This window comes from Primulina eburnea, chromosome 16 (assembly GCF_022965805.1).
Source record: "Primulina eburnea isolate SZY01 chromosome 16, ASM2296580v1, whole genome shotgun sequence".
Classification (NCBI taxonomy): domain Eukaryota; kingdom Viridiplantae; phylum Streptophyta; class Magnoliopsida; order Lamiales; family Gesneriaceae; genus Primulina; species Primulina eburnea.
This window is the reverse complement of record NC_133116.1, coordinates 1,448,300-1,576,306: the sequence shown is the minus strand read 5'-3', so window position 1 is coordinate 1,576,306 and position 128,007 is coordinate 1,448,300. Positions and strand designations below refer to the sequence as shown.

Below are 128,007 nucleotides of genomic sequence, written 5' to 3'. Positions count from 1 at the left end.
CAAGGGGATATCTCCTCCTATATTTGGTCGACTTCTTAAGCTCTGAAAATCGATCGAGATTCAAATATATACCTTTTGTCTCAGTGCTACACGAATGAATGCCGGGAACTTTGGAGCAATTGGCTGGAAAAAATTAAGGAACTAAGTTATATTTTTTTAAAAAATAAATGTAAAATCGATTCTATTCGTTAGAGATGGATGAATTTGTCACTTTTATTTGACCTGCTCCTATTTAATCCCATAAAAAAGCATAACACCTATTTGTGGTACAACTCATATCCCTTTTAATATTCTTCATCGCTCTGGACTTGCGTTTTCTCCTGTGGCTTAGTTTTTTCTTTGTTCGAATTCTTTGTGTTGGACTACATATTCTATACCAAAGCCGGTCATAAATGAATGGTTATTAGGGTTTGTATACGTGGGTAGTAGATATTATTTTTATTTCATTTTTTTCCTTTTTTTAGTACAATTTTCAACTACTTGGGGTATGTGGGATTAGAACTCACGTCTCTCCCTCGTAGTGTGAGGTTTCTGCCACACGGCCTATAACGTTTCACATTTGATGACTGTATTCATTGTACCAAGACGAATCTTTTCATGGCATGCTTATGTCCTCACTTATATGCAATCTAAGAAACTTGTTAGAAGGTTACTCATCTCAAAATTGTCACAAATCAAGCACGATCAACTTTGGAGTTCTTATGTGATGAACTCTAAAAAAGAAGCACGTTCTAGATTTTTTAAATACTTCTCAATTGTACAGTCTCATGCCTGAACAGTTTTGGAATCTTTCTCATTCCGAGTCAGAACGGTTCATTCATGTTCCCTTCGCCTAAGAATCTGACAAGAACCGCTCATCATCCGTGCAACCTAATGACACCAACTATCACCCCCTCCTCTTCAACCCAGAGCGTCACACCACCTAAGAGGTGGTTGGCCATTTCTGCCTTTCTTGTGATAAAACTTGTTGGTTTGAATATATATACATAATGATTTTCAGTATTTCTGAACTTTCGTTGAAATTTCACAAACGGTTGAACAAAATGTTGGAATAATTTCTTCAAACAAGTGTCCGACTCAAATTCACTTCGAATTTGTCAGCGTCAAATATATATGGCTCTAAAAACTAAGGATAACCTAAATATATCATAAAATTTTATGTGATATAAATTTATTGATATGAAAATTAATGGATGAAAATAAACAACACATCTACCACACTACGTACGTCAATAATAATATATAATACTTAAACCTGATATGTCAATGTTTAAGTAAAAAAAATTAAGAACTCTACAACGTGTTGTTAGTAAAATCTCACTCAATATATGCAATAGGCATGAAATTCATTGTCCATCTTATTTCAATCAATTGCATTTTCATGTATTCATATGCTGATTATCGAATGAAGGATCTGAGATATATTTATTTGTGGGGAAGGATGTGAACTTTGGGCAAGGGATTCGAAAGGTTGGGTTTTATCTTAAAACTGGATTGGGCTATTTTTTTTTTGAACTCGTCAAAATAAAAATGCAGGGTGGCCTTCATTAAGATTGAGCTACTTTGTTATATTACTTAAAAAAAAAAGCAAGATTGGGCTTCGATTGGGCCTTGGCCCTAGTATACTATTACAGGACACAAATCCGTTTATGAATAATTAAAAAATAATAATATCATACTACTAGTAGCATGGTACTCAAACTCGATTTGGCTCGTTTTCTGTTTTAGTCACACTATTGGATGTGTTAGTTTTTTGAATATACAAAACAATTAGGAGTAAATCTCTTGTAAGATAGTCTTATGAATATTTATTTTGTGAGATGAGTTAAATCTACCGGTATTCACAGTAAAAATTAGTACTTTTAGGATAAAAAATAATATTTTTTTATGGATGATTTAAATAAGAGACTTATCTCATAAAATACGATCCGCGAGACCGTCTCACATAAGTTTTTGCCAACAATTAGTCATACGTTTGATAATTAAAATGGTAAAATTATCTCAATAAACACTGAACTATCTATGAAACTGAACCATACTCGTAAATGGTAAATTTTTTTCAAAGATAAAACAAATATATTTTTTGCTCCTAGATTTTAATTTAATTAATTTTTTTTTGGGGATTTTGGTGAAATCAAAACATTTATTTGGGTTAACTCCCTAACCACAAAATTGTAGTACTATGTCATACAAAATGTGGTACACTTCATGTGGAAATGTTGTACACTTCATATGGAAATGTAGACTGGACACAAAAAAAAATCGACAACGAGGAACTGAAGGACAATTTCCCCTTTTTTTAAACGGCCAGCGTGACTCATGAGAACGAACCGATGGGACCAGTCGATGCGGCAGCGCAACACATGGTCGCCGCGTTCCAACCACCCACCCAGTCTCCGCCACACGTGATACCAAATACGCAACAAGTCAATTTTCAAACGACTCAAATATTCTCCGTGCAAATCACCGAGCACCATCTCAGCTTACATCTAAATTAATTCTTTTTTCACACTCACTTATATCTCTCTTATTTATTTATTTATTTATTTATTTATTTATTTATATATGGTTAATTTTAATCAGAACTTCAACAATAATTCAATTGTTAAATTAAATATAACAAAAATAGTTTATTCATTTTAAATTTTACAACACAACCAGATACATAATATTTTTAAAAACTGAATGAGTTACGGAGTATATAAGTATTCAGTCAATAATTATGATTTTGTTTCCTCTTATCAACATTTTCTCAAACAAATCTGACGTACATGACTTGTTTAATGTTATTTACCCGACTACTGTGGTTTACAGATTATTAAGTTAGCTAAGTAGTTTCACACTCACACATACATGTATGTATATATGTATAAACCAAACCAATATATTGTTGCATGATATGGTAGTGAAAATACATCACATTTAAATAATGTAGTAAATTTGTTGAGCACATGATTAGAAATTGTGTTGAAAATCTTGTTGCTTTCCGTTTTTCCCGGGCGGCAACTTGCAATTGTTTCGTATTTTCAGAGACCGCCAGAGTTGACCGGCGTAGTGGATTAATGGTCTCTTCTGGACCCCGCCATTCTCATGGTTGACCTCTTCCTTACCATTCAATATGGACGGGCTAATGGGACAAATCCGAGGAATATTTCACCTTATTTTGTGGAACATTGTCCTCATGAGAAGATCAAAAGATCTTATTTTAACCACACATATGCAGGGTCCACCAATTCGTATGTCGGGTCCATCAATTTCTTTAAAATCAACGACTCAGATCCTGTGAGAGTATTGCCCTACAGGTAGCATCGACACTACCCATATTCGGTTCAACGTTATATTGAAAAAGTTGATAAAAATGATCCTAACAATTTAATTCGATTGATTTGATTTAATTTCAACGTATTAGGTACAATATTGTTTAATTATTAGTTCAATTAATTACGGTACTGTCGTATTGGTTAAAGTCAATTCGGGTTTATTTCATCCTATCTATGCGGGTATTGCCCCCATGATAGGATGGATGGTCAAGATTTGTCCATGCATATGTAGGACCCACTTTTTTTTTTTTGAAATTGTATGTTTGGCAAGATCTTGACCATCCATCCTCTCATGGAAGCAATGCTCACATGGGTAGGATCTCATTAACCGTCAATTCGTATGTCAAAATCAACAGATTTCAATGCCACATAATAAATATACGTTCTCTAGCCATAATTACAAATTAGACATAACTGTTTTTAATTCTTTAAAAATAAAAATAATAATTAATCTGCGCTAGTATGAATTTTTATGTTTGACCAATTAACTTTATTTTTTTAAAAACTTACAACAAAAAACAAGTGTTCATTAAAATTCTAGTTTGGGTTATTGATTAGAAATCATAACATTTAAGTGTATTTTTTTATTTCATAATTATATCTTCTTTCTGAATTCAAATTCCTTGAAATAAATACATCTTCTTTCTGAATTCAAATTCCTTAACTAACATCTGTATCTAATTTCAATGGATTTCTCGGATTCATCTACCTTTAGAAAAATCATTTGATAGCCAAATTAATCCGACGAACTGAAGATAAACTAATCTTATGTCAGACTTTTTGAATTTATTATTCCCTATAAATATATTTAAATCTAAAATTAAAAAAAAATGATTTAATAATTCGCTAACTTTATCATATCAACGATTTAAATTTTTATCACCAATAAAATTTTCGGTGGTATTGTATTTTGTATACTCATACATAATTGATCACAGTGGACGACTCAAAAATCAATTGAACATACTTCAACAAATTGGAGTATTCTCATAAGATTGAGTCCGTACAATCGATCATTAACAAAACATTTTTATGTAGAACTTTGATTCATTACTGTAAGACAAATTCGATAATTAATAAAATGCACACGTATTGATCACCCTAGTTTAGAAGTTATTTCACGTTGCTTCGAATTTGGAATATTAGGAAGGTTGTATTTGCATTCACATTAAAAATAAACAAAAAGAGTCAATTTCACGTAATATCACGAACAGATTTTATTCCTCGATTGATACATAGTTGTGTGGACACCAGGGCGTGGCTAAAAAGTGCATGTTAGGGAAACCCACAACTTGGTTAACGTGCCAGTTGACTAATAGAAACGGAGCCAATAATTTTTAAATTTTATTGATTAGAGGTTAAAATTAATTTTTTATAATATTTATTTTGCCTCTTGAAATTTTTAAAATTTTGTTGCCCCACAACCTCTATTTCCTGGCTCCCTTTCTAATCTGAAGGACTTGTTGCAAAACTATTTTTATCTTATTGCAATTAAGACCCCAAATACTCTCACTCGTGGAGCGAACCTACTTATATTGGTTTATGTTTATTTTAAGGTTAATTATGTCCACCTCTTTTGAGGTTTTCTTCCATTGCAAAAGATGCAATTAATTTTAATATTATGGCTATCTTCTTTCATCTATGTAGTGTTGTACAAAATATAGCAAACAAGAGAAATGTCTATTATATCCTCAAATTTTTTTACAAAAAAATGAAAATGTTTAAATTTTGGTTAGCCAGCTATTTGATATATGTAATAACAAATAGTAAAAATACTGAAAAAATATTTTAAAATTGAAAATAGTCAAGATTACAAGGGTATATTATATTTTTCTATATTTAATATTTTAATTATATATATAAAATTGTAATAATATGATCGAGATATTAACAGAGCATACCTAAATATCATCTGTGAGTATTTATATTTAGATTTTGTTTACAGTAAATATTTCGATATTAATAACTTAGTCCAACTATAATTATTTTATTGGGAGTTTGGCTACATTTTTACTCAGGTGAAAATGTACTTTGTTAATTAAAAAAGGGAAATATTTCGAAAATGGACTAAAAAATTTGATAATCGAATATATGAATTGAATTTTGTAATTTAATACTTTATTCGAGTAGGTTTGCACCGACTAGCGAAGTATACGGACAGCGAAGTAGTTAAAAAGGAGTATCGATCATATCATTATTATTTATTATAGGAAAAAAAAAAAGAGAACAACTTGAATTCATTTCATTTTTTTCTTGATTAATCTATTTTCTCTTGTTTATGAAAATAAATAATTTTTTTAAACTTTAATAGTGCATCTAGAACAAGATACAGTGAACCAAACTTTTCCCCTGAATATATATAATATAATAAAATAAGAAATCAACTTGTTCAAGATTTGTCAAAGTATATTATATAATTTTATATTTAAATGAATTTAAAACATCATATCATAGTTAAATCACTAAAGTTTTCAAGCTTATGTTTTTCAAATTCAGCGTCTATTCGCGACTTCTCGTGGAATCAAAAGAAGAAACATTAGCTAAAAAATTCAAGCATGGGTGAAGAAAAAGTTGATAAATATTTTATTCGGATAATTTTTTCCGTTCGCGGTAGGTATATTAACTGTGACGAGTAGAAAAAGAGGAGAGAGCCTGCCCACTGGCTTAATTTTTACGAATTAATAAAAAAAATATTATTATACTAATCTAAGTTTAGTTTATTTGTTTCTTGAATTGCGGGCACACGTGGAGAAATTAAAACAAGTGTTTATAAGATAAATTTAATTATTTTATTGGCTATTTTTTTGATATTTATCAGTATTTAGGGTCGAAATAGTCTTCGTGGATTCGAACATATTAGGGATAATTACTTGAGATTTTATACGAGTATTTAATAATATATATTTAACAAACGGTATAATAAAGATAAAAAAAAAAAAACAAGCGGTATAATATAATATAACAAGTAGCCTATGAATGCTTATCGTGAGAACGTAAAAGAAATAGATTATGAAAAAGCACAAGATTCTAATATATCTTAAGTACGTAATACTCCTTGAAAAGAAAATTTGGAGTCAACTATTTCAGCCTGCCTGTAAATCTCCATCACTTTTTCGACGAATGTATCATTAATCGTATCTTATAAAACAGTCACGAATTTCACTTGTCCTATCGATATTCACAATAAAAATTATTACTCTTAGCATAAAAAGTAATATTTTTTCATGGATGACTCAAATAAGATATCTGTATCACAAAATACGACCCGTAAGATCGTTTCAGACAAGTTTTTGCCTAATGAGTTATGCGGGGTCATACATATATCCATCTATTTTGAAATTTATAAATAATTTAGATGGAATTGAATATAATTAAAATAAATTAAATCAGGTAACCATTATTACTGATCTATAACATTATCGAATTAATATGGCTGTACCAGTCGTATTTGGTGAAAAAATTAACGTTTCGGTGGAATCATATCTCTCCACATAAAATATTTTTTAAATTAAATAAGTGAATAAATTAATTAATTTATACATAAATTGCAGTAAGTTAATCAAAAATCTTGTCTATATCTAGTGGACCAAAAAAATAAACTGATTATTATATTATTAAATTTACAAGTAGAATTAAATAAATTTCTCTATATTAGCACATGTTAATTGAAATAAATCATTCATGGAAGATATGGATATGACCCAAACTAGATTTATTTCACATCCATATAATGCTACATATTTTTCAGTTTCTTTCGAATTAACCTTTTACTAGTGCCACTGATTAAGGTAATTTCTTTTGTAGTGTAACACGTTTTTTTAAGGTTTAATTTCTTAATTAACGCAGACTATGATTCTTTTTAACTGTTTTTATTATTATTATTATATAATTATTAATGTATAAGGATTATGTTGCCACTTGCTTGCTTGCGAAAAATATTATTAATTTATAGTAGTGCATGCGACATATAAGTTACAAGGCAAAAACTTGTGAGTCGGTTTCACGGATCGTATTTTGTTAGACGGATCTTTTATTTGAGTCATTTATGAAAAATTATTACTTTTTATGCTAAGAGTATTCTTTTTATTATGAATATCGGTAGGATTGATCTATCTCACAGATAAATATTCGTGAGACCGTCTCACAAAAGACCTACTCAAATTATAAATACCGACAGTATACAATTTGGAAATATTATTATTTAGGGATGAATAATTAATAACGATGAAGATCCATATTCCGTTTGAGAGGATGGCGGAGAAGCCGTAACATGTAATTTGTCTTGATTCAAAGGTTATAGGACAGATTACAATATAATTTTAGTTACTTTAATTTATAATTATAATATGCTTATAAATTATCCAAACTGATGCACACGTATATCATAAAATATATTTATTTAACTACCCACTCAAAACATATAGTAGAGAAAGACATTGAAGATTTTCTCCCGAATACATACTTTCATTCATCACTGTTAATATATTTGTTTTATTTGATCGGTATCACATATCAGTTTTGTGACACGAATATCTAATCCAACTCAGTTTATCAAAAATATTACTTTTTATGATAAAAATATTATTTTTCTTTGTAAATATAAATCGAATCAATCCACATCACGAATTTAGATCCTCAGTGAAAGTTACTCATATATATGTCTAGTAATAATCAACTTGATAGTTTTGGATCAAAACATATGTTATTTATGATGAGATTGTGTAATGGCTTGTAAAAGTGAATCTCATTATTTTCTGATTTGTCACTTTTTAGTCGAATGATAAGTCGCACTCGCAAATGAAAATTAGCCTCAACAAAACAATCTCAAAATCCCATTTCACCCTTTCACTTTGTTTCTTCTATAAGAATATGATTTACTACAAAAATACATGGATCTCTTACACTTTAATTATGAGTATATTCCTCAGCATGAGGAGAAAGAGTTACTCTCCATAATCTGACCTTACTAATATTAATGGCACTGATATTTATTGAATATGACACGATATGTATTACTATATAGATATCTATATAGATATATAGATAGATAGATAGGATAGGGTAGAGGGGGTGGGTTGATTGAAGGAAGGTGGTAACTTTGAATTTAATCAGGAGTCTTAAATTTTTAAAAGTTTATTCCAGAAAAATCTAAAATTTAGAAACAAAATTAAACTGCATAAAAGGTAAGAATGGATCTCATGTGAGACCGTCTCACGGATTTTAATATGTGAGACGGGTCAACCATACGATATTCACAATAAAAAGTAATACTCTTAGCATAAAAAAGCAATATTTTTTCATAGATGACCCAAATAAAAGACCCGTCTCACAAAAACAACCCGTGAGACCGTCTCACACAAGTTTTTGCCAAAAAGTAAAGAGAAAATTGCTTTTTGGATCATCGTTCTCGATGTTATTTTAGTCTTTTATGTAGTCAAATTTTAGTTTTAGTTCGTTGTTTTGTTTTTGTGTGATAATTTTTGTCATTTTTTCAGTTTGACACGTGATAGTCACCAATAAGAATGCTAATATGACATAGAAGTAGGTCTCTTATCAACAATATCGATGAAAAATGATTACAAATTACCAAAAATCGTAAAATACAATACTAAAATTGAAATTTTATAACATATGGTACTAGAATCGTAAAGAAACATACTAAACCAATTTTTTTTTTTTCCAAAACTTAAAAATTTGATCAGGAGAGACTGAATATTAGGAACCCTTTGTGAATCAAATAATTACAATATTTATATAATCCATTTTCCAAGCTCAAATTTAGTGGGGCAGTCTACTCGTTGACAACACGGGTTTCTTTTGTCCAAGTGTAAATGTGATTATAATTTCACCTGGCTTCAGCCAACTTCTTCTTTCTTCTCTTATATATACCGCCCACTCCGCTCTCCATCTTCAAACAAAATCGAGAATCCACTCCTTTTTTAATATTTCAAAAATCTTGAAAACCGTGATTTCTTGGAGTGGATTAAATTAAACAACAGTCGCGAGATTTGTTTGAACTGGTGCCGTTTCCATGCACAGAATTTCTGAAGAGAAACTAAGCATTCAATACTCTGATTGATCTTCGCACTTTCTTATCTCCCTCCGTGGAACTATATATCTTCTGAAAGTAAATTTAATATATTCTTTCTTTTCGGATTCTCAACCAAAAAATAAAATTAAAAAGATGCCTGCTGAGAATACAGGATCGACGACGCAGAATCATCAACGACAAGCCTTTGACGTCTCCATTAATGTAGCTACTGATCAGGTTGGGTTCAAGTGTTACGACGACGATGGTCGCCTCAAAAGAACCGGTATATTTTATAAAAAAATTAATTTATATGTGATTTATTCAATCAAGATTTCAATTTTCTTTCATGTAAATATATGTTCTTGAACTTTTTTTTCTATCTCCTGTGAACAGGTACTATCTGGACCGCAAGTGCCCATATCATAACAGCTGTGATTGGTTCTGGTGTTCTGTCCTTGGCTTGGGCCACTGCTCAATTGGGGTGGATTGCTGGTCCAACTGTCTTGTTCTTATTCTCTTTTGTGACCTATTACACCTCTACCCTTCTGGCGTCATGTTACCGTTCCGGCGACCCGAACAACGGGAAGAGAAACTACACTTACATGGATGCTGTTAGAGCCAATTTGGGTATATTTTCTCGATACAGGAGTTTGTAGTCTTTATATAATATAAAATATGAAGTTCTGAAGATTATCTTGAATTTTCTTGGAATTGCAGGAGGGTTCCAGGTTAAAGTTTGTGGGGCAATTCAGTATTTGAATCTTTTTGGAGTTGCCGTTGGTTACACCATTGCATCATCTATAAGCATGATGTAAGAATCAAACAAAATTTAAAGATTTTCTTTTAAAATATAATTTTCAGGATATTAGTATTCTAATCTATATGCGAACTAATGGAACAGGGCAATTCAGAAGTCTAATTGCTTCCACTCAAAAGGAGATGACAGCCCTTGCATAGTTTCGAGCAATCCTTATATGATTGCATTTGGCGTGATAGAAATAATTTTCTCACAGATCCCAGATTTTAATCAGATTTGGTGGCTTTCAATTGTTGCTGCAATAATGTCCTTTACTTATTCTACGATTGGTTTAGGCCTTGGAATTGGCAAAGTTGCAGGTGATTTATTTTTCAAAAAGATAAAAATAAAATTTGTCCCGAGTTGGATTTTAGAAATATTGTTTCATAAAGAAGTATATTTTTTTTATCAATATCGAATTTATTCATTACAGAAAATGGTAAAATTCGAGGAAGTCTCACCGGAGTAAGTATTGGAACAGTCACCGAAACTCAAAAGATCTGGAGGAGTTTTCAAGCACTTGGAGCCATAGCTTTTGCCTACTCTTACTCCCTCATTCTTATTGAAATTCAGGTATATTTATTTGATTATCTTTCAACTAAAAACTTCATTGTGTACCTCAAAATATGAAATCATTATCAATTCACTTGCTCTAATGGTTCTAGTAATCATGTAATCTACTTTCTTTCATTACAGGATACAATAAAATCTCCACCATCAGAGCACAAAACAATGAAGAAAGCCACATTCCTGAGCGTAGCCGTGACAACAGTTTTCTACATGTTATGTGGTTGCTTTGGCTATGCAGCATTCGGAGACAGCTCCCCTGGAAACCTCCTCACCGGTTTCGGCTTCTACAACCCCTACTGGCTTCTCGACATAGCCAACATAGCCATAGTTGTTCACCTAGTCGGCGCATACCAAGTTTACAGCCAACCCCTCTTCGCGTTCATCGAGAAAACTATGGCGGAATGGTTCCCAAACAGCAAGTTCATCACGAAAGAGATCGCGGTCCCTGTTCCAGGATTCAAATCGTTTAAACTGAACTTATTCAGGCTCGTATGGAGGACGATTTTCGTGATCATAACGACTGTGATTTCAATGTTGATGCCTTTCTTTAACGATGTTGTGGGGATCCTTGGTGCGTTCGGGTTTTGGCCACTGACCGTTTATTTTCCAGTGGAGATGTACATTGCACAAAAGAAGATTCCTAAATGGAGCTCAAGATGGATCAATTTTCAGATTTTGAGTGCTGCTTGTTTGATCATTTCGATTGCTGCTGCTGTGGGCTCGTTTGCAGGAGTAGTATCTGATCTTAAGGTCTACAAGCCCTTCAAGACTGTTTCTTGATCATTGGTTGGTTCGGTTTGATTTGATTCGATGATTTTCGAGAAACATACTTTCATGGAAGGAATCCGGTTTTAATTTTGGTAGTTTCTTTTCATTCAAGAATTTATCAGAGATATGGGTATCGCGTGACAAGGGGAGAAAAGTGCCCATTTTCAAGTATTTGATGCGAGTCAAAAAACACTTCTAGATTTTTCTCCATGTAATCTCATCTTTGTTTATGAAATCGATGTAAGTCCTATAAAATCTTTGGTTTTACCTAATAATTCTTATTTAGAATTCCAAATTTAACCTGAATATTTTTTTATTTTATTTTTATGTTTGCCATTTAATTAAATAATGTATGTTACCATAAATTTTACTTCTACGCTATTGTTTCCAATCTCGTCCTTAAGTTTTCCATGATCAATGATTATGGAAAATCAACAACATTATTATTTTTATTATTTGTGATTGAGAACTAATTAGAATTGCTATATTTTGGATATGTATTTGGCAAATTTTCAGGTTTAACGCAATAGTCTACGAACTATATCAATCAAATCAACAGAACTAGACAAATTATGCGACAGAGATTCAAAAAAAAAAATATTAATATAAAAAATCGAACTCGTAATCATGAAACAATACTCTAACCTACTTTACTAACTTAGCCACTCCACTCCGTCTTTACATTTGACCTTGAGTTCCACGTGATAATGATTATGGAAGAATCAATACCATTATTAATAAATAGACACATGGTTAGTCCATTGCTAGCGTTTGCATGGTATCATATTTGTTCAAGTGTATTATCTCTCTTTTGGTGAAAAAATACAGAACATTTTTTTATAAAAAAAATGTACTTAGAATCGCACGTTATGAACAAAAACAATCGATGGGACCAAAAAAAAAAAATAGATAGGTTGAGAGTTGATAAGAACCATGAAATGTGTGTTCCCCCAAACACACCACTCAATTGGCACATCACTGAAATTTGAACACTCAACAGATTGCCCAAGCTTTAATTTGGGTTCACTAACTTGCAACAGAGCCATGGTTTTTTTTTTTAAAAAACAACAGAAAAGTTATCCTGTTTTAAAATAATTGATTTTTATATATTTATACTCATGTTTTCCCATCAAGCTAGTCATGTTGCACACTTACCATAACCATTGGATTAACAAAATTGAGCATGCTAGCTCCCCCAATCAATGGCAAAACTTGTGTGAGACGGTCTCCACGGGTCGTATCTGGGAGACAGATGCTCTTATTTGGGTCATCCATGAAAGTATTACTTTTTATACGAAGAGTATTACGTTATTGTGAATATGAGTAGAGTTGACCACCGTCTCACAGATTAAAGATCCCGTGAGACGTTCCGCACATGATATCAACTCCCGCATCAATTTATGGGTCAATCCCACGTATGTACATATCTTTTCCACCGGCCTCTAAATATTTCCTTGAAAATAGTTTCCCAAAAATGTTACTAAATTATATATATCTTTGTACTTGAACTGTACTTTTATTATAAATATATATATTTTTTGAAAATTTGAATTAATATATTTTTTTTGGGGATAATTTCAGTTAGATTTGAATATTTAGGTACAAAAGTGAAATTTGACTTTGAAATCTAGAGCTTGGAAAATTTGTGATGCTTTTACTAGTCTCTTGCGACTTGGATTATAAATATTTCAAATGCATCTGTAATCAGAATTATGTCATAATCTCGTGAAGGAAAATTTTCGACACAAAATATATTCTAAAGCACCCGTGGTTTGTGTGTGTGTGTGTATAAAATAAAATTATTATTCAATAAAGAATGATTACGCTGAGAAATATTATGTTTCTTTTCAAACCTTTGGGTTCTGACTTGCAATAGCCACTCGATAAATACAGACCCGACTCTAGGGGTAGGCGCCCTAGGCAGCCGCCTAGGGCCTATCTTTTTGTTTGGGTCTCTAATATAATTAGGGCTTTAGTTTTGAGCTTTTAATTATCAGTTTTAATGTGATATTTGTATATTTAATTTTAAAAAAAATTATATAAAACATTCACCTAAAAAAATAGCCTAGCCTCCAAATTTCTGAAGACGGCCCTGGATAAATAGAGTGTGTCTCATGTGAGATCGTTTTACGGATCTTAATCTGTGAGACGGGTCAACCCTACCGATATTCACAATAAAAAGTAATACTATTAGCATAAAAAATAATATTTTTTCATAGATGACTCAAATAAGAAATACGACCCGTGAGGCCGTCTCACACAAGTTTTTGTCCATTAAATACTGGAAAATATCCCCAAAAAACTATTCGATAGAAATATTTTTCTAACATATCCAAGAATTTTCAAAGATTTACGCTACCTAAAATATATGTTCTTTAAGTTTGAAAAGTTACTATATATATTATATTATAAATAGAGCCCCTTATAATAACTAACTAACTTGGTATCTCCACTCCATAATTATTATTAACAGCTTTATTTTTAATTAATTTACTAATTATTCTGTCTCATTACAGTTTTGTGTTTTTAATCTTATAATATTGTTTTGAACGAATATAAAATTAAAAAAAACTTATTTAACTCTAAAAAATATCAATGATAAAAAATATTATATAAGCACGCATGCATCGAATTACTATTGTTAATGTATATTATAACATGTAGGGATATTAAAGGAACATCTACATTAAAGAGTGTTTAAATTTTCACATGTGATCAACACTTACTACTACTAACTACATTAATGCACGCACCTGCCTGAAGCTTTCAAGATAAATTTTCTTAAACGATTAATTGCAAACATATATAATCCTACGTACGTTATAGATTTAACTCACAAGCCCATCATAGAACCGTGAAGAAATTGAATGATCGCCCGTGAAATCACGAGTCCCTCTCAAGTGGTGCCATATTCACTCTGCGAAATAGTATCCAACAAAGGATATATATTTATATCTGATATAGATTTCAAAAGTCATACCAAATTCATACAAAAATGATGTATTCGTGTTACGTACGTACCGACGTGCCGAAATCTTGAAGATTAGGATGAGTGGGCTGCAACCTATAGAGGTGTGGCTGCTGCAGAGTTGCTAATTGTAGCTCAGAACTTGGCTGCTCCACAATATCTTCTCCAAAGAATGGAAACTGGTTCAATAATGGCTGTTGTTCCATCAATCTCAGCTCTTTCATGGCCTCTTGGTTGTGCTCTATTTCTGCTTGTTTCTGAATCTGACTGCCCATCAACTGTAGAAATATATATATACATCGCAATAAATAAAATTTTGTCAAAATTTTTGAGTATACTCAGAAGCTAATTTGATTTAAAGGGTATTGATTAAAAGATAGATTTTACAGTACCCAATGGTACATTTCTTGATTTTCCTTCTCCAGCATTAATTCCTGAAGAAGATTATTTGGAACAAAAGTTACTGAAATGATGCATATGGACTTAATATTATTTACAGGGAAAAGAGATTGATAATTAAACAAAATTTATTTACCGTCTTCTTCAGATTTTCCAGTTGCTCGTGAAGTAGCTGAAACTGCGTTCATGCATTTAATCCAACAATTGATGAATAAATATATGTACACTACCAAAATGATCATCACGAAAACCAATATTAATAATTCTACCTTCCGGGCGCGAACCTTGTCGACTGAGTGCTCAAGCTGCTGTTCGAGTTGGCGAAGTTCCTCGAATTGCACGCTGCTCAAATCATCTCCTTTGTATCTCTGAAGGGTTAATTGAAGATTCAAAGTTTGTCTTTTCATTTGTGTTAGTTCTTTGAACATCTGATCCTGGAATTAATATATGTATATATATATATATAAATTTATTTAATTATAAACGACACAGAAATATTATCTGTGTTAAGACACACGAACAATAGTTATGATATACTTAAGTTTGCATACATTGTACGGGGCTGGTCCTGTCCGACTGTTTCCATCTGACAAAGAAATCCCCTTGGCCTGCACGTACCTATCTATCATTTGCTTCATGCTGTAAAAAAATATTTAATCAAAATGAAGACATCAGTTTGTGACACACACACACACACACACCTGATAACTCAAGTTCTTTCAAATCCCAAACTTTTCTACGCTAAACTTAATTTAGTCGATTTTCTCATGAAAATTCTTTTTACATAATTTTCCCTGTAGAATTTAGTTTGTTTTGGTGAGTAAACTGGAATATTAATTCTTAATTTTGACCGATTAGCTAGTCCTTCAAATTAAATACACAGATTAAAAAGGTATAACCCTCTCTTGAAAACATTTTTAGACCATTAATTTCGTGGTTTCGAAATATTTTATGTACTTGTATAGTCCACAATCAAATGAAACTAATTCAGGAATGAGGAAACCCTCGAAGACTATTGTTACTTTAGACCTAAACAACAAATCAATGCCTTCCATAATATAATTAATGAGAAAAGGGATCGGAATAAACAAAGAAAAAATAATTAATAGGGCTAATTCCCTTTCGTGCGTGCGTGGTAAAAATATTAGATCAAATTCAAAAGACTTAATCATAATCATGACCACAGATATCCACCTAATATATATTTCAAGAAACCCTTTTAAAAAAACCTAAAACAAATTCATAACTTGAAAAAAAGAAGGGGAGTTTCATAATATAATTTCTTAAATAAATTTACCTCAACTGAGGGGTGCAGTATTCAGTGAGCTTGCCTTTGCTAGAGAAAACAATGAGTCCAATCTGAGCATCACACAGCACAGAAAGCTCATGCGTCTTCTTCATCAACCCGGCTCTCCGTTTCGAAAACGTGACTTGCCTGCTCGTGTTGTTCTCAATCCTCTTCACTTCTATCTTCCCTCTTCCCATATCTAACGTGCCGCAGACTATATATATTCTTAGAAAAATATCCAAAACAAACAAAGGTATTAGCGACAATCACAAGGGAGGAATAAAATTTCTGATTTAAGATAAAGATAGCACTTAGCAGTGATTATCAAGCAAAATAACTCCAGTATTAGAACGATGACAAGAATAAACAAAGGATCTAGTTTGGTAAAATTTACTACAAAATAATTATCTTGATTAACCCATGGCTGAAGCATTGTGATCAATGTTATATATAAATGTATACTCAAGAGGCTAAAAAATCTTTTCGAAACTGCGATAATCTGAAGTAGAAACTCAAAATTTTTGGCAAAAAGAAGCTGAACGAAACTTACTGGAATCTGTACAAATTCTTAAACTGGAGAACGTAGAATTTAGTTGGGGCAAAAGAAGAGGGGCATGGAAAGAGAGTCTGAGGGCTTAGACTTTGTTTTACCTTGCTCTTCTGTGCTCTCTAGTTTGTTGGTATTTGGGATTTGGGTTGAACCGTGCGATATACGCCAAGTTTGATTATTGCGTGTATTATATATGTAAGACAAGATAAGATTGTCATGCATGCATGTGCGTCTATGCCACTTTCAACCTCTAGACACACACACACACACACAGATAGATATATATATATATATATATATATATATATATATATATATATATATATATATTAAAATTAAATGGGAGTTCTCTTGATCTGAATAAACATTGATTTTCACATGAACAGGCAATTATTTCTCCAGCCATAAATCGAGATATAGATATATACTCTAAAGTGTTAGTTAATACATACATATATAAGAGTGCTAATTAACGATTTTTAGCTAGGGAATTAAATTGAATTTTCCGAATAATCATCCATGAGATTTAAATACAAATATTTGAGAGGGAGGGCGAGGAACTACAAGAATATATACATAGTCAAGAAAGTGACAGAGAAATGAAGAAATATATAAACTTAATGCATGAGGGGCATTAAGAATTTTGGTGTTCCATCCCTCTCATGCACTTATATCGGTAATAATTATAATATTGTGACTTTTAGCAGTTAAAGTTTCTTTTGCTGTAATAGTGCAATTAAATTCTTGCAAGAAATATGTCGTCCTTTGTGTTTGAGGAAATACATCGTTGTTGACATTTAACCACCACTGCTCCCCCGAGCTACCAAATATTCTTGAATTTTCCCCATTTTGGTTGTTTTTCAAAAGCCAAAAATTCAATACGCTTCTTTTAAAGGGAAGAATTGGGCTAAAATCCCTTTGTCATAAATAGGCGGGACAAATGTGATCATTTTATTCTCACCATCCTCTCATTTAAGTCAATTAATATTATAGATGAGTAGTAAAGCTCTAAATAAAAATAAAATAAAAATAGAAGGATCCCATTCAAGAATTTATGGTTGGTGCATGTTATTCTATCTTAATGAATCCGACTCCAATGTATCCCCAAGTGATCATGATCCTAGCAGTATCGCAATAAATCAGACTGTTTTGAATTGTCTTTAAATTCATTCATTATCGATCGAATCACAATTAGAAGCTTCAAAATTCCAAATATTAATAAAAATAGTGACAAGGTGAAATTCAAATTAAGATGAAACGTGACGGGGCATGCACAGTTCGAGGTTAACGGTTGACAAAAGGGTCTTCTCTCATGAAATTAATAGTCGATCCTGAATTATCAGAAAACACATGCATGATGTTTGACTCAATTCTCAGTCATGATCATGATATATCATTATGCAAAAGTTTCAGATGGGATTTTAAAGATTATTATAATTTTTACTTGAAACAGAACCTGCTCCCATACGGTGGCCAGGGAAGACTCTTTTTATTTCCAGTTGGGATTTTGAATGTGAGCCTTCCAACACTTGATCTAGCTTGACCCGAGCTCGAGTTCATTAGAGAGCATGCATGGGCTCGAGTTTTAGCCACATGGTGGATTGTGAGTTCGAAAGCTTGACGATTTACTTTGGAAAGCCTACACTTGGTTTCAAAAAGATTGCTAATAATAATTCTCCAAATTCTGGTATAACCCACATTGTCCTTCATAAATATCACATAGAAAGCTAAAAAAGAAGAATATGTTATGTTAGATCCTTATTTTCTTGAGATTGTAGTTCAATTGGTCAGTAACCGAGAAGCCGGTTCTTACTGCTAAGTCAAACAAAATAAGAATTCAATAAATTTTTGTTTCTGATTTCCCTCGTCAGTTTATCAATGGGATATTTAAGACCACATTTGCATAAAAACACAAATGTCTAAAGAATTCGTGAGTAATTTTTTTTATTTTCGTACACAGGATCGAACTCCTGTTTAATTTAGAAATTTTATGTTCTAATGGTGAAGAGAATATGATTTGTTCGCATATATGAGCAAGCTATGTTTTTGTGGAAGTATGAAATATTCGAAAAAAAACCCCAAACGTGAGCAAAAGATTTTGATCAAAGAATGATACAGAATATCCTAATGTGCTAAGGCATGGTGAGGGACAAGTCATCAAAAAGTAGGGTTTATTTTGGAATGAAGACTCGCTTTTAATGTGACATTATGCCTTTTCTTCAGTAAAAGTTGTGGGAGAAGCAGCAGAAAATATCCTTGTCCAAAGATATTTTTTCTCGCTTTTCGAAAGGGTCGACGGTGGTTCTCCAACTTCTGTCCGCTGTAATTTGAAAACATGACAATTGAATTTGTACGTGTGACAAGCTTACAAAGAGATGTATACTTGATAGCAAGTGAGAGTTGTATTTAGCATGGAATATTGAGTAAGAAGGGGTCGAGCAATTTTCTTGGAATTTTTACACAAATAATTTTCTAGAATACTTCCGGATAACAAAATTTTCCCCGACTGCGCAATCCAATACCTATAAATCGGACACGTTGCCTCTAGTGAAGAAATCTAATTCCATCGTGCAACAAATTCTGAGATCATATCTTCTGTACGGATGAGCTTGTTACACTTCCAACCATTAAGCACGATCTTTGCTCCAATCTAAAGGAAAAGGAAGCATAAGCGACATCACAAAATTTGGGTTTGAGTCACATTATGTGCGTGAACTACGTAAATTTACCTCATTCAGTCAGCATCGCCTAGACCATCACTACCATCCCCTCTCTTGGATATAGGAGCATAATGAGAATTACCCTTTTTCTTTTGAGAGGCAATTTCAGCATTTTTGCGCAAGACAGCCCCTGGAGACGGATAAGGCCGCTGCTGAAAGAGAGGACCCTGAAATTTGAAGTTTCGAAGCACGACAATGTCAACAAAAGGAATCACATACTGATGATAACATCCCAGTAAGGACATGCATCAGATGCCACTAGTAAGAAACATAATGATCGAGAAAGGGAATAAAAAACTTGTGTATTCAAGACCCTGTGCTTTCTAAGGAAAATGTGCGGCTTTAAATGTAAGTCAGGGTCACTGGGTCAGAGAAACTTTGAATTACGTTATGTGCTACTAGGGCATTGAAAGTAATATGGCATCACACCGAAACTCTAGCTCACAATATTTTTTAGGACTTGGGTCTTTTTTTCCATTTTCTACAATTTTCCTCATCGTGTTTATTTCTTGTACACTTTGAAGGAAGGTATCCATTCAAAATAATGGTTTTACATACCGTGGCAGTGGTATCTGCTGCTCTTGGTTGTACTCCTTTAAGTCCAACAACCCTGTAAATTTAGCAGTATGCGAATTCAAAAGTGGGAAGTGCACTTCTTAGCGAATTCAAAAGTGGGAAGTGCACTTCTTTGCGATCTCGAATAAACAACTAAATCGGGCGATTTTGAAGAGAGTACTTTGCAGCCCTATAAAGTAAGCATCAAAGATTATCAGTACCAATGCTTTACATGAAACTAGTATCATACCAGCCACCACGAGGAGCATCTGAATAGGAACTGGGATCCATCGGATCCAACTCATCATCCTCGGCATGGGCTCGCTTCTTCCCGTCCTTTTTATAGCCTCTACTCAGTGGTGGCTTAAGATCAGATCTGTACTTCCAAATATGGCACAATTAAACTAGAGGTAATATAAGTCTCTGGCCTTTGCTATCAATTTAAAGAAAATATAAAATCATATTTCCACTGAGACTACAACAAACATGATATTCATTTAAAAGAATGCAAGGAGATTTGAGATGCAAAAGGAAACCACACAAACCTTCACTTTTTTTCTACTTTATCATTATTAGTTCACACTTTTTTGTCCTTTAGAAATTAAGAAAACACCGTTTTGCCGCTAAAAGCGAAAAACTCACCATGTAAAAAGAGGAATGATACAAAGCAAAGTGAAAAAGAATGCTCATCAGTCGGACAACTTAAACAAGAATACCTGTATTTTGAAGACTTCTTGTCCAAGTCTTCTTTTGTTTTAGCAACAGAGGTGGTTTGCTGCTGGCTGCCTGTGGGGGCCGATGAATACTGGGCTTGTGGAAGATTGTGAAGTCTGAACATAAAAGGCAAAATTAAGATTTTAGACTCGCGTTATAGGAAAAAGTAACAAAACCAACGCACACTTATATGCCACTACACAAACCTTGTGCAGTGACGGCAATAGCCCCAAGACTGGACAAGATCCACTCCCCACCCACCACATCCCATGCATTTGGGAAACTTGAACGGTTGATCTCCCAAATTTCCAACCACTGCAGTAGCCGAGGGTATTCTGTCATAAGGTTGTGAGTTGGGTTGCTGTTGTCCACTTGGATGCACCCATTGCGACAAATTAGTCTTTTGGTTGTAGTAATACTTTTGACCTGAGAAAACAGTGGTCTTACATTTGGGAATTCTTTAATTTTAAGATAACGGACAACAAAAGACTAATGAATATCATAACATTTGCATGGATGCAATGTTGAGAACATGAGCATCACTCGATACATCAAACAATGATATCCACCAAAAAATAAACGGCACACATAAATTTCCAACTGAAAGTCAATATTAAGAAACAGCTAACAGATGAGCTTAGAATCATTTAAGCACACATATATTATGGATCAGATGCAAAATCCCAACAAGTAGAGAATATTGAAGAATGCTTGTCAAGCTGAACTGAAAATAAACAAAGAAATCAAATTACTTGATTTTCATGCACAAAAAAAAAAAATCAATACAGATAACTGGAAAAAAAAATACATACTGAAACTATAAAATAGTACAATAGCTTCTACAATTTTTCCTGAATCATTTATACAATACAATATCTAGATTTTGAAATTATTTAAACTGGTGGTACCTGTCGTTTCATCAAATGCCTCTAACCAATTTTCTGGTAGAGGAGGGGTCGCCAATACAGAAATTGAAGCTGTATTTAGAGGTCTCTCCCACTGACTTGTCCCTGAGTTCTGATTATGATAAAATACAGCACCACTTTTGGGGTCCCTTCCCTCAATCTACATAATAATTTGGAGAAGAAAGACTAATAGCGATGAAATAATAGAATGATACTACAAGGCAACTCATGGTATGATGACCACATATTTTCTGATGTTCAAAATAAAATGCTATAAACTTTAGTAGCAGAATTTCAGAGAGTTTGAGTTCTGGTGATATCATAGATACGTTTGAGAAGCATGAATCTTTGATAAAAAAAATTGATCTCTTGTTAAAGTTCCATAAAAAGCGAATATGCATATCATATTCGCATCAAAAGATTCCAACAAACAGGTAAACAAAGGGAGAATCGCGTGATGAAAGATGGATTGATCTTTTACCAAAGGGGATTTCAACTAGCTACACTATGGTTCATGTTTCAGCTATTTCATTCCAAGAAACAATAGTCATAATTTTACAATAATATATATCAGAAGACAAGAAACTGATGCTCACCCATCCCATAGGCAGGGTTGCCTGAAGTGACCGAGTCTCCAACCTCTAGAATCCAAAGTTTCACAGTTTAATAAATAGCCATGGAGATATCAAAAGGAAGCTTAATAAATTAAAACTACTAGAAAATTATTATAGCCCAAAACTCAAAAGGATAGCCATGTAACCAGGAGTTTGTTTCTAACTCAAAACTCTGGATAATAAATTAAATAGGAGGATTAAAAAAATAATTAAAAAGGATCAACTAACATGGTCTGACATGGCAGAATTCGCTGCATTCAGATCATCTTTCAGGATACCCCTTGCTCTAAGTTTTTGCCTGAGATATTCAGGTAATTCTTTACCCATTGACTTCTGTCCAGACTCACAATCAAGCTCTGCTTTATTTTGGCTCATTTTCTGGGCATCTTTTTCTAATGATTCAGAGAAGCTTAATGTCAACTATTTTTCAGTGAACTGATTGAGGGAAGAGAACTATTTTTCAGTGAACTGATTCAGGGAAGAGAACTATTCGCACCATGGTTTACAACATTGGGAATGGAAGCACCATAATAAGCACCTCCACCAGGAACTCCATATCCATTTCCAATCTCTGAATTGCCTAGCCAAAAGAAAAACAAAAGAAAGAAACTCTTATCAGATTTACTAATTTATAATACCCAATATTTTAGCTAGATATCTTTAGATAAAAGAATTTTTTTTCAGGATATTTATTTATTCTTCATCATATTCCTCTGCCGTATAAGGCAGTGAAGGACAAACTGCTAACCTAGGTTCTTCTTTTGGAGCATAAAAAATAATTACTGAATTGATTTCACAAAAACCCAAAGTTTACTTAAATCCTACAGCAGATCATATTACAGAAAATCCCAAAACAGTACATTAGTTCAAAATGCGATACTAAAAAATATTATTTGGCAGAGATTGTCTAGCATCCTTCACGTATGAGATAAAAGCTAAAATTCACTGTTCATGTTGAAATATAATGACTCTTAACATTAACTTATTAACTAAAATGATGATACTGTCACCATTTTTCATATAATTGTCCAGATAGCAACTACAGTTGTGGTCATGGATGCCATTGTCACACAATAATGAAGTTCACAACACACTGTCAGATTCAGTTAAAAAAAAGAATACTTCAGCAGTGATATATGTGAATTGTGTGAGCAGGAAACTTAATCAGGGCGTTCAGCAAGTTCCACTTAATAATGTAATACTAACACAATATCCTTGTTATGATCAGGATACAGTGGCAAGACAGGGAAAGGCCTTTAAAGAAAACACAAAAAAATACCTTGCCCTGCAATTGAGTCCAAAGTAATGAGATTATCATCATGACTACTTTTGGGGGGGAAAAATCACTTTACTGAACCAAGAACTAACCACATATATACCGAGACAAAGGGAATCGGTACAAGCTAACATCCAAATCAGATTTATTATTCCGTGGATTTAGGACAGGAAAATATTTTAAAAGTTTTCTCAAGCATTTTTTCAACTTTGTTTCTTATAAGCTTTGCAGGTCTTTCACGTTGGATCGATTATGCAAAAATAAATGCATAAAATATGATGAAAATAATAAAGTACAGTATTCAACCATCCTCCGTAAAGGTCGGCTTGCCACGTTTTAAAGCCATTTCTGATCGATGATGAGTGGCCATTTTAAGTAAATGCTCCTGTGACGTAAAATAGTCAATTGAACTAAAATAAGTTGCCCAGGTGTAGAGAAATAAATTGTCATACAGAATTATCAGATGGGAAGATAACACAAAATGAAATTAATTAAGAAGGAAGTAAAAACGGTGGCAGATCAATTAACCTTGAGAGCATTTGGGTCATGGTGTTCAGACAAAAAATCTTTACTGTACTCAGAAGGAGCAGTTGCAGCAATTGATTCTCTGAAATCATACATGTACAAATTTATTCTAATGTTAATTTCATTGTACCATTCCCCACATAGAGTTTAAACCTATAAGATGAAATCTTGGTACAAACCTCTGGCTCTGAATAATCTTTTGCGTGGAAATTTCCTGAAAAGTAACAGACGATAGTAATATAATTAGAGCATCAGTGGGATACCAACACTAAACAATAATTATTAGAACGACATACTTGTTCATGAAGCACAACATGCTGAGCCGCAGTTTCAATATCATTATTATTCTCAAATTCTGCTTGAGAACCATTGGATATGGGGACATACTGGTATGGAAAAGTTTGAGTGGGTACATTTGAGTGGGGAAGAGGAAAAAGATTACTCCTAGAGTCAGTAGCCGATAGGGAGATCACATCGTTAGATGATGGTACTGGTAACATATTTTGCAGGGATTGTGTTCCCTGGGGAAGCAGCTGATCAGGCTCGTTGCCCATAAGCTTTAGTGCAGAAATCTCTGAAAATTAAAAAATTACAGGATAATCTCAGGATAAATTTACAATGAGGAATATCCCACACATGAAATCCTAACATCCCCAATATACTTGCAGAAATGCACATCTTCGAAGTTGACGGTTTCAAACACAAAAACCACAACTGGCTTACACTCAAAGAATCCAATAACGAACACATCGAGAAAAAAAGATACAATAACGATTTATGCACACCTAGGTTGCAGCAATTACGAGAAAATCAGTGACAATCAGAATGAATTGAATCTGCTTCAAATCAGAATGAATTGAATATATCTTCAAATGGTAAACTTCGGAGAGGAATTTGACGATTGTAGGTTGGCACAACTGGGAAGCAAAAGTAAGGAAATTTTAGATAACCCGATATAAAACACCTAGATTATCTGTAGTGGAAGAAACGCAGAGTGCTTTATAAGGATCTGTTTGTGATGGGCCAAAACCTCTATTTTCTAGCCCATGATGAATTCTACTGGACAATCCAATTAATTAAAGCCCAAAACAGAACTTCTGGGAGCCCATTAGTGATAAAAGTATTGGAATAGAAAAACACGTGATATCAAATGTGCATAAAATCCACATGTAATGCTATCGGTAAATATATAGTTTTGTAGTTCAGCCCTATATGGATCATATCAGCTCGGGTGCGCATTCCGAAGGTGGAGCTAGTCGAAGGAACGATTTAGGGACAGAAACATCCGAAAACTTGCAGTGTTTCTGCTTGCCCTCCGCCTGTGAAACCTGCAAATTCTCAAGCCGGAACTGAGCGAGCTTCATCCACCCCTGTGCTTGGTTTCCCTTTCACCTTATTTTTTGGTGATATATCCATTAGCCTTGAATAAATTGCACTGCTGCTGGAGCTTGCCTTTCCTCTTTCTTGTTTCTGCTTGTTTGTGCAGGCAATGTGCATGGGGGCAGCAAAGTGAACCATCTTTTCACCGCGTTTCTCTCGAGTATGGAGGAGTGTCTGAGTAGCATTAATAGCTACTGCTCGACTGCTATCCTCTGGTGTTTGTGCCAACGCCTTCTTCTTCTTCCTCTTCTTGATATTTGCTTGATCCTAATAAACAGGGGGAGATAAATTTATGATTTTTGAAATTATGTTTTACATTTACTTCAGCCTATACTAAAAGATTTCGAAATACACCTCAAAAGGTTACATTATCAGTTTTATATGCATGCATGCTTTCACTAAGGCTTTGAAAGGAATATCATGAAGTAAACGACTTTTAATTAAAATGCCAAAACAAGACAATATGCAGCCAAGAGATAAAGAAAATATCTTCACACCTTCATCAAATTGCTCGGGAAAATCCTCCTTTCTTTCGCTCTTAATATTGCATACCTAATTCCATGGGTGTCCATGAATCCACTGGGCCACAATGCTGCAAGCTGCATTGGTAAGGGCAATAACATCAGCTTTTAATCTATAGCATTTATGAAAACTGGCTGATTTAATGTGATGGTGTCCATTTTTCATTTCAATTTTTTAATATTTTAGAATTGATAGCTATCCAAGTAACCTTTACTATAACCAAAGTAAGAGAAGATATTAAAATCATTGCAGCATAAATCCTCAACACTCCGCTGCGCGTGTTTAGTTCATGTCATTTCTCATGTTTGCAAAAAGATTACACAATACCATGTAAGATTTTTTATTATACATATAACTGGAGTTAATGTGAGATACATGGATAGTATTAATTCAGTGAATTGGGGAATATGTCGGATGGAAGGAATAATTTCAGTGCCATTAATGCTCATGTGAAAACCAGACACAAATACTGGTTCGTGCAATTTAGTCGCTCACAGTTCACAAAATTAACTCATAAAACGAACATGTGAACAAATTGTACGTGAGAGTGACTTAACTATAAACGATATTCTGCAAAAATCTAGCAATAAAGCATAAGAGATCTTGTAATAAGTTATACCTCTTCGTACAAAACTTTGACTTGAGGATCTGAATTATCTTCTTTTCTCTGGAATGAAAGAACTAAAAAAATTAGGTATATAGGATCAAAATTTACTGGTAGAAAGTCCTTTGAAGGAAGAAGGGAAAAACATCAATTACCTCAACATAAAGTTCATATAAGTCACAAATTTTATCCTCCAATGCATCATCCATGCTGTATTTTCGTATCAAAGCCTCTTTCTCCAGGACCAGATTCGCGAATTTCATTTGAATTCGCTATTAGCTTCTCAACCTGCAAATTGTGTGGATATTCAAATGAAGAAACAAAAATGAATTTTAACAATCAGATCTCCTCACAAGCACAAATTATACATTATTGTACATAATTTTAAAGTTTTTGCTTGTTTCCATTGTTAAAATAAGATATCTTCATCTGATAGGTACAATTATACCGGCTAAATCTCAGCTCTTGAATCGGAACAAGCTCAAAATAAAAGGCAAACCTTGTATTTCATTAATGGAATCCACAGCTTAACCATCTCTTCAACTTCTTGTTTGATCTTCCGCACCCGTTCATCTGTCTCCGGTCTGGCTGATAGGCCCGACTCAGCCATGACTTTAAGGTGTTTCTACCAGACCAAGGAAGTACGCTTGATTAATCAGGAAAGATGGAGATTATAGTGAATCAACCATGTACAACAGTTAGATGCAATTAGTTCCTAATATATATGAGACAAATAAGATTTCAACAAGTATAAAAAACAATCATACAGTACATATACCATTTGCAGCTCCCCCAAAACCACATCACAAAAATAAAAGTAAAACAAAAATATAAGTGACGAGGCTAAAGCATGGAAAAATAAATTAGCATGAGTTTGTTTTGAGAGAGTAAATGTTTACCAAACATGCATCTTATAATTAATCCGAGGAGTAATAATTGCTATCTTAGATTTCCTGTTTCTGTATTGGGTCATAGGTTCAGAATGCAACAAACAATCAAAGCTTAAACAGAGAAAGAAGAAAATATTTCACCCTTAAATGCCATGATACAACTTGGAAAAAAATAGGATGGTTTTGTGGATAAAGATATCCATAACGATTAACGACAACCAATTCTTACTATGAAATCTATTTCCTTTTTAGATAGCTAATATGTGACATTTCCGACTCCTAGTTATAATTTATACGTTCACCCGCTTTTGACATCTCATTTATGTTATAATCAGGTATTAAAATGTATTTTGTTCGACATGCATCCCAAATATGGAGATGTAGCAATAAATAGTAAATAAGCCTACTATTATTGTCTTGTTTCTACTAAGTATATAAATGAATCAAGCATGTTCTCGAATTGTTTGAGCCAACTCGAAAACATTTGACATATTTGAATCGAATCGATTCAAATATGTCAAATGTTTTCGAGTTGACTTTGAGTCTAGATTATAATTTTCAATAGTATGTGAGCTTTAATCTTTAGTAATATAGTATAATTATGTTTCGAGTTTTTTGAGTCTTTATTTTCGAACAATAGTTCGAATATTTCATGAACATACTCTGAATATCACTTCAAGAAAAACAGGTGGATAGTGGAGGTTTTTTAAAACCGTTGCTAGGTTTTAAAAAAAGTACTGTTGCTATCCGTGGCAAAAGCGCAACAATTTTTACAAAACCATTGCTAAATCCGTACAAATTCCAATTAAACATGACCGGTGCAAATAAGGATGCATTTCAAAAGCCATGGTCGCTAATCGATTTTAGCAAAGGTTTTTGTGATAGTTTTGGCCGTTGTAAAATCTACATTTTTTTGTATTGTATTTCGAGTCAAACTTGAATTCGAGTTAATATACGTAACCACTCGAGCTTGATATTGAGCTCAAAGTTCAAATATACTTATTTAAGCTAGAATTCGAGCTTTAAATTTTTCTTAATATTTTGATCGATTCGGTTCTACATACCGTACTTGCTACAACTATATGAAAATGGTCAATGTCGCTACGTTGGACAACCCACCTTTTTGATCAAGCATTGTGCCGAGTTCAACAGCTAGACACCCAATACCTATTCTAATTGATTAAGAGACTGTAACTCATTTGATCAATGGAAATCCATATTGCAACTTAAACTTCTCATTTAAGTGAACGAACACCTAGTAGATGTTATGAAAACCACAACTCTCTCCTTCTTACAGAAAGCTTTACCATAAAAAGAATGTAATTCATTTGTAAGAATGGTATGCTTGATTGAATAACCTATACCAACTTGAACTAATCATCCGAGTTTTACGAGGGATTCATCTAACATGAGGTAGAGCCAGGGACCTGAGGTTAGGGAAGACGAGATTTTTAATCAGCCGTTTTCATAATTTTTTACGGAGTTCGACAAGACAATATTAAACTAAAGTTGGATATACTTATTTGAGCTACAATTCGAGCCTTAAAATTTTCTTAATATCTATCTGCTAGGACTACGAGAATGGTCAGTGTTGCTACATTGCTACATTAGACACCCAATACTCAAGTTTCTTTACTAGTCAAGTGGTGTTCCAATTGATTAAAAAAATGTAACTCGTTCAACTAGACATCGGCGGAAACCCATATTGCAACTAAAATTTCTCACTTATGTGAACAAACACCTAGTAAATGTTACCAAAACCACAACTCTGTACTTCTTAGAGAAAGCCATGAAAACAATAAAAATAATATAATTCAGTTGCAAGAATAGCCTGATTGACTAACCTATACCAACTAGCACTAATCATCCGAGTTTTACGAGGGATTGATCTAACATGGGGTAGAGCCAGGGAGCCGAGGTCAGGGAGGACTACATTTCTAATAAACCATTTTCATAATTTTTGACGGACTGTGTGCAACGAGACGATATCAAACTAAAGTTGTAGATTTTTTTAAAAAAGTAAGAAGTAACTTCCAAGCCAGTGGGGGTAATCGGCTAATCGCCCACCCTGGCTTGCATGTTTCGTTCTAAAATGAAGGACGGCACCAATTTACATTTTGCATGAATATAGAATTTGAAAACCTTGAGTAGGAAAAAATGCCTTGCCACTTTAGAAGGGTTCTGGATGATTCAATCACTTCAGATTGAGAAATATACATGTAAACATCGATTGGATAAATAACTTGAGATATATATATATGAATTTGAACAATCATCCTCGTTTGAGCTAGTTTTTGGGGTTGAGTTAAGTCCAAATCTCAATCTTAACATGGTATCAGAGCTCAGATTCCACCGTTATTTGTTGAAATGTCCGTCCATAGTTAGGTCATTTGTAAACTTCACGGATGTTCATTCCTGGGTGTGAGGGGTTGTGTTAGTTGACCCACATCAGTTGGATAAATAACCTGGGAGTTACATATATGGACTTGGACAATCCTCCCTCTTGAGCTAGCTTTTGAGGTTGAATTAGGTCCAAATCTCAATATTAACAGTTACTAAAAAAATAACTTAGGAGTCCTAAGCTGCATTAAGTGGCCAACAATGTCCATCAGACGAAAAAGCACATGCTTTGGCATCTTACCGTAAATATCTTCCTGCAGCATGAACACAAAAGATCATTTCTCCCGAACAAAGCCAAATGGAAGCACAAATACACAGGATTATAAAGTACGCAATTAGGTACAAAAACAAGTATGAACCAACAAGACATTTGCTGGTCTTTGAGTACCGTCAATCTAGAAATTTTGGCAAGCATAAGCTTTATTTCACGCGGAAGCCTCCTTCTGACCACCTGAGAAGAATTATCAGGAATATGGATTTCTTTTGCCGGTGGTGGGACTGTTGATTTTCCAACGCATACAAGAACAAAGGTAAATAAATCTGGCCAAGTTATGGTAAAAGAGAAAAAAACAGAATAAGAACGGAAGTAATCACATACATTCGTCAACTATTTTCTTCAACTCCGTAATGGCCTCATCAAGCAGCTCATCTTTTGCATCGAAACCAGATCCTTCTAGTCCCAGTATGAGGGGTACATTCTGCCGGTCAATATTCTTTCCCTGCCTGCTAGCATACAGTTCTGCAGGATTCTGTGCTATAGTTGTATCAGCACTGTTATTCTTAGATGGATATGAAACCCCAGAAGAATTGGTCGGAAAGGCCTGAACTTGCACATCTGTCACAGCCACTGTGAGTGACTGACTTGTGGAGTTTTTATTCATTGATGACGACTCCTTTGCACCTTTGACAGCCAATTTCATGCGTTTATTCCCATCATTTCCATCATCACTTCCGCCATGGCCTTTTGCCAAGTCTTTGTGCCTCCTCTTTCTTGGCTGCGGGTTATGTGATATGGTGGGGTCACTGCATCAATGTAATTAAGGGTAAACCATTAATCAAATAAGTGATCTGAAACAGGAAAACTCTGAAGGCTAACTTTCACATAAAGTGAAGAGTGAATAGAGTACAGAGTGCCTCGCAAAACTCACATGTGCTCCAAGTTCCCACGATTGACGAAAAAACCATCATGTTTTGTTTCCATGTTATCGACCTTGAAATAATCATCCTGCACGAAATGAAATTTGTAACGAGCTTAGCAAAATAAAGCATAAAATCTACTTTCAACTGTGCCTTAAGATTAAGTGCTGTATCTGCAATATAGCAAAAGGATTGTCGTGCAACACCTACCAACTCAGTATCATCTATGAAGGAATCATCTGTGTCGTACTCATCATCGTCAGGTACGTCATCTAGCATCGGATCTTCATCATCACTGCTTCCCCTACCCTGTAAATTCGACAAAAGCACATGAAATGGAAATAAAAAAATTACCTCGTTTAATTTACACGGATTAATTTTTCAATTGAACATTAAGAGGATAGAACAAAGTATTCGTCAATTGCCAATCGAGGTTGAAAGTTGGTAAATAAATTTTCACGAACGTCAAAAACGTTAATTTTTTTTAACAGAAATCTAGCTTAATGATATGAATAATCATTAAGCTGCAGAATCCAATCCGGTGTGATTTACCATGTAAATTAAAGCAAAATAACCCAGTTAGCAAAGATCGATTTCAATGAACATGCATCCATATCAATAATGCAAGCATGATTTTTTTTGTCCAAATTTCAAACACGACGACATTAAATGTGCAAAAAAAAAAAACTCAATCTTTACCGTGTGCCACTCATAAATCGTTAAAAAGACATACATGCATCAAACAAAAGCACCGCCAAAATAAAAACTTCGACGCGAATACAATGAAATTAACATGAAATCGTTCAATTCAGTTCGACATACCGCATACATGCGCTCGATTCTCTGAATCACATTGTTCAAAAGGTTCGACCCAGCCTGACGTTGTGAGTCGTTACTGGAGTCAGCCTCTTTTAGAAGCTTCTTCCAGGAGACAACAGTCGTTTCTCCAGGAATCAGCTCCAGTACTCGGAAGCGTAGGCGATCACCGGATGACTCGACGGTGGTAGCCACTTTAGAACGGCGAACTGGCTCAGGTGAAGAGCTTCCACCGCTTTGTTCCATAGGTGATGAAAGGTGTAGTGCAAAGGGAGGGAGAGGGAAAAGACTATTTGCAACGTAACGGCTGCATATGAGACTATTATTATTATTATTATTATTTTAGTTTTCCACCCAATTTCACCAAATAATAAAGAAGGAATCAAAAAAGTTGTGGATTCTTGTAATAGCGTCATTAATACCAACTTATCTCCGTTGAGTATGACTATACTCAAGTACAAAATTGTGCAAGAAATGTATGTATATATGTGTGTATATATGATTAAATTTTTTTTATCAAATACAGAATTATGCAAGAAATGTATCTGTGTGTGTATAGATATGATTAAATTTTTTAACAAAATATTTAAAATTATTTTAATCTACACGATCAAATAAAAACTTGCTTCCATTTTTAATCACAAAAATTTTTATGTGATCGTCTCATTACAATTTTGTGATACAGATCTTCTACCAGATCAGATTCTATGAGTGGGTCTCATGTGCGACCGTTTCACAGATCATAATTTGTGAGACGGGTCAATCCTACTCATATTCACACTAAAAAGTGATACTCTTAGCATAAAAAGTAATAATTTTTAATGGATAACCCATATAACAGATCTGTCTCACAAATACGACCCGTGAGACAATCTCACACAATTTTTGCTTCATTTTATATATGAAAATCTTAGTCTAGAAAACACTTTATTAAAATCATTTTCTTTTTTGTACTAAATCAATAATTTTTTGAGTATTTTTCTTTGAAAAATGAAATCAAATTTAAATTTGAATACACTCACGAGCTTTAAAAAAAAAAAACTAATAGAAGTTCAATATTCACATGTTGCGGCTTTGTCAACACTTAGTTCTTTTTAATTATTGAAAAAGTAAACAAATTTCATCCAACCGAACATTTTTCTTTTTAAAAAAAGTTACTTTTAAAAAAGAAAAGGAAACAAAATCTCATCAAATGAAGCATCATTTATTATTGAGTACAAATCGTCATCTGATTAATGAGATCTAGCCAGATTAATTTAGAAATCACAAATATCAAATATTTTTATCGTAATTTCCATTAAATAATTTATTTCTATACTTTAATATAATCTTTCTTCGTTTTTTTTAATAAAAAATCAATAAAACTATATTTTTAAAATCATTAAGATTTCTTATAATTTAGTATATATGGCCAATTTGTTCACCAAAAGCATTTAGTCTTTTTTAGTCTTTATTATTTGAAAAAACAAAATTATCTTTGTGTTTTCAAAAATATATGTATAGTGAAAATTTAAAATTTATTCTGAAAACGTAAAAATCATATTACCACTTATATCGCTTTCTATAAATAAATTCTCTGTAGAGACTTATTATTTTGAAGGAAAAGTTAACAGTCTCAATCAAATATGTAAGTTTATTTGTTTGTATTTCTACACAAACAAACTTCTATTTTTTTTATCTTTACTTAATTCATATAAAAAAAAATTAAAAGTTTTATAACATTTAGTTAATTTATACATATTAATTAAAGAACATTAAAAAATGCAACTAAAGGAAGAAATTAGAATATTAAATAAATCGAAGCACATATATAATATATCACAAAAACATACGGTTTCACGGGTCAATTTTGTGAGAGATATATTTTATTTGGGTCACCCATATAAAAAATATTATTTTTTATTGTAATATGAATAAATTCGATTCGTTCCACGAATAAATATATGTGAAATCGTGGGTGTCATCAACATAGTTTTCATGCGTACATTTGTTTGTTTTCAGTGTCCACATCGACTTTATTTGTTGTGTTAAAGGTACAACGAACTATTTAATGCATCTTTCCTTCATTCATTCATATATTCCGGGGCGACGCTCAATTTTGTCTGTATTGCGCTAATTGTATTGTTGAAGAGTTGTAATAATAATGGAGTGAAAAAAATGGAAATTATTAAATTGTGCTAAAAAATTCCAATAAAATTAAAAAATTTCCCTGGTTAATTTAATCATTAACGTAGCAAAATAATTAAATCTAAACTCTTAACTCAACTCTAGTTAAGTGGATAGAAATAATAATATTAGCTTGATAAATTGATACAAATTGAAAAGTGGCAAGCATAGAAATTAGAAATCATTATAGAACCACAAAGCACACTCCGTTGGCATACGACGCTGATTTGTAAGTATATAATATTGATTGGAGATTAATAAAGTAATTATAATAAAGATCAATGTGATATTGACACTCCATTTTACTATATGGATAAAATCATTATTATTTTATATATAAATTGGAATTTCAGTAATGGAATCTGAAACATGAATAACATTGAAGGCAATAAAATCTAAATTAAATAATAGATCAGGAGAAATTGAATCATACGTGTATTCTTCTTTTCCAAAATGTAAAAGAGAGACAGAAGGAATATCATATACAAGCAGATATAGGACTTTATTTTTTCACTACAGGATTGGACTCCTTCAATCTTCCACCAATTTCTCCCAGAAGCTTTACTAATATCGTTTGAGTAAACTTCTGATTTGCACTAAACACCAAGTTTTGAGCAGTGTCTTGAGCTTCCTCCAACCATCAAAGTACTTTCCAATCACCATTTTATAACTAGGCCTCTTCTGCATCACATCCCAATATTCACACAAATTTGGCCTGCTATTTATGTATTTTTCTTCCAAATTCATCAGAAACAATCGACTGAGGATAGGAATAAACACAACATCTGCTGATGTAAACTCTTCTCCAACCAGGTACATCGTTTCACTAAGTTTGACCTCTGCTTCATCAAGAATTCTTTCAAGATGTTCTTCACTCAATCTCACTGCGTCTGACTCTTTCAATTTAGCTTCCGTTTCGTATTCCTCTTTGAGCTTATGATGATATGCACTGGCTAATTCTGGGCACTCAGCCATCCTGGCAATTACCACGCGCCTCAGGAATCTCGAAACAGAGAGGCGATGCTTTGGGGGAAGGTGGGAGAGGGTGAAGAACTTGTGATTCCACTCTTGTAACTTATGAATCCATTCGATAACTTCTCTGCTGCTAAGAGCTGTGTCATCACCCCCAGAAGAGACCATTGCTATTTTTTCAATATACCTGTAATAACAGAGGAAAAAAACAAGGAAGGATAAAATGAACTGTTCCCGTAAAGCGTTGATCAAGAAACTAAAGGAAAAAGGGAGAAGGCATACAGGATGATATCTACAGTATCGTACAAAACGTGTGAACCATTTTGGAAGACTGGAAGTTCGCCACTTGGGTTCATCCTGAAAAAACGGGAATCATAGTTCTTGCCAGTGATGGGATTAACGTGGAACGATGTGTAGTCAATGTTCTTCTCTTCTAATGCAAGCCTCACTCTTTGGCTGTTCAACGAATAAGGATGATGATATAGTTGCATGATGTGATAAATTATACTGTTTGAATGTGCACTTTATTATTCAGTATTCGAGCAGTGGCTCATGAAAAATACTCGCCTCAATTTGAGATGAAAAACCTGCACTTAATCATGGCAAGTCAATGGCTAAAACTGTGCACAAGATAAAAGGCTAAAAAAATTTATTCTTCTGTCTCAAGTTAAATACTATGCATGCTCTTTCTCATGGAATCTTCAACCATGGAGTGTAACTGTTCACAAATCATGAATCAACTTTATATTTATCTTGGTCCTGCATGAAAAGGCAGCAATAGTTCTATTTCTGGCGTTTATGGCCATTTATCATTGTTATATCAACCGGGAAGCTACAGATTAGCTATGCAGTAAGCTTGCAGGCTGACTTAGCACAAAAGGCAAAATTAGTTTGGAAGCAGATGGTCAAATATGTTCATATGAGGTAGACCGGTACAGCGAAGTGGATTGCTGAACATATTCACACACACACGCACACACGACTCATTTATTGTATTAAGGAGAAGAAATTACAGTACTTAATCAGAAGGGAAAATGAAAAGAAAGAGAGAACAACTTTTCTCGGCCTGCTATCATTATGTTAATTCTCCTTCGCTGTAGACGACATGTCAATTGCCAGCTCTCAGTAATCAGCTCAACCAAAAGTGGACCACATAGGAATCAGAGAAAGGTGTCACAACTCCTCTTCAAAAAAATCTTTAAATTTTGTGTAATTTTACTGAAATATATAACTTTTGCCACACACAAGTCTCTCTTTCCGAAATTATGGTCCTCCAGTGAGAGCAAAACACATCTTATTAACACCAATCAACCATCATCATCACCGCATAACCACATCAACCAAGTAACAAGAATTCGCTACCAAGATAGAAATCAGGCAGGTCTGAATCACCCCCCCCCCCCCCCCCCCCCACCCAAAAAATAATTAGTGTTCTTTTTCATAATATCTAACTTTCAAGTATAATCCACACGATTCGTAACACTATAAACACAAACGTGACTAATTGAGACACTCACAAAAAAAAAAAAACAAGTATAGCTAATGCACTGAACAACAGAATAAGTCACGTCCTTAATTCAAAGCCCCAAAACTGACAACAAATACAGAAACAACAATAATACTACAAACTATATTTCTGGACAAACCACTGAATTCACTACCAAGATAGAGGTCTGGTCCGCCAGGTCTGAACCATTCTCCCAACCCCCTCCCCCCAACACAAAAAAAACAGTGTTCTTTTTCTTAATCTTAATATATAAATTTCGCGATTTAATAAAATTATATCAGTAAGCATAGTTTAATCAACACGATTCGTAACAATATAAACACAAAAGTAACTAACTGAAGCACTCACCAAAAACCAAGATGACCACAAATCAGACTCTGCCAGATGCCATAGAAAAAAGATTAAAACTCTGGGACAAAACAAAAACACGGATACTGATTGCACCAAGAAAATCCAAGGAAAACCAGATGACCTCCGGGAAAAAAGACACTTTCTTCAGAAAATTAAGGGTTTATTTGGTAGATATTTGAGGAGCAAACGAGATCAGAATTAAAAAGGCTGTATTTTTACATGAACACATGATCAAAAAGCTAAAGGGATTTGCATCAACACGTTTAAAGGTACATAAAAAAGTTGAGAATAAAAGGAATTGGAAAAATTTTGACAACGAACGGCAACAGTTTCTGCTGCTTGCTAAGAATTTTTTATGTAGGGGAAAGCACGGGAAGTTAACCGTGATACTCTTCGATTGATTCTTAATTTCCTAAAAATTGACTCCCACCACCCCCACCATTTTTATTACTAATTTTTTTTGAGAATTTTAAATTTTATATGACTAGGTTTTTAAGACATTTTCATAAATATATAGCGACGGATCTATTTGATATATATTTATCATAAAAAATAATATTATTTTTATAAATCTAATTAAAAATTTATCTCATAAAATTGAAATATAAATTTATCTAGTCAGAGTTTTTATAATTTCAATTATTTTATATTGAATTATATTTTTTTCAAGTGAGAGTCGATTCTCCATTCAGGACAGAAATAATCAAATGCCGAGATTTTTGTTAATGCGACGAAAAACTGAAATCGGGTTTAAAATAATGTTACAAGGGAACTGAGTTTTCTACATAAGAAAATCAAGCTTGAAAAAAATGATATCAAAACAAATTATTTTATCAATGCCTAATATATTAATATATTTTTGTTTAATGTTATTTCAAAATCAATACATTTAAATAAATATATAATAAATAACGAGAAATATTATTATTTTTAAAAAATAAATAAATTAATGATATTGAAAATTGGAAAATATGAAATATATAAATAATTCACATATATTTTTTTAGTATGATTTTTTTTGCGGAAATCTTACACAAAAATATTATTTTAATATCAAAAATATTAATTTTTGTTCTAGGTATGAACCAGGTCGACTCGTATATAGATATGTGAGACGTGAAGACATGTTCTTTAACTTTAATAATGATTAATAAAATAATATATTTTAAAAAAAAACTAATTCAGTTAAAAACTAGTGTTAATGAAATCATACAAAGTGCAATAAGTCAATAACTAGTACAATCTTCAGAAAAATCATTTGTAGTCTACGAGAAAAAAACATGAAATATGATCAAATTTGTCTAAAACTAAAATATTCCTCACAGAAACAACAGAATTAACAAGCAGCAAACCAGCAAGGAATACTTCTCCGAATGTTGCCTTTGGGCTGATCCAGATATATCAAAGTAAAGTTGGATCCACTCGAAGGCACTCTTCGTCTTCCCATGGTTTGAATGATCCTTCTTGCGTCAAATTCTGATCAACGGATTCTTGAGTTCACAGATAGAAAAATAGGAAACTAAAACCGGAAAAGGCAAGATATCACATGTAAAAATAATAGAATATGCAACAGCAAGAGAAAAAAAATATGAATCATAGTATAGACAAACAAGAATTAATCTTTAAATCAAATAAAACTGCTAAAATGTATTCTCCTTCACAAAAACCAGTCTTTCTGCAGAAGCTGGACAATTGGTTCCTCGATATTTTGAGAAGGAAGTCCCATATCAGGGGTGGTACAGCATATTGAGACATCTATGAAGCGAAAGTTAACCTATGGAGCATATCATACATATTTTTGGAAGTATGCACGATCATCACAAAACTCAACCAAAAATAAACAAGAAGTGATTTTACGAAAACAATAATAGCTTTCATTTATGCTCACAAATAAGTGATCGAGTATTGTGGAAATCAAACGAAGATGCTTAAAAATCTTAACAAAATGAGTTGTGGCAAAGAATGTGATCAGAAAACTCACTAACCTCAAGCCAAAAGAAAAATCCACGTAAAATGGCCAAGCATTTTCCCTTTCTCTGTCGTCGTGCCGCCAGTATTTTCACCAACTCTTCATTCAATAAAAGATGAATGCCTTGTTAGTCAGAGGATCCATATAAATTGCATTTATTAGGATTAGCACAGAGCAGAATTAAACAAGATATGTAGTAATAAACCTAGTGCTACATTAATTGAGGCACAGGAACTATAAAATCCAAAATATAAAAAGATCATAATGTATTGTTTTTTTCTTGGAATTTTTAAATTAGATATAATTGTGTGACTTTTTGCTTTGTTCTAGCATATAAGTCCGTGGACTGACCTGAATGGAATTTGACATAAGATCCGGCCTTGAATGCTTCCAGAAGCCTCTTGCTCTCCTGTTTGTCATATGGTTCCTGGAGAACATTCATGATCTGTCCCCTAAAATCAAATCGCGGACTTGTCCTCCCTGGTAACTTGACGTCGTCATCTTCTAACACCTGATTATAAAATCAACATGAAATTAAAATTATGATTTTTCTGTAATATTTTTCATAAAAGCAAAGACAGCATACACTTTTGTGGAATTTCTTTGAAGTCACGATTGAGCCTCGGTTCCCAGCCCTGTAAAATAATGCACTGTCTAGGATTTCAACATCAGAATCACTATCATCGGTGATGACTATTTCTTTCATGAACATGCTATGGCTTTGTTTTGGATGAGCTTGATCAGCACAATTTTTTGTCACCTGATTTTTCCTTTGACAAGGCTTGTGAAACAGCGGCTTGTTTTCTGTTTGAGCCACGTCATTTCTGCTATCTGCGTCATCTACTTTAATCTCGTAACTCCCACGAACCACTTTCCTTAATTTTCTCTGCACCTTGTATTTCTTACCTGGTTGAGTTTGATCAACATCCTCATGCTGATGCTCTTCCAGATTCTTCTCTGGACTAGGCTTTGGATACAAAGGCTCATTGTCTCTGTAGTTCGCAGCCTTTAGGTTGGCCACACAGTCATTCGTAGCCACATTCTTTTCCTTCATCACTTTCGGCAAATTTCTCTTGCTCTGAACCTCCTTGTCTTCCTCACCTGGTACTACTTGATTGGCAAGATCAACCTGATATTTTGTCGCCGAATTATTGTTTGGATCAGGCTTTATATATAAATGCTTCTCTGCATCCAGGTCGTGGTCGCTTAGAACCACATTTTTGCCTTTGAGAACTTTTTTTCTCTTGATTGATTGAGCTTGACTAAAAGGTTCACTATGTTTCTTTGACTCTGAATTATTTATCGGATTAGGACTCTGATTATCTGTTACAATATTATCTTTCTGGACAAAAGTCATATTTTTTGATACTTTACAGCTTCCCAAATTGTGCATCCTTTTTGATAGAGCTTTAGAAATTCCAACCTCTGATTCTTTGATGATTCCCTTATTCCTAAGATCGGGCTTCTTCAAAATTTCATTTCTTCTATTGTCAGATGCATGCTGATTCACAAGTGCCTGTTCATTTGGAAGCCTGGGACTCTGATCAGCGGCACCAGTGCTGGCTGCATCATCTACTTTAATCTCGTAACTCCCATGGACCAGTTTCCTTAATTTTCTCTGGTTCTGCACCTTGTATTTCATACCTGGTTGAGTTTGATCAACATCCTCATGCTGATGTTCTTCCAGATTCTTCTCTGGACTAGGCTTCGAATACAAAGGCTCATTGTCTCTGTAGTTCACAGCCTTTCTTCTGTTGGCCACACAGTCATTCGTCACCACATTCTTTTCCTGCATCACTTTCGGCAAATTTGTCTTGCTCTGGACCTCCTTGTCTTCCTCACTTGGTACGACTTGATTGGCACGATCAACCTTATACTTTGTTGCCGAATTATGTTTTGGATCAGGCTTTATATATAAATGCTTCTCTGTATCCAGGTTGTGCTTGCTTAGAACCACATTTTTGCCTTTGAGAACTTTTTCTCTCTTGATTGGTTGATCTTGACCAACAAGTTCACTCTGATTCTTTGACTCTGGATTATTTCTCGGATTTGGACTCTGATACTGATTCCCATCACAGCTAATTCGTATCACAGATTCACTGTCGGGCACATAATATGCCTTGACCACATCCTCCTCTCCCTCGCCAGCTTTTCTCAACCGAGCTTGGCCATGAGGTTCACTCTGATTATCAGTTACAATATTATCTTCCTGGACAAAAGTCATATTTTTTAATACTTTACAGTTTCGTTTAGAAAATCCAACCTCCTTATTCCTAAGATCAGGCTTCTCCTTCAAAATTTCATTTCTTCTGTTGTCAGATGCATGCAGATTCACAGGTGCCTGTTCATTTGGAACCTTGGGTCTCTGATCAGCAGCACCATCAACTCGTCCAATATCTTTCCTCATCTTCCTTGCACAGTCAGGTACACGTTTTCCACCAAATTTACTTCCTCCTTCGTATTTGACACATACAGATACATCATTAATCCTGCCCTCGAGCACATATGACTTCTCATATTTCTTGAGGCTCTCAAAGAAGAGTTCGTACTGAGGGTCACTGACTTCATCAGAATCATCATTCTCCCCACAAATTTGTTCGCCATCAACCTCCTTTTTATGTGGTTTGTACCTTTTTAACCCTCTCAAGTTGAAAAGCAGAAACTGTCGGTAACCAGGATCTACACTCTCCGCCTCCAATTGTTTTCTAAAATCATTCTGTTCATCCTCAAACCCGTAACACATACTCATTGTTCTTTTGAAATCCTGTGCTGCACCACAAGCATTTCTGCCAAGAGCATAAGTTAGGTACCGAAAATCACAAACCATGATCAGCTAATTTAATTCTCTTCTGTGTTTAATAGATTCGTTCATTGGCATTCCAAAACAAGATGAATAAACAGACACAAGAATTTACCAAAGGCATTTTCTATCATGTGAAGGCATATTAATATGCATGTGAGATGATTGCAATGATATTAAAAAGTACTTTGGTGGCTGTAAACAAAAGAATAGCAAGCGTTTATTCAGTGCAACATGTTAGAATGGTGTCTAAAAGCTTGGCCCTTTTCCAGAAATCATAATAGGCTTCTGTCGAACATGTGATGTGCAGAAGGGATGGAATTTAACAGTTAACTGATTGGAAGGGAAGTTAATGGCTGCTTCGGTAACACGTATATATAGATATATGTGGAAGAGTCAGGAAGGATGAATTCATTCAATTACAATCTGCATCAGAGAATTCACTCAACAAAAGAGGGAAGAAGAGATACAAGGGATTGAGACAGATTGCAAAGATCAAGGGACAATAAAGTCGGCGAACCACGTAAATGGTTTGAATTCCTTATTCTGCATGTGTATTCCATAGCATCTGTGTGTCTTGGTCATCACTTAAGTTGAGATCCAGGACATCGACAGTATCACGAATCATCGATACACATTTGATACTTGATCAACTCGAGAAGCAAGATAATAATTCCAGAAACCACTAACACAATACATATGGAGGATTCACTGGAGGATTGTGAATGGAAACAAAAAATGTTATGTTAAACTAAAGGAACTGGTGGCATTCAGTTAAACGAGGTTGAAATCACAACAGAGGAGACATGCAAATTAGAGTAGTACAGCAGCCTATGATCTCTTAACTTGGTAATTTGTTAGCTATTTTTGTAATGTCCCAGATTTGACGATTGTCTCCGGTACCAAGACTAGTCTTTACAGCGTATTTATATCCCACACGCACCTCATCTTCTTTTCAAGAGCTCGTCAGATAAGAACTTCATAGTTAAACATGCTTAATGTTAGGCAATTCTAGGATGAGTGACCACTAGGAAGTTTTTTAAAGTACGTATGAGTGAGAACATAAGCATGCTGGAAACACCGATCGAGGAGGGCGGGAGTGATCGCCGGTGCCATAAAATTTTACGGACAATCAACAGTCCTGATAGACTTTTAGGCAAAGATAACATAGATAAGACTGTGCAGTCAAGAAGATGCATCTTACACCACAAGTAGAGAGATTCCAAAACTGATCAGGTATGAAACTGTGCAGACGAGAAGATGCATCTTCTTTCGAAAGCTCATCACACAAGAACTTCAAAGTTAAACGTGCTTGACTTGGGCAATTCTGGAATGAGTGATCTTTAAAAAGTTTCCTAGTGTGCGTGTAAATGAGGATATAAGCACGCTGAAAAGACTCATTTTGGTATAGTGGTGGCAATTGTCGAATTTGCGACGTTACAGATGGTATCATAGTCGATTTCTCTTAGTACTGTGTGGTTTGGAGACGAACAAAATGGAAGTTGGTGCGCATGTGAGGCTGATGCCGAAGAGGAAATATGGCAGCAATAAAGGAACAAATTTACATCAATAAAGGAGGGAAATATGGCATAAGGGCAAATGGCATAAGGGCAAGATTTGAGCATTCAAATGAAGACATAAATGAAACCATTTTTGTTAAGGACAAAGAATTAAAGAAACTCACATTTGTTCCTGCATTTCTCTACAGTCTGGAGTTTTTTGCACAAAAAATATTGAAAATGCGTACTTCAACACTGTGAAATTTTTTTAAAAAATAAAAATAAATTATATACTAGAAAAATGATAAATAATTTTGGAGAGACAGTTGAATGATTGAGGCAATTGGTATAAAATTGGGAAAAAAAGTTAGAACTTAGAAACAAGAAAATTGAAGTTGGGGAGGTGTGAAATTTGTAAGAAATGAACTATTTATAAAAAATAAAAAATAAAAAAAATTGGACCAACCCTCAAAATAGTCACCCAACGGCTATAATGGGCAACGAAGAAATGGGATCAACCTGCAATTTATTGGCTTATAGCCGTTGGGAGTCGCCATCGCTCAGTTATAACGGGCAACAACTTTCCGTCCATAAATCTATTTTTTAAAACCGAACTCGCATCTGGTTTCGGATCCTAATTCGATTTCGATTCCACCGTATAAGTGGAATTGGAACTAGAACTGGAACTGGAACTGATCTCAAAGGTCATCAATCCAAACAACTCTCCGATTCAGAAAAATCGGCATCCCGATTTAAAAGTAAGAGACGATGATATTGTAAAGTTAATCAATAATTTCAAAATGCATATGAATTGTAGTTAAAATTATATTAATCATGAGAAGTCTATAATCATAACTTGTACATTATAATACATACACGACGACGTGTATATCTCATCTATGGCTATATACGAATTTTGAATAATTTTCTATTTATGATATATTCAAATTAGATAAATAAAATCAACTCTGTGATTCTTGAAATGCTTCTTATTAGTTAAAGATAGACCAAGCGCATTGGATTTTTATCCATATTGAGCTGTAATCCCTGGTAACGGAAAAATCTCACCCTATGTAATTAAAAAAGAGAAGTTTTTCCTTATATTTTAAGAGCATCGATTTGATTGGATATTTTCTATTAGTAAAATATTAGAAAAAACTAATATCATTTAAAAGACTCATATGAGACGGTCTCGCATGTCAATTTTGTAGGACTTATATTCTATTCTGGTCACGAATGAAAATTTTATTTTTTTAGTACAAAAACTCGTGTGAGACAGTTTCAAGGGTCGTATTTTATTCGAATGATCTCTTATTTGGATCATTCATAAAAAAATCTTACTTTTTATGTCAAGAGTATTATTTTTTATTGTGAATATCGATATGGTTGACCCGTCTCACAAATAAATAATCGTGAGACCATTTCACAAGAGACCTACTCATTAACTTATCTCACGAATACAAATATACGAGGTCCTCTCACTAATATTATTTGTCTGATGTATACTCTTTTTTAAAAAATTGATATACAAAATGAATTTTCTTCCTGGTCTTGTCGTCTAGGTCGACCTCATTTTGATGATAAATTTATCGCGTTACTAAAATAAAAACAATATAAATAAGCACCTCCAACGATTTTTAAAAGTACATGCGAATTATGTCGACCAATTAGAAAATAGGAAAGAGAAACTTCCATACGAAATAATTAAGCAAATGGAGAAATTAAGGATATAGAAACGTGCTTTTGCTGTTTTATTAAAAGTTATACACGATGGTAATAGTACAACTCAAATATTTTAAATCGTAAGTCAACTAAAACATAATATTTTGATTGTTGTACTCAGGAGAGACAATTATTGCACTCAAGAATTTTCATCTTAGTAATTACAATCCATGCTATCAATACCAACAGAACACGTGATATTGACTTTGATACCAATTGTAGGACCGAAAGCTTGTAGTTTTATCAAAATTTATAACTGATGGTTATGTGTGCAATTAAAATCATTTAAACCGTACACAGCTCAAAAACCACTCAATTTTTCTGCATACAAAGATAATTATTTTTCCCAACAAATTACTTGAACTGATAGTTGAAAGCAAATATTTGTGTGAGACAGTCTCACATGTCGTATTTTGTGAGACGGGTCTCTTATTTGGATCATCCATGAAAAAATATTATTTTTTATACTAAAACTATTATTTTTTTATTATGAATATCGGTAGGGTTGACCCGTCTCACAGATAAAAATTCGTGAGATCGTCTCACAAAATACCTACTCATAATTATATTTTGATATGATTCTTCCACGTGCTTTACATCATACGCCGGTTTGCAGCTAAAAGTATTCTCCAGAAGGATTCAGTGTAAACAATTTAACTTTTGATTCTCATTAATTATATTGTCAGCATAATTTTATATGCGTGGTTAGACATAATATGTTGACTAATCATCTTTTATTTAATTTGAAACACACACATATATGAGAAAAATATATAGTTTTTCTATTATATTTTTAATAAATTAAAGGTTGACGGTGCACTTAGATATTACATTACAAAATATGAAGGACACATTTTCATCTAGCCGGTTCGAATAATTCTTTTGTCGGTGCACCTACAGTTAATTGATTTCGTCCTAGAAATATTATAGTTGTTTCGCCTTTAAAACAAAAACTCTTATAAAAACAAAAATTCTTATAAAATCATCTAATGATTTTTTTGTGAGACAAATCTTTTATCAAACTCAACCAATATGTACCATATATATATATATATATATATATATATATATGGCAAAAACTTGTGTGAGACGGTCTCACGGATCGTATTTGTGAGACGAGTCTTTTATTTGGATCACCCATGAAAAAGTATTACTTTTTATGCTAAGAGTATTACTTTTTATTGTGAATATGGGTAGGGTTGACCCGTCTCACGGATTATGACCCGTGAGACGGTCTCACATGAGACTCACTCTACATATATATAAATCCGTGAAATCATACAATGAGATCTATAAAAAATGACGATAAAATTTTATGTAACAACATAAACACATCTCATAAAACTAGAGCCGTAAATAGAATATTAACATTAATCCCCTCGAGAAACGAGTGGTCAAATGTGGCCAAATCAAATCCCAAAGTGGAGCGATAAATTATACAGATTTGAGAATGAATTTCAGGGACATGTGTGGAAAATTAATAAATAAATAAAAGAATGAATTTAAATTTGAGAATGCGATGTAGGAGACATCATAACCTTGAACTCTTCAAAATCAAGTGCCCCATCCAGATTTTGATCATAAACACGAATCATCTCCTCGCAATCTTGTCCACGTTTCTTGTCCCACAAACCTAATCTCGAAAGCACGCTTTGCAACTCCTCGCTTGAAATGAATCCATCGCCATTCAAATCAAAGACTTTAAAAGCCTTCAAAAGAACGTCAGTGCTACGATCCATGTCGTGATCAATATGATCCTCGGAAGAACTATCTTTACTTTCTGCGATCTTGGTCTTGACTATTGCCTCGTAAAAGAACAAGAAATCCATGTACCCGAGACTCGTGTCACCGACGAACTTTTCGAGCTCTTCCAACGTCGCGTGGATGCCTATGTTTTCAAGAAGATGGTGCAAATCATGTATGCTTACTCGGCCATGGTTGTTCTTGTCCAAATTCTTGAAAATCCTGTGGAGGTCTTCTATGGTAATAGCAGACATTTCACTTTATTTTACTATTATTAGTTAGGAAATAAAAGAAGAAGAAGAGGGGAAATATATACAATATGAAAATTTGATTTTAGTCTCGTGTTTGTTGAGTTTCAGTTCGTATGCAATGAGTATTTAAAGGGTATATATTTTTGCGTTGAATGCGTGTTTTTAACGGTCAAATGAAGAATAACGGTCAAATGAAGAATAATGGAGGGCCATTACTCTTTTTAAATAAGACGAATAATATACGATATAATACAAGCGAGGGTTCTACGTTTCTTCTTCTTCTTTTTTTCCATGGCTCGTGTTTTTAGTCTTTATTATACCCTTTGGCCAGGGACTTTATAATCTAGATTTTTTTTTTATCTTTTCATATTTTCTGTATTATTCATTCTATATTTCCATTTTATTTTCATGTATATTCCATTTTCAAAATCAATGTTTTTTTTATTAATTACGATAAAAATCACTGTCGTTACTCTCCGTTATGTTCTGGGTAAACTTCCGGACAAATGCATTGGTCTGCAAACCACGCTATTCAGCTGAACAACACTACGCAAACCCTATGTGACAGACTCAGGATCTTCAGAGAAAATATTAGTGGGAAAATCAAATTCTTGAGTTCAAAATCATTGTTTTGCGTGTGTTTCGACCGCTAATATTTATTAAATTCAAATTAATAATTTCTTGTTGTCCCTTTTTTAAAAGAGGATATTAATATACTAAATTTTTGGTGTCCTATTTTAGTTGAGAGCTTTCTTATATTCTTTTAATTGCATTTTTCTTTGACATAATTAATTTTTTTGGGGTAGGAATATGGATTTCTAATTTGTTTAACGAGGTTCATGCCAATCCAGCTAATTAGCTGTTATCTTTGACATAATAGATTATTAGATAGGAAATAACTTAAAGTGGAAAATACGAGGCAATAAAGTAGTTAATGAGTAATTATTAATCTTAATTATTTTACATTGAATTTCCATCTAATTTCCACTTCCCATATCTTCAACGGTATGAAGTGGTCGGCATGTTATTGTCTTAAAGCAGCAAAAAAATCTACAGGAAACTTTATTCAAATCCTCAACTCGCACTTGGATAATGATTTATTCGATTTTATATTTGCCATTTTTTACATTAAAATTAATTAATCACGGCTGAATTATAAAAATTATAACAGTGTAACATAATTTTTTTAAAATCTTTTGTATATATTTCACAACTCATCAATATATAACAAACAAGCATAACAGGCAAGCTATAATCAAGACCACCATTATTAATAATAAAAACTAACGGCCTTGACACGCGATATACCATATATTATATATATGCAAAAATTTTAAAATCAAATATTATTTTATGTGTCAACAACGATTTTATTTAATTTATTTTTTAAAATATAATTATGTTGCATTAATTTTCCCACGTTATTCTTGAGTTCCGAGTTTCAATTTTGCCGTGTTTTGTTTTTTTCCTGGAAATAAAGATATCATGTGGAAGGAATATTTCGGAAAATGTAACATGTTTCAGAGATAGTATAAAAACTGAGGTAGACGTGAATGGTGCAAAACCAACAGTCAAATTTGTATAAAAAATTAAATGCAAAATATCTAATGAGATATGACTACATATTTTAAAAATATATATATTTAAAAATTTCATCAAAAATTTAGACCATCCCTGTTAATTTTTTAGGGTGTTAGATTCAAGCCCGCTCTTGAGTCTTGGCATAATGAAGCAGGGGAATCAAACCATGACACCAAAATTTGGTGTTCATTTCTCCACCTCACAAACCAAGAAGAAAGGACACCATTTTTTTTAAAAAAAAGTCAAATGTAGGATTCTGGTTTAATATATGTTTTCAGCATTGTGAATTAATTGTAGTACGATTTGCTTCGAGTGATTTTCTTTGTAATTATATTTTTAAATATTTTATCACCTATATTATAAATACAAGAAACAATAATTTATTAAGAAATTAAACGAGCAAGACCTACAAACTCGAATTAATTCACCAAATGGCTAAAAATGACAAGTCAGTTGCTACTTATCCTTGAAAAATATGTAATCAATAACGAAAAAGAACACCGAACGAGTCTCCGATGCTCAATCAACAATATCCACTCAATTTCATTTATTGTTGATAATGAAATTAGTAAATACTTATGTCGATCAATCCCATTGTGTACACAAGTACTCCATTGATCAGAGATTTCACACTACCTAAGTAAGTTGAATTTATATTATTCTACAAAATAGTCGATTTCTCGTGATCGATTCATGGGCTGCCTCGCAGTATTTGATTATTGGAATGTAAATATAAAATGAAAAGAACCAACCTTTATTGCGAAATTTAGCAAACAACTTCCAGGCTCGTTTTATGGCTTCTGCAGTTGCTCAACTTTGTTTATTCGGAAACCCCGGATTCTCACTTCTTCTGGTGCTGAAGTATCCTTGTAATCAACATCTTCAAAGATCCATCCCTTGTTTTGTACAGAACCCCCAACTTTAACCTGTTAATGAAATGCAAAAAAAATATTTATATACAAATGAACAGAGAAGCCCTTGAATGTGATTAATGGCTTGTTTATTTTTTTGGAACACAACTAATAAATGTGTTTTGATTCAATCAAACAGGCCACTAGGATCAAAATTTCAGAAAGAAGATTTTATGAAGTCACGTGTTCAGGGTTAACCAGATCACAAACTGTCATTGCAAATAATTAGAGTACCTCTGCACCATCATCGGTCCCGTTTATAACAAGAGCCCCATCTAAGGCAAGATCTTCAAGATAGACGCTTTTGCCATTAATGACAATGGTAGATTTTGCTGTAATGGAGCAGTTCCCCCTGACTTTACTTCTAATGTCGGAAAACGTGAGCCCCCATTTGGGTTGCCACACAATACGAGGCCATACTTCCACTTCCTGTCCATTGAATACGCGATGAACTGGATCATCTACCTTAACACCAGCCTGTGATAACACAAAAAAGAAATGATTTTAGGTTGGGTAAAACAGTAAGGAATTTGTGGTCTAGGGGTTTATGAATACACTTGAGTATACCACGTCCTCATTCATCTCTTCTAGGTTCATTTTCAACTTCAAACATATGTTTTATTTCTCTTTACAAATACGAAATGGATTCCCCATTACTTTTCAAGATAGAACAACACTGGTTCCCAATTTCTCCTTGATACAAGTTCAGTCATGTTATTAATCCATTAGAGTCGCACATAAATGCTTCGATTGAACTTGCAAGCTTCAACTTGATAGAGTTTTAAACAAAGCAAATACCTTTCTCAAAATTAAGCTGTTCACTTTATAAATGGCCATTTCCCCAGAAGTAGCGCTGTGATATGGATTGCCTTTAGGAACCTTCAATATACGAATGCAGGTACATATGAGATCCAGAATGTATTACGAAACATCATATTCATGAAATGCAAAACGAGACATTACACAACCCCAGGCACGTGAAAAATGGTAGAATTCAAACAGTATATGTTGCGATAGATCATTGATAAAAGCTGATCGAATATGTTTATCCACATGCACTGCATGAGTGGGTTTCTCCATATCAGAAAATATCTCAGTGGCTCACTTGCCTCAAGGTACCAACTCATCAACCCTTGACCCAACTCGAAGTTTTTTCTCTTTCAACTACTAATTATGTTTTTCCAAACATAATATAAATATTCAATTATAGTTTTTGCTTCATGCATAATATAAAAATGGTACTCTTACCTTAGCTGCATCTTCAGGATTGTTCTTCACAGGTGCATAAGCCAACCAAGTATCCATCACCTGAGTGGTTACCCAAACATTTTTTTTCGTAACTATAAAAATATATTCAAAATATTCTAAAAAATTAAACCACAGTTTCTGCTTACAGTAAATCCAACTCTAGCAGCAGGAGGAAGAGTTTTAGGATAATCTTGCATCATGCATTCAAGTCTAGTAGATGACTTGAATGCGGTTTTGGTGGCATCTTTGTATCTGCATACAGAGAGAACTCATTAAATTTTAGCAAGCAGTCGAAGTAATAAGTCAAAGTAAAAACTAAATCGATCTGAATTCCTAGGCAAGCAGGGGTGACCTAAGGAAAACGAAAACTAACAAAGCACTTGAAAAAAGAATCACCAGCAATCATTTGCTGTTAGAGTTTTCTCTTCTATCAATTTTGGGAATAAATGCCATCCATCATTCAGTTGTATTCCAAGAATAGACAAACAACGTAAAAATGAAGAATTGAAATTCTGATTTACCCCCTCCAGCAGAATGAAAAATCATGTTAACCCATATTTTATTGGATTCATTGATGTTGTCAATAGTGAGGGTAGTTTTTCTACCATTTGGGATGTCAGATTTAGAAGAGATCTTAGCAAGGATGAGTTTCTTGAGTTCACTAACTTGTTTCGAGTTTTAGAGAGTGTCAGATTAGAGATGGGTACTGAGGATGTTAGAGTTTGGAGGGGGACCCTTCAGGTTTGTTCTCTGTTAGTTCTTTTTATTGCTCTTTCTTCCCTATTTCCAACTTTCCATTATTCGATTTCTTTAATACCATTTGGAAAGTACATGTCCTACAAAAGATTAAGATTTTCTCGTGGATCGTGGCCTTGGGGAAGTTGCCTACGTGTGATTCAGTGCAAAGAAGGTGGAAGAATTGTGTTTTAAGACCACAGTGGTGTTGCTTGTGTCGAGAGCACGAGGAGAATCAAGATCATATACTTCTACACTACTCCTTCACCACAAAGATTTGGGTTAAAGTTTGCAACGAGCTGGGAATAGAATGGGTTATGACGAGGCATGCTAAAGATCTCTTTCATTTGAATTCAGGGTGCACATTCAACAAAAAATACAGCGAATTCTGGTACATGATCATTCACGGCATATATTGGTCCATTTGGTTGTAGAGAAATCGCAGAATTTTTGAAGACGAATCGGACTCTGTTGACCAAGTATGGGAAAACATCAAATTTAGAGTTGCATCTTGGACAACTACCTTGCAAAATTTCAACCATTTATGCATTTCAGATTTAGTGAGGGACTTGAAATTTATTTGGTCATGAAAACTGTCTCCTTGTAATTCTGGTGTATTTTCAAGTTAATGTTGCTGTAATGTTGTCGTGGAATGCTCATCCACGTACAAATTGTAATATCCAAGTATTATAATAAAATTAGTTTTCTGTCAAAAAAAAAAGATGTAATATTATTTCCATTGATTTACGAAAAAGAGGTGCCATCATTAAGGAATGCGGTGAGTTAAAATTCCCAAGAAACATTTTGTAACGATGTGACATTACTCATGACTTATGATCTAGAAAGAGTGATCACATGAGATTCCAGATAGATTTGCCTCAATTCCAGATAGATTTGCCTCAATTCCAGATAGCAGCACATGAATTTCATACAGAAATGCAGAGAAGATGAAAGAGAATTTACTTGGGGTTAACAAACTCCTTTATCGCACCTCCTGTTTTTGAAAGTTCATCCAAATAAGGTGGAATTTCAATAATCAACTACAAAAAAAAAAAAAAAAAAAAAAACGGAATGGTCACCTATAAAATATGTAACTTCATACGCAGACAGTTCAGTCAACAGTTAGATTGTAAATTCATTGCATGCTATCAACTAAAACCTGTAATCCATGATCTAAAAATAGAAAATTTTACAGGATCAACATTTGCTGCAGTAGTCTCTAGACTATAATTTTTCCCAATAAAATGGGGCCACGGAGAGGAAAAGCTAGAAAACTAAAAGTGATTCAGCATAAAGATATGCAAACTAAAAGCATTACCCACTCCAGTCCGAAAGATGCACTGAACTTATATGGACATGCTCATGCAAACATATAATATTGTTTGTTATACTCTCTTGCCCGAGACTAGCACGTGGAAGGAACCAAAAATAAATTAAAATAACTTTGGCACATCACCAAAAGGAAAAATTCAAAACAAATGCATGACAACTTTTTGTAAAGTCTGTACTTGGTTTATGTTTCCAGGAAAAGGAGAGAAGCCTGTTTCAGAATTGACGTCACCATCTGGATATCCTGTAGCTCTCAGCAAAGGGTCAAGTTGATTGTATTCCACATTGATCACCATTGTCCTTCCTGACCAAGACATCTTCTAAGTGACAAATTAAATACAATAGCACAAACAGCTTCTTCAAAAAGTTAGGAAGAGCTAATACAAATCGAAACTGCTACTGACTTGCAAAAAAGTGTGGCCATCAATTTAGAAGAATATTCCAGTGACAAGAAAGTGAGAAACAAATTTAGCAACTTCAAGGCTAAGTCAGAAAAGGAGAAATTTCTGCAAATGTGCATGAATTTATATGGAGGATAGGCTTATTGTCAATAAGACACACCATCTTGATGAGTAAGCTTGGTAATTCCACCAATAGCTTCCTTAGCTTTCCTCGGAACTGCAAGAGAATTTACTTGGTAGCCTTTGGTGGCGCTGACACCCAATGAAGCTGCAATTCCCTATTATAAAGCATAAAAAAGGATGAAAAATGGCAATTCTGTGGAACATATGTTAAATTTTAGAATCCCGGATGATTGAGTTTTAACAAAACCTTAAACAGAAGACCATTAGTATCTTGGAAGAACACAACCCATTTTCGACCAACATGAAGCCTGAATGTAGAGCAGAATATAAATCATAACACCACGATACACTCGCAGAAAGAGTACAAGCTTCAAATAGCATGACAACTTGCGGGTTTTAAAGTACCACAAAAACCAGTTATCTTACACAAATTAACATCATGAAGTCCAAGAAATTCAGACATGAAACTTACCATTCTTTAAGGATGCCACTGGAATAAAGAAGTGAATGAACATCACCATGACCATGAGGCTTTGTCTGCAGAAAAGTGGGAACCAAGAACATACAATCAGATTGAGTTTCTGCACCGATGAGACCATGTGGATCACACCAACCACTTCATACGACAGAGTTCATATCTCCTATTGACAACAAAAGCTACCTGAACTCTAAACTTATTTTGTGGATCCACTGCCAGCTTGGCATCATTATCATCTAAACAAGCAACTTTTTCCTGTAAAAATGCAAAGGCCATATTGTAGTCAAATTAGTACCGTTAAAGTAATTCCAGAACATGATCTGTTGAATACCTGCTTTAGCAGTCTTATTTGACTGGATTTCATCCCAAAATAAGCATTTGATTCTAATAGCTTTAAGGTACGAATATGAGTGTCATCTGATGTCATTATTACCAAAGGAATCTCTGTCGGTCCTCCACCTACATTTGTGGAGAGAGGAAAAGAAAAAAATATGACCAAATCAATTGCTTTTTTCTAAAGAACAACTGTTATGATCGAACTCAAGGTAAAATAAAACATTCTTCTGATCCTCCTATTGACATTATAGGACTGAAATCTCTTATTCACCCAATTCTGTGATATGATCGTATTATATTTCACGAGCTTCTGTAGATATGAAATACAGAAAAGAGAACGAATAAACTATTGAAGAAGTTCAGAATATGAGAAGTACATAGAGTGACACTGCTGCATGACGGAAAAATTATTGCAGGGCATCAATACAAGATGCAAATCAAGCACCAAAGATGCTTACAAGTAACATTCCATGCCTTAATAGAAGTTCACGGGCAACTTAATTTACCGGAATAAAAATCTCAATAAACGAACCTTGGGAAAGCCTACAGCTAGTCTCTTGCAAGGCTAGAATAGATTCGATGTAGTGCTGTAAGAAACATGTTCCAGTAGTTGATTCTAGAGGCAGAGCCACCTACAAAGCGGAAGGATAGAGGTCAAAGAACTACAGTTGATTCTTTTACTGCTATAAGACATTTGATAGGTTTCTACAAGGCTGTATAAATTATTACACCACATAGTCTACATTCTGACAGGTCCTCGTGACCAGTTACTTATTTAGTTATTTTTTATTTTATTCTTGACCAATTGAATATCACAAATATCAAGTAAACAATCACAGATTATTTTTACAGCGAAAAATGCCCCCTACTCATGCAAGAGACTGTCTTACCTTTATACCATTGTAGCCTAGTCTTTCTCCAAGGCCCCCAGCAACAAGAACAAAGGCAGTCTTCCTTGCCTCATGGACACCAGCATCTTCATATTGAATGAAACTATCATCACCGAAAGTCAAAACTTCTCCAGATGGAACCTGTTAAAAATGATACATAACTCCACTTGAAATGATTCTGTAGGTCAAGTTAAAGAAGTGAGCAAATCTTATATGAATGCGTTTAAGGGAAATCAGCATAAACCATGGAACCAAATACTTTGCAGAATAATTGATATTTTAGGTTACGTCACTAAAAGAATGTGGAGTAAATTAATAGCAGGAAAAAATTCTCTAAAAATCTAGAAACTCATTTCAAGAAATATATTTAAAGTCGATAAAAAACAGGGAGATATACAATTAAAAATTCTAATCTCAGAAACAAATAAAGGTCATCCAAGGTATTCGATAAACTTATAAGAAAATTAGAAGCTCATAGAGACCACTAACTTACAGAAGGCGTAAATCCATCGAATGGGTTCTTCCCAGCTTTTGAATCTGCCAAAAGTTCCCTGGCAGTTTTGATGTATGATGGTAGGCCTCCAGGATAACTTGCATCAAGCCGAGCAATCTTGAAAAAGTAAAAGAAAAAAGAAAATAACACATGCCAAAAAGTGTATTCGCATTACTCAAAGTGGAAATAATTTTTTCGTCTAAAATAAATGAATTTTCAATTCTCGCAGAGAAAATGAAACAAAAGCCGCTAGGTTGCTATGCACTAGGTCATCAACTTAGTGACCGGATTTATTCGCACAAAAAAAATTTCCCTCGGTAATCAAGATTCCGTTATCCTAGACCATTCAACACACTATTGAATTATGAAGTCATCGATAAAATTATTACTGAAAATATCTGACATTTTGTTCTCATATTCATATTCGATTTCGTAAATGAAATGAAGGAGGAGAAACATATACAAAATCCATAAAAAAATTCAAAGTAAAAGAACAACACAAAAATTAAAATTGAAACTTTATCCAATGGATCTGAGGTGATACCAAAGATCTCGCACTTGATCTAAATTCCAGTTTTTTTTCCTTCTAATAAACAAGATAGAGAATAGTGCATTCTCATGAAGAAACGTAATTAATTCTTCAAATCTTTATCAGCATTGAGGTTCATTAGAATTAAAAACCAAGATGCAGCTGAAACATAGATGCAATTGCGCAGATGCTCACATGAGTGACCTCGCGCAATTAATGTAAAAAAAATAGCGGAAAATCACCTGATCAAAAAAGGCAAGCTTCTCATCATCGCTGATCCCAGGCTCTGGCCAGTGTTCAAACAAATGGCTCTGATTCAATCCCAGCAGCATCTTCGCTAACTCCACCTATCCACACACATTCAAAACGCTACCAATCACAATTCTAACACAATTCGATCATACTTACTCATGCACGTATACGATTAAAATTTCAGCAGTTAAGAAAGATAAGAACCTGCGGAGGGGAGAGGAGAGGAATATTCTTGTGTAGATTAGGTGCAGCGGATACCCAGTCATCGATGTTGAGTCTGGAAAGGCTACCGGCAGCTGATTCGACTGCGGAAGATGCCATGACGTCACTTCACGGTGAATCCGAGAGGAGGTTGATATACGCGATTGTTGAGGTTGATATACGTGATTGTTGACTAAACGTCTGTTCTGGAAATAAATAGTCGCGCGGATTTTATTATATTATTATTATTATTATTATTATTATTATTATTATTATTATTATTATTATTATTATTTATGTAAAGCCATTTTTTTTTTTTTGACATTATGTAAAGCCATTTAAGTACCTAGTATTTGTTTTTTTATATAAAAAAATTATCACTTTTTTCCCAAAAAATCGTAAAATTAGAATAAGATCAGATAGTAGTAAAAAGGTACGTTGCATGTTTTTGTTAATTCAAAGAAATAGAAACTGCTCTGTCAAAAAAAAAAAAAGAAATAGAAACTGCTTAATTATTCTTATTTCAAGAAAACACCAACAATCGGAAATAACTATATTATTTGAGTGGGTCTCATGTGAGACAGATCAATCCTACCGATATTCACAATAAAAAATAATACTATTAGCATAAAAAGTAATATTTTTTCATGGATGACCCAAATAAGAGATCCGTTTCACAAATACGACCCGTGAGACCATCTCACACAAGTTTTTTTGTCATATTATTTTATCATCTTTGGCAAAATACATTTCATTTATCTTTATATAGTCGGTAGAAAGACTAGTTTATTATAAGTAGATCTTGAAATCGAAATATCTTCCTTAAATTTCAGATATTCCTAAATTATCGACAAACTTCTCTTTATACATCTTAATATTCATATTATAAATATTTAATATCCGAATCTATCAATTTAAATAATTAATTTATTCGGTTAAATGGCATCTATTATGAAAAATGTTACCTGAAAAAGTAACCAATCATGATACATATTTCTGAAAAATATATTCTCATAGGGGTAGCCTACCATACCCTATGTATTATTATTATATTATTATTAACCAAAGGTCCACATGAGAAATAAATTACTTAAATAAACAGGTAACAGTACATTGATTGGGATTCTACATCCCTCTCCCGGTCGGCATATTCCTTCGGAACATCCCTTCTTTACAAAATTTTAATGCCATCAATTTGTTATTATCTTTTTGGATAAAAAAGTGGCTTTGGGCGAAAGTAGAATTTTTACGGTTTCACAATTTCCAGCTTTTGTAAAGGGATTCTAGTGATATTTTATTCACGTCTGGAACGAATAATTTTCAAATTCATACAGTTTCTCACCCAACCAATACTTTAGCCCAAGTCCAAAATTACACATCTAAAACCACCGAAAATAATTTACATACATGCACTTCAAAGACAAAATTACCACAAAGATAGGTACAGCTCACGGTTCGAGTTACACTGGATGTGGATGTGTATAAACAAAATATACTTTCGCTCTAGTTTCCCCAGTTTTTCAAATAGTTAAGCCAGGGTTGCTCTTTTACCCTTCGCATCCCTCGACTGCATGACATGCCACAAATGAAAAATCATGTAAGTTGTGGTTGCACCACCAGCACTTGTTCCGCATGTTACACACTGTGTGTGCATGTGTGAGTAGTGGGAAGAGAAGAAAGACCTGTGCCGCGGCAGATCGCTTTGCATCAAGAAACTGGCTGTAAATATCATATAATCTCCGCTTCTCAGAATCTGCAACAGATGGTTTAGCCTTGGATGCAACAGACTTTAAAAGAGTAATGGTGATCACTGGCAAACTTCCAGACGTGTTGCCACCTTGGCTGTCCAGAAGCTTGTGGACTGCTTCAAGCTGTGTATCGGCAAGAAGAGCTTGAAGGTCAGCTCCACTAAAACCTTCGGTCATATAAGCTATAGCTTCCAAGTTTACATCACCAGCCATTGGCAACTGCAATCGAGAAAATGGAATTCAGGGATCATGAAGAATGGGGTTATAACGGTTCAAATGTAAGGCGATCGTCACTTATTTAACATAACATCTAGTGAAAGCTAATGCCCAGTGCAGAAAATCATATGATGCTAGCACTTGATGAAGCCATCATGTAGGCATCTATGCAAAGATGTTGAGTTGAGAGATCATATCCATGAAATTAGTTGATTGTTTGAGCCTTCGATGGTACGGTAACCTTGCAAATACTGGCAATACGACAAGAGGCCAGCATAAATAATTTCCAACAGAAAAAGATGGCTTTTGACGAACCATGCTTTCCCTTTCTACATTTTGTCCGTGTCCTTGGATTGGCAAGAAAAGAAAGAGGAAAGAAACATCCAGACGATCTTGTCCCATAATTGCTCAAAAACCTCAGTAATTTGTATAAATTAACTCAGAAAGTAGGCATACAACGAGGATAAGAATTAAGTTGGATCCAAGAATGAAGATGAAATTTCCAAACACAAAAAAAAAATGAAGTAAAGTATATCGACTTTTAAGCATAGGTACTGACCTTTTTTGAAAGAACTGTTAGGATATCCAACCTTTCTCGTTGTGATGGAAAGTCACAAAATAAGAGGCGGTCCAGCCTGCCAGGCCGTAGAAGTGCAGCATCAAGCAAATCTGGTCGACTGTTTGGCATTAATCAAGTGAAAAGTGTCAACATCGATCAGAAAGCAGTGTATTTACCTCTTAACCTGATACCGAAGCTTCAATATGTATTTACGTAACAATTAATATCAAACAACATAAAGAGAATAACTTTTAACTTGGGACTGAAGCCTGGAGGTGTATTTTCATAACAAGTAAATGAATAAAACAAAAATGCAAGTGATTTTCAAATAATGATCTCATCCTGCCTGTGGAAAGTCTATAAAGAAAGGTTTAAAAACATGGAATACAGTAAGTGGGTAGCAAGATCACCTTGTTGCAGCAAAAACAAATACTCCAGTCAAGATTTCAACTCCGTCTAATTCTGTCAGAAACTGGTGAAAAGTAGGATGATGAGGTCAACGAAAAGAAGCAAAATAGTCAGAAAAGTGTGGCATAAATAGACAGGAGGAAAAAGAACTAACTTGATTGACTACTCTGTCAGTCACTCCAGTATTATCATGCCCTCTTTTTGGAGCTATAGAATCAAATTCATCAAAAAAAAGAAGGCACGGTGCTGCTGCCGCTGCTTTCGAGAAGATATCTCGAACCTGCAACAATTAATAGAATTTAGTCAGCTGCCTATGGATTGTGACATGGGATGCTTTGTTGCCGCTATTTGTAAGAAAAACTAATCTACTTAAAAGGTTTTTTAAGTTTATTCAACCAGAACAAATCAGAACAAGCATGATAAATGGTCCATCCATAACCAAAATAAGTCACCAAACATGATCTTTCTCCTTCCAAATCATAAATCAATCTTTCGATCCTTAGGTTTTGTGGGGAAACAAGGAAAGAGGAACTGACTCGTTATTATTGTTTGTGTTTTCCTCATATCCTAGGCTCCTAGCTCTTAAATCATTTGAAGCATTTTTCTGCCTCTCGGTGCTCTTTTTAAGATAAGGTCATTGATAGGTGCCGAATTTAAGAGACATTTCGCATTGTTTGAGTCTGTTGTTGCATGATTTATCCAATCATGTCCGTATTGTGTTCATTTATTTCATAGTTTGTGTGTTTAGATCACTCCTCAATTGAATTGTTTGGTTTATAGGCAAAAGTAACAAGAAGACGAACTCAAGATGGAGTAACAAAAACCGTGCAACAAAGGTCGTGCTAGGGCCATCACAACACAACCTGAATAATATTTCTTCTGCGGGAAGAATAGGCTGCGCTAGGACGGCAAAAAATGACCACCCCAGCGAAGCACACAATAAAAACAAGCGCTGGACAGAGTGGGGGCACTAGGACGGTCAGAAATGACAGCGCGACACGAAGAAGAAAACAAATCTACGAGATCTTTTGGGCGAGGAAAGAAGACTTTTAAGGATTCTAACACACATATAAAAGGAGGAAGACCTGGCAGAGGAAGGAGATACACCATACACAGCCACAAGAAGAAGGAGCCGCACAGAGAGATGCCACAAGAAGAGGAAGGATTGCACAAGGGAAGAGCAAGCAAAGAACTAGAACTCAACACCGCGTGTTCTTTTTTTTATCTATTTTTTACTTAGAATTCAGGTGATCATACACCAAACAATTGTGTTTTGATTTATTTTGTAAGATTAAATTTTGTTTTTATGCATACTTGATGGTGTTTTTGTGTTTATTGCATCTTTGAAGCATGATCAACTTCAAAATGATTTTATATGTTATAAATGAGATCTAGAGCATATTTTATAATATGATTGGGTAACATAATTCATTGATCTACAAATTGCATAGACATATGAAGTTGAATATATGTTGATAGTCATTGACCAAAATCAAAAGTTAGAGGATTCCACAGTTCGGTAATGTGAATGCAATTTTTAAATAATAAAAGAACATTTGGTTATTGTATTTTGTTAATTAGATTAATATAGTTCAACATAGTATATTAATTTATTAGAGAATCATGTCAAAATCATTACTTATACGGTAAAATTCAATCATTAGAGAATATTAAGGTATATAATTAAGATCAAGGGTAGAATTTTTGTTTATTATTTTAATTTATATTATTTTTATTACGTTTGTTTCATCTTTTTATTTCAATATTAATTTAGTTATTAATTAATTAACTTATCATTTTAGTTAACTAAAAAATTGTGTTTAAAATAAATTTTTCGCATATCAATTTCTGTGAGAACGATACTCGTATTTGTTACACTATATTAAAGTTTGACTCATACACTTGCAGTAATATCGAGTAGATTTGAGAGAGTTATTGTTATAAATTATTGTGTTAGAAAAGCTCGATCAGTCATCGTAGTTGGCTGTAGACAGTTTCAGAAGTCACATCAGTCAGTCAGTACAGTCGATATCTTCCAGTACCAACTGATTTAAGATCTAAACAGAAAACTAGAATTGACTTGCACGACATTTACTTATTTTTGGTCTATGGGATTATTATTATGTTACCAAACATGGGAACTAGATTAGACTTGGCATCGCCAATTCAAATTCCACACTGGAAACTTTAGGTGAACACCCTCCAATAACTCATCATCACTAAACATAATCAGTCTTTCAAACTCCTTTACACTTGTTCTACAATCAGTTTTATGATATTTCTGGGATTCTATTAGAAATGACTTCACCTTTTTCACAGCGGCTGATGGTCAACCCATAAACCATTGGAAGAAAGAATAGATAAAGAAATATGAATAATAAAAGACAGAAGGTAAAAAATGGAATGCCTACCAGAGAATTTTCAAAATACAGCCTTAAAGAAGATAATGGGAACCCTACTATGCAATTAATGTCTTACTGCTTGTTCAGAAGCACCTATGTATTTATTAAGTAACTCAGGCCCCTTCACTGATATGAAGCGTAGTGAACAGGCTGCAGCAGCAGCACCAACAATATGTGTTTTACCACAACCAGGGGGACCATATAATAGAACATTGGACCGCATTCTCAATGGAGCTTGTGCAAAGATATTCGGAAATTTTGATGGTAGCTCAATCATCTGGTGACAGAAATAGGGAACGTTATAAATGCTTTAAAGTAATTCAGAATTTTCATTGTGAACAAAGCACATGTCTTGAAAAGATGTAATAACCTACGCACTGCACCACCACTATTTAAAATCATTGACCAAATTAATTCTATACACAATCCAAAAGTTTTGATAAAAGTAGCCTGAAAGAAGAATGATAAATATTCATTTGTAATTTTTAATTTCTAGGGGTAAAATACTAACTGAAAAAAAGATTCCTTTATGATTCTAGTATTTCAAATACAACTTCAGAATTAAAATCAATTTTACTCTACACACCAGCACAAAAGATATACCTCTTTAATAGCATTTCTAATGTCGTTAAGACCTCCAACATCCTCCCAACCAGAGCGACCACCATCAGAAGACGGTTTAGTGATGTCACGCATGGCCACCGGAAGGAAATTTTGCAATGCTTGCATGAAGTCTTCCTTGACCAAAGAAGGTTTCTCATTTTGTACAGAATTCGAGTTAGCAGACAATAATCGACCGACGGCAGCATGCACAGTTCTGTCAATCAGTATTCCCTGCAGTGGAAAAGTTTGATGTAATATATCTTGTTGTCTAGTTCAGTAAATAATTTTTTGTAAGAATTCCAAATCCAAATTTTACAGAAACACTACATTAATATAATTTCAGTCATATTTTAGTCAGCTGTTTCCAATAAGTATCAACCAAGTACCAGGTCATAAGCATCATATCCATCACATTTGGACGCAATATCTAATAGCAAATCATCAGAGCACTGCAAGGATCTCTTTCGGATCTCATATTTCAATATTGCAGAACGTTCTGCAGCAGCAGGTACCACCAGCTTAACATGAAAGTCAAATCTTCCTGAATCCAGTTTGTTTATTTGTAAGGTCAAGCGATTCAACAAAAGAAATTCGCAGAATACTTTTCATGGTGTTTACTGCTGTCAACAAAATGAATGGTAACTAACCAGAAGAGCTCAAACTCTGTGGGACACCATTTAGGGACTGGGAAGTAGCAATAAATGCTATGGGGCCAATTCCACACACGTCCCTTCTCTTTTCCTGATACAAACCAAAAAATCGAATTAAAATAACACGTAAATTTCTGTTCAAATTTTTTTTTTTTATAGTAAACGATATTTTTTATTTAATATAACTAGCTGAAAAGTACATCAGTGGACTAGAAGTTCACTGTCTTAGAGTTGCAACAAATGGTAAACTAGTTCAGTGATACACATATTCCCAATGTCTTATCAAATCTAAAGCTGATACATTCGAGAAATCTTTATGGTTTCCAATCCACATGGCAACGTTAATCTTGATCTTCTCCCAACAACTGTCGGTCTTGTCCTCAAATTCAGTTGGTTTGAGTTGTATCGTACCCTGTCCAGTGTACACGTTCTAAATATAAAATACTATAGCCGAAGAAAGTTGTGACAGCTGTAACATAACAAAAATTACATGCCAGATGAGACATTTTGTATGCGTTGGGAGACGACGGAATACTGATGGACACTGCTCGATTAACACCAACGAGGATAAGGAATGCAGAAAGAAATTTTCCATCCATCCAGAAACAATTTAGTGTTGTCATTTTTTCAGGTGCAAGTTTTAGAATGATAACAAAAAACAACACATTAGCACTCAAAAGGAAAACGTGAAAGCATAAAGATTTTACCCCGTATTCATCTAAAATATCTGTAAAAAACTCTACGAGCGCTGCAGAAGATGTTTGAGATTGAGATCCCTCGAAGTCCGAGGAAGGTGCAATAATGCTATCAAGATCGTCGAAGATGATGACAGAGGGTGAGTGATCTAAAGCCTCAGAAACATAGCTAGACAGTGCTTTGTGTATAGTTGAAGACTTCTCCAAAGCTAGACTAGAACAAGATACAAACACTCTGCAAAATAAAGATTTCAAATTGAGAGAATATTCAAATTCACCATTTAACATTAAATCATCATACAATTAAAATGAGATTTTAAAGAACCCATAAAGAAATGAGTAAAATTTGCCGTATCTCATACGTCTAAATCCCAAACAGAAAAAGACTTACACGTGTGCCAAAATATCTTTACATCCTTCAATATATTTTGCAGAGGCTTTCGCCAATAATGATTTCCCAGAACCCTACACAACACAAAATCTTAAATAGTAAATTCTAAAGCTTTGCTTAGCATGTACAGACATCTGTGTCATATCCTCGTTCTTTCCACTAAGATAAGATTATAATTTGGAATGTTATAGAAAATGAGTAATAATGATCATCATTCCGCTTTTTGTTTCATCAGATGCCATCAATCCAGCTCACCAAATAATTTTTCTGGCCCAACAAGAAATTTAAAAAGTAAAGTAAAATAAAATAAGTTGTTGATCAGTACAACTTTCAGATCTCATCAGTCATCAGTGACAGAGAAATCCTAAGTACTAGAATTACATGACACTTTCAATGTAGTCCAGAAAGTGAGCGCAAAAGTTATTTGTTATTGCCTTTGCATATGGTCCTGGAAACAGTATTCAACCCAAAAAAGTTTAAAAAAACTGTGGTATACATTTGGTGAACACATTAATGAGCTGTCCTTTGCATAACTTTTTCTTTCTTTCCCCGGCTTCATTTCTCAGCATTCCCTCTCGCACAACAATCTCAATAAATTCAAAACACCCACCAAGGAACATAGGAAATAGTGAAGGTAAAAATATCAGATCACATATAAACTTTAATTCTCATTGATCATTGACTTTATCTCAATAAACTCAAAACACCCACCAAGGAACATAGGAAATAGTAAAGATAACAATATCAGATTACATAGAAACTTTAATTCCCATTGATCATTGACCTTAGTAACAAATGAGCTACATTGTATGAGACTTACTGGAGGTCCGTAGATTAGAATATGCCCAGGCCATGGAAGATTATAACTACTGAACAACATTCCAGAAGTAGGAGATAATAAAGCTTTCAACCCTGTAGGTTATCAGAAAAGTTAGAAATAAACAGTCAGGCTCGCACACACATATGTATATATAGTCAGCTACAAGGAAAATGACTGTCTTGCGATCAAGCTGGAAGAACATAAATAAATGACAGCAAACAACCATTAAACAATAACTAAATGGTGATGGCTTGGAAGGAAATTCACGCATATCTTTCTGCATTCAAGCATATTCAGTAGTTAAGAAGTTGGGAACCATCTTTACAAAGGTGAAGTCAATGAGAAAATGTAATGTGCAATCTGGTAGATTGGGAGTGCTACCACACATTGAGGATGCTAAACTCTATACCTATGGAGCAGGATTCCAAGGGAATATTAATTCACATTTTGAGAATACATTAGTTTTAGAGGGAGGGACGTCACCAGAGTAGGATTAGTGTTGCATACAAAAAAGCTAATGTATCCTTGAATCATTCACAGCATCGAACTATTACCTAATCTACACCGTTACGCATGTATCAGTGAATAATGTATTGCACTTGATTTGTTTGTTTCCTAGAACTTCATCTAACATCAGTAGTATGCTACTTATTGGCACACTAAATATTTTTCACTTCCCTAATCACCAATAGGTGAACAGACAAAATGTACTCTATTTACCATTAGCTCATCCACTAGAAGAATCAGAGAGATCAGTAAATCAGACTAAAACAAAATTAGGTGAGAAAATACCTACTGTTATTTACATCAGCTGGAGCAGTACCCATCCAATCCAATGAAGAAATATCAGAGCAAAGGATGTCTGGGGATGTCTCATGGAATGCGTGAAAGGATACAAGATCACCAAATTGCAGCTTTCCAAGCAAAACATCTAAACTCGAACTATAGCTGTCTTTGCTGTTTTTGTCAAATGCAAGTTCATATGTATTAATATCTTCATCGTGCTGAGATTCTTCAGAAAGAGACAAAAGATATATGGCATCAACCGATGGTTCTTCAGCTTGATTTCTGTTTGCGGGAAATCTGCTACTCTGTGCTTTTACCTTTACATGTCTTTGCAGCGTGTGACTTTTTATTCTTAAATGAACTAAAGTTTTGCATCCTATAACCATTGAACTTACTTCCTCTGTTGTATTTGACTTGAGAGTCTCAATCTGAGCTAAGCACCATGCAGATAATAAAGTAGATATGCCATTTCTATAGCCAACCTTCATATTTGGTTCTTCGTTCTTAGCATTTATTTCTCCGGACTTTACATGGGAAGACACGGAAGAAAGACACAAAACAATCTTCTCATGCATTGACCAATCACAAACACCAATGTCAGGGTTTGAACTAATTCTTCGAAGCAGGTCCTTTTGTTTAATCTTTTGGTTGTTTAGGATTTCTGTAGAGCTCTTCTCGAGAATGTTATCATCTTGGTACATCTTGAAATGGCAAGGTGAAATTGAAACTTGTGGAATATCTTTTTTGACATTAACGTTGCAAGTTTTCACATATACCCCTGGAAGAAAAATGAATGATATCACCACAAGCATAATAAGTAACCCCGGAAAGATAACATCAGTTAGGTCTCTAAACCTCACCAAGAAGTATAAACTGTCATAAACCGCCAAGTGAGATCTTCAAAGAATAGAAACTAGCCAATACTAGATTCATATACACCGAATTCATCAAAATCAGGAAAGAAGCAAATCCGAGTAAGATACTCTGGCTTTGAACATAGTTGCCTTACTGCTTGCAAAAAAGAATACTCTAGTGCTACTTATAAGTCAAATTCATCCATTTATTGCAAGTTCTTGGATAAGAAATGAAGGTTTATGAAAACAGACTTCCTCAGATTTTTCCCCAAAAAAAGAAAAAAAAAGGAAAAGCAAGTAGTATGTAATCAGATCTTTGATCATCTTAAAGATTTAAGAACCACATCAGCATTCCTTTTAAATGAAATTTATTGTAGAGTTTAAATATTTCTCAGTCAAAAATTTGTATAGAAATTGAGGTCCAGTGTTATGTTAATCTATTTTGAATATGGATCTCACTTCGTCTTACGTGGACCTCTGGTTTGCTTTTTGTGACTACTTTTACAAATCAATATAATATCATTTCCTATCAAATAAAAAAAAATCACTTAAAATAATTTGTTCATTCTTTCAAAATGACATTACAACTAACCCGTATGCTAGGTGCCTAGGTGGTATAGAAAGTAAAAAACGTATCTCACACTCCATGTCCAAAACATTACAAAATCTAATCCATAACACCAAATTACTAGTATAAAATATGAATCTATAATACCCTACAAAATTGTAATCATCAGACCAGTACAAACCTACATGAAACTTTGTAAGTGAATTTTGGAGTGACAGACACCAAACCATTCTCAATGATAACAAACAACAGAATTAAAGGCAATCTCACCAGCTAGGAAATTCAGAGCTTTGTCATCTAATTAGGCATCACGATAGGTCAAACATTGCCAGTCGTGAAAACCGTGATGGTGACTCCTAGCCTAGGGCATGAACATGTCCAAGTTCGAGAAATCATATTTCATAACTACTGCACAATTATCTAAATCACCCACAACACCACATAAAGCTATCTACAATATGAGAGTAGCAGGAGATCGCAAGAATAAAATTGATTTGTAGAAATTTAGCTCAAATTAATCACAAAGCAAATCAATCAACTCTTTAAGGAAAGCAACATACAAGAGTGTAATCCAGCTCCCAAATAGAGACGAAGAGACTGAGGCAGCATTATGTGTCCTATAGCCACTGACTCTGACAATAATATACGGACGACAAGATGGTGATCCTTCTTATGATTAAGATTTCCATTGTTGGCTTCTTTTTCAGACTTGCTGCTTTTAGAATGCAAGTTATTCATGCTCTCTTTGGATAGCAATCGAGAAGATATCACAACCAACTGATGAGAACCGAATGAATGATTTTTTGCTGTTTCTGGATGAATGAAAATGCCAGAAGTGAAAACCACATCCATTTTCACTCCATTCTCTTCGTATTTATAAATGAATTCACTGTCTGAATCTTGGACTCGCAACAGTAATTTAAAGCCTGAATTAGCCAGCTCCGAAGATTGTAGGGATCGATTTTTACGTATCTTAGGAGCAACTGCGACTTCAGTTCCGGGCACAAGTTGGACTGGAAACAATCTCACGTGTTAGATATAATTGGATTGAGGCCGAAAGGAACAAGTTTTTTCCAAAAATTGAAAGAACTTCACCTAAATATATCTTGTAAGAAAAGGGTAATATTACCAGACGGGTTACTAATGGTGATAAATACCCAAAAGGCTCATGAGACACCGGCATTTTAACAAGTACAACACGACATAAAGGGTACCAGCAGGCATATAACCTGAAGGACTCTAAAATAATAGCCATGATGTTACCTACTGGTTTCTTGGGAAAGGTTGACATGACAATAAATGTAACAACCGTCTGCCCATGCAACCACAAAGGAAATCTCATTTCTTCATGGACAATTCCAACCTGCATACAACACAAGATTAATTTCAGCCACTCAAAACTCCGGAAATTTGCTACATGTCTAAAGAGAGAGACATTTCCACCACTTTCATAGCCACATATCTTTCTGGCTAAGGAACCGGAAATCTTTCTCGAAGCATGAAGTGGTGAAAACAAACAAGTAAAAACGGATACCAACCTACTCCAAGCATATTTATCAAATTAAGTTCTCTAATATGCTCAAAACTCCGGAAATTTGCTACATGTCTAAAGAGAGAGACATTTCCATCATTTTCATAGCCAAATATCTTTCTGGCTAAGGAACCGGAAATCTTTCTCGAAACATGAAGTGGTGAAAACAAACAAGTAAAAATGGATACCAACCTACTCCAAGCATATTTATCAAATTAAGTTCTCTAATATGCTGAAACAAACCAATTGAACCAAATTATCACCAGTTATTGCTATTGCAAAAGCAAAAATTGGCAATCAAGTAATACTGTACTTCAATGCATGCCATGGTGCACTATATGTGAGTTTTACTGAAGACCATCAGAAGTTGATTGTAATAAAAAGATTACGTTAAAATTGATTTTACATAATTTTATGTTCAACTAAATCACCTCATCTGTTGACAGCCAAAAGCTACTTTAGAATTCCATCCAATGCAAACTTTTAATTCTGAATGTAGTTTCCACAAACAATTTTCTAAGCTCTCATAGATGTGTATTTAATTCAAAATCATGCTTAAAAGGACAAAAAATAACCACTTTGAAGTTCAACCAAACCAAACAAATCCCAGTTGATTATGCCACAAGACTACATTAAGATTACAAAACCAAAATATATCACATATAAACGCATCACGCTCAAAACACGATTTTCACCTTCTCCATCCCCAAGCCAAAACTCACGCTAAACTCTATATTGACATAATTTTAAGTCACAAAAGCTCATAAATTCAAATAAACACACCTGCTTCAGAATAGCACTTTCGGCAAGCTCTGAATTAAGCTCCAAAATCTCCCAATCATCCTCCGTAAATGGTTCAATAGTCACGAGAGTTGCCTTGGGTAAATTACTAACCACCCTCACTCTGACCAAAGTACGGTCACTCAAGCTAATGCATTCCGCATACTGCCCAGCAATCTGCAAATTGTCCAAAAATTCAGATAAAAATAACACCCATTAAAAAATTCAGCCAATAAAAATAAAAACTTATAAGTGCACCACCTCAATTGACGAGGGTGAGGTGGAAGCGGAGCCACACCATGCCACGTGCCAGTGGCGCGCGCCCGAGCGGAGTTCAAGAGCAAGAACTGGAGGAAGGTAACCGGACTGAAGCGTTTGGATGAGTGTAAGGGGAAGCGAAACGAAGCAGCTTTCTGCTCCTCCGACGATTCTCACCTCAAACTCCATAACTGTGTGTCTTAGTTAGTGAAGTCAATTGAATTTCTTGCTTTGAAGAATTGAATTCCCTGATGTTTCAGACAGGAACAGAATCACTCGTACGATTCTGCAACAAAAGCTCAAATAGATGAGATTTCAGTTTCAACCGGAGAATTGGAGACGATGTAAACGGTGAAGCAGATGTCATTTAACTACATACCTTTTGCATTGGGAAGCGTAGTTCGGCTGCCAGCCCATTTATTCTAGAAATCATTGGGCCTCTTCTTTTTCTATTTTTTCGAAATTTAGTTGTACATAGCCCAAACAGGTAGTAACAAGATCCAACGGCCCAATACAGGCAGAGTACTCCAACGCATCTCGAGTTGTCCAGAGAAAGACATACAACGTCTGTACTTCAATTATTCGAAATCACAAGTTCATAATCTTCTTGTTGGAACATAAAACTTTTAAAGAAAATAGAGTAGCATACATTCAACTTTATTAACAATTGAAAATTTACAATCTAATTCATTACTTAGTAGCTAAAGATAAAAATCTTTTCACTAAGACATATTTTTATTTGAGCTAGTAACTTTTGTTGGTTTATTTAGAAACTCAAAATCATAAAAACCACGACGAATTCCGAAAAACAATGATAAAATAATCACTGATTACATAACTCATTATTCAACATACACACCACACAACAGACATCATATAATTAACTACATAAATTACCTTATGTCTAATGTATTTTTTATCACTCGTAACATGTATTTATATCATTTAGTCATCTCATCAGACATTAATCCTAAATAAAATATGTGTGTTTTATCTATACTAGAACCAGTGTTCTAAAAGCTCGTTTAAGCTTGAAGCTCAACAAAAACATCCCACTTCAGATAAAAGCGGTTAAACTGCGGTTTGACCGAATTAAGAATAATTAAGACATTTAATTAAGTGTGCTTAAGCATAATTAATCGCATCTATTTATTTTTAAATATTTTTATTTTGAAGGTATGTCTTTTTATTTTAAAATAATAAATTAGGTCTATAATTTAGATGTTTATTTTTTATTTTTAATTATGATTAAGCATGTCTGATAATGATTTGACAAATATTTAACATTTTTAATGTGGTCTAGTTGCAAAAACAAATAAAGATTATAATTTTGAGATTTTCATGTTTTTATAAATATGAGAATTAATGCATCAGACATAAATTTATCATATTTATGTATTATTTTATTTATTTATTGGTTTGAGATAATTACAATTACACTAAAGATAAAAAACGATTTTCACGCTTAAGCATGTGCTACTCTCGCTTAAACTTGAAAAATTTGGAGCTCGATTTTAGAACCTTGATTGGACCCAAAACAAATCTCATCTCCATATATTAACTCATATAATAATCATCGTACCGCGTTAACTAATTTGATTCTTTGATTTTGTCATTAATTGCATGCAGGTGGTGAAATTAATACATGTCTATAACGTCAACGTGCGGTACCACTTTTTGTCCATCGGACACGGCTTGTCTTTGTTGAAACAACATTGCTAGAGTTTGATGCTCGTAAATTTCTAATCAACGCGCAAAATAAACATCACCTTTTGTAAATTTAATGTACACTGGAGATGATTTCTCAGTGATTATATAGATTTTTTTTCGTGATTATATCGAAATTTGTTCGAATTTTCGTTATGTTAAATTTCCCGGGATATATAATTTTAATTTTAACAAAATTAAAGAAATGCGGTTGCGAGCGGCATGACAATACTTTACAAAACAGGGTTTCGAGAGATTTGATCATTCGATACGTCACGGGGTGAGCTCATGCATACGCCGTCAATTACAAAATAACAATGTGGAAATTGGAAAATTGAGTTTATTTTACAAATTTGAAAATTTACACGGTACCTCTGCCAAAATTTTAAAATAAAATAATATAACATGTTTATAAAAAATAAATATGACAGTATATAATAATAATATTATACATTTCCACACACCAACACACGCGATTTGTGGGCATTTACGTTATAATACCAATTCACACACATACAACCACACGACAAGAATCATAGGACCACAAGTCCTAAACCATCGCACACATATATATATATAAACAATATATGATATGTCATCCACAGGTGAAAAAATATGAAGAGAAGGCCACACACACACACACACACCTACATATGCATATCAAATAAACCACATTGGGGGCAAACTTGAAAGAAATCACAAGGAATTAACGACAAAATTACACGTAATAATCACTGAAAAACGTACGAGGGTTTCGAGAGTTGTTAAAACTAGAGCTAGCATTCCCTATAAATAGCAGGGAAGCTTTCATCTAGCACCATCATACACAACCACAAGAGAAGATCGTATCACAGTAAAGAAAGCTCACATACAAAATCTCCAGTAACATAAAACGAAGTTTAATTTTGCTGTAATCCAAGATCAAGATGAATTCCAACTACGGAGAGAGCAGCAACAAGTATGAAAATCAGTCGAGCAAGAAAGGAAGTGTTTTTCCTAAAGATAGGGAGCACGTCTCAACACTGATGGGCAAGAAAATTCTTGAGGTTGGGAGCAAAGCTGCGAAGTCTACTTTTAGTGTATTCGAGAATCAGATCAAAAAAGGCAAAAAGTAAGTCCTGGGAAGTAGTAATATTCAAGTTATCCTCGTCTTGGTTTCTTAGAATTAAAACCTATGTAATTTTAATGTACTTTGTGAGTCATAATATAAAGAGGGTAACTAACATACAATATGTCCTTGCATAGTTCTTAATTCCATTTGTCGTGTTCAGGATGCTTTTCTTTGCATCATTGTATGTTTCTGTTAATACATTACCATAATGTTTAGCGTTGTTTTTTAATTCCTCCCTTTCAGTTTGATAGAGCTGCATGCTGCACCTCAGGCTTTCCTATTAGCAAAGTAAAGGTGCTTTTAATAATCGGAAACAAAGAAAAAGTAAATCTAAAACACCAACATAGCCCAAATAAGAATACGGATAAAGTTTCTTGGTACAAAGAAACCTCCTAGTTCTGAAACGACCGCGGTTATAAGCCATGGGAACATACAAAAGGAAAATCATGGGAACATACAGAAGGAAAATCAACCATCTTCTAACCATGCATTAAGAAGGAATCATGTTAACACTTGCCCGGTTTCTACTAAACAACGCAAAGCTGTTGGCTAATTAATTAAATATCTTGCTACAATTCCCATGTTGGCTCTACACGCAAATGTATACTAGTGTTTGAATTTGAACGCCGGTATCTCACCTAGTAGTACAGCACTCCAGTTATTCTAAATATCAAACCCACGATACCTGTCTTTTAGGTGGGAGATATCTAATTTATTAACCACCCCATCGTCGGTACTTGTGAAGCCAATAAGAAATCGTATCATTGTCACGCTAAGTGTCACTCAAGCGCCTTTCACACTACTTACCAGCATTTAATATCATTTGCATTGACCCGAATTTATTCCTTTCCAAATTCCAATATAATATTATGTCATAAGCTAGCTAAGTTAGGAACTTGGGAGAGCTTGGTCAGTCAATAATTAATTGCGAAGTACATGCTTGCCCCATCCATTCCAATTGTCAGTCCTAAAAATAAGTTTAGATTTTGAAAAAATACTGACAAAGAACAAGAAGAAAATTCTCTGCACCAATTAAATGTAGATATTATTCAAGACCTACACCAATTAAATATTTTAAAATTTTATTTCACGTTATTATATATATAAATAAGACTGGATTAATTCGACTTTAAATTTGATTTTTAAAAACAATAACATCATCATTGGATCCAGTACTGGTTGGAAGTGTTCAATGTCGAATAAAAAGGTCGTATATTCAACATCTTAATAACATTTTAGATAGATATTTTGCGTAATTGTTTTTAGCTCGTTAAATATATAGCAAAAAGTATTTGTGAGACAGATTTCTTATTTGGGTCATCATGAAAAAGTATTACTTTTTATGCTAAGAATATTACTTTTTATTGTGAATATGGTCACATGAGAGCCACTCTAAATATATTTGTGTCCAATGACAAGTTATATAGCACATTATTTTTAGGGGGAAAAAAAACTACTCATTTGTTTTAGTCGAGGGAGTATTTTGTTACAATAAATTTCGAACATGATAATCTGGAACCTTGTGGATACATAATTTGTGTATAGATAACGTTAACTAATATATGAATCATATTTAATATGCGTTGACGCATATATATATATATATATATATATATATATATATATATATATATATATATATATATATGTGTGTGTGTGTGTGTGTGTGTGTGTGTGTTTGTGTGCGCGCGCTTAAATAATGTGTTTAAAGATTTACAACAATTGAGTGAATCGATAAAAGCAGAACGGGAAACAAATTAAATAGAAGAAGTGATTATACATGCACTCTGATCACAAGATAATTATTGTATCCGAATATTTCAATCTATCCGAGTGAAATGGACTTACCGTGGCATTGGGTTTGCAATTGATAAACCTCACGAGAGCCACATGTGACAATAGGTTTGATCCAAATCAAGCGCTTTTGTGATTACGTTCTGCATCCAGAAGGGAGCCAATTTGAGGCCTCGAGATCAATTAGTTTGTCATATTTTGAGCACGGAACGCCCGGATCGGGCATTTCGGAACAGCAACAGCAGCCACGCAACAAAGTTTCAGGCTAAAACTGTTGTACTGTAACTATTACGCCTTTTTTTTTTTGAATTTCGTTGATTTCGCGGTCGTCGCCGGAGACGGATCTACGCTAGGGCTATACTGGGCTGTAGCCCAGCCCATTTTTTTTTATTTAGCGACGGTTTTAGCGACGATTTTTTGAAAACCGTCGCTACTTTTGCGACAGTTTTAGTAAACCCGTCGCCGATGTGGATAGGCGACAGTTTTATCAAACACCGTCGCAAATATTAGCGACGGTTATTTCTAAAACCGTCGCTAAAGTATTAAAAAATAAAAAAAAAGTGGATCGGCGGTTTTAATTAGCGACGGTTTATTCAATAGAACATCATTACCACTTTGATGTTTTTAATGCAGCAATAAATTTCATTTTGATGGAGTTAAATACTCGGTTCAATGAGTCATCGGTGAAACTTCTTTCTCTTAGTATAGTTTTAGATCCTAAAAATTCATTTGACTCATTTAACAGTGATGATATTTGCAAGCTTGCGAAGAAGTTTTATCCTGGAGATTTCACAGATCAAGAAATTGTTGTTTTGAAGTATGCATTGATACATTATAAACTCGATGTGATGCAGAATTTAAAGGTTTCTACACTTGTTGAGTTGTGTCAGCAATTGACCGAGAGTGGACGGTCAAGTGTTTATGTTATGTTGACTAGATTGATTCATCTTGTTTTGACATTATCTGTGTCTACTGCCACTATTGAACGGGTTTTTTCAGCAATGAAGCATGTGAAGACGGCACTTCGCAATAAAATGGAGGATGACTTTCTTGCCGATTGTTTGACACTCTATGTTGAACGAGATTTAGCTAAACATATTGATGTAAATTCTATTATTGATGAATTTTATGTTTTAAAATCCCGTAAGGCACAACTTCGTTGAACGATATAATGTACTTTTTTTTTAATAATATATAATTTATCATATTGAGTTCAAGCCCACCCCAACTCTTATTCCTGGATCCGTCCCTGGCCGAACAGAACGTGGATTTCACAGCTGAATATTTATGTCTTTTTCAAATTTTCCTTATTTGTTTTAAACTAATTTTTTTTCGAATTATATGATTATTTTTTTTATTACAAAGTATTTTGCGACTATAATCGCAATCCTCATGTGAAATGTCAAAAAATGAAACTGTAGTGTCCGAGACATTTTCTCTGCCACGAACCATGATTTTGATTGAGTTAAAAAATCGCTACATTATCGTATCAGATAGCAACGACCTAAGTACTTTGAAACTGACCAAAACTTGTCACCTCAATAAACACGTTCCCAATTCAAACTAATATTTTTGCGCTTACTCCTATTAGCTTACATTTAAGTTGTCATTCTAGTCAAAAAATCGATATTTTTGGAGCCCAGTACTAATATTGGTAAAAAAAAAAAAAAGGCCACAACACTAGCACTTTTACAAACTTATATCTTGTGTTTTTAGATTTAATATATCATATGTGCGTGAAGTTTTTGGATATCTATTCTGTTAGTCTGATGGCATATATCAGGATTGTGGAAATGTTTGGATAAATATCAAATTATTTTTTTAGAAAAAAAAAATCCGAATTTTAACTTCATTTAAGAAGTAAAGAAAGAAAAGTGACATATATCTAAATTCTACTTCCCCGATATGATACTTGGTTTGTTCATGTGTGTGAAGTGTATATATGCTCCGGTTGTTAAGCATGACTTGGCCAACATCAAATTTTTTGTGGGGCCATGTGTACGTAAAATGTTTTATTTATTTAATTTTTAACACACACACACAAACATGGTAAGGAAGTGTCACGATCTTTTCTTAAACAGTTATGATTTTTTAATTGAAAAGATTATTACCATTTCTAGCAGGTAAAAACTCATGCCACGCCCGGCTACAAATCAAATACAGTATAGATAAAATATAAGAATATATATATATATATATATATATATATATATATATATATATATATATATATATATATATATATATTTTCAAGAATTCGGAAACACAGCAGTACTCTTCTCTTTGCTGCCAGCTCCATGATTTCTCTTCAAATCATGCAAGGTTCTGCTTGGCTGCCGCTGCTCTGTTTTGAAACACGATGCGATGATCGAATCGAGCATCATTTTCTTCACCGACCTCCTCTTCGCGGGCACGCTCCCTTTCTTAGGCCTAAATCTCATCACGTAGACAGATCCGGCGACTTGCTCCTCCTCCTCCGCCACCATTATGCTGCTCTTTATCTTTTTATGGTAAGGGACATACATTTATAGTGATTGTACTACGTGCTATGGGTTCAATGAAATAAATAAAGCAGGGGAAAAAAAGAAGATTTTTTTTTTTTGGAGGGGTGGGTTGGAAGAAGCTTGGGGGTTAAGGCTTTCTTCGGGGGATCGAGAGGATTACACTTGTCATAGGATCATTAGTCTTTAATTTTCAAATTATTATCAAGAAAAATATATGGAAATATGAATGTTTCTCACAAAATATATGTAGTGTTGCCATACAGGTAAATATGAGCTGTTGCAAGCTGCAAAATGGAGACAATGGATCTATATGTGTCATCCAAAGGATGAACGACGACTACTAGTGTGAACTGAATTATATTTGGAAAATTTTGAATGGCAAACATTTAATTAATAGTAGTGTCATTTGAAGTGAGTTGAGTCTTTGTATAATTTTTTTATTTTATTTTTGTAATTATATTGATTTATTCTGAAATGAGGGTCATATGATCATAATTATGAAAAATATTGAGGGGCTAAAATATAATTTGAAATAATGAATTTAAAAGAAAAGGGGAAAACAAATAAAATGAGAGGGCTCGTGGTGAAAGGAATGAAACATATGATTTGTCCTGAAAATAAGGTCATATCCACTCAGCTACAGTCTTTATAAATTAAAAACTTGATATTTTATTAATATATAATAAAATAAAAATAGACCATACACAAAGTCTTTTGACTCGATTAAGAAGAAGAAACTTAATATATGATAAGAGATTTGGAAAATACTTGGTCGGAATTTTGAATGTCAGTTGAATTCACTGCGTCAAGATTGGCCATGGAGCCCAATGTATTAAATCCAGCAACCCATAAGAAATGACTTGTGTGAAGTTCAGCTGGTGTTGTGACGAGGTTGCGTAGTTTTGGGAATTATAACTATATTGAAATAAATTTTACGAAAGTTTTGAGAGAACAAAAATTATCTTAATTGTAATTGATGCCAATGCACCAAAAATCTCTATAGAACTATAGAGCCGCGTGTAATTCAAAAGTCTAATCTGGTGAATTGGAAGATGCATGGAAACTATTTATGTTCGTGTCCCGAAGGGTTTAATTTGAAGGTGTTGGAGAGAAAAATGGTTCTGGTTGCCATCGCAAAAGTCACCACCGAAAAATGAAATAGAGGGATCTAAGTTGTTCTATATTGCATATGGTAAATTTCTTGACGATGAACTTGAAATATGTGCAACTCTCTTTGATTTACACATTTCTGTTGCATTGTTATGGGAAACCATTTATGCAGTCCACTTTACATTACATGAACTTTATGCCATGCTTAGAAGAGTTTAGGTTAGGTACTGATGGTGCAGAATAGAGGGAAAGTATATAAATATTATTATAGAATTTACTAGGAGTGCCTCAAATCTTCAAACGGGTTCAATGATTCCTGGGTTTTTGGTTATTTCGGAGACGCAGGTTAAAGAAACTAGCCAAACTAAGACGCGATATATTTGAAAGCATGTTGGCTTAATGCTAGAATACATGCTTTCCACACAGCCGACAGTCAAGCTTAGAGTTTTTACAGCAGAAGAGATAAAAAAAAAGGCTACAGATAATTATGCTGAGAGTAGAATCCTCAGCAGCAGTTGTGTTTTTGGAACCGTATATTGGTGGAAATTGGATGATGCAGGAGAAAACAAGCTTGTAAAAGGAACAATTTATCATGTACGGGAACAAGAGATAAAGGTTTTCATCAGGAAACTAGTCTCCTTTTCCCAGATAAACCACAAGAATGTTTCGAAGCTGATCGGCTGTTGAGACGAATAGAGCTTATAGTCAATTTTAACGGCTGCCTGCCACTTTGTTTTGCCATAATAAAGCGACTATGAACATAGCTGCTAATCCAATGTATCACGAACAACCCTAGCTCATCCGAGATAGACTGTCATTTGGCAGACATATTTAATAAAAGTTCAGGCAAAGATGTGTTCTAGCTGTCCGAGCTTGGTGTTCAAAACTTGTACCATTCTTGAGGGGTGTAAGTTGTGGTTGATATTAAAAGTGTCTTTTATAAACACTTCTTTAATTTTTAGAAGTGTGTATTCAGTTACTTGAGAAGATTGTTCTTCAAAGGCACTGTTTCGTACATTGGATTAGGCTCCATTTGAATTAGTAGTCCAACAATACCCCATTATTGGGAAGATTGGCCTCCAAAGGCACTGATTTCCTAGATCATTAAGGAACATTCCAACAAAATTAATAACTTTTAAGAAACTTTAATTTTGTTTTACTCTTTTAGTTCATCTGAAAATTTTTGTACATTTTCTATTATTTATTTTTGCAAAATTATTCTGGACTCATCTATTTCTACTCTAATGAATTCAAGCTTCCTGGTAGCAATGAGTGTCTTTTTCTCGGATAGGACTAGTCATTTTTTTAACAAACTTTATAGAAAATATCTAAATGTTTAATATCTTCGTCCGTATTTTTAGATGTTATAAAAACATCATCAATATAAACAAATATAAACTTAAAATAATATTTAAATATATTATCCATTTTTCTTTTAGTTGATCCAATCAGACTTATTTCTAAAAAATTAATGAATCTTTTTTTGTTGAGATCAAGTATTCCTGCTGCAATTCACATAGCCTATGTTTAAAAGGTTTGGAATTATATGGCCGCTCCTCTTTGGTGTAATAAGAGTTCGGTACCAAATTTTAGTGATAACCTTTCTTTCGAGATCTTTTTACTAAAAATTGGTTGTTGTTCTAAAGTTATGATTCTTATTTGAATATCATTTAGTGTTCCGAGAATTTATTCTTGTTTCTCAAGGTTTCCACAATTTTTGTGATACATAGTATATCTGAGTGACATAGTTCTGTATAATCATTTGGATCTCTCTAACATCTCCAAAGAATTTGGAGGAATCCAGGACTATATCTAAGAACATGTTACTTTGAATCATAATTTTAATTTAAAATTTTGATGTAAACTTAACATTGATTAGATCTTCTGAATGTTACAAAATGTTGGAATAATTTCTATAAATAATAATTTTTTAGAAAATTATCTTCCTCAAACATCTAATTGCATAACAATAATATCATTAAATATTTGAAATAATTTCACTCTATAACATCATTATATATTTGAAATAATTTTATTTTATTGATTCAGTTATAAATAATTAATAAATATAAAAGTATTTTTGTATTTTTGACATGATCAAGAAGTTTAAACAAAAAATTTAAATTATGAAGAGTAAAATTTACTTGTGTTGTTATCACAAATTCCAGTCTCTAGTCCTACCCGCTGCGATTTGCTCGACACCGTTGACATTTTCCTCTTGATTTGTATTGTTTTCGAGTATTACGTTTAACTTTGAATTGAAGTTTAGAGGAAATCAAAGTTCCTCGTACTTTTTTCTGGGAATTCTTCAAATTTCCAGACCGCTCGAAATTTAATACAGGATTTTCGTCTTCTTGTCCTGAATTTCTGATCTGGGCTCGCTTCAGGTTCACCTTTTTCGGTTGAAAATGACATTTTTAGGTTTTTTCATCGATTATCCCTCCAGCTTGTTCGTGATTGATTTCATTTTTTGAGTGGGATGATTTAAACTTTGCATGGTGTTGAGATCCAATGGTCTGTTTCTCGGATATCTATGCCTTTTGCTGTGATTATTTAGTTAGATTCTGTAATCTATGAAGACAAATTATTCATTTTCGTATAGTAATAGTCCCAAGTCGTTCAAGACCTATCCAAGGGGTGATTTTGACTTAGAATCTGGGATTGGTAAAAAGTCAAGAAGGCACAAAAACGATCCTTTGAGAATGCTAAAAGCGGTAGGGAATAAGATTCAACACTATTTCAAGCTTCACCCCATTATGCTCTTCTTGATTTTCTTGTCAATTGGGATTACAATTCTTATTATATTATCCATGCATGAGGGCCGTTTCAGAATGATGCCTGGTTATGACAAATTCAATGAGAATGTGGAGAGTTATCCTTTTCATAACTTCAGAAACCTTGTAATGGTGGCTGGCCATTCGATTTATACGAGTAGTAGTTGTGAAAAGGTTGATAAGGAGGATGCTTGGTATTTGGAATCATATCAGAAGAATCCAGGTCAAGCTGCTACCTTTATTACACATATACAGAATGGAGTGGAGATCACGGCCAATGATGATGCGGCATTACTCTTGTTCAGCGGGGGTGAGACTCGGAAGAATGCTGGACCAAGGAGTGAAGCTCAGAGTTATTGGGTTGTTGCAGAGTCCAAAGGATGGTTTGGTGAGTCATTTTGCAGTTGTGTTTTCCTGATTTTATTGATGCTTTAAAATGTTTCGAAACTTTTTAAATGGTAGCATCTTTGAAATATGATGCATTTTAGTGTAAAAAGGCTTAATCCAAAAGCAATAGACAGTTGAGCGTAATGTATGCCGTCAAAATATCAAAAAATGTGAGCCAAGAAATCTGTTACGTGCATTAACAGAAAGTGAGAAAAGTTAATTTTGTTGTAGATCGAGTCATGAACTTGTGTGTTTCTATTTCGTTGTTGCCATACTATAAATATTTCTCTATGTTGTCTAAATGATGTAGTAGTTAATTTTAGACCACTGTTGGAGCCATTCATATCTGAATCTCGTGTGTCCATGTGGTCTGTTGCTTGAACTACGTAGGATCAGTTACCACATTGTTGGATAGGAGTGTGTTACTTTTATCATTAGCTTTTGGGATGTCTTGTGAATTTATATGATCATAGTTATAGTTTGGACAGGGTATGTGAAGCAGAAAAATTCAAGCAACATACTTGGTTTTCACAAAAATTGTACATGCATCTTATAATTTTTTTTTTGTTTTTCTCCAAAAAAAACTGTGAGACGTCATACCTGCAATGAGATAGGTTTGAACTTGGAAGTTCCCCTTTTAGAAGATGCAGAGATGGTGATTTACTGACAAATTGAATTTTGAACTCAAGTAAAATGGCAACTTTTTTAAATGAAATTTGGATTTGTTTGGAGATTATTTTTCATTACATTAGTTTAGCTCCAATTGTTTTGGGTGCTGACTGATCTGGAGCTTTTACAGATATCCCAAATTTTTAATCAGTTAATTTTTATTTAACCAAGCATGCTTTACTGAATGCTCCACTTTTTATTTTATCAATTTCTGTTTCTCCCAAGATAGAAATTGATAAAATTGAGAACTTGGGAATGAAGAACTACTTATAATTTACTCAGTTTGGCTAAAACCACTTCTAATTTGTGAAGTTCGAAAATTCTTTATTTATACCTTCCAAGGCATTATAGGAAAAGTTGAAGTTTGTTTAGCTCGATACAAATGGACATGTGGTAAATTCTGCAGGCAAGCAAGATCAAGTGAGAGGGAGATCACTTACAGAAGAACATGCGAGGGACAGCTTTGAGAATCTTATATTTAGCATATGTCGATTCCGGGAGCTTACTGGCATGTATCCTCACAACATAACAGTAAGAACACAAGATTACATGCATTTTCAGTTCTCTACAAATTTTAAAGTTCAAGTACCTTTAAGGATGTGGTAATTACTCGTATCATCTTGATGTTTAGAGTGACATATAGCAATGGTCTTATATATTGTTAGTTTTGGGTTTTTTGAATCGATGTTCAGGTTGTAGGATATGATTTTAAGGAGGAGAGGTTTGTTCATCTTCACCGCTCCGCGATTGGATTTCCCGAATCAAGGTTCTTGTATTATGGCACGCCATCCACTCAGAATTCGAGGGAAGCAGCATTAAAAGGTGAAGCATTGGTAAGATCTCAATTTCAAGAAGATCCTTATGGTTGTTCAGGAATGTTGCACCGGAAAAAACTTGCCCGTGACCCCTTTCATCGGTCTGTCCCTTATCCTAATGGGTGTCCAGAAATGGAAGGACTGTTCAGATATTGTGGGACTGATCCATATCCAGGCCCCCTCCCTTGGGCAAAATAATTTATTCAACTTAGCTTATTTTTTTTACTCTTTTTATCCTAACTGTTTTTGGACCGAGGCTTGTGCTTATCACTTCCCTGCAATCATCGTAGAAGATACGCCACTCGAATACGAAATCTGCTGAGATGTCTTGTCTGTAAAGAATTTATTTCTTATGTTTTTTGACAAATTTTCTTGATTAAGCCATGAAAGGGCAGCCTGAAATTTTATGACCTCAAAATTCGTAGTTCCAATGATAGGATTCCTGCAACATGAATAGGATAAATATAACCGATTTTAATATCCTATCTTTTCTTACCATTATTAATTAATTTGGGAATTGGACTTGTTTTGCCAACAACTTTTGTCAACAAGTACTAGATTTCAATTACTGGAAAAATCAAGTTGTAATGAGAAAAAATGAGACCAAGAATGGATAGATATATAAACAGGTGAGGTGGATTGGCCACCGTCACTGCTGCTTATTTCACACCATATCCAATCACTTCGGCAATCATGGTATAATTTTTCATAATTCATTCAAAGTAAACGCAACCTAAATATAAATCATCAAACGTATTCATACAGTACAATATAATTATACAAATGTGGAAACACAAACACTCCCATGCCCGAACTGCTCAAATACTTTGTCTAGATTAAGCCTGAAGGGACAACCTGAAGCAGAGGGAACTTCGCTGGCTGGTTCATCAGATTTCTTGCCTTTCATTAGACCTGACAGTAGTTCTCCACGATCACAGTCCACAGAAGAACTCAACCTTCACAACCTTGGAGCTTTCGTTTTATTTTTGGAGTTCAGTTACTTTTTATATAAAACTACCAATAATTATATTAAAAAAATTATGATTGTTTTGTTAACTTTCTAATTGTTATTTAGATAAAGTGATTTTTTTTTAAAAAAAATATAATACACTATATATCAAAGACGTGTGACGTTGATAGTCACCATAATATATGTATCCTTTTTTTATCTTACATTAACAATGGTGTTTTATCCACTCAAAAATAAAATATAATAAAATTATACTTAATTAAATTCATAGTTAAATTATATTTATATAAATATATACATTGCATGCAAAGAATACTAGTCTTTATAATTTGTAGAGATAATGTGTAAATGTTTAAAATTTGATGAGGTATGATACTTATGCTTAAATTATAAATTTACAAAAAGAGTTTTTTATGATCTTTTCTATGAAATGAAAAAAAAAAATTATATTATTTTTCTAAGTTAATTGAGATATATTTTGTAAAAAATAATTAGTATAACGAAGTCGGATCGACAACGGTCGCAAGAAATATTAGTTTTCTGAGTTAATTGTGAACGCCTATAAGTTCATGAACCATTGCCTATAAGTCCAAAATAAATCAGTAAATACATGATAAACCAAGAAATAATTGATTCATAAATTACAATCAAAGAGGCCACAAAGTAGTTAAATTCTTACCGATGCTTCTTGTGCTATCCTTTTTGAAACATCGGATGTTGGTGAATGTCGAATAATGGGCCTTCGTTCCAGAGCCAGGAAGATGGTGGCGATTCCATCAACTGCACTGTCACAAAAATGCTGTAATCTTGATGGATCCACAACACCGGGAGCATGTACATGTGTGAAATGATAGGCATCAACAGCAACAAAGTCTGCATAGAAGTCCCGAAGATCGAGGAAAGAAACAGAAGCAATGTACTCCCATGATCCATAATTAATCTTCAACTGAAAGAGATATAATTTACATAAAACAAGAAAAAGACAAGTTATCTGCATTTGCTGAACAACTTCGTGTTCATTTGAGTTATCTTAAAGCGGTTATATCCACCAAATCTAGGCGTAGCCAGCTGGCGCCTAATGTGCTGAATATTTTCAGAAGTTAGACGAAGAAAATAAACAGAGTAAAATATGATTGAGTCAACTCATCTTATATCTTATATTATAAATATAAAATATGCGAAACTATTTTACCAGAGTACTACTTTTTCTAAACCCTTGACTTCTACGATTAGATTTATAATTCGGGAAATTTGGCTTCAGTCCCCAGCCGCCTTTTTTCTTTGTTTTCAGTCCCTAGGTACTTTTTTAGTACCACATTTCCACATGAAGTGTACCACATTTCCACATGAAGTGTACCACATTTTGTATGAAATAGTACCACAATTTTGTGGGTAGGGAGTGAATGCAAAGAAATATTATGATTGGGAATTTTTCAATAACTTCCCCTATAATTTAACTTTAAATTAATTTTATTTTTGTGATTAAGTGTATATATCAGCGAAATCGATCAACTAGTGCGTCACCAAAAAAAAAGGCCAATCAGTAACATCTGACGTGATTTTTGACGTCATGCGATTTACGGATCTTAATTACTTTTGCCAGATTTATTTTCAGCGTAACACGCACGTCAGACCAGCGACTCTGATTCTCGCAAAATCGCCACTCCTTGCGAAAACCTAGCCCCTCTTTCTTTTATTTTTTTTCCTGTTATTTTCATTCGCGCAGCATCAATCATTCGCGTGGGCGGGCTTGGTCGACTTAGTTTAAAGGTTGGCTTTTTCAGTTCTTTTTTTTTACCCTCTCCGTTTATGTAATTTAGGGTTTCATTATGTCCTTTCTCGAAAAAATTAGTGTGAAGAAGATCGAAAATTTTGAAGGTAGATTACACTTTTCTGTTGGCGTCGATTGATGCTGAAGTTGGTGTTCAATTTAGTTAAACATTGACGGAAGCTTGTGACGCCATGTGTTGCTTACTGTTCATAGTGATGAACATCTTTTCATTCTTTTTCTTCGTTTCAGTGATATTTGGTACTCAATTGGGGCTGCACTCCTACAATGTAACAATTTTTAGTTAGTATTTAGGCGCAGCTATGTAAATGTAGAGGCATCTGGGGATAATGAATTTTTCAATAAATTTGTTTGGCTGTGCAATCAAACGAGACTTGCTTTTGTGTGTTGAACATGAATTTTCCACAATGGCATGAGTTTGAGGGTTCTTGCTATTTCTTGTGTTTTCTCTGATTGTTAAGAATGTGATTCAAGATTCTGATAACAGCATTGTTAGCCAATGTAACCTAGTGATAGTAATTTTTATGTAAACTCAGGGTAAATTTGTGATTTTTTGACAAATTATGCTCGAGTAGTTTTTTTCCTCATTGATTTGAGGTGGCACAAGGCTATTGCATATGTTTGAGTTAGCATGAGTAATGTAGGAGTGTTTGTGGCATATGATGGTACTTCTGGGCTAAGTTTACTATTATTTAGAGTCCGTTTGTCAGTTTGTGAAGAGTCGTATTGGTAAAGGATTTGAAGTCTTAATCTTTTAACTCTCTCTTAAACGACTCACTTCTTACCAGCACTCTATCTAATGGAAACTCAAGTATTTCGAAACTGGTGTGATTTGACTTCTCTTTGTAGTTGGAGTCATGCTTTATAATCAACTCTTGTGCCTAGACTGGTATTGGACAATATTAGCTATTTTATTCTTTAGGTTACCTCTATATAACATCAAAAAATTTGTACGGTTGCTAATATGCTTCAACAAGCTTGTTGATGAATTTTTAAAAAAAAGCTGCTTTTGGTGGTTGCTTTTGACTGATTTTGCTGCGGACATTTATGTTAATATTGCAGGAATTAGTTGGTTTAAGTTCCTTATGAGTGAAAGGAAAAAACTTAAATCATTTTGGGATATGGAAGAAGAGGCCAAACACCCGTCTAGTATGAATATTCCTAATTCTTGGTCTGGAAAGAAACACCATTGTAATTATGATGACAGGCATTATCATGGACTGTCTTCATCTGGAACATCTTCCATAAAAAAGTCTCTGGATAATTCTGGACGAGTATCTTGGGAAACCAACGAAGAAAACCCAACTATACTAATGGGTGATGGTTTTGTCAAAAGACGACAAGATGCTTCAGAAGTTAAGGAAATAGGTGGGGTTAGCAGATTTTTCAAGAACATGTCTCCAGGATTTGATGGAATGGAAATGCGTAACTGTAACAGCAGTTTTGAAGATGATCGAAGCCATTCACGTAGGTATGTGACAGTGCATCTTGTTTTGCCATTATTGAAGTAAATAATTTGTGAGTGTGTGATTTTGATATAGAGAGTTTTCTTTGAATGATTTGTGCTTGTATTAATTGTGGTAATGTTGTGCTCCACTTACCATGTATATTGCTGTTGGAATAATTTAGAACAATATACTCCTCTCCAAAATCTGAAATGTTATTTGTAATCATAAAATAGTGAATAGCGGAGGCTTTCAGTTTCAGTTTGCTCTCCACAACAATGAATTATTTTGAACTTCTGTATTGTTTATGCTCTTCTTTAGCCAAAAATACAAGGCATGTTCCATGTTTTGGATCTCAAATGAAGCAAGTATTCTTTTAATGTAATTAAATAGGTTCCCTGCAAGAGGCAGAAGCCGGAGCAGAGGCAGGACAAGTGGCAGGAGTCGGAGTAGGAGCTTGAGCAGGGGTAGAGGTAGGGAAAGGGAGCGGGGGAGAGGCTGGAGCAGGAGTAGAAGCAGAAGTAATGACAGTGCAAGGGGTCTGAGCAGAAGTCGTAGTCCAATCGAAGATTATAGACGCCAGTCTTATGGATGGAGTGACAGATCAAGAGGCCCTGATAAATCATCTCAAAATTGTAGAGACTTTGTTGCAGGAAGTTGCAGAAGAGGCAGCCAATGTAGATTTCTTCATCCTAGTAATGTAAGCCACAGAGATGGGGATCGCTTGGAAGATGGCCCTGCAGAAAGTTGGAGGAATAAAGTAGATCGAATCCGTACTTCGAAACATGCTTACAGTAGAGGTCCTGAGTCTGAAATGCAGGATGATGATTCTGAACCTAATCGTCGAAAGGATGAGCAGTTCTTAACCAAAAATAGAATTGCATTCCCTTGCAAGGACTTCATGAGGGGGAATTGTCGTTGGGCAGATTCTTGCAGATTTTCTCACCATTCTGCTTCTGGTGAGAGTTTCGGCAGAAGTTGCAGTGTGAGATCTTTTGATAAGGACAGTGGTCATCAGTCGAACCGATACGAGAAACCCATCTGCAAATTTTTTGCTGCAGGGGAGTGTTTTAGGAATAATTGCAGGTTTTCTCATGAAGTCATTAAGAAAGGCAGTTTGCATGACAATTGTAACTGGTCGGATGATGCAATTAGAGTCTCGGATGCTGTTAACACTGTTGGTTGGGGTGAAAAGAATGTAGCAGAGACAAAAAGTACTGGTGATTTTAGTAATGAAATGGGAAATGGGATGGAAAATGAGGACAAAACTTGGGGAGTACTGGATTGGAAAGATAGACTTTTGAATAGAGAGAAACAAACTTCTCCTCCCAGGGAAAGTAACAGTCATGACCTAGACATAGGCTATAATGAATATATGGTTAAGGCCAGTGGGGCAAACAAACTAGAACAACTAATCTTACTCAACTCTCAGTTACAAAACCAGGAGGAATTTTTGAATATCCAACAACAAAATTCATTGCACGGACATCACAGCTTCTCTGTCAAAGCCTTGCAACAGAATACTTCTCCCACTTCACATATTCAACAGCAGCATCCGGAAATGTTACAAAATGATACTGTCAATCAGTTTGTCTCTGGTGTTCTTGATGGGGTAAAGAACTCCCAAAAAACCACTCATCCTGATTTTTTCTCGGGGCAAAGCTTGAACGAAAAAGGTGAGAGAATGTTTCTTGGGCATTATTCAATTTCAAATGAAGCTATAAGAGGGCGGAATATGCTCTATCATATGCCATCAAATGAAGTTGTTAACGACTTGAATATGCCTGAGAGGAAGATAGTCGTGCCTTTGAATTCGCAAGCTGATATGCAGAACCATCAGAAAGCTATTAAATCCCCTAAAATGTCAGAATCAAAGGTCCTTCAATTTTTTCCAAATTTGTTGACCAATGAGCACTCTAATCGAGTGACAAACTCTCCAATTGTTATCCCTGATCAATCAGTTGTTCATGTGACTGAAAATCCTGCTATATTTTTGGGACAAAGATTTGTGAATGAACAAGCACAAGCATATCAAAGCATCGATCCCTCCAATTCTAGTGGGGTGATTCCTTTTCTTTCTGATACTGGGGTCGGGGTTCATACCCCCCTTGTCAATACAATGAACGCACAAATGAGTCCTGTTACGGTTTCTCGTGATATGTTTAATCCCTTGGAAAATGGAACGGATGTTGGCGAGCTCAGCAGTCGTCGTTTAGTCCCGAGAACTGAACAGAATAATCAGATACATATGAAGCAATCATCTCCTTTATCTGTTGGCATGGAAGTTGATAATTTGAAGGTGAATCATCAAGAAAATGTGACGGTGAAGCAAGATGAAGTAACTGCCAAACCAGAAAATGAAGCCCTTGGTGAGCAAAGCAAGGACGATAAAGAGAACAAGGCATCAGAAACTCTGGATGGCCATGGGAAAAATGAACGGGGAAATGCTACGAAGGATGAAAAAAGAATGCGTTTATTTAAAAATTCTCTTGTAGAATTTGTAAAGGAGATTTTGAAGCCTACAAGGAAGGAAGGTCGGATGAGTCGGGAGGCTCATAAAACGGTAGTGAAAAAGGTGGTTGACAAAGTGACTGGTACAATTCAAGCTGATCATGTTCCAAAGACACAGGAAAAAATCGAACATTACTTGTCATGCTCTAAACCGAAAATTACCAAACTTGTGCAAGTAAGTCCTTGACATGTATTCCTGAACAGTTGTATGTGGTCATTTTGAAGAAAAAACTTGGTCAGCCTAATGGAGAAAATTTTGGCACACCTTTTTATTATGGTCTTTCCCTGTTCTCCTCCGTTAAATGCGCATTACCCTAAACACATGACAAAAGGTAAAAGGCAGCATTTTTTTTATCGTTCCCCTCACGAGTCACGTTACCTTCCAGTAAAATCTCTCTTCCCTTTAACATTGCCCTCTGAAATTCACTCTTTGAGTCGAAATGGTCTGTGCTGCTTACTGTATTCTACTCTTTCTTCTAACATGCCATCGTAGTATCTGGTTTTTGTCATACGTAATGAGGTTGCCTAAAATCCTCTCTATTCAGCCATAGGGGTCCTAAGCTGTGTAGTGTCATAAACTTGTCCGAATAAGGAAGATAAATTGATTGAAAATACGTTGAAGAAAAAAGTCCCACCCCAATGTAATAAATAAAATTCTCTCTGGTGTTTCACATGATGATGTTATAATTGTTGTCGTTCTGCAGGCATACGTGGAGCGCTGTCGAAAGGTGGAGTCTTGAATTGAATTTTGAATTCTCTCATCTGTTATCATATAAGTACCAGTTTGGCATGAATTTTTGATCCAGTAGTCAATATATTGCACTGGCATGATTTCCATCCTCGGTGTTTCTGGAATTGCACTTTCATTCCAGGAAAATATTTTGTGCAACTCTCAACGCCTGTTAACAGCATGTGTAAGCTCTTGGCAGATGTTAGCTTTCTTAATATTATTTTCAATCGTGATAAAAAAATCAAAGCTCCTCGATATTTCATTTATAATCCATGTAAATACTTGCGGAGTACCCTTTTTTGCGGCGAATAATAATTATTCATTCCTGTTTGTTTAATGCTTGGTTAAATTTTCTAAAAGATGAATGTTATGTATCATTATTTTATCTAATTATATTGAGTTTTTGTCTACAAATTATTCATCGTCATCTTATCCACAGATCAAACATTCTTAAGAGTAGAATAAATCCGATAGAGAATTAATCTCAGAACTTAAAAGATACAGTTGATTTACTTCCAAATTACATCACATTAATTGTAATACTCTGTATAAAAGAAAGATCGGTTGGGCAAGAACTAGTTCGAAGGAAAACATATGTATTGGTTAAAATGTGGATTTTTTAAATGTGATCTTTTTATTTTTAAGAAAAGTTGTAAAATATGGATTATTACAGTGATATATGAACTTTGGTTGGTTGTTAAAAAAGCGTATATATATATATATATAATTATATAATTTTTTTAGTGGATATTTAATAATATTATTTGAGCAAGCATAAATGGATCTAAAAGTTTGGGCTGAAATCGCTCAGTGCAAGACACCGAGCCCATCAAATTAGGGGAAAACCAGGCGACGTCGTTTTTCATCCTGGAAGAATTCTCCACACCTCCGGTCCAGTCCACGGAACTCCAGCGATATTCTGAAAACATCCATGAACTCTATTCATTTAACTCGCTTTCTTCTTAATTCTGCCATGATTCAAGCACCACAAAGACCACCCATGGATTTCAGTCATATTTTTTCCTCATTTTGTCCGCCAGTATTCCTCAGTTTTTCTTCGAGTCCTTTTGTTGTTCATGCGAAGAAGAATTCTAAGTTCGAACCGGTTATAAAGCCATCCAATGTCGAAGATGATGATTACGATGATATAGAAGACGATTCTTTTCTTGATGAGTTTGAAATTGGTGGTTTAATTCATAATAATCCTCTCTTTTTATCTCATTCATTTTAAATTCACTTAACCGAGCTGTTTGATTTGAAATGTACTGATTTTTTTATTCTACTAGATTAGTACTTTTTTAGGCTCATTTTGGGTCTAATCTTGATCTTTCATACAAAAGATAATTTTGTTGCTTTGTGCGTGACTTTGAAAGCAAAATACTAGGACAAATAGTGAAGTTCTTTTTTCCTTTTTAATATTGATTGCTCAACACATGATTATATTTTGAGCGAATTTCTTGATTATGCAGAGGATATGGTGGATGACGAGGGTTATTTTGAGGATGAGTATTTTGAAGAAGAGGCCGAACCTTCTGTAAGTGTCGAACCCTTTTACTTTATATCTGAATTGTATTCAGCTCTTTCCTTTTTGTGGGGTTTGATCGACTCTACCTATTTACGTTGTAAAACTTTTTGAGAGCTTGTAGGTAGGAGATGGAGCTGGAGGAGGTGGGATATCATTAGCTGGGACGGGCTGGGATAAAAAAACTTCAGAAATTGCTGAAGAAGTTGCCATGTCATTTGATGGAGAACTGGGTATCTATGCGTTTAGGACTCTGTTAAATGCGAGTATCCAAGTTCGAATCGAGAGGCTCACAAATAAGTACGAAACTACAATTCTTCTGATTATCCAGGAGTCATATTATTTAATCTGGGTAGATGGAATAAATAGAGAGTGGGGTTTTTAATCAAGAACAAATCATATCCTTTAGTTACAGCCTTGGTTGAGCATCCATGTGGAAGTTTTGTATCTTAACTATTCATCATGTTCTTGTTCCAGTGGCCATTTTTTGTGACCGGAGTCTTTAGCTACTGTGCGAACAATGATTGGGCTTTCACATTGACACAACCCTACCTAGAGCGAACATTTTTAAGAAATTTGACTTTTGGTTTCCATGAAGTTACTAATCCAATGTCTGCCTTGGGAAATCACGTGTAATTTCTGTTAAAAATAAAAAATAAGGTCAGTCATTATGGTCTATACTTTGAGGTCAACATCCAGAAGATCTTCCTCTTCCCTATTTATGTCTAATTCTCAGGCTAATCTTGTATTATTTCAATGTGCTGAGTCCTTTGTATCTTAATCCTAGTCCTCTTGTGGTAATTGCATATCCACTAATTGTGAGTTTCATTCCCCATTTATTTTCCACAAGTGTTTGGATGCTCGCTCTATGCTTTGCTTGTGAAATCTATGGTCTACAGTTTTTTAAGGCTAAATGCTTCCTTAAAAACAATATTGTTGATGTATGTAACACCATTCTGTCGTATGTTTCACAGGTCCGGTTCGCCCACTATGATGGACATTGAAAGTTTTTCAACTGAATATAGAGCACGGCTCCATGAAGCAGAATCTGCTGGATCTATTCCTGAAAACATAGTGCTAGAGGTTATATATCTTATCTACCTTCTTATATTGCTCTTATCACATCAATTAATTTCGTAAAGCGATGATTCCTCAACATGGTTATATCCTATAAGGCACGATGTATTGTATTTTACTCTGAACCCTATTTGTTTGTTTGATTTTTAGGTGTCTTCACCCGGTGTTGAAAGGGTTGTTAGAATTCCTCAAGATCTTGTCCGGTTTAAGGAGCGTAACATGTATGTAAAATATGTTACCGAAGCAGCGGAGACTGGTTCTTCATCCGAGCATGATGGAATATTTAGACTTGTATCTTTTGATTCAGAGGCTAACACTTGCACATGGGGCATAGCAGATGTCAGAGTAAATAGAGAAAAATCAGGTAGAGGCCGGCCACTCAACAAAAAGCAGAAAGAGTGGCGACTCGAATTACCACTACATTGTCTGCGTTTAGTTCGGTTTTATTCTGAAATATGAACATCTTCGATGACTGGGAAATTTGAAATGATCATTCCATATAAGTTTTTACTCCAGGAATGTTCTGTTTGATTATACAACAGCTGAATGTTGTAATATCTCTTCAGCTCTAGGACTCAGAATCTGTGGGAAGTAGCTGCATTTTCTGAATAAATTATACATAAAATATGATTATTTATTGTAATCTAAATGGTGTGATTGCTCATCTGATACAAGACGTAGTTGGTGTCACGTATGAAATTTTGTTAATACTTTAATATTTTCCTTGTTTGTTATTATTTTCCTTGTCAAGTATTTATAAACTTAATGAGATTAATATGTGGATTAAGTAAATTTCAATAACCATTTAGAATGAAAGTACAGCTAACAGTTTAGTCAAACCAGGTGATATGATAGTTTCAGGAGAGACAATCATAGGTGAAGTTTCTATTAATGATTACGATGGGATAAATAAGTGACTCCGTGGTATTATTGGTATAACACGTTTTTTCCAATTCACGTAGGAGTACTCATACCGCCGATCATAAATAAAAATAACACTAAGGACTCGAGGTGTAAAATATTTGTTACCTAAATAGGTGGTTCTCACCGGTTTATTTGGTGCAGCACTATTTCCACATAGACGATTATTTATTTGAGTAAAGGTGAACTCACTTTCTAAATCGAAGTCGCTTTGTCTTAGTTTATTACATAGTCATGTTATCATGAAGCTTATTTTTGAGCACTTGTGGCTGTCGGGATATTTTTGTGCAGAAAACATTATAGTATTGCGAGATACGTCCAAGAAACTCTATCCAATAGATCATTTTGTTTTTGCGCAAGGAAGAAATTTTGATAAGGTGACCGTTAGTATTGGATATATTTAACAACTGTAATTCACTATAATAAAGTTCAATAATAATAATGAAAGAAATATAATTTTTTTAATTATATCTTTCTCTTTAATAGGCAGACTATTATGTCACGTATGATTCGACTATCGGGCAAAAACACGAGTCTAGTATATATTTCAACAACGGTTGTCCACCTTGTGACGCGTTTTAAAGCCGTGAAGCCTCGGGCCAAAACGGACAATATCACAAGTGGGCTCGGCCGTGATAGTATAACTGCATAAATAAATCCTTGTCAACTGTCAAGACAACAAATGTCATTGTTATTTGACTGACAATGAGCTCAGTAAAAATGGGTACAACTTGACATATGAAAGTGAACTTGTTTACGTTGTTTTCCTTAATATGTTAAATAAGTTTCAAAAACTCAAGTTATCTTCTTATTTTTCTTGATATCGACCCAGCAGTTAAATAATATACATATGGATCCATCAACTCATCAAGTTCCATATTTGACAGAAAAAACAGAAACTTCATTGCTTCAAACTTCCTAATCAAAATACAATTGTGGTGCAGTGCTTCCGTAAAGAATAAATATCTCAAAAAGTCGTCAATTTAATATCAAGAACTCCTACGTACCTTCTGCGTGGGATGTCCATTTCAAATCTTCTATTAAAACCAATTTGCTTGAAATGTAGTGATAAAAAAAGCCCAAAAAAACTAAGAATTTTTTATAGAGAATTTTTGTTCGCGGGAGAAATTTTGAGAAGCAAACCCAAGAAACTCTATTCAATAGAACATTTTGTTTTTGTGCGAGGAAGAAATTTTGATATGGTGATCGTTAATATTGAATATTTTTAACAATTGTAATTCCCTATAATCCAATTCAATAATAATAATAATGAAAGAGATACAATTTATTTTTTAATTACATTTTCCTCTTTAATAGGCAGACTATTATGTCACGTATGATTCGACTATCGGGCAAAAACACGAGTCTAGGATATATTTCAACAACTGTTGTCCACATTTTTTTATTAAACTTGATTTTAGCGAATTACACAAACTAAACAGAACATTCCAACAATAGCCAAGTGAACTATCCATTCACCGTCGACAATTGAATTTATGAAAATCGACCTGATCTTAGAATTCATAGATGCCTACTACAGCTCCGTCCAAAAACTTATTTATTCAACACAATGTCAACCACAACATATTATTTTCTCGTGTCGATGTTGCAACGCATGCCCTCACCACCGACCATGAGGTCGAACGCCTTGTTGATATATGAGAAAGGAATTGTGTGTGATGAATTTGTAAAGCTCGAGCTCTTGAAAACAAAAATAATTCATTGATCAACAAAATAATTTAATGAAATGGTAAATACGTGCATTGTTATGTTGATAAAATCACCTTATTCATGCACTTCTCAACTAGGAGTGGGATGTCGCTCCGGGGCTTAAAGTTACCAAAAAAAATTCCTTTAAGAGTCCTCTCATTCAACACATTGAGAGGATGAGTTTTGAATGCATCGTCCTGGATCGGAACTCCAAAAAGTACAACAACACCCCAACCCGGTAATGTGGCAGCATATTTTAAGATGAAATTTTTTTTGTCAGCAAAGTTTTTACGGCTGATATTGAGTACCATTTTGCCCTTTCCCTTGTGGATAACAAGCCGGAAGTGGACCAACGGGTGTCCAGAAACTCGTGAACAAATTATTACAATCGAACGGGACAACAACGAAACATAACAATCCAAAGTCTAAGCCGTAGCTAATCTGTATAATCGTGTAAGCGCCTTCTTTCTTTTCCTTTTTCAAACTTTAGACAGCTGACTATCAACACGTCATAGAAAACTGTAATCGAATGTTTAGCTGCCACTTCTTCTTGAGTTGAGCAATCATATCATAATTCACCAAAAAAAAAAAGTAAAAACAAAAATTTATATATTGTTGATAACTTTTTTCACATCAAGCATACCTTATAAAAAAAATTTAAACTCTCATTAGGTATCACTCCATCAATGATGAGCCCGTTCTGAGAATATCGTATCACTTCGTAGGGTTTTAATTATCTGAATGACTGTATGTCATATCTTATTTACTACACACACAAAAAATTTATTAAATCAATAATGTTTTATTTATCTATCTTATCATTAGAAGATAACACCAACAATTACCTGCATATAAAATTCTTGCCAATTGAGATCGGGGTCTCGGATCGTCACACGTTTCTATTGATCTCAATCCATATTGCATGATAAACGATTCGACAACTCGAAACTCAGTTCCATTTTCACAAAGTAAATTTTCTCTTAAGTTCACGACCTCCTCGAAGCTCGAGGATCCCAAATGCTAAAAAGATCTACCACATCAAAATGGTATGTGGTGGATGTGAAACCCTAGCTTTGAATACCTGATATTTGGTAGAGCATTTCAACGAACTCAGTGATATGCAAGCATGCATGGAGTAACCCTTGGTCACAGACCGAGGACAGAAAGCGGTTCAAGAATTTGAACTCTAACACTTCAAATTGTTCATTCGCTACCACATTGTATAACTGCATGAATAAATCTCAGTCAAGACAAAAAATGTTATTGTTATTTGTAATGTGGCAGCAGCTTTTAAGATGGAATTTATTTTGTCAGCAAAGATTTTACGGCTGATATTGAGTACCATTTTGCCCTTTCCCTTGTGGATAACAAGCCGGAAGTGGACCAACGGGTGTCCAGAAACTCTTGAACAAATTATTACAATCGAACGGGACAACAACGAAACATAACAATCCAAAGCCTAAGCTGTAGCTAATCTGTATAATCGTGTAATCGGCTTCTTTTTTTTTTCCTTTTCAGACTTTAGACAGCTGACTATCAAAACGTCACAGAAAACTGTAATCGAATGTCTAGCGGCCACTTCTTCTTGAGTTGAGCCATCATATCATAATTCACCAGAAAAAAAGTAAAAACAAAAAATTATATTTTGTTGGTAATTTTTTCCACATCAAATTTTAAACTCACATTAGGTTTCACTCAAGCAATGATGACCTTTACTGAGAATACCGTATCACTTCGTAGGGTTTTAATTCTCTGAATGACTGTATGTCATATCTTATTTACTACACACACAAAAAATTTATTGAATCAATTAAAAGATGACACCAACAATTACCTGCATATAAAATTCTTTCCAATTGAGATCGGGGTCTCGGATCGTCACACGTTGCTATTGATCTCAATCCATATTGCATGATAAACGATTCGACAACTCGAAACTCAGTTCCATTTTCACAAAGTAACTTTTCTCTTAAGTTCACTGCCTCCTCGAAGCTCGAGTATCCCAAATGCTAAAAAGACCTGTCACATCAAAATGGTATGTGGAGGATGTGAAACCCTAGCCTTGAATACCTGATATTCGGTAGAGCATTAAACGAACTCAGTGATATGCAAGCATGCATGGAGTAACCCTTGGTCACAGACCGAGGACAGAAAGCGGTTCAAGAATTTGAACTCTAACACTTCAAATTGTTCATTCGCTACCACATTGTATAACTGCATGAATAAATCTCAGTCAAGACAACAAATGTTTTTGTTATTTGTTAATGTGGCAGCAGCTTTTAAGATGGAATTTATTTTGTCAGCAAAGATTTTACGGCATATATCGAGTAGCATGTTGTCCTTTCCCTTGTGGATAACAAGCCGGAAGTGGACCAACGGGTGACCAGAAACTCGTGAAAAAATTATTACAATCGAACGGGACAACAACGAAACCTAACAATCCAAAGCCTAAGCCGTAGCTAATCTGTATAATCGTGTAATCGGCTTCTTTCTTTTCCCTTTTCAGAATTTAGACAGCTGACTATCAACACGCCAGATAGAAGTGTAATCGAATGTTTAGCTGCCTCTTCTTCTAGAGTTGAGCCATCATATCATAATTCACAAAAAAAAAAAAAAACAAAAAATTATATTTTGTGGATAATTTTTTCCACATCAAACATACCCTATAAAAAAAATTTAAACTCTCGTTAGGTATCACTCCAGCAATGATGAGCCCGTACTGAGAATACCATATCGCTTCGTAGGGTTTTAATTCTCTGAATGACTATATGTCATATCTTATTTACTACACACACAAAAAATTTATTGAATCAATTAAAAGATAACACCAACAATTACCTGCATATAAAATTTTTGCCAATTGAGATCGGGGTCTCGGATCGTCACACGTTGCTATTGATCTCATTCTATATTGCATGATAAACGATTCGACAACTCGAAACTCAGTTCCATTTTCACAAAGTAACTTTTCTCTTAAGTTCACTGCCTCCTCGAAGCTCGAGTATCCCAAATGCTAAAAAGAGATGTCACATCAAAATGGTATGTGGTGGATGTGAAACCCTAGCCTTGAATACCTGATATTCGGTAGAGCATTTAAACGAACTCAGTGATATGCAAGCATGCATGGAGTAAACCTTGGTCACAGACCGAGGACAGAAAGCAGTTCAAGAATTTGAACTCCAACACTTCAAATTGTTCATTCGCTACCACATTGTATAACTGCATGAATAAATCTCAGTCAAGACAACAAATGTTTTTGTTATTTTTTAATGTGGCAGCAGCTTTTAAGATGGAATTTATTTTGTCAGCAAAGATTTTACGGCATATATCGAGTAGCATGTTGCCCTTTCCCTTGTGGATAACAAGCCGGAAGTTGACCAACGGGTGTCCAGAAACTCGTGAAAAAATTATTACAATCGAACGGGACAACAACGAAACCTAACAATCCAAAGCCTAAGCCGTAGCTAATCTGTATAATCGTGTAATCGGCTTCTTTCTTTTCCCTTTTCAGAATTTAGACAGCTGACTATCAACACGCCAGATAGAAGTGTAATCGAATGTTTAGCTGCCTCTTCTTCTAGAGTTGAGCCATCATATCATAATTCACAAAAAAAAAAACAAAAAATTATATTTTGTTGATAATTTTTTCCACATCAAACATACCCTATAAAAAAAAATTTAAACTCTCGTTAGGTATCACTCCAGCAATGATGAGCCCGTACTGAGAATACAATATCGCTTCGTAGGGTTTTAATTCTCTGAATGACTGTATGTCATATCTTATTTACTACACACACAAAAAATTTATTGAATCAATTAAAAGATAACACCAACAATTACCTGCATATAAAATTCTTGCCAATTGAGATCGGGGTCTCGGATCGTCACACGTTGCTATTGATCTCAATCCATATTGCATGATAAACGATTCGACAACTCGAAACTCAGTTCCATTTTCACAAAGTAACTTTTCTCTTAAGTTCACTGCCTCCTCGAAGCTCGAGTATCCCAAATGCTAAAAAGATATGTCACATCAAAATGGTATGTGGTGGATGTGAAACCCTAGCCTTGAATACCTGATATTCGGTAGAGCATTTAAACGAACTCAGTGATATGCAAGCATGCATGGAGTAACCCTTGGTCACAGACCGAGGACAGAAAGCGGTTCAAGAATTTGAACTCCAACACTTCAAATTGTTTATTCGCTACCACATTGTATAACTGCATGAATAAATCTCAGTCAAGACAACAAATGTTTTTGTTATTTGTTAATGTGGCAGCAGCTTTTAAGATGGAATTTATTTTGTCAGCAAATATTTTACGGCATATATCGAGTAGCATGTTGCCCTTTCCCTTGTGGATAACAAGCCGGAAGTGGACCAACGGGTGTCCAGAAACTCGTGAAAAAATTATTACAATCGAACGGGACAACAACGAAACCTAACAATCCAAAGCCTAAGCCGTAGCTAATCTGTATAATCGTGTAATCGGCTTCTTTCTTTTCCCTTTTCAGAATTTAGACAGCTGACTATCAACACGCCAGATAGAAGTGTAATCGAATGTTTAGCTGCCTCTTCTTCTAGAGTTGAGCCATCATATCATAATTCACAAAAAAAAAAACAAAAAATTATATTTTGTTGATAATTTTTTCCACATCAAACATACCCTATAAAAAAAAATTTAAACTCTCGTTAGGTATCACTCCAGCAATGATGAGCCCGTACTGAGAATACAATATCGCTTCGTAGGGTTTTAATTCTCTGAATGACTGTATGTCATATCTTATTTACTACACACACAAAAAATTTATTGAATCAATTAAAAGATAACACCAACAATTACCTGCATATAAAATTCTTGCCAATTGAGATCGGGGTCTCGGATCGTCACACGTTGCTATTGATCTCAATCCATATTGCATGATAAACGATTCGACAACTCGAAACTCAGTTCCATTTTCACAAAGTAACTTTTCTCTTAAGTTCACTGCCTCCTCGAAGCTCGAGTATCCCAAATGCTAAAAAGATATGTCACATCAAAATGGTATGTAGTGGATGTGAAACCCTAGCCTTGAATACCTGATATTCGGTAGAGCATTTAAACGAACTCAGTGATATGCAAGCATGCATGGAGTAACCCTTGGTCACAGACCGAGGACAGAAAGCGGTTCAAGAATTTGAACTCCAACACTTCAAATTGTTTATTCGCTACCACATTGTATAACTGCATTAATAAATCTCAGTCAAGACAACAAATGTTTTTGTTATTTGTTAATGTGGCAGCAGCTTTTAAGATGAAATTTATTTTGTCAGCAAAGATTTTACGGCATATATCGAGTAGCATGTTGTCCTTTCTCTTGTGGATAACAAGCCGGAAGTGGACCAACGGGTGTCCAGAAACTCGTGAAAATATTATTACAATCGAACGGGACAACAACGAAACCTAACAATCCAAAGCCTAAGCCGTAGCTAATCTGTATAATCGTGTAATTGGCTTCTTTCTTTTTCCTTTTCAGAATTTAGACAGCTGACTATCAACACGCCAGATAGAAGTGTAATCGAATGTTTAGCTGCCTCTTCTTCTAGAGTTGAGCCATCATATCATAATTCACCAAAAAATTAAGTAAAAACAAAAAATTATATTTTGTTGATAATTTTTTCCACATCAAACATACCTTATAAAAAAAATTTAAACTCTCATTAGGTATCACTCCATCAATGATGAGCCCGTACTGAGAATATCATATCAATTCGTAGGGTTTTAATTCTCTGAATGATTGTATGTTATATCTTATTTACTACACACACAAAAAATTTATTAAATCAATAATGATTTATTTATCTATCTCATCATTAAAAGATAACACCAACAATTACCTGCATATAAAATTCTTGCCAATTGAGATCGGGGTCTCGGATCGTCACACGTTGCAAATGATCTCAATCCATAATGCATGATATTATAATTTTTTTAAGTTGTGGCAGCAGCTTTTAAGATGAAATTTTATTTGTCCGCAAATATTTTACGGCTGATATTGACTAGCCTGTTGCCCTTTCCCTTGTGGATAACAAGCCGGAAGTGGACCAACGGTTGTCCAGAAACTCGTAAACAAATTATTACAATCGAACGGGACAACAACGAAACCTAACAATAAAAAGTTTAAGCCGTTGCTAATCTGTATAATCGTGTAATCGCCTTCTTTCTTTTACCTTTTCAAACTTTAGACAGCTGACTATCAACACGTCATAGAAAACTGTAATCGAATGTTTAGCTGCCACTTCTTCTTGAGTTGAGTCATCATATCATAATTCACCAAAAAAAAAGTAAATCAAAAAATTATATTTTGTTGATAACTTTTTCCACATCAAACATACTTTATAAAAAAAATTTAAACTCTCATTAGGTATCACTCCAGCAATGATGAGCTCGTACTGAGAATACCATATCACTTCGTAGGGTTTTAATTCTTTGAATGACTGTATGTCATATCTTATTTACTATACACACAAAAAATTTATTAAATCAATAATGATTTATTTATCTATCTCATCATTAAAAGATAACACCAACAATTACCTGCATATAAAATTCTTGCCAATTGAGATCGGGGTCTCGGATCGTCACACGTTGCAATTGATCTCAATCCATATTGCATGATATCATAATTTTTTTTAAGATGTGGCAGTAGCTTTTAAGATGGAATTTTTTTTGTCAGCAAATATTTTACGGCTGATATCGAGTAGCCTGTTGCCCTTTCCCTTGTGGATAACAAGCCGGAAGTGGACCAACGGGTGTCCAGAAACTCGTGATCAAATTATTACAATCGAACGAGACAACAACGAAACCTAACTATACAAAGTCTAAGCCGTAGCTAATCTGTATAATCGTGTAATCGCCTTATTTCTTTTTCCTTTTCAAACTTTAGACAGTTGACTATCAACACGTCATAGAAAACTGTAATCGAAGGTTTAGCTGCCACTTTTTTTTGAGTTGAGCCATCATATCATAATTCATAAAAAAAAAGTAAAAACAAAAAATTATATTTTGTTGATAAATGTTTCCAACATCAAACACACCTTATTAAAAAAATTGAAACCTCTCATTAGGTATCAATCCAGCAATGATGAGCCCGTACTGAGAATACCATATCACTTCGTAGGGTTTTAATTCTCTGAATGACTGTATGTCATATCTTATTTACTACACACACAAAAAATTTATTAAATCAGTAATGATTTATTTATCTATCTCATCATTAAAAGATAACACCAACAATTATCTACATATAAAATTCTTGCCAATTGAGATCGGGGTCTCGGATCGTCACACGTTGCTATTGATCTCAATCCATATTGCATGATAAACGATTCGACAACTCGAAACTCAGTTCCATTTTCACAAAGTAACTTTTCTCTTAAGTTCACGGCCTCCTCGAAGCTCGAGGATCCCAAATGCTGAAAAGATCTACCACATCAAAATGGTATGTGGTGGATGTGAAACCCTAGCTTTGAATACCTGATATTCGGTAGAGCATTTCAACGAACTCAGTGATATTCAAGCATGCATGGAGTAACCCTTGGTCACAGACCGAGGACAGAAAGCGGTTCAAGAATTTGAACTCGAACACTTCAAATTGTTCATTCGCTACCACATTGTATAACTGTATGAATAAATCTCAGTCAAGACAAAAAATGTTATTGTTATTTGTAATGTGGCAGCAACTTTTAAGATGGAATTTATTTTGTCAGCAAAGATTTTACGGCTGATATTGAGTACCATTTTGCCCTTTCCCCTGTGGATAACAAGCCGGAAGTGGACCAACGGGTGTCCAGAAACTCTTGAACAAATTATAACAATCGAACAGGATAACAACGAAACCTAACAATACAAAGCCTAAGCCGTAGCTAATCTGTATAATCGTGTAATCGGCTTCTTTCTTTTCCTTTTTCAAACTTTAGACAGCTGACTATCAACACGTCATAGAGAACTGTAATCGAATGTTTAGCTGCCACTTCTTCTTTAGTTGAGCCATAATGATACCCCCGGATTGAGGATGAGATCGGCCCGTTCTCGGTAGCGGGAGGTCATCCGGGAGGTCACTCAAGCCGACCTCCCATATCCGCAGTATCGTCGATTAGAGAGGTCGGCCGACCTCTCACGCAGACCTCCCATGTCGACCTCCCAACATGAAGCCGAGCCGACCTCCCATATCCACAGTATCGTCGATTATAGAGGTCCGCCGACCTCCCATAATGAAGCAGAGCCGAGCCGACCTCCAATATTATGGTATCGGTGTGATTGGAAACATCTCGGCCGAGCTCCCATAAGAGCCCAGATTTCAGGCGGGCTCATGCCGACGAGAGATCTTACTCGTGCAGTAGCGCGTATCCCACATAAATCAAAGCTCATTAAAGATCTAACCAAATCTGACACAAGATCTAACGAAATCTGGCTCAAGATATTATCAAATCTTTCAAGATTCTGAGGATCCAAGACCTACCAAATCAAGACTCTATTGTTCTCCTAAAAATACCAGATTTCGTTCATTATTTATTGATTCATATATTCACATTCTCTGAGCACACACTTTAATCCTAGTTTTCTATTCTCTGACTTGAGCGTCAGAGGGGCTACGCCGGAACAACCTTCTGGCCCCCTTCTAACGTTCTTGTTTGTGCTTCCAGATTTTCGAAAGTCCGATCCGAGCTCTCAAGTGAAGATCCGACCTCTCAGCTATCTTCCGAAGGATTGCTCCAATCTCCACCAGTGAGGATCCGACCTCCCAGTTACCATCCCGGATTTCAGCAACATCACATAATATCATAATTCACCAAAAAAAAAGTAAAAACAAAAAAATTATATTTTGTTGATAACTTTTTCCCACATCAAACATACTTTATCAAAAAAATTTAAACTCTCATTAGGTATCACTCCAGCAATGATGAGTTCGTACTGAGAATACCATATCACTTCGTAGGGTTTTAATTCTCTGAATGACTGTATTTCATATCTTATTTACTACACACACACAAAAATTTATTAAATTAATAATGATTTATTTATTTATCTCATCATTAAAAAAATAACACCAACAATTACCTGCATATCAAATTCTGTCCATAGACTCTACATATCAAATCTTGCCAGTTGAGATCGAGGTCTCGGATCGTCACAGGTTGCTATTGATCTCAATCCATATTGTATTATAAACGATTCGACTACTCGAAACTGAATTCCATTTTCACAAAGTAACTTTTCTCTTAAGTTCACGGCCTCCTCGAAGCTCGAGGATCCCAAATGCTAAAAAGATCTACCACATCAAATTGGTATGTGATGGATGTGAAACCCTAGCTTTGAATACCTGATATTCGATAGAGCATTTCAATAGACTCAGTGGCGCAAATATGCAAGCATGCATGAAGTAACCCTTTGTAACGAACCGTACTTTTTACTACTTAAAATTTGCGGAAAAATTAAAAATTTTCTTAAATACGAAAATAAAATCAATAAGGTCGTCATTACATCATCTATTCACAATAAAAATCTTGTCAAAAGTAAAGTTTTCTCAAAGCATCTCGCATCCAACATAAAATCAGAGTATTTTTAAATTGCATAAAAATGTTAAAATAGCGTGGGCGGTCCTCGGGTCAAGCCTCCCGCTCAGTCCAAGCCTGCCCTTGGTCGCCACCTCTTGTCTCCTCATCAACATACTGACATGCATCGATCAAGTCTAGTGAGTCTAAAGACTCAACACGTATAAACTGGGAAATAGCGAGTACTACATAATAAAACCGCATGCAACTTTAAAATAGAACATACATACTTGAACTTGAATTTGCGTAATAAACTTGAACATACGTACATAACATAGACGTAGGTAATCCTGCTTACTTACGAGTTCGTTCAATTCCTTAGGACGTTCTAGAATTCACATGGCTCGACCTTGTAAATCATTGTACTAAACTATGACATCAAACCTCAAACATGTTATAATATTTTTCCCAAATATGAAGGACACGGACCCCGTGCCTACCTCCGTGTAGGGGTCCGTGTAGACTCGGGTGAGAAGGCTCGAAAGGAAGGGTGGACACGGACCCCGTGTCAGGGTCCGTGTGGGGGTCCGTGTAGACTCTGAAAAAAATGCACTCCGGAAAGAACAAAGGCACGGACCCCGTGCCAGGGTCCGTCCATGGGTCCGTGTACCTGCGGGACAAGTAAAGCTTCGGAAATTCTAAACACGCAATGCTTATCATCCTAGACTCGATTGCACGTACCATGAATCGACACCCCGAGACCCATCCTAGCATGCCATAACATCAAACCAAAATCGTACAACCACCCAAAGAAACGATGTTCACCCTACGACACATCCAATTCAAAACGTAGCAATTGACACCAATTCGTTTCCTACGACTTCTAATGCATTCGAGTGCCTATCGACACTAAACGACGTATCAATTAACATCCCAACATCATACTAATCATACCTAGACGCAGCAACGATCACCCGTCGATCCTCAACGAAGCCTGCAACATAGAAACTTCAAGAACACAATTTTCGTAAAAGGCGCAGTTTGAGCAGTCACACGAAAAGCGTCATAACTCACTCAATTTTCATCCAAAAATTTCGAATTTTATATCGAATCGAAGGCATCGAAAAGTTCTACAATCTAGTTGAAAGTTTTCTCAAAATCCCGACGGAAAAATCGCAGTTTTCAACAGAACAGTAAGTTACGAGATTTCAGATTTAAAAAATATTTCAAAACGCATTCAAACTATTTTCCGCTCAAACGACGAATGCCACACATGACTTTTTACGCATAAAAATTACATAACACATAATATGACAGGATCGATGCAGAAAGAACAGAATATATGTGCCTTTTGATATCAAACGTTACCGAAACAGCGTTACCGAAGCGGAGATAGAAGCGAGGTTGATCCAGGACGACGGTGGCTCGATTTTCTTTGAAAGAAACCAACGAAAATTTGCTGGAATTTCAGAGAGAGGGGGCGGCTGCTCTATGGACTAAGAACCCTAATATTACTCTTCTGAAAAATATAAAAACTGAATTGAAAACTTGTGTGTGACTGTTAGCCGCTTTTCAGTGTGTGTAAAAGTGTGTGTGCGTGAGTTTGTATAGATAAAATAGTTTAATTACATAATTAAGCACCTAATTAGAGATGATCATGCATGGGTAAATAATTATTATTAAAAGAATACTAATCAAATGCTAACTTCACTAAAAATTCCTTAATTAAAATAAAACACATAAAATATTAATTTTAAAAGTTTTAAACTCTAAAATTCCCAAACAAATAATTTAGGCTTTAAAATGATAAAACTTAATAAATCATTTAAAATGCCCCATCCTCAACCTTAAAATAAAATTACCACATTTTAAAATTGCCAAAATCGTCACCGGTCTCTTCTCCTCAATCCCGCCTCGAATAATCGCATGAAACATAAACTCGAGAAACATTTTAACGTGCATCACAATGAACGTGAATAATTTAAAATAATGCATTTTCATAACTTATGCATGGCTAAAACTCATTTAAAATTAATTAAATAACTTACTAATTAAATAAATACATGGGTTATACGTGTACTGAATTTGGGCACTACACCCTTGGTCACGGACCGAGGACAGAAAGCGGTTCAAGAATTTGAACTCTAACATTTCAAATTGTTCATTTGCTACCACATTTTATAACTGCATGAATAAATCCATGTTAAGTCAAAAGATGTTATTGTTAAAAAAAGCGTACAACTTGACATATGAAAGTGAACTAAGTTACGTTGTTTTTTCTTAATATGTTAAATAAGTTTCAAAAACTCGAGTTAGCTTCTTCTTTTTCTTGATATCGACCCACCTGTTAAATAGTATATATATGGATCCATCAACTCATCAAGTTCAATATTTGACATAAAAAAGAAATTTCATTGCTTCCAACTTCCTAATCAAAATACAATCGTGGTGCAGTGCTACCGTAAAGAATAAATATCTTAAAAAGTCGTCAATTTAATATCAAGAACTCCTACGTACCTTCTGCGTGGGCTGCTAATTTTAAGTCTTCTATAAAATCAATTTGCTTGAAATGTAACGATAAAAAAAACCCAAAAAACTAAGAATTTTTTATAGAGAATTTTTGTTTGCGAGAGAGAAATTTTGAGAAAGAAACCCAAAAAACTCAATTCAATAGATCATTTTGTTTTTGCGCGAGGAAGAAATTTTGATAAAATGAGGAAGAAATTTTGATAAAGTGACCGTTAGTATTAGATATATTTAACAAATGTAATTCCCTATAATCAAGTTCAATAATAATAATGAAAGAAATATAATTTGTTTTTAATTACATTTTTCTCTTTAATGGGCGGATTATTATTCGACTATCGAGCAAAAACACGAGTCTCGGATATATTTCAACAACTATTGTCCACCTTTTTTTTTATTGAACTTGATTTTAGCGACAAAAACTAAACAGAACAATCCAACAATAGCCAAGTGAACTCTCCATTCACCACATACAATCGATTTTATGATAATCGATCTGATCTTAAAATTCATAAACGCCTACTACAGCTCCGTCCAAAAACTTATTTATTCAACACACTTTCAACTATAACATATTATTTCCCCATGTCGATGATGCAACGCAAGCCCTCACCACCGACCATGAGGTCGAACGCCTTGTTGATATCCGAGAAATGAACTCTGTGTGTGATGAATTTGTCCAGCTCGAGCTCCTGAAAACCAAAAGAAATTCATGGATCAACAAAATAATTTTATGAAATGGTAAATATGTGCATTGTTATGTTGATAAAATCACCTTATTCATGTACTTCTCAACTACGGCTGGAATGTCGCTTCGAGGCTTAAAGTTACCAAAAAAAGTTCCTTTAAGAGTCCTTTCATTCAACACATTGAGAGGATGAGTTTTGAATGCATCGTCCTTGCTCGGAACTCCAACAAGTACGGCAACACCCCAACCCTGTAATGTGACATCAGATTTTAAGATGAAATTTTTTTTCATTTCGAGAAAAAAGTGAAAAGAAAATTGATAGAAGGGGATGGCTACATCGTGAACGCATTCAAAAGCAGATATCATAGCGTTAACATTTCCTGTGCACTCTAAGCTTCGATCGACTCCACCATCTGTCATCTCTGCAATGACCTGATATTATGAAAGAATAAAGAACAAATTAATAGCGAAAGTGTGATTACTATTATGAAATTTTTTCGAGTGTAGTTATTTCATATAAAAAACCAAAAACCGTGATAAAAGATAAAGTTATTAGCGGGCAATTTCCCATGTGTCATCAAGTTAGCTCTGGGCGGCCTCTATTGCCTACTACTAAGTGGCTGGTATGTCGAACATATATTTTCCTCAAATAGCTTTTATGGATAGTTCTAATAAAATAAAATGGACCAGAAATAGAATAATGCAACAGGATTAACCTCTTGAATAGGCTTGTCATGATCTTTGGGGTTCACAAACTCCGTCAAACCAAATTTCCTTGCTGTCAACAAGAATACAACACAAATACCGGTTGTAAATCACTGTTGACCAGTCATTGAAAAAATCAGTAGCTATGTAATAATTTTTCAGTAACCTGCATCGAATCGATTCGAGTTCAAATCTATTCCAATGATCCTCGACGCCCCACAAATCCGGGCTCCTTCGGCTGCCTGAAAAGCAAGAGAATAAGCATCTACTCCCTAGAAAGTAAAGTATAAATAGAAGCATTTCAGCATCATCTCACAGCTAAGCCAACAGCTCCCAATCCGAAAATGGCAACAGTCGAGCCTTTCGTCGGTTTGGCTACGTTCATAGCCGCGCCAAGTCCTTCATGACAAATGCCAAATTTTAATCCCAAACCCTTTTTTCTATGCAGTTCGATATTCAATACAAAATGTAAGAACGCTAACCAGTTGATATCCCACAGCTAAGAACACAAACTTTATCCAGTGGCGCTGCAGGATTGATCTTGGCGACACAGCCAACATGCACAACCGTATATTCGCTAAAAGTGGATGTTCCAAGAAAATGATATATCGGTTGCCCGTTCTTGGAAAACCTCGTCTTGCCATCACTAAGCATCACGCCACGCTCTGTGTTTATCCTCAGAGTTTCACACATGTTGCTTTCTGCTGATTTGCAGTGACGACATTCCTTGCATTCGCCAGTGAACACGGGAAGAACATGGTCGCCTGGTTTGAGATCTGTGACATCTTCACCTACACTCTCGACGATTCTACAATCATACAATGAATGAATGAATTTTTTCCAGATAAGTAACGAGTATGAACTTCATTAAAAAATATGAATTCGAGAAGTTTTGTTCAAAGTTAATCATACCCTCCAGCTTCATGACCAAATATGCGAGGAAATAGTGGCGTTTGCCCCTGAAACGAGATTGTCCACAGCTTAGTCTTAATCTTGTTAGCTATTCATGTCATTATGTTTTATAGCATGTTTAAAAATATCTCTGTTTTTTATTCTTTCTTTCAGTTGAGGTTTTGGCTACTTTTGGTTATGTGAAATACAGATCGTAGTAGTGAGGAATTTATATTGCCATTGAGCATTGTCTCGAAATTTCATTCCTCTTATGCTAACAAGGGATTATTATACTAGTTCTCTTTAGCTAGTGATAAAATCAGAATCTTGACCAGACATACATCGTATCATGTTACAATTACTCATAGAGAAACAACAAAAATACACCTAATAGACTACTTTTTTTCTGAGGTCTCCTACCTAACAATGGTTCTTGTTAGCTTTTCAAAAGACAGGCGATGTTACGATCTTGATTTCGTGAGAAACTATGAACTAATTAATAAGTTTGAGAGATAAATTAGTACTCTAGTCTTGGTCACTTCCATGAACTTTCGGCCGGCCTAACATAGATGGCTAAAATGCAGCACACAATCCCATAAGTAACAACACGAAAATAAAACAGATCCACAAAGAACTGCGTGGTATATAAATGTGAAGTACACTCAGCGAGTCACATTTCGGAAAGAATCCAATACCTTGGCTTCCCAGAAGTGGAGATCCGTGTGGCAAAGTGAGGTGAAAAGGATCTTCAGTCGAACTTCCATTTTCTGCGGCGGTGCCACCTCCACTTCTTCGATCACCAGTGGCTTCCCTGCCTCCCATGACACGGCGGCTACAAGAAGACAAGTGTCACTCAAATTAATTAAGACAATCCTTCAGATACGGAGATCATCACAAACCCAGTTCATAATTCAATCGAAACCCAAGAAATTTTCAAAATATCAACAGTCGGCTTTGATCAAGAAATGACCTTTGCATCGAATAACTTGCCCAGCTGAGCTCGACATTGTCACTTCTGTAGTGCAGTGCGCTAATGTTTGATCAACTGATTATAATTTTGCGATATAAAGTTCAAGAACATTCATGTATTTGCTGTGTGTCATAATGTCATGTTGATATATAGCGCAGGGCCGCGTGGAGGGGCTATGAGGTTACGTGGAGCTTAGTAATTTCATATCTTCTTCCACAAAATCGTACAGTAATAATCTCTAGTTTCTAGTGTTTTCTTTTTAAAAACAAAAACAAACGAACAAATCGGCCCGTGCCATTTGGATCTGAGAAATATGTACGTCCCTTGTCTGTTTGAACCTAACATGTGTACTAGGATTACTATATATTAACCCCACAAACCTAGAGATAACAAATTTGATTGTTTTTTGGATTAAAAATGAAATCTATTTTCCAAAAAGTTATTAAAAATAGGAAATTTTAAAAATTTTAAATATAGAAAAATACTTATACATGAACGCAACACATGGAAAAATATTATAATTCTTATTGTCAATCAATTAATTTGAATCAATTTCAAATATTAATTTAAATTTTTTAATAATGTTAAATTATATACTATGTGTTGCGAGGGTTTAGAAGTCTTTTACCATAGCTCAACTGATTAAGTTCATATATGCTGTTAAGATGAATTTCAAATTTATTTTTCAAAATAATGGATAATGCCTCCACTGCCTGTGCCAGCAAACAAACAAATACTATAATAAAGGGTTTTAGTGGAGGGACGTGCTATTTGTTTACATCCATTAGTTTGTAAGAGATTCAATGCAGATTTTGATGGTTCCACATTTAAACCAACTGAGGGTCAGTCCGTCTGATATTCCAATGGGAGTATCAAAGAAATCCTCAATCCGGATATCAGGTGATCAAATCGTTTCCCCTAAATAAAATCATGTCACAATAATAAAAAATATTGAATCGCCCTAATATATATATATATATATATATATATATATATATATATATATATATATATATATATATATATATATATATATATATAAAATCGAATTGGACCCTAATATATTTTATAAAGTTGAAGCCGTGGCTACCTCTAGAGAAAGCAAGGTGTCAAGGGAATAAAAGGGGGAATGAGCCGGTTTGAGCTAAAAAAACAAAAACACAAAAACTACTAATATCATCTTCATCATTATTTTTAAACAAAAACTCACACAAAATTGATTTACGATTTAATTTTATAAGATGAATATTTTATTTAGCCTAATTCATAATATTTTTTATATTAAAGATATTAATTTTCATTTTAAACATCAATCAGATCGATCTGTATAAAAATTAATTAAAAAATGGAAAAGAGACAGATGTGGAAAAAATCGATATAATAAAAAAAGTATTATTTTTATTTTTTGCACTCGGTGATTCTCATCTACGAACTCCTTTTCAATTAAAAAAGGGCCGAGATTGATTTGACAATTCCCCCGCACTTTCGATCCGATTAATTAATACGTTCTCTATAGCAGTAAAATGGCACGTATTTTTTTTACTTAATTTTCAACGACCATGACTTTTATTTCCCTTTTCTCAATACCCAAAATTTAATTTTAATTATCTGGCTAATTAACTCATAGGAATAATTTTCAGAACAAAAATCAGTTCAATTACATCCTAAAATTGCAATTTCGATCCATTATATAGATTTGGATCGGAGCATGTTTCTTGTGAGACGGTCTCACGGATGACCCAAATAAAAGACTCATCTCACAAAATACAACCCGTGAGACTTTCTCACATCAATTTTTGTCATATATTTATATGTTACTCATGATCTTGTTGGTGTTGGTATTGGTATTGATGTTGGCCTTGTGTTGGTGTTGTAGAATTTCTGTCTACGAGCTCGTTTGATAACATATTATATGATATGATAAGAAACAAAACGATTTTAAAATGACTGAGTTGGTGTGGAATATTAATTGATAAATAAAAATATGTTTAGTTTGAATGACTAAATTTGACGTAAGGTGATAAATATATAATTTATCATTTTAATAATAAATAAATATAATTAAAAAATTATATATCTTTATTATACATGAAAGATAATATTTAAATTGATATACGATAAATATTATAATAATAATAATAAATGTATACATGGAAAACCAAATATTAGATGAAATTTGATTAGTAAATATATACATGTAAGATCCGTGAGACGATCTTACATGAGACCCACTCTTTATTTTTCCTTCAATTTTTTTCCTTTTTTTCATGTGTGTTGATGTAATGTTGACTTGACACTAATATGTCGCTCAAATGTGAAGTGCGAATTAATATATATCCTCGAAGAAAAATACTTAAACTATCAAAAAATTTAAAATATTGGATAAAGACTGCAATTTTAATAATATAAATGACTAAATTTGTAAAAAGAAAAATCCGTAAGACGGAAACCTACAATTTTCTTGTTCAATTAATTACCAAGTGAAGATGCGAAATGAACTATCAAACACAATTATAAGGCAGATTAATTTTCATTGTAACCAACCGATGGAATTACACATAATTAACAGGGTCAAATGAATCGGTGTTTATATGTATTCGAAGCAAATGCAAAAGAGTGAGTCTCATGTGAGACCGTCTCACGGATCATAATCTGTGAGACGGGTCAACCCTATCCATATTCATAATAAAAAATAATACTTTTAGCATGAAAAGTAATATTTTTTCATGGGTGACCCAAATAAGAGATCTGTCTCACAAATACGACATGTGAGACCGTCTCACACAAGTTTTTGCCAATGCAAAAATCTTTAGGACCAAAAGAAGTTCATCAATATTTGAATATATTATAATCTTTTATGTGTGTGCTATATATATATATTTTAGATATACCATAACTAAAAGATTAAATTTATCTAGAGTTTTGAAAATATCAAATTAGTGTATCCACAATTTGACGCGAATTACAACTCTGGTTAGGTCAGACTCAAAATCCTATAAATATATGTAGCCTCCAGTTGGTAGACACACATACACAACAACACACAAATACACAAATATTCTCACTCTTTGGTAATTCTTGGAGAATCGTCAGTTATCTCCGAAAGTTTAAAACGTACATGTAATCAGAATATTGTTCAGACAACCGTAAAAAGAAGAAAATATCGTTCGTGGGATTTGTTTGAAGGAGTTGCGCCTCATAAATCGAGTTAGAGATCCAACAACAAAAGTGTGTCTTATTTCCGTCGAAAAGGTACACATGATTTATTGTTATACATAATAAACTCTAACAATCATGATACACAATTTAGCATCAAAAGGGAATTTATAAAAATTCTAGTACACCAGAATTGACAAACGAGTTTTGGGAAGGTGGGAAGCTAAAGGATATAATATTTACAGTACTCCTTGTCATATTGGATAAGTTGCTAAAAGAATCCCGGGCCGTGCTCCATCGTTACCCTTCACGCAAAAATCATTTCCTACAAATCGCTAAAATCTAAATAGGGAGTTTGCGCGTTTTCTGACATGGCCAATGCATGGTGCAATTCCATGTCAATGAGATTACGGAGATATGTGCGGATGAGGGCGTAATTTGCTACATTCAATTAACAATTGTGGCTATTTCTGATTTTTGGTTCTATTTAAGTCCACCCTTCATTTTTTATCATCGATCACCACCACTGTGACGAGCTAGCTTGTTCAAGAAATCAGCTTTTTGTTTCGAAGTCCTTACGATTAATAAATATTTGATTCAGATGATTAAAGAGAAGGCCCTGCGTTTGGTGTTTGGAGTTTTTGGTGTGTTTTTGTTAAATTTCTGATCTTTATTAATTTATATTATTATTAAGCTATGTTTCTTTAATTTAGTCACTTAAACTGTCATCATATTTGTGACTAGTTTATGTTTCACCACAGGGAATGCTACTGGATTGTTTCTCTTCCTCTCGCCAGTGTAAGCAAATTTTTTTGATTGGAAAAACTGATGTCTTAATCCTTATATATATTCCTCAGTTGCTACATTAATTTTTCATATTTTTGAGGTAAACCAATGGTTTTGATTGAAATAGGATAGAGTGACATTTAAGAGGATCGTCACGAAGAGATCAACCGAACAATTCTCCGGCATTCCTTATGTCATGTCCTTACTCAACTGCTTACTCTCAACTTGGTAAAATATTTTTTTTTCAAAAAAATTATGTTCCTGTATATATACAAAATACTTGCTAGTTATACTAATCATGCAGGTATGGGCTTCCTTTCATAACAAAAAATAATGTCTCGGTGTCGTCGATCAACGGTGCTGGTGCGGCGATAGAGTCGATATATGTGTTGATATTCCTTATATTTGCACCCAAGAAAGAGAAGGCAAAGATTTTAGGGCTTCTGTGCTGTACTCTCTCCGTGTTCTCGGTTATTGCTTTGGTTTCGGTCTTGGTCATTCACGACGCCAATAAAAGGAAGAACCTATGTGGTTTTGCTGCCACCTTTTTCTCCATAATAATGTATGCTTCTCCTTTATCTGTCATGGTAAGATACATCAATGATCAATCTTTCATTAATCAAGAATATTCTAAGTACGTAGCGAAGTGTGGTTAGGGTGTAATTAATTATTAACTAAGATGAAAATATTTTGATTAATTTATTTGTGCAGATGATGGTGATAAAAACCAAGAGCGTGGAGTATATGCCCTTTCTCCTATCGCTCTTCGTTTTCCTTTGCAGCACTTCCTGGTTAACCTACGGGCTTATTGGAAAGGACGTTTTCATATTTGTGAGTTGTTATTTATTTCGTTTTCATTAGCTAGCTACACCCAATATATATATATATATATATCCAACAGATGCGTTTAATGTGTGGTTAACCACACATTTATAATCTAAACGTTTCAAAATATAAATAATAAACATGTGTGGTTTTTGTAAAAGATTAAATTCGTAGAAGTGATTAAATTTATTGTTTGTGAAGAAATAAAGACAAATCATAAGTGAATAGAAACAAAAATGAAAAGCTGAAAATCAAGAAGTGTTTAGTATTTGATAAATAAGTTATTACATATCAAAGAATCACTTTTGAATAATTAGAATCATCTTTTAGATTTCATTTAAATTAAGCAAAATATGAGTTTAAGAAACACATCCAATGTGATTTTTTCTTTCTTTCAATAATCAGACAAAAACTTGTGTGAGACGGTCTCACGGGTCGTATTTTAGAGACGGATCTCTTATTTGGGTCATCCATGAAAAATATTACTTTTTATGTTAAGAGTATTAATTTTTATTGTGAATATCGATAGGGTTGACCCGTCTCATAAGATATATACTCATCATTTTTTTTAATGATTGCAAACACTACTATAGATTCAATTTGGATATATATAAGGATTTTGCTTAATATAAACATATTTTATGAAACCCAATTTTCAAGTGTAAAAGTGAAACAGTGTTATATTAAAGATGGAAGGGCCGAAAAATCAAAATTTCTTATATAAAAAACAAACAAATTCGACCGAATACATTACATGGTGGGCCTCGACAGGACTGAAGATTAATTAGTTAACGATATTTGATTTTGATTTAATGTAAAATCATCATAAATTTGCAGGTGTCAAATGCATTTGGTTGCTTATTCGGAACGATGCAGCTGATATTGTATGCAATTTACCGCGATAATAAAGGCGAAAACAGCAATATAATTACCGCCGATGGCTCATTTGAAAAGGGGCCAGGGGCATCCAACCGTAACCAATCAAATAATTATTCTTAATTTTATTTTACTACATTTTCTAGCCGCTCTAATTAAATCATTATATTGTTGAAAATATACTGTTATTTTTATTATTCTTTTTTTTTTTTTACTGGAAACAATGGAAGAGTCCAATATATAGAGTTTTTATTAATAATTGATGAAATAACTGCAAAGACAATCTATCTATATTTCTATAATTAAGTGTGAGAATATGATAATAACTACTTAGAGAAGACACCAACTTTTTTTTCCAATTGTACCCTTATATGATACTAATATTACACTTTTGTTTTTTGTTTTTGTTTTTTCAAATTTCAACACACTTTTATTTTTAATTTTTTTTATTTCAATCATTCAAATATCAATTTAGTCCCTCCATAATTTGTCAAATTTCACTTTAGTTCATCGATAATGATAAAAAAGATTGTACACACTCTATACTATATTATTAAGTTTGAGGATATGATAATAACTACCCAGAGAGGACACCAACTTTTTTTTTCTATTTTACACATATATGGTACTAATATTACACTTTTGTTTTTTGTTTTTGTTTTTGTTTTTTTAAATTTCAATTGTTTTTTTTTTAAATTTAAACACTTTTTTTTTATTTCAACTATTCAAATATCAAATTAGTCCCTCCATAATTTGTCAAATTTCACTTTAGTTCATCGATAATGATAAAAAAATATTGTACACACACGCATCGCGTGTGCAGAATAACTAGTATGTATAATGTATGTATCAAATGAAAGACTACTTATTATTGACCAATTTTTTTTTTTTTTTACTTCGATCCTGTAATCTACACCTTTTCACCCTTAGGGTTTGTAGAATATCCAATGATCCAAACTTTTGATACAACATGGTAAAAAATAATTAGACCATCACACCTTGACGTAATCGCGGGTCATGAAAATAACCCATTATTTTTATCCTAAAAGTAACATCTCATATGTATATCTTGAGGGACGTATACAATTTTACTGTTCTATTAAATTATATATCTTCATCGTAAAAAAACATAAAAATCAATGAGTAGATCTCTTGTAAGACGATTTCACGAATATTTATCCGTGAGACGGAATTCACAAAAAAAAATAATAATTTTTTATAGATGACCAAATAAGAGATATGTCTCACAAAATACGACTCGAACCACCATCTCACATAAGTATTTGACAAAATTCAAATAAGAATGGAAAGAAAACAAATAAGCACAATCAAAGGGCCCCAGAACCTTAAATGAAACACAGCATGCAATCCGAATCGCCGCTACAATAAATAACCTGCCTATTACAGTTACCTTAGCCCAACGCAATTTCTTTCTTCTTCCGCATCTGTCGTTTAGTTTACACTCTCTTTAAAATAATTAATTTCCAAAACTTCATCCATATTATGCGTACGTATTTTACAAAAAGTATACGTAACATTTAATCTTATGTATAAATAAAACAAGTATTTCGATTCTTGATCTTAATAATTAGAATCAGTCGTATGTGAGTACGTAGCTAATGATCAGTGATCACCACAATGACAATTGTGCCTGATTTAGTAATGAATTTGAACCCACTCGAGTAGCCCTTGTCTTGAGGGCAATGTAACCTTCAAAACACCCTAGCTAACTGATTGTTATGCGTCTTCCCGATTTTTTTGATGATTGCGATTGTACAGATTTAATTTATGCTCATCCGTTCTACAGACAACAGCATGTTGGGATACATTGATAGCGGAATATATATAAACCGGTAAAATAATTTTTTTATTCATTAATTCGTCTTTGTGTTTCAGTTTATTAACTTTTCAAAGTTTGGTCTTGGTACACTGAATTTTAATTTTCAGATATTTTGGTCTAATTGTTGATCTGGTGCTAGACACATCAACATTTTTCGACGCCACGTAATTAATTTCATATGTCACGTCAACGCTTCGGCGAAATAGAATAGAAAAATATGCACCTGAACCAAAATTAAATATAGAACAAGTTAATGAAAAAAATAAGGTTATTTTCCCAAGTATATTCTAGTGCATGCACTCGATATATACGTATCAAAGATGGTCTAAATGACTGGATTTTAATGCTTTCAGACTTAAAAAAGAATATCGTTTCATTGGAAATGAAGGTTGGCATTTATATGGTTGTATTAATTGACTTGAGTGAGCATATATAAACTGATCAAACCTTTATCAAAAGACGATGCATGAATATTATATTTATATATATATAAACTGATCAAACCTTTATCAAAAGACGATGCATGAATATTATATATATATATATATATATATATATATATATATATATATCCCCGAAGACGAGTTGCGGTTGTGGTCGAAGTGTATTATACGAGAGGGGAAGAAAAGTGGGGAAAATACTATTCTTTACGTGAAATTAATGAGATCTTTAAAAAATAGAAATTAGTGAGAAGCTTACGTGCCGCTGTCTGCATGCAACGTTGTGCACTCTCTTGTCTTTTCTATTTATGATATCCATGCAATGTCCATCGTCATCTAGCTGCCTAGTGGCACCGCCCCGAATTCTACTTCTCCTCCAATAATAATAATAAGTAAATGAATGAATAAATAGATACATAATTCGTACTTTTATCATACTCGATAATTATTTGCTTGCTAGTTTATTACTGGTATGATTCAATATTTGATTCGATCAGTTTTTGTGCGTGGGTAAAATGGAATGATTTTCATTAATTGTGTGTGATGATTGACCAGCAGAGTATTAAAGAAAAAGAAATGAAAGGAAACATGTGATATATAAGATAAAATCTGGTAAAGTTCAAAATTAAATCAAATGTACGTAAAATGCGAAAGGATTGAATTTTATATATTTTATTTAAAAATTGTGTACATGACTTGATTGAACTTTTGAAAGTTTATAGGGTGAACTCAATTAATTTCTTGAAGAGTGTGTGTCATCACAAAAAAAACGTGATTCTTCACTGTTCATTTTCAAAGATATGTTTTTGACTTTTGTTATTTATTAATATCCAATTTTGTTTCTAATAGATTTACTTAATTAGAATCTCAAAGTTGGTCTTGTTTTGATTATGAATCTGATTATAATATTTTGATAAATAAATATAATTTTTTTCCTGGATACTTTTAATCTTAGTATTTTCTTCTAATTTAAAATTATCTTTTATAATTCATTCAAATAAATGAAGAGATAAACGTATTATCTAAATTCTAATAAGTATATTTTTGTTATTCAAAAAGCATAAACTCTTATATATATAAATTTCATGACTTGGTGCGGCAAACAATATGTTTGCTGTAAAAAAAAAAAAATTGGGAATTTTATATTTTTTTCAATTTTTTAAAAAGTTTAAAAAGTTCAAAAAGTTCATTTAGAATGTAGGAAAATATGAGACCGGGTTTTGACCCAAGTGGTCTCACCCTCTTTTCCCTATAAGTGGCTCGAGTTCGAGCCCACTCCACCTCCTAGTTTAGGAAATTAAAAAAAATGTAGGAAAATCTGGTTTTTCTAAATCAACGAACTTTTTACTGGCCTGCTAACTGATTTTTTCAGCTTCACAAATATAGTCACAAATTCTTACGTACCTAACAACCAGACAGTTTAAATATCTGACAGATTCTTTGATTCCATTCAAGGAAATAAAGAAACGAGAAATAAAAGATAGCAAATGATAATATAAAATTAACCTCCAATAAATTATATTTTTAAAAACAATAAAAAAAATGGTTAGCTGTAATTTTTTTAAAATGAAATTCGCTATGCATGAGGCCATAATTCAAGTTCTCTCACACTTTGTTGCTTTCTAACCCGTTTTGGTCTATATATATGTGTGTATGCCTCTTCACTGATTTTATCAACCTATGAAGCTCACACACGCACAACACACACGCACAACACACACAGCGTTCTTGAAACTGGAAGATATCTTCTTTTCAATTCTCCGGTGGGTTTTTGGGGTGTTTCTTGATCAGGGTTTTTCAGTAAACATAGTTCTTTGTTGAGTTTTGTGTTTCAAGAACACGAGGAAGATATGAAGAATACTCTGCATTTCGTCGTCGGAATATTCGGTGGGGTTTTTTCCCATATATACTCCGAATAATATTTTCTTGGGTTGTAACGTTTTTTATTTCATCTTCGTCTTCTGATTTGATTGTTTTCCGGTCGTTTTACAGGGAATGCTTTCGCTCTGTTTCTTTTCTTGGCACCACTGTGAGCTTCCACATCCCCAGAATTAATGATCTGTTTTTGTGTGTACTTAAGGACTCACGTCTTTCATGCTTAAAATTATGCATCAAATGTAAATAATTTGTTCTTATGGCTCGCTTTGGCTGGCTGGATTTCTTCACTCTGTTGTTATGAGTATCGCTACCTCAAAATTGAAGAATTGTCACTTTTTTTAAAAAAAATCTTTTTATCATCTTATTAAGGTACTTTCGAAAGGTTATAATTATATGATGATCTCTGATAGGATTACCTTCAAAAGGATCATAAAGAAAAGGTCTACTGAGCAGTTCTCTGGAGTTCCCTATGTCATGACCTTACTCAACTGCTTGCTTTCTGCTTGGTGAGCTTCTTGAAATTATTTTTTCAATCGAGCAAAGGTTTTCAGCTGTTTTTTCACATATAAAGATATTCTCCACCAAACATATTTAATTTTCTAAATATTTTTACTCTTTAATTTCCCATAACTAGAATGACATTCGAGCTGTCCCATTTTCTATTAAATCACATTAGTGAAAAAGAAAGTCGTACAAATTGGTAGAGTGTGCAGATGATTGAATATTTTTCATGAATGAACTTATCTAGGTACGGTCTCCCCTTTGTGTCACCTAACAACTTGCTAGTTTCGACAATAAATGGCACCGGTGCTGCCATTGAATTGGTTTACGTGATGATCTTTCTCATATTTGCAATGAAGAAAGAAAAGGGCAAGATCCTGGGATTGCTCACTCTTGTCCTCGCCATTTTTGCAATTGTCGCGTTTGTTTCTCTATTCGCTCTCCATGGCAATGGCAGAAAGCTTTTCTGCGGAAGCGCAGCCACTGTCTTCTCCATCATAATGTACGGTTCACCTTTGACAATCATGGTAAGTTTCCATTTCTTTGTTTTTGTAAAATGGTTGTATTTTCTAATGGTGTCTGAAATTATTTGGTTTCTAATACATTTCACTTTTTGTTATCTATTTGCAGAGGATGGTGATCAAGACCAAAAGCGTGGAATTCATGCCCTTCTTCTTATCATTGTTTGTGTTCTTGTGTGGTACATCCTGGTTTGTCTTTGGCCTCCTTGGAAAGGATCCCTTTGTTGCTGTAAGTATATGATATTGAATTTCTAATTAAAATTATGAGAGTGCTCACGAATCGGTACACAACTGATCATATTAGTACAATATTTCTAGATTCCGAATGGATTTGGCTGTGGATTAGGTACGGTGCAACTGATACTGTACGCCATATACCGTAATAACAAAGGCCAGACCAAGAAAGGTGCTACTAGTGAATCCCTGGAGATGGAGAAAAGCACATCCAAGCCCCATCAGGAGAAGCCATTAAACAAACATCCATCAAACGACGAACAAGTCTAAGTCTCCGGCCCAGGAAACGAGTGTCGAATTCACAACTTCATATTCATGTTAACTGATACCGAGCTTGCTCTCTCTGTAAAATTGTTTCTTTTGCCAACTCATGATTGTAATCAGAATGGATTTTGTCGTAATTTCCGAATAACATAGGTTGTCTGTTGGTTTTATGTTCGATCATTAAAATTTCGTTTCTCAACTTCCAGTTCCAAACCATCCATGGCTCTTATCGTCTGGTTTCTTGTTTCCAGTCCGTATCTTTTTGCTGAATATTTAAATTTTAAGTTTTAAAACATACTAAAATCGTCCCATATATGTACAGTAACCTAGTTTGAAATACACATACCTTCCCACATGGAGGCATTTTATTACCACATTAGGTACGCTACCACGACAGCTATCCTACAAATACTATCTATGATTAGAACCAAACATTTGGCTCGAAAAAACAGATTAAATTTTCATCTGCAATTTCTCATAAACCCTCCATTGAAGTTTGAAGAAAGATAAAAAGATTAAAGTTTAATTTCACCGTCGGTCTTCGTTCAATCTTGCCGCTCTTCTTCCTGGATCGATCTTGGTTCCTACTTTGATGAGATAATGGTTATTGCCATGCCAGATATAGAGTTGGGCGGAGGAGGAGCCAGGGATGTGTTTTAAGGGTGTCTTTTGTCACTGATCTGATTACACATGTAGCCAGCCATATTTGGGATATGCTAAAGTCTGGCATCCAAAATATGAAAACGACACTACAACTGGTTCCAAAGGTGAACCACATGCATGTCCTATCATTTCTCAAGATCTGCTCAAGCTTCACAATTCCATTCTGACTTGCTTTCTAACACTTTCTTTAACTCGATAATCACACACACATATACATTTCTGTCCCAACTTGGTATGCCTCTGGCATGTGTTGATGAGTTGAATGAAATACATTCCTATCTCTCACATTTATTATCTCAACTCAGCTGTTGCAATATGCTACTCTAGTAATAACTGGAAAAACTATTTAAAAACAAGAAATACAAGGCCAAATATATGTGAAGATTAGAACTTTTATACTAACTAAAATTTAGCAAAATAGTATAAAGTTGAACCTTAATTGAGTCAATACTAAGATTACATTAGAATTTTTGGTAAAACACTGAGGCGCCCTATAACAAAAAAAAAACTTGATGCCAGCAAAAAATCAATTTACACTTCTAAATAATCATGAAATGAAAAGATATGTATCTAAATCCATCATCTCACATGATAGGTAGAAGGAATGGCAAACGCAAACCAGTAAATGATAATTTCCTGTCAAAAAAATATGTTGGTTTCCCTAGTACTGCTGGCAGTCAGGCCCTTGAATCTTCTAGGTAGCAAATGGGGTGTCTAGAAATGCTCTTAGTTCCAATCACCTTTCCCATGCCTACGTCTAGGAGTCAATTGCTCGATTTGAAGTCAGAATTAAGCGCATGTATGAAAAGCAATGCACGTACAACTTGCTTTGAAGGCATCATGCAATTATTCTTTGTTCAGTACAGTTTAACATATATACACACTCACTGGAATTCTAACATGAATTTATAAGATGCACACAAGATTCCTATAAATAAATAACGTTTGCCATCCAAAGAAAAGTTCTAGCTACATCATGGAAACTGGCAGGGATTCGTGCACGGCCAATTGAGGTATATATTAAGCTATGTGTTTACCTGGCCTGAATGCAAGAACATGGTAATCATGATACGTGCTTACATTAATATTGCAATAATAGATCGTCGTAATGAAAGCCCTAAGCCAAACATACAATTTTATCATAAATTGGGGATTTTTTTTTTTTTTTTTATGCTGAATTGGCTATTGGGGACTGGGGAGGGCTTGTTACAATTATGTCTTGAACTCGAGAAGTTGTTCCAAATTAAATTAGTACTTTGTTGCTAAATGAGTTATAGATTATGTATAAAATCAAGATTTAATTACCGTATAATTAACTGACAATATTCTGGTTAATAAAAATAAATTTTGATTTATGGAATGTTTGAAAATTTTAATTTAGTCATATAATTTGTTTGTGACAATTTTTTGGATTTTGCTGGTGTGATAGTGGTCGGTTTTATCGTTTTTGATATAACAATTCGTCCGGTTCGTTTTAATTATTTCTGAAAGAGCAATTCAATATGTTCGATTGGTTTGAAAAAGATACGGTCTCTTCGGTTCTAACTGACGCCTAAACCATTCATAATAGAATCTATTAATTATTAATTGATAATTAATAGTCATTATTTGATATGATTAATGTAATTACTCTTTAATCATGCTTTTAAATTATTTCTGGTTAGAAGTAGGTTTCTTGTGAGATATTCGTTATGCAAGTCAATTCGGTTCTTATTAGAATAGAAAAATAATATTTTTGACATAAAAATAATATTTTTATAGATTGGATAAAAAGACTTTCAAACATAGAAATTTAGGGAAAAAAAGGTCACATTATACATTGAATGGCAATATTATAGGTTGAAAATAAAATTCAAGAGAATGAACAGCTAGGGATTGAAGGTGTAGCTTACTAGGGTGGACAATGATACAGAGAAACGGACCTCAAATGACATCTTATTATGATTTTAAAAAAAATTAATAAATGAGGAATCATCTCGATTTTAAGCACTTTAGAGCGAGGGAACGGGTCCAAGCCAAACTGTCAACTAAACTCAAGTTGCAAATAACGACCGTTATCTATTCTTTGCCTTTCTATTGACGGCGCTTCTCTCCGTCAACGATAACACGTGCTCAGTGCCACGTACGCTCCTACGCTTCTCTGTGCTATGTACGTACGTAACAGCTGACAGCTGTTATAATTCTTTTTTTTTTCGAGAAATTTGACTTCAGTCCCCAGCCGTCGTTTTTCTTTGTTTTCAGTCCCTAGGTACTTTTTTAGTACCACATTTCCACATGAAGTTTACCACATTTCCACATGAAGTGTACCACATTTTGTATGAAATAATACCATAATTTTGTGGGTAGGGAGTGAATGCAAAGAAATATTATGATTGGGGATTTTTCAATAACTTCCCCTTTTTTTTACATGGTCATTTTCCAAATTCTAAAAAAATCACCGTAATGTTTTTTTAATCCTTATCTATAATTTAGACTTCAGAAAAAAATAAAAAGATAAATTGTTTAAGATTTTCATGTTTGTACATATGGTATATAAGGGTATTTTAGATAAATATAAAATTATATCATGATCTCAAATAGTTAATTATATTTTAGTATAAAGTAATTTTTGTCGAAAATGTGGAAATTATTTTAAAAATAAAAAATAATACTTTTTAGCTTTAAAACAACAATGATTAAATTTTAATAAGATCGATTTATATGCTTACTCACAATAGATAGCGGGAAAACACCCAGCAGTCTCTCACGGAGTGTTCGTTTTTAGGTTGACCTCTCGCCTTCTCACAATCTTCTTTATTCATCTTACTAAAATTCATATCAATGTTTTTTTGTTTTTGAAAAACTAATTTTTCTTGTTCAAATAAAAACTTAAAAAATTAAAATATTACAAACCCCAAAACACGTACATGCGACAAGTGGTTGGGACACGTTGTGGTATATGCATCTTCTCTTCGTCTTTAAAAGTATAGTTTCAAGTGTACCGCCTCACAATTTTGTGTGCCTTTATACATGTATATCAACCATTTGTCTAAAAAATAATATATTGTTCGATATGTAATGCTCAAATTCATAAAATTTGTTATTTAAAAATTTATGACTTACTTAGGAGAGAAGATTATATATTTTGTTTTTCCAGAAATGAAGGTTGTGTGTGTGGTTGTTTTTGTGTATATATAAAAAGGGTGAACCCCACTCCCGAGGGCTCCACACAGAGTCGTCCCAAGCTCCGGCGTGAAGGGAGGTAAATCAGAGTTATGCACCGGCAGCAGGTACCCAGAGGAGAGGTTGGTTTGAGCAATTCACCATAAAGGGGGAGCCGAGACTCGAACCCTTGCCGACGTGGATTAACAGTCCTTCACTTCAGACCCTTACCACACGACATATGCCCCTGGGGGCGTTTTTTTGTGTATATATATATATATATATATATATATAAATATAAGAGTATATCTTTTCTGAATGTGAAACCCTAGTAAAATCCAGAAACGAAGGTTTGTGTGTGTGTTTGTTTTTGTGTAATTATATATAAGAGTTTGGCTCCGTCTCATGAATATTTATCTGTGTATCGAGTCAATCCTATCGATATTCACTATAAAAGGTAATACTCATAGTATAAAAAATAATATTTTTTCATGGATTTCTCAAATAAAACATCTGTCTAATAAAATAAGATCCGTGAGTCCGTCTTAGATGAGTGTTTCTTATATTAATGTAATATGGTTTTTGTGAAGGAAGAAAAATAAATAAAAAATAATAAAAGAAGAGATTTGACTTCGTTTGAGAGAGAAAGGGAAAAGCAGAGGAAGAATAATGAGGGAAACTAAATCGGATCTAATAGATATTTGGCGTCCGCCATAAAAACCCTATACTATTACATTACACACACCACCAGCAAGCAAGCACACATTTTTCTCTCCTCAGACAATAAAAATTATTCTCTGTCTTTCTCTCTCCGGTGTGTTATTGGAAGATTTTGGGGAGACTTTTTTTTGACAGCTATCTATATCTATATCGTATGCATACACTTTAAATTGTATCCATATAATCTATCTATATCTGCATGCTTTCGATTTGGGTGGTTTTTTTTAAGGAAATTAATCTCGTTTTTAATATTCTATTACTTGATGATTTAATGGAGTAAAAAAAGTACAGAGACACTGTATGATGTTGAAGTTCAGTTTCCTGGATTTAACCGACGGCGGTGTTGGAATCCCACTGTGGTAGGTGTGTGTTCTTCGTTTTTTAATTTTTAATTTTTTTGCTTCGAAGTTCTTCTATTCGTGTTTTGTGTTTAGATGTATGAGTGTCTGTATGTAGTTTGAGGTATTGGAGCCCTAGGATATATAAATCGCTGCATTTTAGCTTTCGATAAGATTTAGGTCTCGATTGTGTTCTGTTCATTGTTCATTTTTTGGTCAAGGTTGCTCTTTTTTTTTTTTGTTTTTTTTCTTCGCTTTTAGATTTGTGATGAGTTGTTGTCGAGGATATCATGTTTATTTTTCCTTTTTAGCTGATTTAGATGTCTCTCTTTTTGTTAAAATTTTTATTTTTCCTATTGTTTATCTGATTCTTGAAGTTACCTTTTTGTCAAGATTTGATTTTTCCTCGTTTCTTTTGTTAATTTTCGGAATTCGCTTTTGTCTTCTGCTATTGTTTTGCCCTGGGAGAATTTGTTATTTCCAGGAGATGAAGATGAGGCAACTGACTTCTTAGTTGTTTGGCTTGTGCAGGGATTAATTGGACAGCGGCTGAAAGATTGTTACTTGGGTAGAAAAAAGGCGAATTGACAATGTTCAAAGACAAATCTAGCATCTTTAATTTCAGAGTTTCTATGTTTCAATTTACCATGCAAAACAGATAGTTATATCCTATGGACGATAGTTATCCCTTTGTTTCTGTTCACAATAAACATTTCAGAATCAATCCACATTCACATTTTCAGGAAGGTTTCTTAGGTTAAATTTATCAAGGCAGTGTTATCTTAGTTGTTCGGTAGTGTTGTAAATTAAAGTGTGTTGCTTTAGCAAAAAATGCAGCCACAAGGGCCTCCGACACCGCTTGCTGGAGCTCAGCAGATTTCTCCTGCATTATTGAGATCAAATTCTGGGTTTATGGGTGGACAGGGTGGTGGTATTTCCTCACAGAATGCATTTCCTTCTTTGGTATCACCTCGAAATCAAATTAATAACATGAGCATGCTTGGGAATGTTCCCAACATTCCATCGTTGCTACACCAGCCATTTGGGAATGGTGTTCCAAGCTCTGGGCACTCTGGTCCTGGAAGCTCCCAGCGGGGGATCATTGATGGTGGGACAGAGTCTGACCCACTGACTAATGTTGGAAATGGTATGGAATTTAATCCACGGTCATCATCTTATTTGTCTTCATCTATTGCCACCAATTCAAATTTTTCTGGTCAAGTTCAAGGGCGACAACAATTTTCCAGCCCTTCCGGCAGCCAGATGTTGACGGACCAGCAACAAGCTCAACAACCTGATCCTCAGAGTTTTCAACAAAATTCACAGTCGATGCAACAGTTTTCGGTTCCAAACAATCCCCAACAGCAGTCACAATCCCAGCAACAGCAACAGCAATTTCAAGCGATGAGATCTGGATTAGCTGGTATTGGGTCTGTGAAGCTGGAGCCACAAATGACTAGT

At 34.2% G+C, this 128,007-nt stretch overlaps 15 protein-coding genes and 1 pseudogene across 32 annotated transcripts in view; 7 read left to right on the top strand and 9 right to left on the bottom strand.

Annotated features, from left to right (window-relative positions):
• The first annotated feature begins 9,216 nt into the window (after positions 1 to 9,216).
• LOC140816822 (amino acid permease 3-like) lies at positions 9,217 to 11,861 on the top strand. The gene is made up of 6 exons (XM_073176295.1): positions 9,217 to 9,634; positions 9,745 to 9,978; positions 10,069 to 10,162; positions 10,253 to 10,467; positions 10,581 to 10,720; positions 10,844 to 11,861. The coding sequence occupies exons 1-6, from the start codon at positions 9,505 to 9,507 to the stop codon at positions 11,495 to 11,497; spliced, it is 1,467 nt and encodes a 488-aa protein (XP_073032396.1). The 5' UTR covers positions 9,217 to 9,504; the 3' UTR covers positions 11,498 to 11,861.
• A 2,246-nt stretch (positions 11,862 to 14,107) lies between these two features.
• Positions 14,108 to 16,545, bottom strand: LOC140816970 (MADS-box protein defh21-like). Of its 2 annotated transcripts, none has more exons than XM_073176490.1 (7): positions 16,150 to 16,545; positions 15,404 to 15,491; positions 15,122 to 15,286; positions 14,989 to 15,030; positions 14,846 to 14,887; positions 14,507 to 14,731; positions 14,108 to 14,402 (listed from the first exon to the last, which is right to left on the bottom strand). In XM_073176490.1, the coding sequence occupies exons 1-7, from the start codon at positions 16,335 to 16,337 to the stop codon at positions 14,382 to 14,384; spliced, it is 771 nt and encodes a 256-aa protein (XP_073032591.1). In that variant the 5' UTR covers positions 16,338 to 16,545; the 3' UTR covers positions 14,108 to 14,381. The 2 variants fall into 2 exon arrangements, with proteins under 2 accessions (XP_073032591.1, XP_073032592.1); XM_073176491.1 differs by having other exon boundaries at positions 15,122 to 15,220.
• Positions 16,546 to 19,073: 2,528 nt separating this feature from the next.
• LOC140816542 (uncharacterized) lies at positions 19,074 to 24,927 on the bottom strand. Of its 3 annotated transcripts, none has more exons than XM_073175878.1 (15): positions 24,785 to 24,927; positions 24,296 to 24,573; positions 24,179 to 24,213; positions 24,003 to 24,081; positions 23,781 to 23,859; positions 22,695 to 22,778; positions 22,427 to 22,590; positions 22,181 to 22,225; positions 21,588 to 21,744; positions 20,886 to 21,105; positions 20,682 to 20,795; positions 20,216 to 20,341; positions 19,969 to 20,020; positions 19,420 to 19,577; positions 19,074 to 19,340 (listed from the first exon to the last, which is right to left on the bottom strand). In XM_073175878.1, exons 2-14 carry the CDS (start codon positions 24,551 to 24,553, stop codon positions 19,425 to 19,427), a joined length of 1,566 nt encoding a protein of 521 aa, XP_073031979.1. In that variant the 5' UTR covers positions 24,554 to 24,573; positions 24,785 to 24,927; the 3' UTR covers positions 19,074 to 19,340; positions 19,420 to 19,424. The 3 variants fall into 3 exon arrangements, with proteins under 3 accessions (XP_073031979.1, XP_073031978.1, XP_073031977.1); XM_073175877.1 differs by lacking the exon at positions 24,785 to 24,927 and adding an exon at positions 24,662 to 24,692 and having other exon boundaries at positions 19,074 to 19,328; positions 19,407 to 19,577; XM_073175876.1 differs by lacking the exon at positions 24,785 to 24,927 and adding an exon at positions 24,662 to 24,692.
• A 177-nt stretch (positions 24,928 to 25,104) lies between these two features.
• On the bottom strand, positions 25,105 to 31,994 carry LOC140817260 (ubinuclein-1-like; annotated as a pseudogene).
• A 2,299-nt stretch (positions 31,995 to 34,293) lies between these two features.
• Positions 34,294 to 37,167, bottom strand: LOC140817044 (glutathione S-transferase TCHQD-like). Of its 3 annotated transcripts, none has more exons than XM_073176609.1 (3): positions 36,742 to 37,167; positions 35,169 to 35,243; positions 34,294 to 35,073 (listed from the first exon to the last, which is right to left on the bottom strand). In XM_073176609.1, the coding sequence occupies exons 2-3, from the start codon at positions 35,240 to 35,242 to the stop codon at positions 34,479 to 34,481; spliced, it is 669 nt and encodes a 222-aa protein (XP_073032710.1). In that variant the 5' UTR covers position 35,243; positions 36,742 to 37,167; the 3' UTR covers positions 34,294 to 34,478. The 3 variants fall into 3 exon arrangements, with proteins under 3 accessions (XP_073032710.1, XP_073032708.1, XP_073032709.1); XM_073176607.1 differs by having other exon boundaries at positions 35,169 to 35,473; positions 36,742 to 37,166; XM_073176608.1 differs by having other exon boundaries at positions 35,169 to 35,342; positions 36,742 to 37,165.
• A 781-nt stretch (positions 37,168 to 37,948) lies between these two features.
• On the bottom strand, positions 37,949 to 43,657 carry LOC140817397 (uncharacterized). 5 transcript variants are annotated; one of them, XM_073177055.1, is made up of 5 exons: positions 43,532 to 43,657; positions 39,300 to 41,499; positions 39,065 to 39,224; positions 38,730 to 38,812; positions 37,949 to 38,220 (listed from the first exon to the last, which is right to left on the bottom strand). In XM_073177055.1, the coding sequence occupies exons 1-5, from the start codon at positions 43,567 to 43,569 to the stop codon at positions 38,146 to 38,148; spliced, it is 2,556 nt and encodes an 851-aa protein (XP_073033156.1). In that variant the 5' UTR covers positions 43,570 to 43,657; the 3' UTR covers positions 37,949 to 38,145. The 5 variants fall into 5 exon arrangements, with proteins under 5 accessions (XP_073033156.1, XP_073033160.1, XP_073033159.1 ...); XM_073177059.1 differs by having other exon boundaries at positions 43,479 to 43,563; XM_073177058.1 differs by lacking the exon at positions 43,532 to 43,657 and adding an exon at positions 42,034 to 42,337.
• Positions 43,658 to 46,068: 2,411 nt separating this feature from the next.
• On the bottom strand, positions 46,069 to 46,840 carry LOC140816529 (probable calcium-binding protein CML44). The gene has a single exon (XM_073175860.1). The coding sequence runs from the start codon at positions 46,729 to 46,731 to the stop codon at positions 46,237 to 46,239; it is 495 nt and encodes a 164-aa protein (XP_073031961.1). The 5' UTR covers positions 46,732 to 46,840; the 3' UTR covers positions 46,069 to 46,236.
• Positions 46,841 to 48,828: 1,988 nt separating this feature from the next.
• Positions 48,829 to 56,438, bottom strand: LOC140816404 (UDP-sugar pyrophosphorylase-like). The gene is made up of 17 exons (XM_073175648.1): positions 56,239 to 56,438; positions 56,025 to 56,129; positions 55,254 to 55,370; positions 54,761 to 54,901; positions 54,403 to 54,502; positions 53,866 to 53,993; positions 53,718 to 53,789; positions 53,529 to 53,593; positions 53,304 to 53,364; positions 53,094 to 53,211; positions 52,712 to 52,836; positions 52,167 to 52,243; positions 50,615 to 50,720; positions 50,469 to 50,528; positions 50,019 to 50,099; positions 49,455 to 49,697; positions 48,829 to 49,235 (listed from the first exon to the last, which is right to left on the bottom strand). The coding sequence occupies exons 1-17, from the start codon at positions 56,353 to 56,355 to the stop codon at positions 49,101 to 49,103; spliced, it is 1,851 nt and encodes a 616-aa protein (XP_073031749.1). The 5' UTR covers positions 56,356 to 56,438; the 3' UTR covers positions 48,829 to 49,100.
• Positions 56,439 to 57,500: 1,062 nt separating this feature from the next.
• LOC140815898 (peroxisomal ATPase PEX1) lies at positions 57,501 to 69,886 on the bottom strand. 4 transcript variants are annotated; one of them, XM_073174916.1, is made up of 17 exons: positions 69,508 to 69,885; positions 69,250 to 69,423; positions 68,199 to 68,298; positions 67,496 to 67,948; positions 65,524 to 66,291; positions 64,728 to 64,819; positions 63,908 to 63,981; positions 63,529 to 63,751; positions 62,819 to 62,912; positions 62,558 to 62,712; positions 62,172 to 62,402; positions 61,645 to 61,845; positions 59,321 to 59,446; positions 59,169 to 59,230; positions 58,759 to 58,876; positions 57,918 to 58,202; positions 57,501 to 57,802 (listed from the first exon to the last, which is right to left on the bottom strand). In XM_073174916.1, the coding sequence occupies exons 1-17, from the start codon at positions 69,691 to 69,693 to the stop codon at positions 57,764 to 57,766; spliced, it is 3,381 nt and encodes a 1,126-aa protein (XP_073031017.1). In that variant the 5' UTR covers positions 69,694 to 69,885; the 3' UTR covers positions 57,501 to 57,763. The 4 variants fall into 4 exon arrangements, 3 of the variants coding, with proteins under 3 accessions (XP_073031017.1, XP_073031020.1, XP_073031019.1); XM_073174919.1 differs by lacking the exon at positions 69,508 to 69,885 and having other exon boundaries at positions 68,203 to 68,298; positions 69,250 to 69,331; XM_073174918.1 differs by lacking the exons at positions 57,501 to 57,802; positions 57,918 to 58,202 and adding an exon at positions 58,227 to 58,546 and having other exon boundaries at positions 69,508 to 69,886.
• Positions 69,887 to 79,866: 9,980 nt separating this feature from the next.
• Positions 79,867 to 82,806, top strand: LOC140816655 (uncharacterized protein C57A10.07-like). The gene is made up of 3 exons (XM_073176046.1): positions 79,867 to 80,892; positions 81,967 to 82,091; positions 82,253 to 82,806. Exons 1-3 carry the CDS (start codon positions 80,304 to 80,306, stop codon positions 82,571 to 82,573), a joined length of 1,035 nt encoding a protein of 344 aa, XP_073032147.1. The 5' UTR covers positions 79,867 to 80,303; the 3' UTR covers positions 82,574 to 82,806.
• A 2,125-nt stretch (positions 82,807 to 84,931) lies between these two features.
• LOC140817325 (zinc finger CCCH domain-containing protein 55-like) lies at positions 84,932 to 90,150 on the top strand. 3 transcript variants are annotated; one of them, XM_073176967.1, is made up of 4 exons: positions 84,932 to 85,115; positions 86,197 to 86,605; positions 86,973 to 89,265; positions 89,795 to 90,150. In XM_073176967.1, the coding sequence occupies exons 2-4, from the start codon at positions 86,220 to 86,222 to the stop codon at positions 89,828 to 89,830; spliced, it is 2,715 nt and encodes a 904-aa protein (XP_073033068.1). In that variant the 5' UTR covers positions 84,932 to 85,115; positions 86,197 to 86,219; the 3' UTR covers positions 89,831 to 90,150. The 3 variants fall into 3 exon arrangements, with proteins under 3 accessions (XP_073033068.1, XP_073033066.1, XP_073033067.1); XM_073176965.1 differs by lacking the exon at positions 84,932 to 85,115 and adding an exon at positions 85,153 to 85,374; XM_073176966.1 differs by lacking the exon at positions 84,932 to 85,115 and adding an exon at positions 85,393 to 85,558.
• A 465-nt stretch (positions 90,151 to 90,615) lies between these two features.
• Positions 90,616 to 93,109, top strand: LOC140817326 (uncharacterized). 2 transcript variants are annotated; one of them, XM_073176968.1, is made up of 5 exons: positions 90,616 to 91,007; positions 91,290 to 91,354; positions 91,467 to 91,642; positions 92,317 to 92,425; positions 92,570 to 93,109. In XM_073176968.1, exons 1-5 carry the CDS (start codon positions 90,752 to 90,754, stop codon positions 92,876 to 92,878), a joined length of 915 nt encoding a protein of 304 aa, XP_073033069.1. In that variant the 5' UTR covers positions 90,616 to 90,751; the 3' UTR covers positions 92,879 to 93,109. The 2 variants fall into 2 exon arrangements, with proteins under 2 accessions (XP_073033069.1, XP_073033070.1); XM_073176969.1 differs by having other exon boundaries at positions 90,617 to 91,004.
• A 14,364-nt stretch (positions 93,110 to 107,473) lies between these two features.
• On the bottom strand, positions 107,474 to 110,524 carry LOC140817135 (alcohol dehydrogenase 1-like). The gene is made up of 10 exons (XM_073176741.1): positions 110,364 to 110,524; positions 110,089 to 110,225; positions 109,415 to 109,461; positions 108,985 to 109,310; positions 108,819 to 108,901; positions 108,669 to 108,744; positions 108,514 to 108,575; positions 108,134 to 108,229; positions 107,885 to 108,046; positions 107,474 to 107,801 (listed from the first exon to the last, which is right to left on the bottom strand). The coding sequence occupies exons 1-10, from the start codon at positions 110,398 to 110,400 to the stop codon at positions 107,685 to 107,687; spliced, it is 1,143 nt and encodes a 380-aa protein (XP_073032842.1). The 5' UTR covers positions 110,401 to 110,524; the 3' UTR covers positions 107,474 to 107,684.
• A 3,495-nt stretch (positions 110,525 to 114,019) lies between these two features.
• Positions 114,020 to 116,232, top strand: LOC140817020 (bidirectional sugar transporter SWEET1-like). The gene is made up of 6 exons (XM_073176576.1): positions 114,020 to 114,163; positions 114,281 to 114,317; positions 114,438 to 114,533; positions 114,610 to 114,892; positions 115,017 to 115,136; positions 115,968 to 116,232. Exons 1-6 carry the CDS (start codon positions 114,121 to 114,123, stop codon positions 116,127 to 116,129), a joined length of 741 nt encoding a protein of 246 aa, XP_073032677.1. The 5' UTR covers positions 114,020 to 114,120; the 3' UTR covers positions 116,130 to 116,232.
• Positions 116,233 to 119,959: 3,727 nt separating this feature from the next.
• LOC140816391 (bidirectional sugar transporter SWEET1-like) lies at positions 119,960 to 121,854 on the top strand. 2 transcript variants are annotated; one of them, XM_073175623.1, is made up of 6 exons: positions 119,960 to 120,173; positions 120,279 to 120,315; positions 120,575 to 120,670; positions 120,913 to 121,192; positions 121,296 to 121,415; positions 121,505 to 121,854. In XM_073175623.1, the coding sequence occupies exons 1-6, from the start codon at positions 120,137 to 120,139 to the stop codon at positions 121,688 to 121,690; spliced, it is 756 nt and encodes a 251-aa protein (XP_073031724.1). In that variant the 5' UTR covers positions 119,960 to 120,136; the 3' UTR covers positions 121,691 to 121,854. The 2 variants fall into 2 exon arrangements, with proteins under 2 accessions (XP_073031724.1, XP_073031725.1); XM_073175624.1 differs by lacking the exons at positions 119,960 to 120,173; positions 120,279 to 120,315 and adding an exon at positions 120,341 to 120,403.
• A 4,363-nt stretch (positions 121,855 to 126,217) lies between these two features.
• The window catches only part of LOC140816550 (transcriptional corepressor SEUSS-like), a 7,832-nt gene continuing 6,042 nt past the window's right edge, over positions 126,218 to 128,007 (top strand). Inside the window, exons 1-3 of one of the 2 annotated variants that reach the window (XM_073175888.1) lie at positions 126,218 to 126,571; positions 127,078 to 127,693; positions 127,769 to 128,007. The exon at positions 127,769 to 128,007 is cut by the window's right edge and continues 423 nt beyond it. In XM_073175888.1, coding sequence (XP_073031989.1) covers positions 127,378 to 127,693; positions 127,769 to 128,007 — 555 coding nt within the window. In that variant the 5' untranslated portion in view covers positions 126,218 to 126,571; positions 127,078 to 127,377. Of the gene's footprint in view, positions 126,572 to 127,077 lie in introns of both variants that reach the window. The other variant, XM_073175887.1, reaches the window with a different exon arrangement.

What these genes read in the sequence shown, in the direction of transcription:
- LOC140816822 (XM_073176295.1), top strand. Translation starts at nt 9,505, where the DNA reads ATGCCTGCTGAGAATACAGGATCGACGACGCAGAATCATCAACGACAA. An exon ending in TGGTCGCCTCAAAAGAACCG is followed by an intron (nt 9,635 to 9,744) that starts GTATATTTTATA and finishes TCCTGTGAACAG; the next exon opens with GTACTATCTGGACCGCAAGT. An exon ending in TGCTGTTAGAGCCAATTTGG is followed by an intron (nt 9,979 to 10,068) that starts GTATATTTTCTC and finishes TTGGAATTGCAG; the next exon opens with GAGGGTTCCAGGTTAAAGTT.
- LOC140816970 (XM_073176490.1), bottom strand. Translation starts at nt 16,337, where the DNA reads ATGGGAAGAGGGAAGATAGAAGTGAAGAGGATTGAGAACAACACGAGC. An exon ending in CAGGACCAGCCCCGTACAAT is followed by an intron (nt 15,287 to 15,403) that starts GTATGCAAACTT and finishes TATTAATTCCAG; the next exon opens with GATCAGATGTTCAAAGAACT. An exon ending in TTCAAGATTTCGGCACGTCG is followed by an intron (nt 14,403 to 14,506) that starts GTACGTACGTAA and finishes ACTATTTCGCAG; the next exon opens with AGTGAATATGGCACCACTTG.
- LOC140816542 (XM_073175877.1), bottom strand. An exon ending in CAACCCTGCCTATGGGATGG is followed by an intron (nt 21,745 to 22,180) that starts GTGAGCATCAGT and finishes ATTATTATGTAG; the next exon opens with ATTGAGGGAAGGGACCCCAA. An exon ending in GGCATTTGATGAAACGACAG is followed by an intron (nt 21,106 to 21,587) that starts GTACCACCAGTT and finishes CTGTTTTCTCAG; the next exon opens with GTCAAAAGTATTACTACAAC.
- LOC140817044 (XM_073176607.1), bottom strand. Translation starts at nt 35,377, where the DNA reads ATGCAACTATATCATCATCCTTATTCGTTGAACAGCCAAAGAGTGAGG. An exon ending in GATACTGTAGATATCATCCT is followed by an intron (nt 35,074 to 35,168) that starts GTATGCCTTCTC and finishes CTGTTATTACAG; the next exon opens with GTATATTGAAAAAATAGCAA.
- LOC140817397 (XM_073177054.1), bottom strand. Translation starts at nt 41,540, where the DNA reads ATGGTTTGTGATTTTCGGTACCTAACTTATGCTCTTGGCAGAAATGCT. An exon ending in CAAAGAAATTCCACAAAAGT is followed by an intron (nt 39,225 to 39,299) that starts GTATGCTGTCTT and finishes TTTTATAATCAG; the next exon opens with GTGTTAGAAGATGACGACGT. An exon ending in GATTTTTCTTTTGGCTTGAG is followed by an intron (nt 38,221 to 38,729) that starts GTTAGTGAGTTT and finishes TCCGTTGATCAG; the next exon opens with AATTTGACGCAAGAAGGATC.
- LOC140816529 (XM_073175860.1), bottom strand. Translation starts at nt 46,731, where the DNA reads ATGTCTGCTATTACCATAGAAGACCTCCACAGGATTTTCAAGAATTTG.
- LOC140816404 (XM_073175648.1), bottom strand. Translation starts at nt 56,355, where the DNA reads ATGGCATCTTCCGCAGTCGAATCAGCTGCCGGTAGCCTTTCCAGACTC. An exon ending in TCGATGGATTTACGCCTTCT is followed by an intron (nt 54,902 to 55,253) that starts GTAAGTTAGTGG and finishes CATTTTTAACAG; the next exon opens with GTTCCATCTGGAGAAGTTTT. An exon ending in TAGGCTACAATGGTATAAAG is followed by an intron (nt 54,503 to 54,760) that starts GTAAGACAGTCT and finishes TCCGCTTTGTAG; the next exon opens with GTGGCTCTGCCTCTAGAATC.
- LOC140815898 (XM_073174916.1), bottom strand. Translation starts at nt 69,693, where the DNA reads ATGGAGTTTGAGGTGAGAATCGTCGGAGGAGCAGAAAGCTGCTTCGTT. An exon ending in AAAGATATTTTGGCACACGT is followed by an intron (nt 63,752 to 63,907) that starts GTAAGTCTTTTT and finishes TTTATTTTGCAG; the next exon opens with AGTGTTTGTATCTTGTTCTA. An exon ending in AGCGATCTGCCGCGGCACAG is followed by an intron (nt 57,803 to 57,917) that starts GTCTTTCTTCTC and finishes CATGTCATGCAG; the next exon opens with TCGAGGGATGCGAAGGGTAA.
- LOC140816655 (XM_073176046.1), top strand. Translation starts at nt 80,304, where the DNA reads ATGAAGACAAATTATTCATTTTCGTATAGTAATAGTCCCAAGTCGTTC. An exon ending in AGAGTCCAAAGGATGGTTTG is followed by an intron (nt 80,893 to 81,966) that starts GTGAGTCATTTT and finishes TAAATTCTGCAG; the next exon opens with GCAAGCAAGATCAAGTGAGA. An exon ending in TGTATCCTCACAACATAACA is followed by an intron (nt 82,092 to 82,252) that starts GTAAGAACACAA and finishes ATCGATGTTCAG; the next exon opens with GTTGTAGGATATGATTTTAA.
- LOC140817325 (XM_073176965.1), top strand. Translation starts at nt 85,308, where the DNA reads ATGTGTTGCTTACTGTTCATAGTGATGAACATCTTTTCATTCTTTTTC. An exon ending in CTTCGTTTCAGTGATATTTG is followed by an intron (nt 85,375 to 86,196) that starts GTACTCAATTGG and finishes TTAATATTGCAG; the next exon opens with GAATTAGTTGGTTTAAGTTC. An exon ending in AAATTACCAAACTTGTGCAA is followed by an intron (nt 89,266 to 89,794) that starts GTAAGTCCTTGA and finishes GTCGTTCTGCAG; the next exon opens with GCATACGTGGAGCGCTGTCG.
- LOC140817326 (XM_073176968.1), top strand. Translation starts at nt 90,752, where the DNA reads ATGAACTCTATTCATTTAACTCGCTTTCTTCTTAATTCTGCCATGATT. An exon ending in TGATGAGTTTGAAATTGGTG is followed by an intron (nt 91,008 to 91,289) that starts GTTTAATTCATA and finishes TTGATTATGCAG; the next exon opens with AGGATATGGTGGATGACGAG. An exon ending in AAGAAGAGGCCGAACCTTCT is followed by an intron (nt 91,355 to 91,466) that starts GTAAGTGTCGAA and finishes GAGAGCTTGTAG; the next exon opens with GTAGGAGATGGAGCTGGAGG.
- LOC140817135 (XM_073176741.1), bottom strand. Translation starts at nt 110,400, where the DNA reads ATGTCGAGCTCAGCTGGGCAAGTTATTCGATGCAAAG. An exon ending in TCCACTTCTGGGAAGCCAAG is followed by an intron (nt 109,462 to 110,088) that starts GTATTGGATTCT and finishes ATCTCGTTTCAG; the next exon opens with GGGCAAACGCCACTATTTCC. An exon ending in TAGCTGTGGGATATCAACTG is followed by an intron (nt 108,902 to 108,984) that starts GTTAGCGTTCTT and finishes TTTGTCATGAAG; the next exon opens with GACTTGGCGCGGCTATGAAC.
- LOC140817020 (XM_073176576.1), top strand. Translation starts at nt 114,121, where the DNA reads ATGATTAAAGAGAAGGCCCTGCGTTTGGTGTTTGGAGTTTTTG. An exon ending in AACTGCTTACTCTCAACTTG is followed by an intron (nt 114,534 to 114,609) that starts GTAAAATATTTT and finishes CTAATCATGCAG; the next exon opens with GTATGGGCTTCCTTTCATAA. An exon ending in CTTCTCCTTTATCTGTCATG is followed by an intron (nt 114,893 to 115,016) that starts GTAAGATACATC and finishes TTATTTGTGCAG; the next exon opens with ATGATGGTGATAAAAACCAA.
- LOC140816391 (XM_073175623.1), top strand. Translation starts at nt 120,137, where the DNA reads ATGAAGAATACTCTGCATTTCGTCGTCGGAATATTCG. An exon ending in TTTCGTCGTCGGAATATTCG is followed by an intron (nt 120,174 to 120,278) that starts GTGGGGTTTTTT and finishes GTCGTTTTACAG; the next exon opens with GGAATGCTTTCGCTCTGTTT. An exon ending in GTTCACCTTTGACAATCATG is followed by an intron (nt 121,193 to 121,295) that starts GTAAGTTTCCAT and finishes ATCTATTTGCAG; the next exon opens with AGGATGGTGATCAAGACCAA.